Raw genomic sequence first — 144,179 nt, forward strand, 5'->3', positions numbered from 1 at the left:
CAATGGACATATACGGCAGTATCACTGGACATATACGGCAGTACCGCTGGACATATACGGCAGTATCACTGGACATATACGGCAGTACCACTGGACATATACGGCAGCTCAGGGACACCACCACTGGACTGATGCAGGACAACACAGCACCACTGCAATGGACTGGACATATACAGCAGTACTGGACATATGGCAGCAGAGGACACCACCACTGTGACTGGAATGATGCAGCACAATACACCACCACTGAACTGACGCAGCACAACACAGCACCACTGGACTGGACTTATACAGCAGCACTGGACATATGATAGCAGAGGACACAACCACTGTGAGTGGACTGATGCAGCACAAAGCAGTAACTCTGAACTGATGCAGGACATGTAGGACAGAGACATGTCGTCTCTCTACGCTCTCCAATGCCGGAGTGAAAATGGCGGTGACGCGTGGCTACTATATCCAAACCCTGCGAGAATCCGACAGCGGGATGATGATGTTTTGCCTCGTTCTGGTTTCTGAGTCAGGCGGGAAAACCCAAGCCTGACTCGGATCCAGGCTCGGGTGATGACGTTCAGTCAGGTTCGGTTCTCAGGGATCCAAACCCGCTGATCTCTAAATAATACTGGTTTGTCTGAGGCATTCTACCTAGAGATATTGTAAAAACAAGCGCTGTGTAAACTATTTTAAAATGTGTAAGAACAATAATAAATGTGTTAAACAATAATAAATGAACATGAGACAGACATGAATGTTAACAGCTCTTTTCAGCACAATTGTGTGGGTAAAAATTGCAGCAATGAACAGGTTAAAACGGGGATCGTTGGTGGCACAGTGGATACTGTGTTTCCTCCTGTCCCTATCTTACCCTATCCAGCGGTCTGCTCCACGGGCGATCGTTCTTCCGCTGCTACTGCAGATTTGCAGCGGTGCCCAGAGTTTTCACAGCGGTCAGTCTCTCCTCCGGCTCGGCGCTGCGGCCGCGGCTCTTCATGATGACGTCACTGGCCAAGGGAGCGTGACGAGTGTAGAGAGTTCAAAGCGCTCTGCTTAGCCAAAGTCTCTCCCGTTATGCTCTGTAAGCCAACTCGTTTCACACCACACCAGGGTGCTTTTTCAAGGATGAGGGATCATTCCACTTTAGATCTTTTTATAGTGTCTGGCAGTTTGTCATAAGCCCAGTACCCAGTGGCGTAAGTTCGTCCCAGTTGCCCGGAGGCAAGATAAATGTTGGTACCCCCCTATTTCCTATATTAAGATAAATATATGTGTGTGTGTGTGTGTGTGTGTGTGTGTGTGTGTGTGTGTGTGTGTAGTGTTCTGAAAAAAATGTATATACTGTATTTATACATTTAATTGTCTTTTATTTTAAATCACACATTTATTAGCAGTCATACCCAGGATTAGAAGCTATGACCTGTTACACTGACAGCAGACACTTTACTGATGGAGCTATTTGCTCCTGTAGAGGAAGCATGAGAATTCTTACTGTATGAAGTTACATGTAATTGTCAGAGAAGTATCTTCATGTAGTTAAAATTCTCATATTTCCTGTACAGGAGCAAACCACTTCATCAGTAAGGTGTCTGCTTTCAGTGTAATAGGTTGTGGTTTCTAATCCTGGCTATGACACTTGTAAAATGTGTATATTCAGTATAATAAAGAGGGTGTGATTTGTAAGGTGCATGGGACCAGTGAGGAAGTCTGCCACTGAAAAGATAGCTGCAGCTACTGTATCAATTAGCTTAATTCAATGAAGTCACAGAATGGGAGGAGAGGTGCCCCCTTCAGAGCAGGAGCCCGGCGGCAGATGACTCCGTTGCCTCCCAGAGTTCTGCCTCTGCAAGTACTGGAACCGGAATTGGGTCCGAAAACAACGGGAAGCATATGTTCTTCTTGTATATAAAACAATCCTTTATTTTATGAATTTTTAAAAATTAATTGTAGAAAATCTTTATAAAATAATTATAAAAGCTTAGTCTCTATTGTTCATTTATTATACGTGTGATATATAAATATATATATTATTAATAAAAAGTGTTTCTAAAAAATATGTATTATTGTTTAAAGGTGTCATAAGTGTACTAAAGGAAGACTGTAAGGTCGATGTCAATATTCATTCCTCTTGGTTCCAATGTTTCCATTTGGTAAATCCATTTTGTTTCTTGTTTTTTTTAAAGAGCTCACAATATCTCCATTTCTCCAATTCGCACATACCTTTTGTATTCCCATGAATTTTATGCCTGTGGGATTTTGATTGTGAAACTTCTTAAAATGGGCAGAGACACTATGGGATTCTAGGACTCTTCTAATATTGTACAAATGTTCAGATATTTGTATTTTTAATTTTCTTTTGGTCTGGCCAATGTATTATTTTCCACACGGGCATTCTAGCAAGTATATCACTCCCATGGTATATTACATGTTATAATTTCTTTGATTTTGTATTCTTTCTTTGTCTGACTCGAAATAAAACATTCTGTACGTCGTGTTCCCGATTTTTGATTTTTGCAACCATTGCAATTTAGACAGAAGTGAAAGCCGTTGGAGCATTCTTTTTTCGGTACATCTCTAATATAGCTTCTTGTAAGTTCTTTCTTTACATTATTTGCCTTTTTGAAAATTACTTTAGGTTGCCTTGGTAATTCTGAACTTAGTGTTTTATCTAGATGTAGCACATGCCAGTGCTTGCGTAGAATTGTCTCCACCTCCTTGTGATTACTGGTGTATTGTGTGATAAAGTTCATTCCAGAAGTTGGTTCAATCGGTTTCTTTGTGTATTCTAACATTTCCTCAGGTGAAAGTTGTGAGATGTGATCGATTTCTTTTTGTAGGAAGGTTTCCTCGTATCCTCTCTCCAAAAAGTTTTGTTTCATTTTTTTGCTTTGTTCAATGTAAACTTCATTTTCTGTACAGTTTTGTTTCAAACGTCTAAATTGGCCCCGGGGAATGTTCCTTAGCCATTGATGATGATGGTTACTTGAAACAGGAAGAACGGTGTTCCCATTCACCTCTTTTGTGTGGGTTCTTGTTTTTAAGTTGTTATCCTCAATGTATATTTCAAGGTTAAGGAAAACGACCATCTCCTTACTATGTTTTGTGGTGAATTCAAGATTCAGGGTATTATTATTCATATAGGATTTAAACTCTTCTAATTTGTCTTCTGGTCCTTCCCATACAAACAGCAGGTCGTCTATGTATCTTTTCCAACATTTTATGCATTTTCCATATATGTTGTTATTCCAGATGTGGGACTCCTCCCACCAAGCCACAAAAAGGTTTGCGTAGCTTGGTGCGAAGGAAGTCCGCATCGCAGTCCCTTGTTTTTGAATGAAGAATTCCTCATTGTACCAAAAGTAGTTGTTCCTTAGGATATAGTCAATACTGTCCATAATAAAATTAATCTGTGGATTCTTTAATTCTGTTCCATTTGAGAGAGAAAAACGGGTTACTTCAATTCCTTTGTCGTGGTCAGTGCATGTGTATAGTGACTTGACGTCACTAGTGCAGTGTGTATGTTTCCTTCCAGATTAAATTTTGAAGTATCTGTAATATGCTTGTTGTATCTTTAAGGTGACTTTTTTGGACTATGACAATGGGTTGTAGGAAAAAAATCAATATATTTGGAAAGGTTGCAGGTGCCTGATCCTATTCCAGCGATGATGGGTCGGCCCGGTGGCTCTGTTCGGTGTTTATGCAGTTTTGGAAGGTGGTAGAATGTTGGAATGTTTGGATGATCTTGGTAAATAAAGTTGAATTCTTTTGGGGAGATTATCCCCATTTCACGCCCTTCCTCCAGATGTTCTTTCAAGCGCCGTTGCAATTCCTCTGTCTGGTCTTTTTTTAATCTACCATATGTGGTGAAATGGGGATAATCTCCCCAAAAGAATTCAACTTTATTTACCAAGATCATCCAAACATTCCGACATTCTACCGCCTTCCAAAAATTCATAAACACCGAACAGAGTCACCGGGCCGACCCATCATCGCTGGAATAGGATCAGTCACCTGCAACCTTTCCAAATATATAGATTTTTTTCCTACAACCCATTGTCATAGTCCAAAAAAGTCACCTTAAAGATACAACAAGCATATTACAGACACTTCAAAATTTAATCTGGAAGGAAACATACACACTGTGCACTAGTGACGTCAAGTCACTATACACATGCACTGACCACGACAAAGGAATTGAAGTAACCCGTTTTTTTCTCTCAAACGGAGAAGAATTAAAGAATCCACAGATTAATTTTATTATGGACAGTATTGACTATATCCTAAGGAACAACTACTTTTGGTACAATGAGGAATTCTTCATTCAAAAACAAGGGACTGCGATGGGGACTTCCTTCGCGCCAAGCTACGCAAACCTTTTTGTGGCTTGGTGGGAGGAGTCCCACATCTGGAATAACAACATATATGGAAAATACATAAAATGTTGGAAAAGATACATAGACGACCTACTGTTTGTATGGGAAGGACTAGAAGACAAATTAGAAGAGTTCAAATCCTATATGAATAATAATACCCTGAATCTTGAGTTCACCACGAAGCATAGTAAGGAGATGGTCATTTTCCTTGACCTTGAAATATACATTGAGGATAACAACTTAAAAACAAGAACCCACACAAAAGAGGTGAATGGGAACACCGTTCTTCCTGTTTCAAGTAACCATCATCATCAATGGCTAAGGAACATTCCCCGGGGCCAATTTAGACGGTTGAAATGAAACTGTACAGAAAATAAAGTTTACACTGAACAAAGCAAAAAAATTAAACAAAACTTTTTGGAGAGAGGGTACGAGGAAACCTTCCTACAAAAAGAAATCGATCACATCTCACAACTTCCACCTGAGGAAATGTTAGAATACAAAAAGAAACCGATTGAACCAACCTCTGGAATGAACTTTATCACACAATACACCAGTAATCACAAGGATGTGGAGACAATTCTACGCAAGCACTGGCATGTGCTACATCTAGATGAAACACTAAGTTCAGAATTACCAAGGCAACCTAAAGTAATTTTCAAAAAGGCAAATAATGTAAAGAAAGAACTTACAAGAAGCTATATTAGAGATGTACCGAAAAAAGAATGCTCCAACGGCTTTCACTTCTGTCTAAATTGCAATGGTTGCAAAAATAAAAAATCGGGAATATGACACACACAATGTTTTATTTCGAGTCAGACAAAGAAAGAACACAAAATTAAAGAAATGATAACATGTAATACTGTTGGAGTGATATACTTGCTAGAATGCCCGTGTGGAAAATAATACATTGGCCAGACCAAAAGAAAATTAAAAATACGAATATCTGAACATTTGTACAATATTAGAAGAGTCCTAGAATCCCATAGTGTCTCTGCCCATTTTAAGAAGTTTCACAATCAAAATCCCACAGGCTTAAAATTCATGGGAATACAAAAGGTATGTGCGAATTGGAGAAATGGAGATATTGTGAGCTCTCTAGAAAAACAAGAAACAAAATGGATTTACCAAATGGAAACATTGGAACCAAAAGGAATTAATATTGACATCGACCTTACAGTCTTCCTTTAGTACACTTATAACACCTTTAAACAATAATACATATTTTTTATAAACACTTTTTATTAATAATACATATTTCTATATCACACGTATAATAAATGACCAATAGAGACTAAGCTTTTATAATTATTTTATAAAGATTTTCTACAATTAATTTTTAAAAATTCATAAAATAAAGGATTGTTTTATATACAAGAAGAACATATGCTTCCCGCTGTTTTCGGACCCAATTCCAGTTCCGGTACTGGGCTTATGACAAACTGCCAGACACTATAAAAAGATCTAAAGTGGAATGATCCCTCATCCTTGAAAAAGCACCCTGGTGTGGTGTGAAACGCGTTGGTTACAGAGCATAACGGGAGAGACTTTGGCTAAGCGGAGCGCTTTGAACTCTCTACACTCGTCATGCTCCCTCCGCCAGTGACATCATCATGGAGAGCCGCGGCCGCAGCGCCGAGCCGGAGGAGAGACTGACCGCCGTGAAAGCTCCGGGCACCGCTGCAAATCTGCAGTAGCAGTGGAAGAACGATCGCCCGTGGAGCAGACCGCTGGATAGGGTAAGATAGGGACAGGAGGAAACACAGTATCCACTGTGCCACCAACGATCCCCGTTTTAACCTGTTCATTGCCGCAACCAATTTCCACCCACACAATTGTGTTGAAAAGAGCTGTTGACATTCATGTCTGTCTCATGTTCATTTATTATTGTTTTACACATTTATTATTGTTCTTACACATTTTAACATAGTTTCCACAGCGCTGGTTTTTACAATATCCCTAGTACAATCATAATCCTTGTGTGCATACAAGCTGCTTACATTAATAATCCAGCGCTAGATGTAATATTAAGCCTATTCTACCTCTAGACACTTTTGCATGCAATGTAAAACCAAGATGTCTACATACAAATTAGGCCACTAAGTAGTGCTGTTCTATTGCTGATAGCCAAATAGCACAGTTTAGTGGCTTAACTTGCATTACTTATCTATTGGAAAAATTACATTTTACTTTAGCCTACATAGTAACGTGCCAGCTTCCCATTATTGTGATTAATGCAAGCATAAAGACACATAACATTGCATGTGCAGAACAATATATGGCTATGTGTTTAAAAAGTTGTTTATTGACAATCGAAGAGTAAGAATGCCAGATAATATTTGCGTTATACATTTATAAAAAAAAATTACGCAGCTAATTTAAAAAGTATGTCCCTATTCATATAAGCTACAAATAAAGTACTAAGGGGCATATGTACTAAAATAATGGATGTGCAGCGATTTTTTTCATTGTACATTGCAGCGGGGATAATAGGCATAAAGTGGCTTATGCAATCTAAGAATGGACGTAAACCAAAGGGACCAAATACAGCGAAGTTTAGCTTTCAGAGTTTAGTGCATAGGGATCAGACTACAGTCCCCATTGGCATGTATGGGGCCTGCGATCTCCAGCCATAGGTAGCCTTTTCAGTGAAATCTCATGCATTAGGCTGTTGTTACATAGCCAGGATACATACAATTATGCAGAAACTGCAGTTCTGAATCATTTTATTAAAAATCGACTTTGATTAGTAAGCCCCTAAAAATGGGTACCAATTTAATACAGAGAGCATGTACCAGCAATTGGGGAAATCAATGCTTTGCAGTGAAAAAAATCTAAGTTAGTTTAGTTTCCCATTAACAGCTTCATTATATTATAATGTCTAAGCTGAAATGATCTGCTCTCCACGTAGACCACAGCATCTTGTTAAGACACAGAATGAGTTAACACATCTGTACAGATTTATTCCTTGGGACTCCATGAGGAAAAGCAAATCTTCTTACAAGCCAGAGACACCAAGAATCCTATTGAGACACTATTCAGTTGTCAGAAGACTCCGTTAATGAAAATAAACAGATGTGAGCTGTATGGGAAAGAATTGCAAGTCACTGCCACAGGCTCAGCTCAGACAAACACCTGGATAGGACAGTCTTATTGGCTCCACCTGGGACCTGCTTTCTGCTCGATTTATTGTTTTTTTTAAGAGCTTGTCACATTTTGCTACCCACATCCATCTCACCTAAGAAATACACTTTCACTCCAGATGCGATTATTGACATCTAGAGGATATAATGTTGACCATTTTTTGCCCATGTCACCTATTTATCTGATGGACCGGTATTAACGGATTGACAATTGAAGGTAAATTAGTCTGAACTAGGAGGTCTTGCAGTAAAGGATAATCCTACTCTTACAGGGCTCTGGTGGCAATAGCACATAGTTGACTTAACTGTGTAGATGTGTTCATAGCTTATATATACTGTAGGACCCTAATATCACAATAGAAGGAGGTAAAGGCCAATACACATTTCTAGTCATTCATTCAGCTAGACTGTAATTGGGCCAACAGTAATGCTCCAAAGTTATATACTGGTGCTTGATGTCCTTTAAAGGAATACTAGACCCTAAAATTTAAATTTTCAGATATAATCCATGAAGCAAATGACTATGCTGTGTTCTACAGTATGTTACCCTGTGGTGCCACAACAGCTCTGTTAAAAGTTAAGTACATGTATTACCTCCATACTTTATTTTGTTAACAGACACTTGAAGATCTCCCTTGCCTTTATAGCAGTCCAGACCTGTGTGCTTGTGAAACCTGCTAAAGGACAGGGATTTATTTACAAAGGGGCATGTAAAACTACAATAACAGTCAGTGGAAAGTCTGGCATGTGTTACACTGACTGTGAGTGCCATATTTAATTTTCACCTCCAGTCCGTCGGAAAGCGGCAGCTTACGAAAGTCACTACTACTACCCAAAACGTTTATTTTGTGGAGATTTAATGTACTCTGCCATCACTGGCCATTCATTTATTTATCAATCAATCAATGAATTAATCAATCAATCAATCCACACGGTATAGATCTGCTTATCAAGTCTTCAGGGGTGTCATTCAAACTCTGCCCTTTAAGGTAGAGAAGCACCTCCCTCCATACATGGGGAACTCCTGTAGATGAATGAAAGAAAACATGGTGTCATATTAAAACACTCCACTTATATTGTGTATATTATTCAGTTCAGTAATATACAGACTTTAATTCTATTAATGTCATTTGATGGCTTAACTTAATTAGAAAAGTTTTATAATGACATAATGTACTTTTAAATTACAGACTGCAGTAACATAATTTTGTTTAAATGGAAGGCAGCAGTTCCAATTGTGAGCCTTTTACAAGAACATCACCTGCCTTTGTGGAAAATTTACAAATGCAAAATGATATATAAAATTATATACATGTATCATGGTCTTCAGTTTAATTTATACTATTATTTATATGTTCTATTATATATAATATTAACAGTTAATGAGTAGGCTCCTCTACTTCGTAACATACTGTATCCTAATATGCCTCATAGACTTCCCACATGCCGCCTTCATCTTGAACTCAAGTCATGTGTACTCCAAAACTCTCCAGATATCAAGTCATGCAAATGCCCCACTAACCATAATATGACACTCAGACCTCCCCATTCCACCACTTTCTAGGCAAATGGGGCTAATAAGGACCATCCACTACTAATCGAGTAACATACCTATTATGTTACTAATTAAATAACTACATTTTATCAACAGGGCTGGATTAAGGTTTGAGGGGGCCCATGGGCAACACACTTGTGGGGCCCCCTATTAACATAATTGTGTTACAAAAAAAGTGGATAGATAGATATAGATATATACTGCGGAATATATACATTTATTTACTTTCATAGAGAGAGAAGGGGGTAGGGGGCAGGGATCAGAGAGAAGGGAGTTTGGGACAGCACAGAGAAGGGGGTTTGGGGCAGGGATTACAGAGAAGGGGGTTTGGGACAGCACAGAGAAGGGGGTTTGAGGCTGGGATCACAGAGAAGGTGGTTTGGGGTAGGGATCACAGAGAACTGGGTTTGGCACAGGGATCACAGACAGCCTTATGCTAAAGGACACCCATCTTGTGGTCAACAGCGCCGATTCCCCACTCCAGCAGCATGAGAGCGCCAGGAGGCACGGTGTGCTGTTGACCTATCCTCTGCATTCCTTGACTGGCCACCGCCGCAGCTGTTGGGGAGGGGGTGGGGACTGTCGGAACTGACACGGAGAACACTAACTGGAGTGCAGGCAGCAAAGTGCTGTCCTGCCCTCCATTAATATAGTATTTGTGGTGGCCCTTTGTTGTGGGGGCCCCGAGATGACCGCCCCTGTCGCCTCGCCTATAATCCGGCCCTGTTTATTAATGCTAGCCTAAACACTGCTTATCATCAGTCCAGTGTCTGCCACAGGTAAGTATTTGCCAGGCTGCCTCTGTCTCCTTTTATTGCCTTAATCTGTTGAAGATGCTTTCATGGATCACATCCGGAAGCACTGCCCTGTATCCACCAACCCTTGTAGCAAATGGAGGGAAAGGAGGGGGATGCACTCCAACTCTAATCCATGATGGAAAGATGCCTCCTTCAAGTAATATTAAACAAAAAAAAGCAAACATAGAATATTTTAAACACCCTTTAAGCAATAGAATGACAATAATAATGTACATTTAGCAAAATATAAACATGCTTATCTGATATAACAGAATTCACCAGGCAATACAACCTGGTAAGTAATGCAGTAGCCCACGCAGGGTGGGATTTGGAGCACCCAGAAACCCCCTCTGACAAACCAAATTACACTCTGTATGCCAAGAACTGCTGGGAACTATTTTGGTAACCCATGACATACTGGTAACTGCTTATGTTCAGTTGTGAATTGCCTATCTGTGGAAAACCTGTGGAAAAATAAACCTGCAGTTTGGAACTTTATCACAGTGTATGTGATCCTTGTCACATTACATGCAAGAAATGTTTATCTCAAACATCTCCCTGAACATACACACACACAAACAAACAAACAAACCATATTTATTAGTAATAATACAGGTGCAGCAGGAGCAGAAAACCAGTCAGAACGAGGTCATTGATGGGGGTAGGGACCTCCCTGAGTGCCCTCCAGTGTGTTACGAGGGTTTCCTAGCAACCTCATGCTGGCCCCTCGCAGTCTTTCAGCTATTTTTACCCAGACGCGGGTATCCTAGCAACCCGATATCCTGAGTGCGGGCGGAAGTTCAGATGACAGCTTCCGCCCACACTCACCAGCGCTATGCCGCTCTTCGCGGCCGCTCTGATTAGGCGACACGTTCAGGGCGGGAGTAATTCTCGTAATCCCCGCCCCACTCAGCCCGCCCGCTACAGCCCGCCAGTTTTGACACCATAGCTGCATCGCTCTCCGTGTCTTTACCATGGCAACCTAGTCAGGGCGGAAGTGAGAAGTGTAACTTCCGCCCTCCCTAGTCCATCTCACCTTTCTTAGTTAGCCCGCCCATATGATGCATTCTTTGAAGGCACTTGATTGGACCAGATGTTTATTGTATTTCCGCCCACATGGTCAGCTATTGGCTGACAGTAATCATTTAGGGTTTTTAAACACCCAGGCATGTTGATGCTTAGGAGCTGCTCAGAATGGAAGTGAACAAGCCCGTGACCGGGTGAAACGTGTTTTCCTTGTAAGCACCCGACCTGTCTGACACTTGGAGTGGTGATATCTGATGTTTATTTACTCTATTGCACCACATCTATTGCTAAAACAGCATATCTCTTCTGCCATTGCAAAAATCACTCTGTGCTGTTTCCTTTAAGTGGCTGTGCTGTGTCATCTACAAGTGGCTCTGCTGTGTCATCTACAAGTAGCTGTGCTGTATCCATTAAGTGAATGTGCTGTGTCCACCTACAAGTGGCTGTGCTGTGTCCTTTAACTGGCTGTGTCCATCTACAAGTGGCTGTGCTATGTCCATTAAGCCGCTGTACTGTGTCCATCTACAAATGGCTGTGCTGTGTCCATTAAGTGGGTGTGCTGCATCCATCAACATGTGGCTGTGCTGTGTCCATCTACAAGTGGCTGTGCTATGTCCATTAAGCGGCTGTGCTGTGTTCATCTACAAATGGCAGTGCTGTGTCCATTAAGCAACTGTGCTGCATCCATCAACATGTGGCTGTGCTTTATTCATACACAAACTGTCCAGTTCCCTTAGTCTTATTCTGTCACACAGTGGTGCTGGATTGACTCCACAGGCCATAACCAACCCACTACGTTCACATTTAAGCAGTTTGGCTCCGTATTGTGAATTGCTAAAAATTATAGAAAAAGTAAAAAAGTAAAAAAAATAAAGAAAAGTTAAAAAAATATTTATTTTAAGTCTGAACAACCTGTGTGTGCTGTACTCCAGTGCACTTTGTTCACTTCATGTACTTATAAAAGCGGACTGACTCCATGCAGTATGAGCCAAGCTGCCAGTTAAAAAAAAAGTGAACAAAAATATTGTTGTATAATTTGTTTGTACTGTTTTGTGCGATCTACCCCAGTACAATCTGTACTCCAGTGCGCTTTGTTCACTACACGTACATATATAAGTGGTTTGACTCCACGCAGCTGAGCTGCCAGTTAAAAAATGGATAACAATCAGTTTAGAGAAGAGCAGGAGCAGCAACCAAATACTAATGCTGCAGCTGCTGCAACTTGTCATGATGACGATACTAGTCTTTCAACGTTATCTAAAGCTGATGTTCAAGGGCACAGAGGGTTTAAGTCAGGGCATCTTAAATAAAAAAATATATATTTCTGGATTTCACCTGGTCACTTGCTGCTGCTTCCAGACTCACCCCTCCAGAAAGCGACCTGTGCTGCTGCTGGAGTGTATCATTAAAGGTGTGAGGGGAGTCCCGGGTGATAAGCCCCCCTGCTGATCTGAGACAGTCTTGTTGGCTGCCCTTCCACTGCCTGCTCTGGCCGCAGTCCCTGGTGCTACTCCCAGGGCACTCCTGCTCTGGTGCTCATAGGAGGGAGCAATCCCATCATCTGTGAGCCGCTCTCCCTTGTGTTTCTACTAAAACTGGACTGCCTTTGTCACCTCCCTGGCTCCTACTGCCCTCCACTTACAGTCTCCATTACAGGACGCACCGTGAGCATGTACCTCATGAGGGATAGATGATAATGGGACACCACTATCCGGGTCCTGCCTAGTCCCAATGCTTTCCGATGCTCCTGGGACTTCTACCACAGATTTAGATTTGTTCCTGCTTGCTCTGCTGCCAAGTAACTGCTGTTCCTTGTTTTTATTTTCTACCCTGCTTCTGTGGAGAGAACAACTGCACACTCTTGGGACCTTAGCACATCCCTGACCCATGCCCAGGGTTAATTTTTTTCAGCAGATTGACTATACCATCCATGCCTCACTGACAGGACCAGTGTCCTGCCCTCCAGTGGTATATCTTTTCTAGGCCCTCTGATTCTTATTCTAAGGCTTCACACTATCTGTATATGCCTGATTCTTTGTGTACTTGATTCTCGCAAGGAGTCTTGCCGTGAGTAAATCCAACACCATCACTAAAACTCGAGCAAAAGGCGACATTTCCCAACACTTTTCTAAAAATGATAAAAACGACAAGTTGTCTTCGTTGCAAGATCCTCCCTCACCTCGTTTTTCGCATTCAAAGATGATCCGCCTCCTTCACCTGTCCCTGCTACCAAAGAAGACATTATGGCCCTGTGGTCACTTATAATGGATTTCAAGGATTCTATGGAGTCCAAGTTGGACTAGGTGGTTACATCTATTAGAGCGGACTTATCCTCACTGTCTTACAGAACCTCGAAACTAGAATCCCATCAGGACTGTCTCCAGAAAGTGCAGAATGAGACCTCCAGAGCTGTTGACTGTATTATTCAGGATTTATCTGATTTACGTACTAAAAACGAGGATCTGGAGAACCGGGAAAGCAGATATAACCTCTCTATATGGAATGTCCCGGAGTCTGTTCCTCCACCGGACCTGGAGGCCTATCTTCATAAACTGTTCTCCTTTTATTATACTGGACCTTGGGACCTGGGAATTGCCTTTGGAAAGAACGCATATGGCTCTATGACACAAATCACGTGATGGTGAGCCCCCTAGAGATGTCATCTTGCGGTTTCTCAGTTTTAAAGACAAAGAACTGGTTCTAGGGGCAAACCACATGCTCTCTTTGAAAACGCCAAGCTGAGGAGAGTCTAGGGGTGTCCACATTAGCTATGAGCCTGACATTTCTCACACTGTTCTAACAGAGATAGCTCTTTCGCTTCCTTCCACCATTTCTGCATCATCTGCACATGTGGGTAGCAGTACATAATGGAAATTGAGGCTGTTTGTGTGGAAGTGGAACAGGATGAGCAGGATATGTGTGTGCTACTACTATCTGACACTGAGGATGAGAATGTTGATAATGTTGTTTGTATCAGCCAACAGTGGCTGCAGTTCTTGCCTGTGATAAAAAGCAAGCCATTGTGATGCCTGGGCATACGACCAAAAAAGCCACCTCTTGGGTGTTGGATTATTTTTACCCAAATCCTGACAATGTTTTTGAAGGCATCTGCTCCATTTGTGAGGCCAAAGTTAGTAGATGTAGGGACATTAGCCATCTAGGCACCTCCTCCATGTTACCTAATAATTGTTCATGACATTTATTGTACAAGATTATAATGTAATTAACACCCTCATCATCAACCTCCTCATTACTTATCAGTGGTAGTCTTTATAAAAAATTGTTTTGTGAGGGCCCAAACAAACCAAGCACTTCAGCCACAAAAGTGGCAGTCACTGAAGTGCTTGGTTTGTTAAACTGTGCATGTCCTTTTTAATATACAACATGAGTGGATGGGAGAGCTCAAGGACAATTCCATCTTGCACCACTTTTCTGTCACTGCTGTGTGACAAGGTTTCATACATATACTATAAATTGCTGTGTATTTGTGACGCTGTTCTGTCGCTTACTAAGCAGCCAGCTTGCTTCTGCCTTTGGCCTATACTGGATGAAAACAATAATGTGAGCTGTGAGGTGGGTTGACTGGAAATGAATTTAAATTAGTTTCACTGTGGTCAATGATACTGAAGGAACAAAATTATTTAAATGTACTTTTTTGTACATTTTTGAAAAAATTCAAAGCAAAAACCAGTCATAGCATGTTGGCAAAACCAAAATCAAAACTAGACGACAAATTAGAACCAAAATCAAAACCAGCAAAAATGGTCAGGTTCACATCTGTAGTTTGGAGTTTAAACAGTGCTTTCCACAATGATAACGCTTTATGTAATTATACAGCCGTAACTCTACTGTACATGTATAAAGGTTGTTTCACTTCTCCAAATGTAAAAGTCTTCTATATGTAATTGATAGAGAACATTCTACTTTATATCGGCCAACAAAAATCCCTTCTGTAAGACTGAAAGTCCTCTATATGTATCTAAACTCTGTCCACATGTTTTGTACTGAAACTGAGATCAGTATACTCTATGGATATCAGCAAAACAATGACCGCATATTCACTATTCTTCTCTATAGAAAGGAGTTCTATTGTGTTCTCCATATATGTCAAGAGAAGGCCAGGAATCCATGCATATACAAGAACAGCACTAGAAAATATGTTTATTAAAACAGAACCTGCCCTCAGTTGTTTGGCATTCATAAATATCAGTATAATCTCACTTAAAGCATCTGTGCATGCGCAGAACATCACAAGTATCCATCTGTAAAGAGGAAAATGGCCAATGCCGCATCCTTTTTGTACTGGCATTGCACAAATATAAAATAGGGTTTCGGGAACAGTTCCCTAGAAATAAGCATGACAAAAGTAAAAAAAGATTTTTCTTACCATATCTAATCCCATGAAGTTGATATGGTAAAGGGTTTTCCGTGGTTTTGTTTCCCAATAGCTCAGTTCCTGTAAGACAATTACCTATTCCATACCTTGTTCCTGTAGGACCCCATCAAAGAATGGAAAACCCCTAAAATGAGGAGATTTGGAATTCATTGACACTATAGCAGCTACTACACTGCCCTTCTGACCCTTGACTGTGATTGGCAAATAGGATTTGGTCACTGGTTTCGGAGGTTCCTTGCATGCAGGGGACCAGAACTTTGCATAGTCATTTAGTCAGTTGTTGGCAACATATTGCTTAAAACAAGGGAGAGTTCACTTCCCAAACTGAGAAAGACCAGTAATACTTTCCTGTCCACCATTACACACACCTGGAACAATTGAGTGTTTTATGCTCCCAGGTTCACAGCACAGTATTAACTGTAAAGCAGATGAGAACATAGAATTTTATTATTTCCTTCTTATTCATATGAAGTTTCAGTTATGCTTGACGGTATGTGTCAGTTGAAGCTCCAAAGGACAATGTGTGTGTGTTTAAGCCATATGGCGTGTGCATTTTTAGGTTGCCTACAGGTTTATCAATTTTTTTCTAGTTGGGGATGTAATTGTGTTTATGCTTAATTATTATTATTTTTTTTAAATTATTGTCTTTACTATTATGCAGTGTTTGTAAGTCATTTGTTAGGTGACAGGATCATGGACATGCAAGGCTCATTGATGTGCATGGAGAGCGAGATTGTTGGGAAGGGCTGGGAATGACCCGGCGGTATTGGTGCATGTTGGCACCAAAAACAAAGTTAGTGGTAGGTGGCTTAGGCCAGAAACTAAAGGCAAGGACCGCTAAGGTAATATTCTCCGAAATACCTGTGCCACGCGCTAGCCCAGGAAGGCATAGGGAGATTAGGGAGGTAAATGTGTGGCTTAGAGACTGGTGCAGAAAGAGGGGTTTGTGTTCCTGGAACACTGGGCAGACGTCTCAGTCAGGTGACATCTTTTTTATTGCAATGGATTGCACTTGAATGAGGAGGGGGCAGCAGTGCTGGGGGGAAGGATGGTAAAAAGGTTGGAGAAGATTTTAAACTAGGTGCTTGGGGGGAGTGTGTAGCTAGAAACTACAGGTCATGCAGTGAGAATAGTAAGGATGGAGGTAGTGAACTAAATAGGGGTGGAGAAGGAGGGAGGGAAAGAGCAGCCGGCAAGGGTACTAACAAGGGTATTACCAAGGGTTTTGCCAAAACACTAACTAATGACGATTATGGGTCATCAATACTGCATATAGAAAATGATGTCCCTAGCACAATGGGGAATATTTATCTTAATTGTATGTATGTAGATGCTAGAAGCCTTACAGGAACAAAGGGGGAACTAGAAGTCCTTGCAGCAAGCAAACAGTATATTATAGGCATTACTGAAACTTGGTGGGACGAATCTCCTAATTGGACATCAATCTGGAGGGATATATGCTGTTCAGGAGAGACAGATTAAAAAAATGGGGTGGAGGAGTATGTCTTTACGTAAAGCCATTATTAAAACATGATATACGGGAAGATATTTACGAGGGGATTGTAAATTCTGTTGAGACGTTATGGGTAGTGTCGAAGCATTAGCGCTGGCATTTTAGATACACAATAGAAATAAATATGACTTTCTCAGTTGAGGCCTCGTCTGGGATATCACGTACTTAATGATGCACTGTACAGACGCGGCTGTGGTCTACCAGCTAACGATGGACGCATCGCGACATGCTGCTGAATCACTTGCCATTTGTTTTTTGTGTTATCAGTAAGGCGCTGATATGAAATTCAAGGGACAATATATAAATGCACAGTATTTAAAATGCTACAGCGTATTTTTATTGTTGCAAAACAAAGTTCAAATAAGTCATATTGTGTTTGATTCAGATTGGATTGTTTATCTGTTAAGTAAATTTAAAAAGCATTTAAAAAAAATAGTGCATAGGTACAATATAGCTGTGTTAGCATGCTGAGGCCAATTCGCATACTTTTAAACCCAGGCCTAAAGTAACTTCCGGTGCTTCTATAGATTGTGATTTCTTTGTGACAAAAGAGTTAGCCACATGGTGTCCTCCATTTTGGTCAAGCCATATGGCTTGTGAATAAGGGGGAGGAGCAGTGGCCATTTTAGGAAGGTCACTTTATCCAACTTAGCTAACAGCTGACTTTCAGTCTGTTTAAAACAATCAGTTTCCTTTGTCACAAATAAACAACATATATGTACAAATCCAACACCATTTATAAGCTACCAATGAATTTATTTAACCCATTCCATAGTCAATTACAAATAGTTTCAATTTGGCCTAGTGAGATGAATACTTGATGTAAGAAATTACACACAGATAAAAAAAAGTCTTTTTTTTTTCTTTCCAGGATTTGTTAACTCTTGTTTGCTAGGGTAGGATAGCCATTGAAATGTTAATTAACTTGTTCAACCACTTTAGTACAGCCAGGCAAACATCTTTGATATGCAAAATAGAGGCTCTGAGAGAAACTACATTTATTCAGTATGTGTTTACGAATACATATGAGGGGTGAAGAAGTTACATAGAAGTGCAGTAAATGGTGTATATATATTATATTATTATATAATTATGTGTATATTTATATCAGCGTATGTTCTAAAAGACAGCTATCCAATCTGAATCATAGCATTTAAATTATAGTCAATAGTCATTATAGATTTGCATAAAATCGGATACGTTTAATTGTTATATATTTGATATAGTTTGTTAAGGGAGTAATTATAATTAACACAATACACAGTTCCGGCCTAATAATTTAGGTAAACACTCAAAGGAGGATTACTTTTGGAGGTAACGTCCGGCGAGTGTAAGGAACAATTGTGTATTGTGTAAGTGGGCGGTAGCATTTTTACTCACATTTGATAGTTATACGTGTGGTATATTGAGTTGCAAACGCATGGTGTACACGTGGTATGGTACGTGAGGTAAACGTACGAACACGCACGTGGTGCAGGGACGCGCACGGTCTCGTGTTTATGCAAGGTTGCGCGAAGTAGCGAGCGCAAATTAAACCACACAATAGAAATAAATTTATTAGGCGGAGTAAAAGATATAGTTATACAATAACAAGTAACTATCTGATTTTAAAAGCAGATTAATATAATATTTTTTTTAAAGTGTAATACCTCTGCGGCAAGCTATCAATCAAAGGGAGTGATATTTTTCTGTACAGAAAAACACTGTGTATTTGTGTGAGTGGAAGTTAGGAGTGGACGTATTGAACCCCGGAAATTGGGAACCCCCGTGGAGACGCTGAGTTAGTAGAGGCTCAACGGCATGGAAGGGTCGCAACCTTGCGTATTAATCAGGTATTGAAGCACGTATTGTGTGATTTAAAACGTGCAAAGGAGCTTGATAAATAGATTGTGAAGGTGTTTGTGTTACGCTCCGGTGATCGTAGGGCATATAGATAACAAGTATCTATAGGACGTGCGATTGGACCGCGTGTCCGTGTGTTATACGCAGCGCAACGTGATACCATTTGTGTTATTTTGCGCAGTTGTGTCATATGCTCTTTGTAAAGCATATGCAGACATGATTTGTGTAAACAAAGGGGGTTTTCGCTGAGTTCCTCAGGAAATCTCCCTGGTGGACATTTACTGGAAAGGGTGATCGATAAGTTGTTTCTCATCCTACAAAAATTCCAGTAAATAGATACTGAAAAGGAATTTTTCGCTGGCTCTCTCAGGAAAATATTCCAACAGAAACTCCGCTGAAAGAAATTACAGTGCTGAAGGGTCTGGTAGGAGCCTAAGGTTGGGTACATCGGGTTTTCCACTGTTGGAATGGGTCGTAGTAAAGGCCAGCGGGGGCAGGAGCAAGTGAAGAGTGCTCAAAGAACTTTCACCGTTTGCTTGTATTGTTCATTTGGGGATCGTGTCAAAAAGCGAGAAACGTTCAGCAGCCAGGGTTCAGGCTGGAGAGCGGAGGCCAAGAGGGCCCGCTTGGTTTATTGAGGCACGTACTGTGTGAAAATGTGCAGAGGAGATAATGTGTGGAAAGTATGGTCCACACGTAGAGGCTTTTTGTGTTGAATGGGTGAGAATGATAGTGGATGATAGGGCATCATTTCCTAGAGTTGGTGGGTTTTGATCCTGAGGTATTGCAGGTAGTATGTCTAACCAAAGTCATATAAGACAAGAACGAAAATATAATAACTGTTTGAACTTGTAGCAACAATAAATAAGTAGGAAAAAAAAGAGAAAGCAAGTACGCTGCCATATGTAGATGTGGAAGCAGTTAACCTCACATTTTGTCTTCCAACATTGCTGGGTGATCATATCATACAACCCACTAAGAACCTAGCAATCTGGGGAACCATTATGTAACAGGTTGCATCTATCCTTGTGTATCAATGCCTATTTCCCTATAGATTGTAAGCTTGCGAGCAGGGCCTTCCTACCTCTATGTCTGTCTTTGCCCAGTTTTATTCTATAACTGTTGTTCTAATTGTAAAGCGCAACGGAATATGCTGCGCTATATAAGAAACTGCAAATAAATAAATAAATAAATAAATAAATAATAAGAAGTTACAGCCAGCATACAAACTATAGACAATAATAAAAATAAAAATATGAAAAATATGAATGTAACCTATATATGTACTAATGAATGTCAAAGTTTTATTTAGGAGGAGAAGGCGACCTGACTGGTTTCAGCCATTTCTCATGCACTCAGAGGAGTATCCAACCGGTAAAAGAGGAGCAGTAGCCTGCAGGGGAAGTGGCTGAGACCAGTGGAACTGGTAAGTATGGAGTCATTCGAGTACATAAATAGTAAAACCCAAAAATAAAATAAAAATCAAGTAAGTAACATCATAAATGGAGAATAACCTATCCGCACATTAGTATTTGCCAGTAGGAAAGCGGACAGAGATAGGGTAACCCCCGGGTATTTCTTTTTGTTACCACATAAAAAGTATTCATTTCTAGTAATGCCCCTAGTCTAGATGAGCTCAGAAATGTTTGTTGGACCATGTACAGACCCTTAATACGGGATGAGATGGATTGAATGAATACTTCGCATGACCTAGAAGCTTGTTGTTTTTTTGTTTTTTTTGCAGTACCAGAAAATTCTTCGTCCGGATAAGATCACTGGTAAACACTAATTCGGCAAATGGGAGGAATGACAAAACCTGCAGAAGTTACGATTGGGCCTCTATGATGCTAAACCCTTTCCTTTTTTTCCTAGCAGCAGTGGCCCCTGACTAACTTAATCGACAGAGATTTTGTTAAATGTGAAATACATATATTGTACTCCCGCTCAGGAAGTACAAGGTATGTTAGAAACCCTCAAAGACTAATGTTGCATTCCACTGTTCTAGATTCATGTCTATCACAGGCAGAGGAAATGATCTCGCAAAATACAGGGTTCCCTATGAACTTAGGATGGACAGGACACTGGATTGATGGCTGGGATAGTCCCAGTAGTGATACAACAAGCACAAACTTTAAAGGGGAGTAGACAAAGTAGAGAATCAATTCCCCGTAGTGCCCAATCCAGTTGTCATTTTAATAAAATCCTCTTCACCTCTACAAAACCTCTGTTACCAAACTCTATTCGGTTTTTCTTCACAGTTTCCTCTTCATCTTTTACGTTCACCTTCAGGGGGGTACAATACATGGACCCGATTACAGTTCATGCACCACATGCCTTATTGGTCCTTCAGAGTTCTACCCGAACCCGGTATATCTTCCCAGCACGATGGCACCAGTATTACTGCAGTGTGCCTTGTCATGCACAAAGGGTGGAGAATGAGACTACTGGTGAAGGGAGATTTTGTACAGACACTGATATGCATGATGGTGTGACAGCCCGTTGATGAACGCAAACCTGACATTTTCTTTTTTTTTCTCTTCTCCTCTCTCTCCTCTAGAGATGTTTTTACCATACACAACAAATACACAACAGTTAAATCAAAATGCAAAATTTGTGTTCCCTACAGGAGAAGGCTGTCTGGAAGGCGACGGGATATGGTCAGGAGTCCTAAGGACTTTGGAGAGATGGACACGGTAAGCCAGTGGCCCCCAGGGCATATCTCCCAAGCCTAGCTGAGGCGGCACACGGTCTGACTCATCTAGGCAAGGAAGGTATGTGCAAATTGGTAAGAGCCTACTGGAGTGCACCAGGGTTCTCTTCTCAGGCGAGCAAGAAAGCAATGACATGTCTTACTTGCTTGAGGAAGAATATTGGTAAGACAATAACAACGGAGCCATCCCATATCCCTCCTACAGACGGACCTTTCCAGGTAATACAAATCGGCTTTATACAGCTACCACCCTGTAGGAATTTAAAGTATGTTTTAGTATGTACCGATGTCTTTTCGAACTGGGTAGAAGCATTCCCCGCTGCCACAAATACTGCCATATTCACTGCAAAGAAAATCATGTGGGAATTTGTGTGCAGATATGGTATCCCTAAAATAATTGAAAGTGGTAGGGGTACCCATTTTACAGGTGAAGTCTTTCAGGTCATGTGCAAACTGATGGGTAGTAATAGTAAGCTACATACTCCATACCGGCCACAGGCCAGTGCGAAGGTGGAGAGAATGAATAGCACTATTAAGAACAAGCTGAGCAAAGTGATGGCTGAAACTGGACTGTTGTGGCCAGAAGCACTGCCACTAGTGTTGTACAGCATCAGAACCACTCCCAGGTCGCCGCTTAACTTATCACCCTTCGAAGTTCTTTTTGGATGACAACCCCATGTAATGATAGACCCCCAGGATGATTTGAAGTGCAATAATGAAATGACTGGGCAATATTTGGTTAGGTTGAGCCAGCAACTGAGAAACCAGCAAAAGAATCTAAAACTGGCAATTCCTGACCTACCAATCAGTACTTGTCATGACATTGAACCTGGGGATTATGTGATGATTCAAAATTTTCTCTATCGTCCTAAGTGGATGCTGGGGTTCCTGAAAGGACCATGGGGAATAGCGGCTCCGCAGGAGACAGGGCACAAAAAAGTAAAGCTTTTACCAGATCAGGTGGTGTGCACTGGCTCCTCCCCCTATGACCCTCCTCCAGACTCCAGTTAGATTTTGTGCCCGAACGAGAAGGGTGCAATCTAGGTGGCTCTCCTAAAGAGCTGCTTAGAGAAAGTTTAGCTTAGGTTTTTTACTTTACAGTGAGTCCTGCTGGCAACAGGATCACTGCAACGAGGGACTTAGGGGAGAAGTAGTGAACTCACCTGCGTGCAGAGTGGATTTGCTGCTTGGCTACTGGACACTAGCTCCAGAGGGACGATCACAGGTACAGCCTGGATGGTCACCGGAGCCGCGCCGCCGGCCCCCTTGCAGACGCTGAAGAGAGAAGAGGTCCAAAATCGGCGGCTGAAGACTCCTGAGTCTTCATAAAGGTAGCGCACAGCACTGCAGCTGTGCGCCATTTTCCTCTCAGCACACTTCACACAACAGTCACTGAGGGTGCAGAGCGCTGGGGGGGGCGCTCTGAGAGGCAAATAAAAACCTTATTAGAGGCAAAAAATACCTCACATATAGCCCACAGAGGCTATATGGAGATATTTAACCCCTGCCTAACTTCAAAAATAGCGGGAGACGAGCCCGCCGTAAAAGGGGCGGGGCCTATCTCCTCAGCACACAGCGCCATTTTCTCTCACAGAAAAGCTGGAGAGAAGGCTCCCAGGCTCTCCCCTGCACTGCACTACAGAAACAGGGTTAAAACAGAGAGGGGGGGCACTGATTTTGGCGATATTGTATATATATAAAAGATGCTATAAGGGAGAAACACTTATATAAGGTTGTCCCTATATAATTATAGCGTTTTGGTGTGTGCTGGCAGACTCTCCCTCTGTCTCCCCAAAGGGCTAGTGGGTCCTGTCCTCTGTCAGAGCATTCCCGGTGTGTGTGCTGTGTGTCGGCACGTGTGTGTCGACATGTATGAGGACGATGTTGGTGAGGAGGCGGAGAAATTGCCTGTAATGGTGATGTCACTCTCTAGGGAGTCGACACCGGAATGGATGGCTTATTTAGAGAATTACGTGAGAATGTCAACACGCTGCAAGGTCGGTTGACGACATGAGACGGCCGACAATCTATTAGGACCGGTCCAGGCGTCTCAGAAACACCGTCAGGGGTTTTAAAAACGCCCATTTACCTCAGTCGGTCGACACAGACACGGACACTGAATACAGTGTCGACGGTGAATAAACAAACGTATTTCTCATTAGGGCCACACGTTAAGGGCAATGAAGGAGGTGTTACGTGTTTCTGATACTACAAGTACCACAAGAAAGGGTATTATGTGGGAGTGGAAAAAACTACCTGTAGTTTTTCCTGAATCAGATAAAATAAAATGAAGTGTGTGATGATGCGTAGGGTTACCCCGATAGCAAATATTGGCGTTATACCCTTTCCCGCCAGAAATTAGGGTACGTTGGGAAACACCCCTTAGGGTGATAAGGCGCTCACACGCTTATCAAGTGGCGTTACCGTCTCCAGATACGGCCGCCCTCAAGGAGCCAGCTGATAGGAAGCTGGAAAAATATCCAAAAAAGTATATACACACATACGGTGGTTATACTGCGACCAGCGATCGCCATCAGCCTGGAGATGCAGTGCTGGGTTGGCTTGGTCGGATTCCCTGACTGAAAATATTTTATTCATGTAGAGCATTTAATAGGATGCATTCTATATATATGTATGTGAGATGCACAGAGGGATATTTGCTCTCTGGCATCAAGATAAGTGCGTTGTCCATATCTCCCAGAAGATGTCAGGGACACGACAGTGGTCAGGTGATACAGATCCCATACGGCAGATGGAAGTATTGCTGTATAAAGGGAAGGAGTTATTTGGGGGTCGGTCCATCGGACCTGGGGACCACAGCAACAGCTGGGAAATCCAACCTTTTTTACCCCAAGTTACATCTCAGCTAAAAAAGACACCGTCTTTTCAGCCTCAATCTTTCCTTTCCCATGAGGGCATGCAGGCAAAAGGCCAGTCATATCTGCCCAGACATAGAGGTAAGGGAAGTAGACTGCAGCAGGCAGCCCTTTCCCAGGAAAAGAAGCCCTCCACCGCGTCTGCCAAGTCCTCAGCATGACGCTGGGGCCGTGCAAGCGGACTCAAGGTGGGGGGGTAGTCTCAAGAGTCTCAGGGCGCAGTGGGATCACTCGCAAGTTGACCCCTAGATCGTACGAGTATTATCCCAGGGGTAAAGATTGGAGAGTCGAGACATCTTCTCCTCGCAGGTTCCTGAAGTCTGCTTTACCAACGGCTCCCTCCGACAGGGAGGCAGCATTGGAAACAATTCACAAGCGGTATATCCAGCAGGTGATAATCAAAGTACCCCTCCTACGACAAGGAAAAGGGTATTATTTTTCCACACTATATTGTGGTACTGAAGCCAGACGGCTTGGTGACACATAGTCTAAATCTAAAATGTTTTGAACACTTACATAAAAGGTTCAAATCGAGATAAAGTCACTCAGAGCAGTGATAGCGAACCGGAAAAAAGGGGACTATATGGTGTCCCTGGACATCAAGGATTACCTCCATGTCCAAATTTTGTCCTTCTCATCAAGGGTACCTCTGGTTCGTGGTACAGAACTGTCAATATCAGTTTCAGACGATGCCGTTTGAATTATCCACGGCACCCCGGGCCTTTTTACCAAGGTAATGGCCGAAAAGATGTTTCTTCAAAGAAAAAAGGCATCTAAATTATCCCTTACTTGCACGACCTAAAAAGGGCAAGTTCCAGAGAACAGTTGGAGGTCGGAAGAGCACTATCTAAAGTAGTTCTTCGACGGCACGACTGGATTCTAAATATTCCAAGAATCGCAGCTGTTTTCCGACGATACGTCTGCTGTTCCTAGGGATGATTCTGGACACGGTTCAGAAAAAGGTTTTTCTTCCCGAGGAAAAAGCCAAGGAGTTATCCGACCTGTCAGGAACCTCCTAAAACCAGGAAAGGTGTCTGTACATCAATGCACAAGAGTCCTGGGAAAAATGGTGGCTTTTTACGAAGCAATTCCATTCGGCAGATTCCATGCAAGAATTTTCCAAAGGGATCTGTTGGACAAATGGTCAGGGTCGCATCCTCAGATGCACCTGCGAATAACCCTGTCGCCAAGGACAAGGGTATATCTTCTGTGGTGGTTGCAAAAGGCTCATCTATTGGAGGGCCGCAGATTCGGCATACAGGATTTGATCCTGGTGACCACGGACGCCAGCCTGAGAGGTTGGGGAGCAGTCACACAAGGAAGAAACTTCCAGGGGGTATGGACGAACCTGGAAAAGTCTCTTCACATAAACATTCTGGTACTAAGAGCAATCTAAAATGCTCTAAGCCAGGCGGAACCACTCCTGCAAGGAAAACCGGTGTTGATTCAGTCGGACAACATCACGGCGGTCGCCCATGTAAACAGACAGGGCGGCACAAGAAGCAGGAGTGCAATGGCAGAAGCTGCCAAGATTCTTCGCTGGGCGGAGAATCACGTAATAGCACTGTCAGCAGTGTTCTTCCCGGGCGTGGACAACTGGGAAGCAGACTTCCTCAGCAGACACGATATTCACCCGGGAGAGGGGGGTCTTCATCCAGAAGTCTTCCACATGCTAATAAACTGTTGGGAAAGACCAATGGTAGACATGATGGCGTCTCGCCTCAACAAGAAACTGGACAAGTATTGCGCCAGGTCAAGAGATCCACAGGCAATAGCTGTGGACGCACTGGTAACACCTTGGGTGTACAAATCAGTATATGTGTTTCCTCCTCTGCCTCTCATACCAAAGGTATTGAAGATTATACGGTGAGGAGGAGTAAGAACAATACTAGTGGCTCCGGATTGGCCAAGAAGGACTTGGTACCCGGAACTTCAAGAGTTGGTCACGGACGACCCGTGCCCTCTACTTCTGAGAAGGGACCTGCTACAACAGGGTCCCTGTCTCTTTCAAGACTTACCGCGGCTGCGTTTGACGGCATGGCGGTTGAACGCCAGATCCTAAAAGGGAAAGGCATTCCAGAAGAAGTCATTCCTACCTTGATTAAGGCAAGGAAGGAAGTCACCGCGAAACATTATCACCGCATTTGGCGAAAATATGTCGCGTGGTGCGAGGATCGGAGTGTTCCGACGGAGGAATTTCAACTGGGTCGTTTCCTACATTTCCTACAATCAGGATTGTCTATGGGTCTCAAATTGAGATCTATTAAGGTTCAAATTTCGGCCCTGTCAATATTCTTCCAAAAAGAATTGGCCTCAGTTCCTGAGGTACAGACTTTTGTTAAAGGAGTACTGCATATACAGCCTCCTGTGGTGCCTCCGGTGGCACCGTGGGATCTAAATGTAGTTTTAGATTTCCTCAAATCCCATTGGTTTGAACCATTGAAAAAGGTGGATTTTAAATATCTCACATGGAAAGTGACTATGTTACTGGCCCTGGCTTCCGCCAGGAGAGTATCTAAATTGGCGGCTTTATCTTATAAAAGCCCTTATCTAATCTTCCATTCGGATAGGGCAGAACTGAGGACTCGTCCGCATTTTCTCCCTAAAGTGGTATCAGCGTTTCACCTGAACCAACCTATTGTGGTGCCTGCGGCCACTGGCGACTTGGAGGACTCCAAGTTGTTGGACGTTGTCAGAGCCTTAAAAATATACATTTCAAGGACGGCTGAAGTCAGAAAATCTGACTCGCTGTTGATACTATATGCACCCAACAAGTTGGGTGCCCCTGCTTCTAAGCAGACGATTGCTCGTTGGATTTGTAACACAATTCAACTTGCTCATTCTGTGGCAGGCCTGCCACAGCCTAAATCTGTTAAGGCCCATTCCACAAGGAAGGTGGGCTCATCTTGGGCGGCTGCCCGAGGGGTCTCGGCATTACAATTCTGTCGAGCAGCTACGTGGTCGGGGGAAAACACGTTTGTAAAATTCTACAAATTTGATACCCTGGCAAAAGAGGACTTGGAATTCTCTCATTCGGTGCTGCAGAGTCATCCGCACTCTCCCGCCCGTTTGGGAGCTTTGGTATAATCCCCATGGTCCTTTCAGGAACCCCAGCATCCACTTAGGACGATAGAGAAAATAAGAATTTACTTACCGATAATTCTATTTCTCGGAGTCCGTAGTGGATGCTGGGCGCCCATCCCAAGTGCGGATTATCTGCAATACTGTACATAGTTATTGTTAACAAATTCGGGTTATATTGTTAAGGAGCCATCTTTAAGAGGCTTTTTCTGTTATCATACTGTTAACTGGGTTTAGATCACAAGTTGTACGGTGTGATTGGTGTGGCTGGTATGAGTCTTACCCGGGATTCAAATTGCCTCCCTTATTGTGTACGCTCGTCCGGGCACAGTACCTAACTGGAGTCTGGAGGAGGGTCATAGGGGGAGGAGCCAGTGCACACCACCTGATCTGGTAAAAGCTTTACTTTTTTGTGCCCTGTCTCCTGCGGAGCCGCTATTCCCCATGGTCCTTTCAGGAACCCCAGCATCCACTACGGACTCCGAGAAATAGAATTATCGGTAAGTAAATTCTTATTTTCTACACTCAGGTTGCCTCATTGACATGTGGGAAAGACCGTATCAAGTTTTGTTGACCAGCACGACAGCACTGAAGGTTGCCGAGAGAGAGACTTGGGTCCACATGTCCCACTGCAAGAAGGTCGCTGACCCGGAGAAAACTCGTGAAAAAGAGAAAGGTGAAGAGAACCTCGTATCACTAGAGAATCTGATCCGGGAAAGCTGAGAGGCAGGACTGTTGGATGGCACCTGAGCATGGAGAACAGCAAAATCAAGGATGGTTGTCATAACATTAATCTTTTTTCACCTTCCCACTGCATTTTTAATTTTTTCTCCCTTGCTATTTTTCTCAACGAAATGGATCCACACCAAGAAACTGTGTTCTGGCTTTTTCTTGTGACTCTATTTTTGTTCAGAACAATTTGTTTTTGTGAGGGCCACCGAGAGGTCGAGCAAGGATCTGGAATGGGTTCTGATGGAGAGTATGGATTCGTAGGACCCCAGGATCAGTCCATCACTTTGGTCAAGGCTGGTATTAGTAAGAGGTCTGGTAGTCACGGAGCTCGGAGGCAATGTGAAGGGTTATTGTCTGATGAATACTGTATATGTGCGCATTGCGACAACATAATTGAAGATGGGTGCATCCCGAGATGTCAGTCAAACAATAATATCAACATGGGTGGACATCCTTTCAGTGATTACCACTCATTAGTGGGTGTGCTCGCAAGCACCTCAAGGACAGATTAAGTCGGGATTAGTGCCATACCCTTTAACAGTAAATGAGGTACTTGAATTACGGGGGGGGGGGGAGACCGGTGGACAAGAAATACATCAACTCCGAACTTGTACGTAAGATAGCCACAAGTGGGAGGTACTTCCGATACAGGTATACATGTGGGATTAAAACCATGTGGGCTGGAAAAGTGTCACAGGGATATTGTGCCCACATCATCCAGCCCGATACTTGTACTGAGCAAATGGGAGCACTGGGGACCGGTTTCCTTATAAGAAAAATCTGTAATATGATCTTGTTGCATTTTGTCCCCTATGTTCTTCCAGATGATGCCTACTTCATATGTGGAAGGAAAGCATACAAGTGGCTTACTCCGAGCTCTGAAGGGTTGTGTTACATTGGCAGAGTACTACCAGGGGTTATGACAATTGCACACGACAAAATGAAATATATTCACCGCAACGCTCAGACTCCTTATACTCATACACATTATGAACACATTGTCAAGAGACACCTCATAGATAGGACAGAGCCCACAGCCTCTGATTTGATCCATGTATCCACCAGGATTCAAATTCTTCTCGCATTAGATGTCACCCATACTGCCAGAGGAATGATAAATGATAGGTACATCCATGCGCTGGCGAACTTGATAGATAATATCACTGAGATGTATGATGACACCTTCAGGTATACGACTAGGGAGCTGCAGGCCTACAAGAAGGAGCTGGTCCAGCACAGGATGGTCTTAAATTACGTCACGGCCGTGACAGGTGGGTACTGTGTTACTGTGGCAACTCAATATGGTGTGAAGTGCTGTACGTATATTACGAACAGTACTGAAAACCCAACGGAGATCATCGATCAAAAGATGGACTAGATCTTGCAGTTGAAGTGGGAGTTCAGAAGGAAGCACAACCTTACCTTAACGGCTGTGGGTAATGAATTGACCGGCTGGGCCTCATGGTTGAACACACTCAAATGGTTCTCTGGGTTAGGGGAGTGGGCACAAAATGTAATTGCGATTCTGGGAAAGTTTCTTCTGTATTCTGGGTGTCATCATAATTATCGGTCTGATATTCAGATGGGTTCGAATTTTGAGGCGGCGAAAGCATAAGACAAATTTGATGAGTCTAAGGAGCAAGGGTGTTGTAACAGCGGCAGATTTGGTATATGACCCAACCGTAAAAACAGTGTTGTGATAAGGAATGCAAATTAATTTCATGGCCTGTTTCTTTTACCATCTTTCTGTTTTCCCCTCTACCCAGGGTCATCCACAACCGGAAACGACATCAATGTACATGAATTTATGTGAATGTATTTTTATATGTCTTACCCTCATCTCTGTAATCTTCAGTTAATAACACACATAGTCGGTAAACTTTATCCACACATAATAGCATACACATACATCTCCCCCACATGTATCATCAGATTAATGTGCTCCCTATTTGTTATTATAAGATGCCGGACAAGGTGAGGGCTAATGGCCCTTGCCTAGAAAGAGCTCGGTAATGTTTGTTTGCCCATGTACAGACCCTTAATACGGGATGAGAAGAATTAAATGTATACTCCGCAGTACTTTGAAGCTTACTTAGAATATATAAGGCACAATGATACATCCCCCTCAAACATTTACTCATACATACATGCTTTTTCCTATCCCACTAGGCTATATATTTCCCACCTACAACTCTTCCCGTTACCAGAACGTTTTACATATTGTAAATGTAATATTTTCAGTGTTATTGGTTTTGTGTGGCAGTTATTGTTTGCTGCCAAAGGGTGGACTGTCGAAGTCAAAAATATTATACCCACATGCATCACGTGCAAACACCACACATTGTGGCCTCTGTGCGGTTGCGTACCAGCCGTGCGGGCGCATACCCGGAAGCTGCGTACATTGGCTCATGAAGCCCTGCGTATTAGCACGTGGTATGAGTAAATACGGTAACATATGCATTCGCATAGAAAAGCCACAAAGCCATATTTAATATTTTAATCCATATAGTGCATAATTTACACACAGTCTGTACAGTCTTCAACGGCAAGTTACTGTGCGCACACAAAATAATCAAATCACTCATACACATTCATAGGCGATACTTCCAAGAACTCAATTACAAACAGTGTCTTGAATGTATCAGACTGTCTTGTTTATGCAAAGCTTTGTGATCATGGAAAATAGACCCTGAGCTATGGGGAATATAAATACCGTTGTTTGCCCCCATTGTTTTAGAGTTGTATAGTGAGTCAACAGATACTGGACTGTCATTGTTGCACTGGGAGCCAGAACAAACAAAAGAACAATATATCCTAGACAAGAACGCAAGCCAAACCCGTACTTTCTTAACAACTTGCAAAACCACAAAAAAGACATTTACAGACCAGACATTTGATGTATGAAATATCAAATGTATAACATTTATATTCTCATACACATAGGGGGTAATTCCAAGTTGAACGCAGCAGGAATTTTTTTAGCAGTTGGGCAAAACCATGTGCACCGCAGGGGGGCAGATATAACATTTGCAGAGAGAGTTAGATTTGGGTGGGTTATTTTGTTTCTGTGCAGGGTAAATACTGGCTGCTTTATTTTTACACTGCAATTTAGATTGCAGATTGAACACACCACACCCAAATCTAACTCTCTCTGCAAATGTTATATCTGCCCCCCTGCAGTGCACATGGTTTTGCCCAACTGCTAAAAAATTTCCTGCTGCGATCAACTTGGAATTACCCCCATAGTTTAATACATCTAACTCATGGTAATATATATATATATATATATACATATATAGATAGATAGATAGATTTCATATCTAATTTTAATAGCAGGAAAATATATATATATACAAACATACTGTACACATATCTCGAGGATGGGAATGGATAAACATATCATGTGTGGGATCATATTGTTCAGGGTCACATAAGCAGTAATCCAGTGGGTATGAGGATATTGTCTCATATTGCGGCAATTAATTATTAGTAATACCGGATTTATGTATGATAATGTGGTGGGTTTAACTGGTCTTGAGGCAGGAACTCGGATGTAAACAACAGTAATCACATCTCAGGACTTAGCCATCACCCACCGTTTGAGCTGACCAATGATCCCCAGTGCACAGGATATGTCCCACCCCCGGACCAATGGAAGAAGAGCATACATTTCCCATTGTATTGTGTTTTGGACCATTGTATAAAAACAAGGCCTCCTGTCCGGTCTCAGGTTAATTATCTGAATGTAATTTTGCTAGACTGACTGAGAACCGGATCTGGGTGGCGCAGGCGAACAAAACGTATGTATCCATTGGTTGTAGCCTTTTCTCTTGTATTGTTGTATTTCTGTTGTAAATATTTGTTGCTGCGTTGGACCACAACATAACATATACAATTGGTGTCGCATTCCTTTCCTGTTAGGGGTTTAAAGTTTATTCACCCACACGTGTAGCTGCATTGTGCTCACAGCGTGTCGGCGTGCTTACGCAACGTGTACGCATTCATAGAGGTTTATCACACACACGCTTAGCGGTCGCAGCGGCCTGAACATTTGTGTATTAAGGTATTGCTTTTTCCTGAAAGTTAATCAAACTTAACAATATATATATATATATATACACAATTTTTTGGGGGGTTCACAAGTGTATTCATACACTTATATATTGCAGCAGATGTGGTGCGTTCCGATACTACGGCGTTGAGTGGCACCGCATCCAGGGGCACAATGCACACATGCAACTTGGTGCAGGTTTTATGGAACCGGGGACCCTTCCTACCCCAAGTTGCATGTGTGCGGTGCCACTCAACACCGTAGTATCAGAATGCACCACATTTGTCGCTATATATATCAATTTTTATTCATTTCATAAATGTAATGATCCACATGTGCTGCATCATGAAAACCATGGTTAAGAGTGGCACCACTTTCAGGCGCACAATACACACATGCTGCTAGGGGCAGGTTGTTGGTTACGGGGAACCTCAATCTGCACCTACCTTCATGTGTGTATTGACAGTCCGTACATTTGCAATATTTTTCCAGCCCCAGGCCACAGTGTCCGCTAAGAAGGTAGGTTTTGACTACTCCACCAGGCGGTTATAGGCAGTTTCTCTCTTCTGTTTGTTCAGTCACCCACAGGCACTCTTCCTCACGGTACAGTCTGAAATCATGTGTCACTACCACCATTTCTCATACTGCACTAGATGCTACTATAAAGATAGTTTTAAAAAGTTCAGGTATGTTGGCTGCATATTTAGAAAAATATATTTATTATTTCCACAAATGTAATGCTGCCCTTGCTATATATAGCAACAGATGTGGTGCATTGTGATACTACGGCATTGAGTGGCACCGCTAACAGGGGCACAATGCACACTTGCAACTTGGTGCAGGTTGATGGTACCGGGGACCCATCTTGCTACTAGTGATGAGCGGGTTCGGTTTCTCGGAAACCGAACCCCCCCGAACTTCACGCTTTTTACACGGGTCCGAGGTAGACTCGGATCTTCCCGCCTTGCTCGGCTAACCCGAGCGCGCCCGAACGTCATCATCCCGCTGTCAGATTCTCGCGAGGCTCGTATTCTATTGCGAGACTCGGATTCTATATAAGGAGCCGCGCGTCGCCGCCATTTTCACACGTGCATTGAGATTGATAGGGAGAGGACGTGGCTGGCGTCCTCTCCGTTTAGATAGAGAGTGAGACACTTGATTTACTGGAGCATTAGGAGTACTCAGAGAGTGCAGAGTTTTGCTGATAGTTATACTAGTGACCACCAGTTTTATTTATTATTTAATATAATCCGTTCTCTGCCTGAAAAAAAACGATACACAGTCACATACCATATCTGTGCTCAGCCTCAGTGTGCTGCATGATAATATCATCTATGTATATCTGACTGTGCTGAGTAGTGCTCACTGCTCACACAGCTTAATTGTGGGGGAGACTGGGGAGCAGTTATAGCAGGAGTACATATTTTACAGTGCACACTTTTGCTGCCAGAGTGCCAGTGTGACTGACCAGCAGTGACCACCAGTATATTGTCTGCCTGAAAAAGTTAAACACTCGTGTGGTGTTTTTTTATTTTATTCTATAAACGCATTCTGCTGACAGTGTCCAGCAGGTCCGTCATTCATTATATTTTTATCTTCTTCATACTAGTAGTTTAGGAGTCTGCAGTGCTGACAGTGTCCAGCAGGTCCGTCATTATATAATATATATCTGTCCTGCAGTAGTGATATATATATATTTTTTATATCATTATCATCCAGTCTATACTAGCAGACGCAGTACGGTAGTCCACGGCTGTAGCTACCTCTGTGTCGGCAGTCGCTCGTCCATAATTGTATACCTACCTGTGGTGGTTTTTTTTTTTTCTATCTTCTTCATACTAGTAGTTTAGGAGTATGCAGTGCTGACAGTGTCCAGCAGGTCCGTCATTATATAATATATACCTGTCCTGCAGTAGTGATATATATATATATTTTATATCATTATCATCCAGTCTATACTAGCAGACGCAGTACGGTAGTCCACGGCTGTAGCTACCTCTGTGTCGGCACTGGCAGTCGCTCGTCCATAATTGTATACCTACCTGTGGTGGTTTTTTTTTTTTCTATCTTCTTCATACTAGTAGTTTAGGAGTCTGCAGTGCTGACAGTGTCCAGCAGGTCCGTCATTATATAATATATACCTGTCCTGCAGTAGTGATATATATATATTTTTTATATCATTATCATCCAGTCTATACTAGCAGACGCAGTACGGTAGTCCACGGCTGTAGCTACCTCTGTGTCGGCACTGGCAGTCGCTCGTCCATAATTGTATACCTACCTGTGGTGGGTTTTTTTTTCTATCTTCTTCATACTAGTAGTTTAGGAGTCTGCAGTGCTGACAGTGTCCAGCAGGTCCGTCATTATACAATATATACCTGTCCTGCAGTAGTGATATATATATATTTTTTATATCATTATCATCCAGTCTATACTAGCAGACGCAGTACGGTAGTCCACGGCTGTAGCTACCTCTGTGTCGGCAGTCACTCGTCCATAATTGTATACCTACCTGTGGTAGTTTTTTTTTTTCTATCTTCTTCATACTAGGAGTTTAGGAGTCTGCAGTGCTGACAGTGTCCAGCAGGTCCGTCATTATACAATATATACCTGTCCTGCAGTAGTGATATATATATATTTTTTATATCATTATCATCCAGTCTATACTAGCAGACGCAGTACGGTAGTCCACGGCTGTAGATACCTCTGTGTCGGCAGTCGCTCGTCCATAATTGTATACCTACCTGTGGTGGTTTTTTTTTTCTATCTTCTTCATACTAGTAGTTTAGGAGTCTGCAGTGCTGACAGTGTCCAGCAGGTCCGTCATTATACAATATATACCTGTCCTGCAGTAGTGATATATATATTTTTTATATCATTATCATCCAGTCTATACTAGCAGACGCAGTACGGTAGTCCACGGCTGTAGCTACCTCTGTGTCGGCACTGGCAGTCGCTCGTCCATAATTGTATACCTACCTGTGGTTGGTTTTTTTTTTCTATCTTCTTCATACTAGTAGTTTAGGAGTCTGCAGTGCTGACAGTGTCCAGCAGGTCCGTCATTATACAATATATACCTGTCCTGCAGTAGTGATATATATATATTTTTTATATCATTATCATCCAGTCTATACTAGCAGACGCAGTACGGTAGTCCACGGCTGTAGCTACCTCTGTGTCGGCAGTCGCTCGTCATCCATAAGTATACTAGTATCCATCCATCTCCATTGTTTACTTGAGGTGCCTTTTAGTTGTGCCTATTAAAATATGGAGAACAAAAATGTTGAGGTTCCAAAAATAGGGAAAGATCAAGATCCACTTCCACCTCGTGCTGAAGCTGCTGCCACTAGTCATGGCCGAGACGATGAAATGCCATCAACGTCGTCTGCCAAGGCCGATGCCCAATGTCATAGTACAGAGCATGTAAAATCCAAAACACCAAATATCAGTAAAAAAAGGACTCAAAAATCTAAAATAAAATCGTCGGAGGAGAAGCGTAAACTTGCCAATATGCCATTTACCACACGGAGTGGCAAGGAACGGCTGAGGCCCTGGCCTATGTTCATGGCTAGTGGTTCAGCTTCACATGAGGATGGAAGCACTCAGCCTCTCGCTAGAAAAATGAAAAGACTTAAGCTGGCAAAAGCACAGCAAAGAACTGTGCGTTCTTCGAAATCACAAATCCACAAGGAGAGTCCAATTGTGTCGGTTGCGATGCCTGACCTTCCCAACACTGGACGTGAAGAGCATGCGCCTTCCACCATTTGCACGCCCCCTGCAAGTGTTGGAAGGAGCACCCGCAGTCCAGTTCCTGATAGTCAGATTGAAGATGTCAGTGTTGAAGTACACCAGGATGAGGAGGATATGGGTGTTGCTGGCGCTGGGGAGGAAATTGACCAGGAGGATTCTGATGGTGAGGTGGTTTGTTTAAGTCAGGCACCCGGGGAGACACCTGTTGTCCGTGGGAGGAATATGGCCATTGACATGCCTGGTGAAAATACCAAAAAAATCAGCTCTTCGGTGTGGAAGTATTTCAACAGAAATGCGGACAACATTTGTCAAGCCGTGTGTTGCCTTTGTCAAGCTGTAATAAGTAGGGGTAAGGACGTTAACCACCTCGGAACATCCTCCCTTATACGTCACCTGCAGCGCATTCATCATAAGTCAGTGACAAGTTCAAAAACTTTGGGCGACAGCGGAAGCAGTCCACTGACCAGTAAATCCCTTCCTCTTGTAACCAAGCTCACGCAAACCACCCCACCAACTCCCTCAGTGTCAATTTCCTCCTTCCCCAGGAATGCCAATAGTCCTGCAGGCCATGTCACTGGCAATTCTGACAAGTCCTCTCCTGCCTGGGATTCCTCCGATGCATCCTTGCGTGTAACGCCTACTGCTGCTGGCGCTGCTGTTGTTGCTGCTGGGAGTCGATGGTCATCCCAGAGGGGAAGTCGTAAGACCACTTTTACTACTTCCACCAAGCAATTGACTGTCCAACAGTCCTTTGCGAGGAAGATGAAATATCACAGCAGTCATCCTGCTGCAAAGCGGATAACTGAGGCCTTGGCATCCTGGGCGGTGAGAACCGTGGTTCCGGTATCCATCATTACTGCAGAGCCAACTATAGACTTGTTTGAGGTACTGTGTCCCCGGTACCAAATACCATCTAGGTTCCATTTCTCTAGGCAGGCGATACCGAAAATGTACACAGACCTCAGAAAAAGACTCACCAGTGTCCTAAAAAATGCAGTTGTACCCAATGTCCACTTAACCACGGACATGTGGACAAGTGGAGCAGGGCAGACTCAGGACTATATGACTGTGACAGCCCACTGGGTAGATGTATTGACTCCCGCCGCAAGAACAGCAGCGGCGGCACCAGTAGCAGCATCTCGCAAACGCCAACTCTTTCCTAGGCAGGCTACGTTCAGACACTGCCAGCCTGAGTCAGGTCAGTCCCCTCATCAGGCTTTTGCAGAAGAAGCTGGAGACATTGAAGGAGGAGCTAACACAGAGCGATTCCGCTAGGCATGTGGGACTTGTGGATGGAGCCCTTAATTCGCTTAACAAGGATTCACGGGTGGTCAATCTGTTGAAATCAGAGCACTACATTTTGGCCACCGTGCTCGATCCTAGATTTAAAACTTACCTTGGATCTCTCTTTCCGGCAGACACAAGTCTGCAGGGGTTCAAAGAACTGCTGGTGAGAAAATTGTCAAGTCAAGCGGAACGCGACCTGTCAACATCTCCTCCTTCACATTCTCCCGCAACTGGGGGTGCGAGGAAAAGGCTCAGAATTCCGAGCCCACCCGCTGGCGGTGATGCAGGGCAGTCTGGAGCGACTGCTGATGCTGACATCTGGTCCGGACTGAAGGACCTGACAACGATTACGGACATGTCGTCTACTGTCACTGCATATGATTCTCTCCCCATTGAAAGAATGGTGGAGGATTATATGAGTGACCGCATCCAAGTAGGCACGTCAGACAGTCCGTACTTATACTGGCAGGAAAAAGAGGCAATTTGGAGGCCCTTGCACAAACTGGCTTTATTCTACCTAAGTTGCCCTCCCACAAGTGTGTACTCCGAAAGAGTGTTTAGTGCCGCCGCTCACCTTGTCAGCAATCGGCGTACGAGGTTACATCCAGAAAATGTGGAGAAGATGATGTTCATTAAAATGAATTATAATCAATTCCTCCGTGGAGACATTCACCAGCAGCAATTGCCTCCACAAAGTACACAGGGAGCTGAGATGGTGGATTCCAGTGGGGACGAATTGATAATCTGTGAGGAGGGGGATGTACACGGTGATATATCGGAGGATGATGATGAGGTGGACATCTTGCCTCTGTAGAGCCAGTTTGTGCAAGGAGAGATTAATTGCTTCTTTTTTGGTGGGGGTCCAAACCAACCCGTCATTTCAGTCACAGTCGTGTGGCAGACCCTGTCACTGAAATGATGGGTTGGTTAAAGTGTGCATGTCCTGTTTATACAACATAAGGGTGGGTGGGAGGGCCCAAGGACAATTCCATCTTGCACCTCTTTTTTCTTTCATTTTTCTTTGCGTCATGTGCTGTTTGGGGAGTCGTTTTTGGAAGGGCCATCCTGCGTGACACTGCAGTGCCACTCCTAGATGGGCCAGGTGTTTGTGTCGGCCACTAGGGTCGCTTATCTTAGTCACACAGCTACCTCATTGCGCCTCTTTTTTTCTTTGCGTCATGTGCTGTTTGGGGGGTGTTTTTTGGAAGGGCCATCCTGCGTGACACTGCAGTGCCACTCCTAGATGGGCCAGGTGTTTGTGTCGGCCACTAGGGTCGCTTAGCTTACTCACACAGCTACCTCATTGCGCCTCTTTTTTTTCTTCTTTGCGTCATGTGCTGTTTGGGGGGTGTTTTTTGGAAGGGCCATCCTGCGTGACACTGCAGTGCCACTCCTAGATGGGCCAGGTGTTTGTGTCGGCCACTTGGGTCGCTGAGCTTAGTCATCCAGCGACCTCGGTGCAAATTTTAGGGCTAAAAATAATATTGTGAGGTGTGAGGTGTTCAGAATAGACTGAAAATGAGTGGAAATTATGGTTATTGAGGTTAATAATACTTTGGGATCAAAATGACCCCAAAATTCTATGATTTAAGCTGTTTTTTAGGGTTTTTTGAAAAAAACACCCGAATCCAAAACACACCCGAATCCGACAAAAAAAATTTGGTGAGGTTTTGCCAAAACGCGTTCGAACCCAAAACACGGCCGCGGAACCGAACCCAAAACCAAAACCCGAAAAATTTCCGGTGCTCATCACTACTTGCTACTCCAAGTTGCATGTGTGTATTGTGCCCCTGGCTGCTGTGCCACTCAATGGCATAGTATCATAATGCACCACATTTGTCGCTATATATAGTTTAAAAAAAATTCATAAATGTAATGATGCACATATGCTGCATTATGAAAATGTATACTGTTTGCTAATGTTTAGCCATGTTGGCCACATATTTAATAAAATTATGTCTTGAAATAAAAAGCACATATTTTTTCTACCAAATTCAGTTTGCAAAATAAAATATTTTGATACATGACAAGCAATGTGTGGTGTCATTTTCTTACCTTGCAGTACTTGTACTGAAGCACTTTGATAATAGCCTTGCAGGTTTCAGGTATGATGTGTCCCAAAGCCTGCGCAGAGATACGGGTTCCAAACTTCAGCTCCTCAAATGACTGTCCAGTAGCAAGGAACCGCAGGGTAGCCACGAGCCTCTCCTCAGCAGGGATAGGAACCCGCCATTTGGTATCCCGCTTCTGTAACAGGGGGGTCATCAGACATAGCAACTCCTGGAAGGTGTCATCATTCATGCGCAGGAAGTTGCGGTAGTCATCCGGGTTGTTGTCCCTGATCTCATCCAGGAGGGGCATGTAGGAGCGAGTAGGCCACTTAAGCAGCCACTCCTTGGTCCAGCAAGATCTCTCTCTCCGCCTTTGCTGGGTCCTCTCCCTGTCTCCCCTCATATTCAGCACAGAGTAGCACATGAGAGCCTGATAGTGAGTAGAATCCATCTCTACACACACACAGCATTATAGAAACACTTTGTAATGCAAGCAGAACAAAGCAGTGCACAGTACCTAGCAATGTGGAACGAACAGCAGGTATAAACCAAAATTCTCTAGTCACAGAGCAAACAGAAGTGCAGAGAGGTAAAATGGCTGCTTGTTTATATATACCCCAGATAGGCTAGCCCTCTTTTTAAATTTTTAAAGATCTTGCAAATAAATCTGGTGTTCTTTTGGTCAGCATGCGATGCGCTCACATTCGGTCATCCGATGCCACCCAATTTCTGGTCGTAAGGGGCATGCGATAAATCGCATGATTGTATGTGCATCGAATGCACAAAAAATGCACTTTCGATGCAATTTATCTCAAGGTGAGCTTCAAGGGAAATAGGGTCCGATATCGCGTCAAATGCAATCGCACAAGTGTATGAGTACCATTACAAAGAATGACAGGACTCTATAAAGCTGGGGTAATCTGTTGGCAGCGTGGGCAGATTCAGGGCAAAATGTCCTCTTTACTTTCAGTATAGTTAGATCTGCGTGGTCTTGATCTTATCACTAGGGTTACGTGCTGTGTGAGAAAAGTAAATCTGTCAGTTTCATGCAATTAACTGTTGTCATTTGCAATAATAGGGGAAAACTGCCTGAGCTCCTTTTCTGGAAAAAGGATATGATATTATGGATAGCGCAGGGTTGGCATGAGAAAACGTTTTCTGACAAGGTCCTACCATCTGGACAAATATTATAGACTACATAGAGCTAAACTCTCAAACGAAATACAGTGGATTGTAAGGGTTTTATTACTGGGAATACTGTATGAACAAGTATATTATATTTATGCGCCTTTTTGTAGACATTGATGAATATATTGGGAATATTTTTGTGTTTGTTTTATCTGCTTTTTTTGGTATTTACTATGTTAGTGTTTATACGTGAGTGCATTATTATGGACCTCATGCAGAGTTGAATATACATGCATTTTGCAAGGCTTTTCCCCATAAAATGTGTTTATTCATATTATACATGTAAGCTGTAGTATGTCTCAGCCTGCCTGGATCCCTTGCACTTGTTTGTGCTTAGAAGCAGTGACCTGTCATAGCTCGATCATATTCACAGACACCATTAGTGATGCAGAGTTAAGGAAACGGGATACACTGCTTAGAAGGCTTATCAGTTGCATCTGCCTCTAACCTTCCGTAAAGGTGCATATACACGGTGAGATTTATCCTTGCGATTATGACTATATAGTAAAAATCGCAAGGAAGGTTAGTGCAAATGGCAAGGTGTTAGCCACCTTGCGATACCGATGCGCGGTCCCGCGGGGTCGGTATCGTAAGCCTAGATAGACTGTACAGGCAAGTCAATTTTGACTATCTACTACTAAAGTACAGTATAGTAAAAAAAATTGGCACTTAGCCAATATCGCAAGCACACAGTCAATATTGCATAGTCCATATCGCATAACCAAAATCCTTAAGATTCAATGATGACCATCATTGGCCTGTAAAAATAAACAATAACTAAAAACAAAGAAAAAGTCAAAGCAAAATAATGTTACTGGACCAGTTGGAAGCAGCAAAATTGGGGGGACAAAAAAGCACAGTGTTCGCTAAAAATGTCACTACCAGAACCTGCAACGTGTGTTTCACCAGACAGTGCCAAACCAGCCCCAGGCTGGTCAGCATGGGGCTGTATTCCCTATTGGATTCGGACCCCCAGGAAAAATTAACCCTGTGCTTATAGCAATTAAGCTCTTCCCAGGTCTGTGTAGCGGTGGGTGTTGGGTAATAAATGTGTTAATAATAGTATAATAAGGGGGGTTCACAAGTGTCATGTCATGTTGGGACCTGTAGTCCACCTGCAAGGTTTATTTGCCAACTCTCCTTGAATATTAGGGAGACTCACTGAAATGGTGAATAGAAATAGGAGAAGAGACTTGAAATGCCCTACAGTGGTTCACTATTGTGAATATTGTTAAAATATAACTTTTAATCATTAATTCATAGGATAAAAAGCAGCGAATATTGGATAAAAATAAGATAAGTTATCCAATATTTGCTGGTTTTTATCCTATGAATGCAAGTATGCTGTACAATGTAAAAAAAAAAAAAGACAGACACAATTACTGTTTTACCCATTTATTTATCTAATTCCAAATTGGGGAAGGTCCTCTTCAGTCCATGGGTGGGATGTATTAAAATACATCGCCGCCCACCGCAGCAATGCTAATCGCATGTACTAACATATGCGATTAACATTGCAATGCGGTATATAAGGCCCCCCGCGATGTTGGCGGTGAGGTCTGCAGGGGTCAGCGGGGGTCTCCGTCACCTCCCAGGAGACCAGGAGGAGGGCCGCACCTGAATCATGGAGGCTTACAGGACGGAGGTGTGCCGGGGGGGAGAGGTTGTCGTGAGCGGTGCGGCAGAGGCGGCAGGATGTGGTGGAGGTGGTTAGAAGCCCATAGGTTTCTATAGGGTATTGCCACAAAAAGATGGCGATACCCTCGGCATCGATAACCCGGCAGCCGGGGGTTAGCACATATGAAAATGTGGTAAAACCCCCAAAAACAGGGGTTTTAACTAGTGATGAGCGGGTTCGGTTTCTCGGAATCCGAACCCCCCCGAACTTCACCCATTTTACACGGTACCAAGGCAGACTCGGATCCTCCCGCCTTGCTTGGTTAAGCCAAGCGCGCCCGAACATCATCATCCCGCTGTCGGATTCTCGCGAGATTCGTATTCTACATAAGGAGCCGCGCGTCGCCGCCATTTTCACTTGTGCATTGGAGATGATAGGGGGAGGACGTGCAGCGTTCTCTCAGTTTCTGTGTTCAGTATGCTGCAAATATCTGTGCTCAGTGTGCTTGCAAATATCTATGCTCAGTGTGCTGAAAATATCTACGTTCTCTGCCTGAAAAACGCTCCATATCTGTGCTGCATTGTAGTATAGGAGGACAGTGCAGAATTTTGCTGACCAGTGACCACCAGTATTATATAGCAGTACGGTACAGTAGTCCACTGCTCTACCTACCTCTGTGTCGTCAAGTATACTATCCATCCATACCTGTGGTGCATTTTAGTTGTGCGCAGTATATATAGTAGGAGGACAGTGCAGGATTTTGCTGACCACCAGTTTATAATATATAGCAGTATGGTACAGTAGTCCACTGCTCTAATTACCTCTGTGTCGTCAAGTATACTATCCATCCATACCTGTGGTGCATTTTAGTTGTGCGCAGTATTATATAGTAGGAGGACAGTGCAGAATTTTGCTGACCACCAGTATATAATATATAGCAGTACGGTACAGTAGGCCACTGCTCTACCTACCTCTGTGTCGTCAAGTATACTATCCATCCATACATGTGGTGCATTTTAGTTGTGCGCAGTATATATAGTAGGAGGACAGTGCAGAATTTTGCTGACCAGCAGTATATAATATATAGCAGTACGGTACAGTAGGCCACTGCTCTACCTACCTCTGTGTCGTCAAGTATACTATCCATCCATACATGTGGTGCATTTTAGTTGTGTGCAGTATTATATAGTAGGAGGACAGTGTAGAATTTTGCTGACCAGCAGTATATAATATATAGCAGTACGGTACAGTAGGCCACTGCTCTACCTACCTCTGTGTCGTCAAGTATACTATCCATCCATACCTGTGGTGCATTTTAGTTGTGCGCAGTATATATAGTAGGAGGAGAGTGCAGAATTTTGCTGACCACCAGTATATAATACAGGTTGAGTATCCCTTATCCAAAATGCTTGGGACCAGAGGTATTTTGTATATCGGATTTTTCCATATTTTGGAATAATTGCATACCATAATGAGATATCATGGTGATGGGGCCTAAATCTAAGCACAGGATGCATTTATGTTTCATATACACCTTATACACACAGCCTGAAGGTCATTTAATACAATATTTTTAATAACTTTGTGTATTAAACAAAGTTTGTGTACATTGAGTCATCAAAAAACAAAGGTTTCACTATCTCACTCTCACTCAAAAAAGTCCGTATTTCGTAATATTCCGTATTTCGGAATATTTGGATATGGGATACTCAACCTGTATATAGCAGTACGGTACAGTAGGCTACTGCTCTACCTACCTCTGTGTCATCAAGTATACTATCCATCCATACCTGTGGTGCATTTTAGTTGTGCGCAGTATATATAGTAGGAGGACAGTGCAGAATTTTGCTGACCACCAGTATATAATATATAGCAGTACGGTACAGTAGGCCACTGCTCTACCTACCTCTGTGTCATCAAGTATACTATCCATCCATACCTGTGGTGCATTTTAGTTGTGTGCAGTATTATATAGTAGGAGGACAGTGCAGAATTTTGCTGACCACCAGTATATAATATATAGCAGTACAGTACAGTAGGCCACTGCTCTACCTACCTCTGTGTCGTCAAGTATACTATCCATCCATACCTGTGGTGCATTTTAGTTGTGCGCAGTATTATATAGTAGGAAGACAGTGCAGAATTTTGCTGACCACCAGTATATAATATATAGCAGTACGGTACAGTAGGCCATTGCTATTGATATATTACTGGCATATAATTCCACACATTAAAAAATGGAGAACAAAAATGTGGAGGGTAAAATAGGGAAAGATCAAGATCCACTTCCACCTCGTGCTGAAGCTGCTGCCACTAGTCATGGCCGAGACGATGAAATGCCATCAACGTCGTCTGCCAAGGCCGATGCCCAATGTCATAGTAGAGAGCATGTAAAATTACCCAAAAATCTAAATTAAAAGCATCTGATAAGCGTAAACTTGCCAATATGCCATTTACGACACGGAGTGGCAAGGAACGGCTGAGGTCCTGGCCTATGTTCATGGCTAGTGGTTCAGATTCACATGAGGATGGAAGCACTCATCCTCTCACTAGAAAAATGAAAAGACTTAAGCTGGCAAAAGCACAGCAAAGAACTGTGCGTTCTTCTAAATCACATATCCCCAAGGAGAGTCCAATTGTGTCGGTTGCGATGCCTGACCTTCCCAACACTGGACGGGAAGAGGTGGCGCCTTCCACCATTTGCACGCCCTCTGCAAGTGCTGGAAGGAGCACCCGCAGTCCAGTTCCTGATAGTCAAATTGAAGATGTCACTGTTGAAGTACACCAGGATGAGGATATGGGTGTTGCTAGCGCTGAGGAGGAAATTGACAAGGAGGATTCTGATGGTGAGGTGGTTTGTTTAAGTCAGGCACCCGGGGAGACACCTGTTGTCCGTGGGATGAATATGGCCATTGACATGCCTGGTCAAATTACAAAAAAAATCACCTCGTCGGTGTGGAATTATTTTAACAGAAATGCGGACAACATTTGTCAAGCCGTGTGTTGCCTTTGTCAAGCTGTAATAAGTAGGGGTAAGGAAGTTAACCAACTAGGAACATCCTCCCTTATACATCACCTGGAGCGCAATCATCAGAAGTCATTGACAAGTTCAAAAACTTTGGGTGACAGCGGAAGCAGTCCACTGACAACTAAATCCCTTCCTTTTGTAACCAAGCTCCTGCAAACCACACGACCAACTCCCTCAGTGTCAATTTCCTCCTTAGACAGGAAAGCCAATAGTCCTGCAGGCCATGTCACTGTCAAGTCTGACGAGTCCTCTCCTGCCTGGGATTCCTCCGATGTATCCTTGAGTGTAACGCCTACTGCTGCTGGCGCTGCTGTTGTTGCTGCTGGGAGTCGATCGTCATCCCAGAGGGGAAGTCGGAAGACCACTTATACTACTTCCAGTAGTCAACTGACTGTCCAACAGTCCTTTGCGAGGAAGATGAAATATCACAGCAGTCATCCTGCTGCAAAGCAGTTAACTCAGGCCTTGGCAGCCTGGGTGGTGTTAAACGTGTGTCCACTATCCACCATTAATTCACAGGGAATTAGAGAATTTATTGAGTTAGTGTGTCCCCGGTACCAAATACCATCTAGGTTCCACTTCTCTAGGCAGGCGATACCGAGAATGTACACAGACCTCAGAAAAAGAGTCACCAGTGTCCTAAAAAATGCAGTTGTACCCAATGTCCACTTAACCACGGACATGTGGACACGTGGAGCAGGGCAGACTCAGGACTATATGACTGTGACAGCCCACTGGGTAGATGTATTGCCTCCCAAAGCAAGAACAGCAGCGGCGGCACCAGTAGCAGCATCTTGCAAACTCCAACTCGTTCCTGGGCAGGCTACGCTTTGTATCACCGCTTTCCATAAGAGGCACACAGCTGACAACCTCTTGCGGAAATTGAGGTACATCATCGCAGAATGGCTTACTCCAATTGGACTCTCCTGGGGATTTGTGACATTGGACAATGCCACCAATATTGTGCGTGCATGCATTACATGTGGGCAAATTCCAGCACGTCCCATGTTTTGCACATACATTGAATTTGGTGGTGCAGAATTATTTAAAAAACGACAGGGGCGTGCAAGAGATGCTGTCAGTGGCCCGAAGAATTGCGGGCCACTTTCTGCATTCAGCCACCGCGTGCCGAAGACTGGAGCACCAGCAAACACTCCTGAACCTGCCCCGCCATCATCTGAAGCAAGAGGTGGTAACGAGGTGGAATTCAACCCTCTATATGCTTCAGAGGATGGAGGAGCAGCAAAAGGCCATTCAAGCCTATACAGCTACCTACGATATAGGCAAAGGAGGGGTAATGCACCTGACTCAAGCGCAGTGGAGAATGATTTCCACGTTGTGCAAGGTTCTGCAACCCTTTGAACTTGCCACACGTGAAGTCAGTTTAGACACTGCCAGCCTGAGTCAGGTCATTCCCCTCATCAGGCTTTTGCAGAAGAAGCTGGAGAGATTGAAGAAGGAGCTAAAACAGAGTGATTCCGCTAGGCATGTGGGACTTGTGGATGGAGCCCTTAATTCGCTTAACCAGGATTCACGGGTGGTCAATCTGTTGAAATCAGAGCACTACGTTTTGGCCACCGTGCTCGATCCTAGGTTTAAAGCCTACGTTGTATCTCTCTTTCCGGCAGACACAAGTCTGCAGAGGTGCAAAGACCTGCTGGTGAGACACTTGTCAAGTCAAGCGTAACGTGACCCGTCAACAGCTCCTCCTTCACATTCTCCCGCAACTGGGGCTGCGAGGAAAAGGCTAAGAATTCTAAGCCCACCTGCTGGCGGTGATGCAGGGCAGTCTGGAGCGAGTGCTGACATCTGGTCCGGACTGAAGGACCTGCCAACGATTACTGACATGTCGTCTACTGTCACTGCATATGATTCTGTCACCATTGAAAGAATGGTGGAGGATTATATGAGTGACCGCATCCAAGTAGGCACGTCAGACAGTCCGTACGTATACTGGCAGGAAAAAGAGGCAATTTGGAGGCCCTTGCACAAACTGGCTTTATTTTACCTAAGTTGCTCCCCCTCCAGTGTGTACTCCGAAAGAGTGTTTAGTGCAGCCGCTTACCTTGTCAGCAATCGGCGTACAAGGTTACTTCCAGAAAATGTGGAGAAGATGATGTTCATCAAAATGAATTATAATCAATTCATCGGTCGAGACATTTACCAGCAATTGCCTCCAGAAAGTACACAGGGACCTGAGATGGTGGATTCCAGTGGGGACGAATTAATAATCTGTGAGGAGGGGGATGTACACAGTGAAAGGGGTGAGGAATTGGAGGATGAGGAGGAGGTGTACATCTTGCCTCTGTAGAGCCAGTTTGTGCAAGGAGAGATTGATTGCTTCTTTTTTGGTGGGGGCCCAAACCAACCAGTCATTTCAGTCACAGTCGTGTGGCAGACCCTGTCGCTGAAATGATGGTTTTGTTAAAGTGTGCATGTCCTGTTTATACAACATAAGGGTGGGTGGGAGGGCCCAAGGACAATTCCATCTTGCACCTCTTTTTTCTTTCATTTATCTTTGCATCATGTGCTGTTTGGGGACTATTTTTTAAATCTGCCATCCTGTCTGACACTGCAGTGCCACTACTAGATGGGCCAGGTGTTTGTGTCGGCCACTTGGGTCGCTTAGCTTAGCCATCCAGCGACCTTGGTGCACCTCTTTTTTTCTTTGCATCATGTGCTGTTTGGAGACTATTTTTTAAATCGGCCATCCTGTCTGACACTGCAGTGCCACTCCTAGATGGGCCAGGTGTCTGTGTCGGCCACTTGGGTCGCTTAGCTTAGTCATCTAGCGACCTCGGTGCAAATTTTAGGACTAAAAATAATATTGTGAGGTGTGAGGTGTTCAGAATAGACTGGAAATGAGTGGAAATTATGGTTATTGAGGTTATGGGATCACAATGACCCCCAATTTTTATGATTTAAGCTGTTTTTTTAAAAAAATTTGTAAAAATAAAACCGAATCCAAAACACACCCGAATCCAACAAAAAATTTTCAGGGAGGTTTTGCCAAAACGCGTCCGAATCCAAAACACGGCTGCGGTACCGAATTCAAAACCAAAACACAAAACCCGAAAAAATTCCGGTGCACATCACTAGTTTTAACGCATTTTCCCTTTAGTACATTCCGCCCCATGTACCCTCTACAATCCAGGCTTGGCAAAAAAAAACTTGGAAAGATTTGAAACGAACATGCCAACATAATTTCTGAGCTTTTCTTTCATTTTTAAACCACTGTACTACAAGTGTAGTTCATTTTGAAAACAAGCAGCTTGTACAGTATATGAGAATCATCAGATACGCATGCAACATAGGTATTCTACCGGCCATATAAATTGTTTATGACATAAATTGCCCTATCTCAGATATGGCACACAATGCTACCATTGCCTAGTGTGGAGGAAAACTGTCTGCTGCCTTTTTTATCTCAATGCAAAGGCAGAACTACTGTTGCCTGTTCATCTAACGGCATAATCTTTACTGCTGTTCCTGTATGTAAATACTGCTTGCTGTGCTTTGCTGTGAACCTGAACTAATGACTCCAGACCAGGCTATGTTTGGGGGGAAAAAACAGGCCTATGGTTTGGGGCAGGCAGCGGTCATGCCCAATGTTTTAAAAGCAGGCTGAGATCAATGACAGGCAGCAGTCAAATGCAGAATCAAGACACCAAGCTGAGCTCCCAGGGGGATCAGTACAAGATCCTGGCGGTCGGGATACCGGCGATCAGAAGACCGACGCCGGCATCCCGGCGTTGAGTGCAGAGTGTCCCCTCGCGAGCTCGCTGCACTCACCATGCCTCGGGACCTTTGGTCGCCACAGGTTTCTATTCCCCTTCAGGTTGTAGCGTGGACAACCACCCAAGAGGGATAACCAGCCGGCGGTCAGGACTCTGACCGCCGGTATTTCAGCTGGTGTCGGGATTCCAGCGTCGGTATCCTGACCGCCGGGATCCCTACAGGTGGTCACTTGACTGCCTCCCTTCCCAGGGTAGGAGACCGAAACAGACTCCAAAACACAGTCCAAGGAAAACATTCATGAATAACACACGTTAGGAAAACTGGTTCAGAATAAAAAGTCACGAAAAAAAAATATACCAGAAAAGGAGCACAAAAAAGTCAGGATGTATCCTGTACTTGCTCACAGGTGCATATAGTAGTCAGGGCTGGCAACAGAAATCTTGGTCATCCTTAGCTTCAGTTATATGGTGGGGGACAGGATTTGCTTCTGTTTGTGCACATATTTTATGATTAGCAGTCACCAGAGATGGTTTTACCTATACCATTGACTATAAATAATTTGAATTGGTCCTGGACGTACCAGTACAAGGCACCCCTGCAAGTGTCCTGAGGCACCCCAGCAGAATTATTGCAGTTAGTCTGTGGTTTAACGCTCCCAGCTCCAGTTCTGCAAAAAAATGCAACAATGTAATTTGAGTGACAAACTGCAGAGATTAACCCTTTCTGTTACACACAACCTCTCTTCATAAAGCTGAATTCAATTAGGGGAGAATTTCTCGCCCCGCAAAGAAGTGAAAGTATATACCGCATTTACCGTACCATTAGATTTGCAGATATTTTCTTGCAATACACTATAAATATGCATAGACACATAGGGGGGAATTCAACTGTTTGAAAAGTCAGTTGGGTGTCTGTTTTTTCCTGTCTATTAGATAGGAAAAAACTAGAGATGAGTGGGTTCGGTTCTCAGAGAACCGAACCTTACCGGACTTCACGTCACGAGCCCGGATCCGAGTCAGGCTTGGGTTTTCCCGCCTGACTCGGAAACCAGAACGAGGCAAAACGTCATCATCCCGCTGTCGGATTCTTGAGTGGGTTTGGATTCCATATAAGAACCCACGTGTCGCCGCCATTTTCACTCCAGTCTCGGAGAGTGTAGTGAGAGGACGTGTCCTCAGTGTCTGTGTGGGTGGGAAAGTGGGATGGTGATTCCAGTGCTGTCTTGTGCTGCTCAGTCCAGTGTAGTGTCTTATGCTGCATCAGGCCAGCCAGTCACAATGGTGGTGTCCACTGCTGCTATATGTCCCCAGTGCTGCTGTATAAGTCCCTTGCAGTTTTGCTGTGTTGTCTTGCATCAAACCAGGGTTAGTGTCTTGTGCAGCATCAGTCCAGTGACCAGTCACAGTGGTGGTGTCCTCTGCTGCCATATATCCAGTGTTACTGGCATATAATTCCCGTAATACTACCGTATAATTCCCGTGATACCGGCGAATAATTCCAGTTATACTTGCGTATAATTCCCGTGATACTGGCGTATAAATCCAGTGATATTGAATATAATTCCAGTGATATTGCTGTATAATTCCTGTGATACTGTCATATAATTCCAGTGATATTGCCGTATAATTCCCGTGATACTGGCGTATAATTCCAGTGATATTGGGACTGGTGTATAATTCTTGTGATACTGCCATATAATTCCTGTGATATTGCCGTATAATTCCTGTGATACTGCCGTATAATTCCAGTGATATTGCCGTATAATTCCTGTGATATTGCCGTATAATACCTGTGATATTGCCGTATAATTCCTGTGATACTTACGTATATTTCCAGTGATATTGGCGTAAAATTCCTGTGATACTGCCGTATAATTCCAGTGATATTGCCGTATAATTCCTGTGATATTGCCGTATAATTCCTGTGATACTTACGTATATTTCCAGTGATATTGGCGTATAATTCCTGTGATACTGCCGTATAATTCCTGTGATACTGCCGTATAATTCCAGTGACATTGCTGTATAATTTCTGTGATACTGCCGTATAATTCCTGTGATATTGCCGTATAATTCTCGTGATACTGGCGTATAATTCCAGTGATATTGTCGTATAATTCCAGTGATATTGCTGTATAATTCCTGTGATACTGCCGTATAATTCCAGTGATATTGCAGTATAATTCCAGTGATATTACTGTATAATTCCTGTGATACTGACGTATAATTCCAGTGATACTGGCGTATAATTCCTGTGATATTGCCGTATAATTCCAGTGATATTGCTGTATAATTCCTGTGATACTGGCGTATAATTCCAGTGATACTGGCATATAATTCCCATGATAGTGTCATATAATTCCAATGATATTGCCGTATAATTCCAGTGATATTGCCGTATTATAATTCCTGTGATACTGGCGTATAATTCCAATGATATTGCCGTGTAATTCCAGTAATATTGCTGTATAATTCCAGTGATACTGCCGTACAATTTCAGTGATACTGGCGTATAATTCCAGTGATACTGGCATATAATTCCCGTGATACTGGCATATAATTCCAGTGATATTGCTGTATATTTCCAGTGATACTGGCATATAAATCCAGTCCAGTGGTACTGCCGTATAAATCCAGTGGTACTGGCATATAAATCCAGTGATCCTGCTGTATAATTCCATATAAATCCATATAATTCCATATAAATCCATTCCAGTGGTGCTGCCATATAAATAACTTCAGTGGTGCTGTCCTGTGCTGTATATTATTTACTCCAAATAAAGGTGTTATTAATATTTAATCCAAATAATTTTCACAGGGTTTGCCCTGTGTGGTGTAGAGGTACGCTCTCCTGTACCGCATATTGGGGGTCATTCCGAGTTGATCATAGCCCTGCAAAATTTTGAAGGGCTACGATCATGTCCATAGACATGCGGGGGGACGCCCAGCACAGTGCTATCCCGCCCTGCATGTCAGTGCTGGCCCCCCTGCAGAAGTGCAAAAGCATCGCACAGCCGCGATGATTTTGCACTTTAGGAGTAGCTCCCGGCCAGCGCAGCTTTAGCGTGCTGGCCGGGAGCTACTTGTCGCTCCCCGGCCTGCAGCGGCTGCGTGTGTCATCACGTAGCCACTGCGGCCTGCCCCCCGCATGGTCTGTCCACGTCTGCGTTGGCCAGACTGCGCCCACGAAACGGCGGCCAAATGTAACAGTTTTGTCCCCCACCACCCAGCGACTGCCTCTGCCTGTCAATGAGGCAGAGGCGATCATACCGCAGCAACGGCCTTCGGCGCCGGTGCAGTTCTGACGCGATCGCACCGCTGCGATAAACTGCAGCGTGCGATCGGGTCAGAATAACCCCCATTGTTATATAACTCAAGAAAAATAATGGAGAACAAAAATTTGGTGGATAAAATAGGGAAAGGTCAAGAACCACTTCCTCCTAGTGCTGAAGCTGCTGCCACTAGTCATGACATAGATGATGAAATGCCATCAACGTCGTCTGCCAAGGCCGATGCCAAATGTAATAGTGGGCATGTAAAATCCAAAAAGCCAAAGTTCAGTAAAAAGACCCCCAAAAAAGAAATTTAAATGGTCTGAGGAGAAACGTAAACTTGCCAATATGCTATTGATGACACGGAGTGGCAAGGAGCGGCTAAGGCCCTGGCGTATATTCATGACTAGTGGTTCAGCTTCACATGATGATGGAATCCCTCATCCTCCCACTAGAAAAATGAAAACAGTTAAGCTGGAGAAAGCACAGAACAGTACTGTGCATTCTAAGATGGTATCACAAATCCCCATGGAGAGTCCAAGTGTGTCGGCTGTTGCGATGCCTGACCTTCCAAACACTGGACGGGAAGAGGTGGCTTCTTCCACCATTTGCACGCCCCCTGCAAGTGCTGGAAGGAGCACCCACAGTCCAGTTTCTGATATTCAAATTGAAGATGTCACTGTTGAAGTACACCAGGATGAGGATATGGGTGTTGCTGGCGCTGAGGAGGAAGTTAACGATGAGGATTCTGATGGTGATGTGGTTTGTTTAAATGAGGCACCGGGGGAGACACCTGTTGTCCGTGGGATGAAGAAGCCCAATGTGATGCATAGGCAAAATACCAAAAAAAGCCACCTCTTCGGTGTGGAATTATTTCTCCACAAATCCGGACAACAGGTGTCAAGCCGTGTGTTGCCTCTGTCAATCTGTAATAAGTATGGGTAACGATGTTAACCACCTAGGTACATCCTCCCTTATACGTCACCAGCAGCGCATTCATCAGAAGTCAGTGTCAAGTTGTGAAACTTTGAGTAAGAGCGTAAGCAGTTCACTGACACCTAAATCCCTTCTTCCTTTTGTACCCAAGCTCCTGCAAGCCACACCACCAACTCCCGCAACGTCAACTAACTCCTCAGTCAGGAACGTCAGTAGTCCAGCAGGCCATGTCACTGGCAAGACTGAGGAGTGCTCTCCTAACCGGGATTCCTCCGTAGGATCCTTGAGTGGTACGCCTGCTGTTGCTGCCGCTGTTGTTGCTGCTGGGAGTTGATCGTCATCCCAGAGGGGAAGTCGGAAGACTACTTGTACTACTTCCAGTAAGCAATTGACTGTCCAACAGTCCTTTGTGAGGAAGATGAAATATTACAGCAGTCATCATTTTGCAAAACGGATAACTGAGACCTTGACAGCTATGTTGGTGTTAGACGTGCGACCAGTATCCGCCATTAGTTCAGTGGGACTTAGAGAATTGTTTGAGGTTCTGTGTCCCATTATCAAATCCCATCTAGGTTCCACTTCTCTAGGCAGGCGATACAGAGAATGTACAGAGACGTTAGAAAAAGTGTCCTCAGTCTCCTACAAAATGCAGTTGTACCCACTGTCCACTTAACCACGGACATGTGGACAAGGGGAACAGGGCAGACTAAGGACTATATGACTGTGACAGCCCACTGGGTAGATGTATGGCCTCACACAGCAACAACAGCAGTGGCACCAGTAGTAGCATCTCGCAAATGCAAACTCGTTCCTAGGCAGACTATGCTATGTGTCACCGAGGTTGTCAGTGGTGTGCCTCTTACGGAAACTGAGGGACATCATTGCACAATGGCTTACCCCAATTAGACTCTCCTGGGAATTTGTGATATCAGACAACGCCACCAATATTGTGCGTGCATTACATCTGGGCAAATTCCAGCGCATCCCATGTTTTGCACATACAATTAATTTGGTGGTGCAGAATTTTTTTTAAAATGACAGGCGTGCAGGAGATGCTGTCGGTGGCCTGAAAAATTGCAGGTCACTTTCGGCATTCAGCCACCGCGTGCCGAAGACTGGAGTGCCATCAAACACGCCTGAACCTGCCCTGCCATCACCTATAGCAAGAGGTGGTAACGAGGTGGAATTCAACCCTCTACATGCTTCAGAGGATGGAGGAGCAGCAAAAGGCCATTCAAGCCTATACATCTGCCTACGATATAGGCAAAGGAGGGGGAATGCACCTGAATCAAGCGCAGTGAAGAATGATTTCCGTCTTGTGTAAGGTTCTGCAAATCTTCGAACTTGCCACACGTGAAGTCAGTTCAGACACTGCCAGCTTGAGTCAGGTCATTCCCCTCATCAGGATTTTGCAGAAGCAGCTGGATAAATTGTAGAAGGAGCTAAGATGGAGCGATTCCGCTAGGCATGTGGGACTTGTGGATGGAGCCCTTCATTTGCTTTGCCAGAATTCAAGGGTGGTCAATCTGTTGAAATCAGAGCACTACATTTTGCCACTGTGCTCGATCCTAGGTTTAAAGCCTACGTTGTATCTCTCTTTCCGGCAGACACAAGTCTGCAGAGGTGCAAAGACCTGCTGGTGAGTAAATTGTCAACTCAAGCGGAACGTGACCCGTCAACATCTCCTCCACTTTCTCCCGCAACTGGGGCTGCGAGGAAAAGGATAAGATTTCCGAGCCCACCCGCTGGTGGTGATGCAGGGCAGTCAGGAGCGAGTGCTGACATCTGGTCCGGACTGAAGGACCTGCCAACGATTACTGACATGTCTACTGTCACTGCATATGATTCTTTCACCATTGAAAGAATGGTGGACGATTATATGAGTGACAGCATCCAAGTAGGCATATCAGACCGTCCGTACATATACTGGCAGGAAAAAGAGGCAATTTGGATGCCCTTGCACAAACTGGCTTTATTTTTTATTTTACGTAAGTTGCCCCCCCCCCCTCCAGTGTGTACTCTGAAAGAGTGTTTAGTGCAGCCGGTAACCTTGTCAGCGATCGGCGTAGGAGGTTACTTCCACAAAATGTGGAGAAGATGATGTTCATCAAAATGAATTATAAATTCCTCCGGGAAGACCTTTACCAGCAATTGCCTCCAGAAAGTACACAGGGACCTGTGATGGTGGATTCCAGTGGGAACCAATTAATATTCTGTGAAGAGGAGGATGTACACAGTGAAAGGGGTGAGGAATCAGAGGATGAAGAGGTCGACATTTTGCCTCTGTTGAGCCAGTTTGTGCAAGGAGAGATTGCTTCTTTTTTGGTGGTGGCCCAAACAAACCAGTCATTTCAGCCACAGTCGTGTGGCAGACCCTGTCGCTGAAATGATTGGTTTGTTAAAGTGTGCATGTCCTGTTTATACAACATAAGGGTTGGTGGGAGGGCCCAAGGACAATTCCATCTTGCACCTCTTTTTCTTCTTTGCATCATGTGCTGTTTGGGGACTAGTTTTTTTAAAGTGCCATCCTGTCTGACACTGCCGTACAACTCCACGGGTACTGCCATATAAGTCCAGGGGTACTGCCGTATAAGTCCAGTCTAGTGGTGCTGTCTTGTGCTGCATCAGTCCAGTGGTGGTGTCTTGTGCTGCCATAAGTCCAGTGGTGGTGTCCTGTGCTGTATATTATTTACTCCAAATAAAAGGGTTATATACATTACATTTATTATTATCCAAATCATTTTTACAGGGTTTGCCCTGTGTGGTATAGGGGTACGCTCGCCTGTGCTGCATATTATTATAATAGCTTCAAATAAAAGGGTTATTATTATCCAAATTAATTTTACAGGTTTTTCCGTGTGTGTGTTTGGTTTAGGGGTATGCTATCCTGTGCCACCAATATTGTGCGTATATTACATCTGGGCAGATTCCAGCACGTCCCATGTTGTTTGTGCCGCACACTTGTGTTGCTTAGCTTAGTCATACAGCAACCTCATTGCACCTCTTTTTCTTCTTTGCATGATGTGATGTTTGGGGCCTAGTTTTTTTAAGTGCCATCCTGTCTGACACTGCAGTGCCACTCCTAGATGGGCCAGGTGTTTGTGCCGCACACTTGTGTAGCTTAGCTTTGCCATACAGCTACCTTATTGCACCTCTTTTACTTCTTTGCATGATGTGCTGTTTGTGGCATAGTTTTTTTAAGTGCCTTCCTTTCTGCAACTGCAGTGCCACTCCTAGATTGGCCAGGTGTTTGTACCGCAAACTTGTGTCACTTAGCTTAGTCATCCAGCTACCTCATTGCACCTCTTTTTCTTCTTTGCATCATGTGCTGTTTGGGGCCTATTTTTTAAATCTGCCATCCTGTCTGCCACTGCAGTGCCACTCCTAGATGGGCCAGGTGTTTGTGCTGCACACTTGTGTCGCTTAGCTTAGTCATACAGCGACCTCGTCAACTTTTAGGCCTAAAAACAATATTGTGAGGTGTTCAGTGTTCAGAATAGACTGGAAATGAGTGGAAATTAATGTTATTGAGGTTAATAATATAGTAGGATCAAAATTACCTCCAAATTATGTGATTATAACTGTTTTTATGTTTTTTTCAAAAATCATCCAGATCCAAAACCAAAACACGAAAGGGTGTTTTGGCAAAACCAAGCCAAAACCAAAACACGAGCGGGGAATTAGAACTAAAACCTAAACACAAAACACGAAAAGTGCCCTCTTAACATCTCTAGAAAAAACAGACACCCAACTGACTTTTCAAACAAAATAAATTCTATAGGTTGCTGCGCTGTAAAAAGCTGCTCAGGTTATTGGGGGTAAGGAATTGAATTATTATGGACCGAGCGCTGTGTATGTTGGTGAGTGCAAAAATGAATAAAAATGCAAAAACCATAAAAATAAATAAAAAAATATAAAATATATTAAATAAATAAATAAATAAATAAAATGGGAAAGAGGGAAAGGGATGGTTAATGCAATGTTTACAGCTCCTCTATGGATATGTGGAGCTGGGCGACACTTTCTCAGCAGGGAAAATATTCAGGCTTTTAAATTGGAACTATCCCTATCTTACCCTGGGAGTTGCTTCCGGTGGTTCCAATGGAAGTTGTGACTGTGACTGTTTCACAGTTCACTTCCCCGCTGGCCGCACTTAGCCGCTATTCTGCCTGAGTCATCGCGACCGGAAGTTCGGGTTTCCACTTCCGGTTATTCGTGAGCCGGCCGGCGGTAGCGGTTCTCGTGTCTCGTATCTTTTGTGTCTGCTCCTTTTCTGTTCTGTTCCTCACAATCAGAGATCAAGTAACCTGCCACACAGAAGGGGTTATCTACATTTTGGAATGTTCCTGTGGCAAACAATACGTGGGGCAAACCAAATGAAAATTGAGAATAAGGATAGCAGAACATATCTATAATATAAAAAGAGGTTTAAAAACACATAGCGTTTCAGCCCACTTTCTCACAAAACATAACCAAAATCCGATTGGATTAAAATTCATTGGGATCAAAAATGTCGAACCCCATTGGAGAGGAGAGGATATAGTAAAAACATTAAAGAAAAAAGAAACAGAGTGGATATACTGTACAAAATGAAGACTCTAGAACCACATGGCCTTAATATTGACATAGAGCTGAATGTCTTTTTATAACGTATTATCATTTTTCAATTTTCCATAACTTTTTACAAAAAAAAAAAAAAAATTCACATTGAACATTTCACTATTTTTATTTTTATTTATTTTTCATTTTTCATTATTTATTATTATTTTTTATTATTTATATTTTATTTATTTTTATTTTATTTTATTTTTATTTTTATATTTATTTGTATTTATTTTCATTGTTACTTTTATTCAATTGTTATTTATTATTATTATTTTTCCTTTCCTAAAATCCCCCATTTTCCTTTCCACAAATGCAATATTTTAAACTTTGGGAATACTATGGTATATATTCCCTTTTCTTTTACCATCAGGATGCCGCCGGCAACCCCATTTCCGGTTCCGGCCACTTCCTGTTTTTTTAATAAAGTTATCCTATAAAAAGAAATACAACTACAGTAATTCCAGAAAAAAAAAAAAAAAGGAACAGAACAGAAAAGGAGCAGACACAAAAGACACGAGACACGAGAACTGCTACCGCCGGCCGGCTCACGAACAACCGGAAGTGGAGACCCGAACTTCCGGTCGCGATGACTCAGGCAGAATAGCGGCTAAGTGCGGCCAGCGGGGAAGAGAACTGTGAAACACTCACAGTCACAACTTCCATTGGAACCACCGGAAGCAACTCCCAGGGTAAGATAGGGATAGTTCCAATTTAAAAGACTGAATATTTTCCCTGCTGAGAAAGTGTCGCCCAGCTCCACATATCCATAGAGGAGCTGTAAACATTGCATTAACCCTCCCTTTCCCTCTTTCCCATTTTATTTCTTTATTTATTTATTTAATATATTTTATATTTTTTTATTTAATAATTTTTTTATTTATTTTTATGGTTTTTGACTTTTCAAACAATTGAATACTGCCCTTAGAATTTTACTGCAGGCATTAGGGTTTGTTTAGGGGGGGTGGTATTCATGTGACCCCCGGTCAGCTGACCGACAGTCACATGACCTCCTCCACCAGCTCGACGGGTCACTATCCCGATGGTCGGCATGCCGACCAACAGGGACTGTTTCCACTCGTGGGTGTCCACGACACCCATAGAGTGGGAATAGAACCTGTGGCGACCGCAGGTCGCCACCGAGTCCGCAGCGTGGCGAGCACAGGGATCCCGGCGTCGGTATGCTGCCGGGATCCTGGCGTCGGTAAGCTGACCGGCGGTCAGGAGACCGCCGGTCAGCAGTACTACACCCGTTTAGGGGTCTAGGTTAGGGTCAGGGCCAGCAACAGAAATCTTGAGGCCCAGTACACTGATATCGCTGGGGTCCCCACAACCCCCTTAATGTGGCAGAGGGGATCTTTAAAAAAAATGGAGCCTTTGACTGTCAGTGAGCTCGGCAGGTTGTTTTCATTCTGGACTACCAGGCTCTTCGGTGGCAGGGACATACAGAAAAGCGCTAGCGCAGCGACATGAATAATGATGGCAATACAGCATGGACCACAGGGACTGGACAAAGTGATGGGGCAAAAGGAGGGGGTGGGATTTAGTGTGCCTGTTAATTGTTTTCCTACTTAAATTGAGCAGTTGGAGCATACACTTTAAAAAGCAATATTGGCACCGTGGTCACGTTATTTGTGTCCCTGATCCTTGGGGCCCCCCTGAACCTCGGGGCCCTGAACAAGTGTCCCCTTTGTCGTCGTCCCCTACCTCGTCGCCGGGCCTGACAGTAGTCAGTCACCAATGCATGCAGAGTTGATAAAATCCATCTGCAGTGCAGGGAGGACTTGCATGCTACAGGCCCTGAGTATAGAAGAGTTAGGTGCTGTTTGATGTTATTCTTGACTGAATTATGCAACAAATACTGTACTTGTTTGTGATTTCAGCTAAGAAAAGGTTTACAGCAAAACAGTTTGCTTTAACAGTCAAAGCATAACTTTCCAAAGGTATACTGAAGAGAATGGGAAATAAAGGTAATAGTTATTAGTTTACCACTAGAGATGAGCAAAATAGTAAAAATGAACCCTACTTAGACTACAGGGCAGAAGCAACTAACACTACTGAGCAGAGGCGTCACCAATGCGCACCCTTGATTTCATCACGCTCCGGAGGCGTGCTTGCAGCGAAAGGGGGGCATTTTAGAACATAAAGGGGGGCATGGCCATGTGTAGAGGGGCGTGACCTCACGGGGATCCCAAAATCGTCACTCCGGGGCCGTGCCTAGCGGGTGTGGTTCATTACGTCGACATGAGTTAGGCCGACATACATTGGGTCGACCACGTTTGGTCGCCCTATTGACCGCCATCCGTGCCTAGCATCTCCAGAGATACTGGTCTGACCCTGGAGACAGTCTTCCTTCCTTCCTGACAGTCTTCTGTGACAGGAGCCGGATGCTATAGGAGACTGTCGTACTGCAGCACCTGGCTCCTGTCACTGACCCTCTTTTGACGCCACTGAGAAATTAGAAATTCAGTGTAATGCAGAATTTGGATATCAAATACAGAATGGCCTTTCACTAGAATGGTGAATAAACAGTAGGCTATTTGTGCCTCTGTGACACAGTATCCGCCATATAATATAATTCAGTAAGTGGTAAATCTTGTGGCAACTTTCTATATTTCTGTGTATTTCTCATACGTCCTAGAGGACGCTGGGGTCATCATAGTACCATGGGGTATAGACGGGATCCGCAGGAGACATGGGCACTTTTAAACTTTGAAAGGGTGTGAACTGGCTCCTCCCTCTATGCCCCTCCTCCAGACTCCAGTTTTAGAATTGTGCCCAGTGAGACTGGACGCACTAAGGGGAGCTCTACTGAGTTTCTCTGTAAATACTTTTTGTTAGGTTTTTTATTTTCAGGGAGACTGCTGGCAACAGTCTCCCTGCTTCGTGGGACTTAGGGGAGAGAAGTATGACCCACTTCCAGTGAGTTCAAGGGCTCTGCTTCTGGCTACAGGACACCATTAGCTCCTGAGGGTTTGATCGCTGGGTACGCTCAGATGCTGGCTCCCACAGCCTGCCGTCACCCCCTTTCAGAGCCAGAAGTCAGAAGACAGGTGAGTAACCGAAGTAAAGAAGACTTCAGCATCACGGACCGCATTTTCTGAGGTACCGCGCAGCGGGCAGACGTTGCGCGCCAAGCTCCCACTCACACAGCACTGCAGGGGGGGGGGGGGGCCCAGGGCAGCTACAAATAATCCTCATTAAAGACACTGGCTAAAAAGGGACATTCGTGCCGCGGCACTGTCCCGACCCCCGCCAGTATAAATATTTAGAAAGGACAGAAGCGCCCCATTAAGGGGGCGGAGCTTCTTCCTCCCAGCTCACGGCGCCATTTCCTCTCCAAGCTGCAGAGACGCTGGTCCTCCTAGACACACTGACAAGTACCAGGGGTGCAAAATGGAGGGGTGAGGCATATAATTGGTGACATATATAATATAGTGATGTGCACCGGAAATTTTTCGGGTTTTGTGTTTTGGTTTTGGGTTCGGTTCCGCGGCCGTGTTTTGGGTTCGAACGCGTTTTGGCAAAACCTCACCGAATTTTTTTTGTCGGATTCGGGTGTGTTTTGGATTCGGGTGTTTTTTTCAATAAACCCTAAAAAACAGCTTAAATCATAGAATTTGGGGGTCATTTTGATCCCATAGAATTATTAACCTCAATAACCATAATTTCCACTCATTTCCAGTCTATTCTGAACACCTCACACCTCACAATATTATTTTTAGTCCTAAAATTTGCACCGAGGTCGCTGGATGGCTAAGCTAAGCGACACAAGTGGCCGACACAAACACCTGGCCCATCTTGGAGTGGCACTGCAGTGTCAGGCAGGATGGCCCTTCAAAAAAATACTCCCCAAACAGCACATGACGCAAAGAAAAAAAGAGGTGTAATGAGGTAGCTGTGTGACTAAGCTAAGCGACCCTAGTGGCCGACACAAACACCTGGCCCATCTAGGAGTGGCACTGCAGTGTCACGCAGGATGGCCCTTCAAAAAAATACTCCCCAAACAGCACATGACGCAAAGAAAAAAAGAGGCACAATGAGGTAGCTGTGTGACTAAGCTAAGCGACCCTAGTGGCCGACACAAACACCTGGCCCATCTAGGAGTGTCACTGCAGTGTCACGCAGGATGGCCCTTCAAAAAAATACTCCCCAAACAGCACATGACGCAAAGAAAAAAAGAGGCGCAATGAGGTAGCTGTGTGACTAAGCTAAGCGACCCTAGTGGCCGACACAAACACCTGGCCCATCTAGGAGTGGCAATGCAGTGTCACGCAGGATGGCCCTTCAAAAAAATACTCCCCAAACAGCACATGACGCAAAGAAAAATGAAAGAAAAAAATAGGTGCAAGATGGAATTGTCCTTGGGCCCTCCCACCCACCCTTATGTTGTATAAACAGGACATGCACACTTTAACGAACCCATCATTTCAGCGACAGGGTCTGCCACACGACTGTGACTGAAATGACTGGTTGGTTTGGGCCCCCACCAAAAAAGAAGCAATCAATCTCTCCTTGCACAAACTGGCTCTACAGAGGTAAGATGTCCACCTCATCATCATCGTCCGATTCATCACCCCTTTCACTGTGTACATCCCCCTCCTCACAGATTATTAATTCGTCCCCACTGGAATCCACCATCTCAGGTCCCCGTGTACTTTCTGGAGGCAATTGCTGCTGGTGAATGTCTCCATGGAGGAATTGATTATAATTCATTTTAATGAACATCATCTTCTCCACATTTTCTGGAAGTAACCTCGTGCGCCGATTGCTGACAAGGTGAGCGGCGGCACTAAACACTCTTTCGGAGTACACACTGGAGGGAGGGCAACTTAGGTAGAATAAAGCCAGTTTCTGCAAGGGCCTCCAAATTGCCTCTTTTTCCTGCCAGTATACGTACGGACTGTCTGACGTGCCTACTTGGATGCGGTCACTCATATAATCCTCCACCATTCTTTCAATGGTGAGAGAATCATATGCAGTGACAGTAGACGACATGTCAGTAATCGTTGGCAGGTCCTTCAGTCCGGACCAGATGTCAGCATCAGCAGTCGCTCCAGACTGCCCTGTATCACCGCCAGCGGTTGGGCTCGGAATTCGTAGCCTTTTCCTCGCACCCCCAGTTGCGGGAGAATGTGAAGGAGGAGCTGTTGACGGGTCGCGTTCCGCTTGACTTGACAATTTTCTCACCAGCAGGTCTTTGAACCTCTGCAGACTTGTGTCTGCCGGAAAGAGAGATCCAACATAGGTTTTAAATCTAGGATCGAGCACGGTGGCCAAAATGTAGTGCTCTGATTTCAACAGATTGACCACCCGTGAATCCTGGTTAAGCGAATGAAGGGCTCCATCCACAAGTCCCACATGCCTCGCGGAATCGCTCTGTTTTAGATCCTCCTTCAATGCCTCCAGCTTCTTCTGCAAAAGCCTGATGAGGGGAATGACCTGACTCAGGCTGGCAGTGTCTGAACTGACTTCACGTGTGGAAAGTTCAAAAGGTTGCAGAACCTTGCACAACATTGAAATCATTCTCCACTGCGCTTGAGACAGGTGCATTCCACCTCCTTTGCCTATATCGTGGCCAGATGTATAGGCTTGAATGGCCTTTTGCTGCTCCTCCATCCTCTGAAGCATATAGAGGGTTGAATTCCACCTCGTTACCACCTCTTGCTTCAGATGATGGCAGGGCAGGTTCAGGTGTTTTTGGTGGTGCTCCAGTCTTATGTACGCGGTGCCTGTACGCCGAAAGTGGCCCGCAATTCTTCTGGCCACCGACAGCATCTCTTGCACGCCCCTGTCGTTTTTTAAATAATTCTGCACCACCAAATTCAAGGTATGTGCAAAACATGGGACGTGCTGGAATTTGCCCAGATGTAATGCACGCACAATATTGCTGGCGTTGTCCGATGCCACAAATCCCCAGGAGAGTCCAATTGGGGTAAGCCATTCTGCGATGATCTTCCTCAGTTGCCGTAAGAGGTTTTCAGCTGTGTGCGTATTCTGGAAAGCGGTGATACAAAGCGTAGCCTGCCTAGGAACGAGTTGGCGTTTGCGAGATGCTGCTACTGGTGCCGTCGCTGCTGTTCTTGCAGCGGGAGGCAATACATCTACCCAGTGGGCTGTCACAGTCATATAGTCATGAGTCTGCCCTGCTCCACTTGTCCACATGTCCGTGGTTAAGTGGACATTGGGTACAACTGCATTTTTTAGGACACTGGTGACTCTTTTTCTGACGTCCGTGTACATTCTCGGTATCGCCTGCCTAGAGAAGTGGAACCTAGATGGTATTTGGTAACGGGGGCACACTACCTCAAGCAATTCTCTAGTTCCCCGTGAACTAACGGCGGATACTGGACGCACTTCTAACACCAACATAGTTGTCAAGGCCTGAGTTATCCGCTTTGCAACAGGATGACTGCTGTGATATTTCATCTTCCTCGCAAAGGACTGTTGGACAGTCAATTGCTTACTGGAAGTAGTACAAGTGGTCTTCCGACTTCCCCTCTGGGATGACGATCGACTCCCAGCAGCAACAACAGCAGCGCCAGCAGCAGTAGGCGTTACACTCAAGGATGCATCGGAGGAATCCCAGGCAGGAGAGGACTCGTCAGACTTGCCAGTGACATGGCCTGCAGGACTATTGGCTTTCCTGGGTAAGGAGGAAATTGACACTGAGGGAGTTGGTGGTGTGGTTTGCGGGAGCTTGGTTACAAGAGGAAGGGATTTAGTGGTCAGTAGACTGCTTCCGCTGTCGCCCTTTGAACTTGTCACTGACTTATTATGAATGCGCTGCAGGTGACGTATAAGGGAGGATGTTCCGAGGTGGTTAACGTCCTTACCCCTACTTATTACAGCTTGACAAAGGCAACACGCGGCTTGACACCAGTTGTCCGCATTTCTGTTGAAATAATTCCACACTGAAGAGCTGATTTTTTTTGTATTTTGACTAGGCATGTCAATGGCCATATTCCTCCCACGGACAACAGGTGTCTCCCCGGGTGCCTGACTTAAACAAACCACCTCACCATCAGAATCCTCCTTGTCAATTTCCTCCCCAGCGCCAGCAACACCCATATCCTCATCCTGGTGTACTTCAACACTGACATTTTCAATTTGATTATCAGGAACTGGACTGCGGGTGCTCCTTCCAGCTCTTGCAGGGGGCGTGCAAATGGTGGAAGGCGCAAGCTCTTCCCGTCCAGTGTTGGGAAGGTCAGGCATCGCAACCGACACAATTGGACTCTCCTTGGGGATTTGTGATTTAGAAGAACGCACAGTTCTTTGCTGTGCTTTTGCCAGCTTAAGTCTTTTCTTTTTTCTAGCGAGAGGATGAGTGCTTCCATCTTCATGTGAAGCTGAACCACTAGCCATGAACATAGGCCAGGGCCTCAGCCGTTCCTTGCCACTCCGTGTCGTAAATGGCATATTGGCAAGTTTACGCTTCTCCTCAGACGCTTTTAATTTTGATTTTTGGGTCATTTTACTGATCTTTTGTGTTTTGGATTTTACATGCTCTGTACTATGACATTGGGTATCGGCCTTGGCAGACAACGTTGATGGCATTTCATCGTCTCGGCCATGACTAGTGGCAGCAGCTTCAGCACGAGGTGGAAGTGGATCTTGATCTTTCCCTATTTTTTTAACCTCCACATTTTTGTTCTCCATTTTTTAATGCGCACAACTAAAAGCCACCACAGGTATACAATGTAGATGAATGGATACTATAGTATTATATTACTTATGGACGACGAGTGCACTGACGACACAGAGGTAGGTACAGCCGTGGCCTACCGTACTGCTATATATATATATATAATATACTGTATAATAATAATAATAATAACGGACCTGGTGGACACTGTCAGCAGACTGCTAAACTAGTATGAAGAAAACAAAAGCCACCACAGGTATACAATGTAGATGGATGGATAGTATAGTATTATATTACTTATGGACGACGAGTGCACTGACGACACAGAGGTAGGTACAGCCGTGGCCTACCGTACTGCTATATATATATATATATATATAATATACTGTATAATAATAATAACGGACCTGGTGGACACTGTCAGCAGACTGCTAAACTAGTATGAAGAAAAAAAAAGCCACCACAGGTATACAATGTAGATGGATGGATACTATAGTATAGCATTAAATTACTTATGGACGACGAGTGCACTGACGACACAGAGGTAGGTACAGCCGTGGCCTACCGTACTGCTATATATATATATATATATAATATACTGTATAATAATAATAACGGACCTGGTGGACACTGTCAGCAGACTGCTAAACTAGTATGAAGAAAAAAAAAGCCACCACAGGTATACAATGTAGATGGATGGATACTATAGTATAGCATTAAATTACTTATGGACGACGAGTGCACTGACGACACAGAGGTAGGTACAGCTGTGGCCTACCGTACTGCTATATATATATAATATACTGTATAATAATAATAACGGACCTGGTGGACACTGTCAGCAGACTGCTAAACTAGTATGAAGAAAAAAAAACCCACCACAGGTATACAATGTAGATGGATGGATAGTATAGTATTATATTACTTATGGACGACGAGTGCACTGACGACACAGAGGTAGGTACAGCCATGGCCTACCATACTGCTATATATATATATATATATATAATATACTGTATAATAATAATAACGGACCTGGTGGACACTGTCAGCAGACTGCTAAACTAGTATGAAGAAAAAAAAACCACCACAGGTATACAATGTAGATGGATGGATAGTATAGTATTATATTACTTATGGACGACGAGTGCACTGACGACACAGAGGTAGGTACAGCCATGGCCTACCGTACTGCTATATATATATATATACTATACTGTATAATAATAACGGACCTGGTGGACACTGTCAGCAGACTGCTAAACTAGTATGAAGAAAAAAAAAGCCACCACAGGTATACAATGTAGATGGATGGATACTATGGTATAGTATTATATTACTTATGGACGACGAGTGCACTGACGACACAGAGGTAGGTACAGCCGTGGCCTACCGTACTGCTATATATATATATATATATATATATATATATATATATATATATAATATACTGTATAATAATAACGCACCTGGTGGACACTGTCAGCAGACTGCTAAACTATTATGAAGAAAAAGAAAACCACCACAGGTATACAATGTAGATGGATAGATAGTATAGAAAAATCTGTGGTTGTGTGGACTAGATGGCGCTACCGTTCAAGTGGTGAAGGTGGAGGGAGCGAGAAAAAAGTTTACTTAGCTTATAGTTGAGGTCTAAGATATTCCGCTCCTAGTAACCAGTCAGGATACTCCAGTACGCGTGGAGAAAAAAAAAAAAAAATGTAAAAGAAAACAATGTGTAGTAAGGTCTTTTAAAACAAATGGTAATGTTTTTGATATACTGTAAGGGATTTATTCACTTATAACGTGAATGATCAACCCAGGGTATGTGTACCACAAATAATAAGAGGCTGATGAAAACACACCTTACTTACACAAGCAAAGGTGTAAGAAAACCTATAACGGTATCTTTCTTGATATTTCCCCAACTATATGAGCCAATGTGGTGAGAATTTTGAAAGCAGTTGTCTATAAGAAACGTCGACAGGTGATTATATACCTGGCACTCACAGTTAGGGCTGTTGTGATCCTCATATAGCGGTTTCTTTGGACGGCGATCGAGGCACACAAGTTCTCTCACCCTGATGCGATGGTTTGATTGAACGCTCAGGTATATGTGGAAAAATATAATACAAAACACAATATGTGTAGTACTGTTATGATTTCACAAAGTATTGTTGGGGGGTAATGTTAAACCCACTCGCAATAGTACCAGTGAGCAAAAAATGTCCTTAGGTTGGAGGGGATCTTATCCCAAAAGACACACCTGACTTACACAGAAAAGGTGCTTTATAAGCTTATAAGGGTATCTTTTTCACAGTCACGGCTCAAATCGGGCCGGTCAATATCAACGGATATACGATGGACCAAAGGAAATAAGACAGGTAGCAGCGTACCTAGCACTCACAGTTCAAATAGTTCAGATCCTCCCATAGCGGTTTCTTTGGACATCATTTCGACCATATTCATAAAAAATATGTGTTTATTCGGTACAAAAATATATAACAAAATGTAAATTTAACAACATAGAGAACTATATTGCATGGGGGTGTGGAAAGCTCTGAGTGAAGTAGGAACCTCTTGGGACCAACAGTGGCCAACTCTGAATCCCAATAAATATAAATATAAATATATGTAAAACGTTGGTTTCCTACCTTCCTTCAGAGTGCCGCACCCAAATCCACCAGTATAGTGTCCCCTCTTGGCCAACGCGTTTCGGGTCTCTGGGGACCCTTTTTCAAGGCATATAGATAGTATAGTATTATATTACTTATGGACGACGAGTGCACTGACGACACAGAGGTAGGTACAGCCGTGGCCTACCGTACTGCTATATATATATATATATATAATATACTGTATAATAATAATAACGGACCTGGTGGACACTGTCAGCAGACTGCTAAACTAGTATGAAGAAAAAAAAAACCCACCACAGGTATACAATGTAGATGGATGGATAGTATAGTATTATATTACTTATGGACGACGAGTGCACTGACGACACAGAGGTAGGTACAGCCGTGGCCTACCGTACTGCTATATATATATATATATATATATATATATATACTATACTGTATAATAATAATAACGGACCTGGTGGACACTGTCAGCAGACTGCTAAACTAGTATGAAGGAAAAAAAAGCCACCACAGGTATACAATGTAGATGGATGGATACTATAGTATAGTATTATATTACTTATGGACGACGAGTGCACTGACGACACAGAGGTAGGTACAGCCGTGGCCTACCGTACTGCTATATATATATATATATATATATATATATATATATAATATACTGTATAATAATAACGGACCTGGTGGACACTGTCAGCAGACTGATAAACTAGTATGAAGAAAAAAATAGCCACCACAGGAGTGTTTTTCAGGCAGACAAATGTATACTGGACTGGTGGTCACTGTCAGCAAAACTGTGCACTGTACTCCTGCTATAACTGCTCCCCAGTCCCCACAATTAGGCAGTGTGAGCAGTGCACTCAGCACAGATATATGCAGCAGTGCAGCACACTTAGTGAGCACAGATATGGTGGAGCGGTTTTTTTCAGGCAGAGAAACAACGGATTAAACTCACTGGTGGTATAATCAAAACCCTGCACTGTACTCCCAAACAGCTGCTCCCCGTCCCCAATCCTCCCCACAATTATAACTAAGTTACTCAGTCTTTTCTACTATAACGGAGAGGACGCCAGCCACGTCCTCTCCCTATCAATCTCAATGCACGTGTGAAAATGGCGGCGACGCGCGGCTCCTTATATAGAATCCGAATCTCGCGAGAATCCGACAGCGGGATGATGACGTTCGGGCGCGCTCGGGTTAACCGAGCAAGGCGGGAGGATCCGAGTCGCTCGGACCCGTGAAAAAAAAGGTGAAGTTCGGGCGGGTTTGGATCCCTTGGATCCAAACCCGCTCATCACTAATATATATATGTGATAAAAGCGCTATAAGTCTTGGCAAGTTCAGATCCGTTTTTTTCAGAGCAGGGTTGTGAGCTGGCAAATTCCCTCTGTGTCTCTCTGACAGACTTGACTGTGGGTCTGTCCCCTATATGCCCGGTGTGTCTGTGAGTGTTTGCTGCACGAGTGTTGACATGTCTGAGGCTGAAGGCTCTTCCCAAGAGGAGGCTGTATTAGGGACGCAGACGGCTGCGGGGGTGACCCTCTCGGCACCGCCGACACCTGATTGGGTAAATGTGTTGAACGCCTTGAATGCTAATGTGGCTCTTATTAGTAAGAGGTTGGATAAGTCTGAGTCGCAGACCCAGGCATGGAAGAAGTCTGTGGAAGATATGTTATTCCAAAGTCAGGTCCCCTTAGGGTCACAAAAACGTACGTTGGCCCAAATGGCAGACACTGATACCGACACGGACACAGATTCCAGTGTCGACTATAGCGATACCAGGTTAGACCAAAAATTGGCAAAAAGCATTCAGCACATGATTGTGGCAGTAAAAGATGTATAACATATTACTGAGGACCCGGCTGTCCCTGATAAAAGGGTCTGTATGTATAAAGAAAGGAAACCTGAGATAACGTTTCCTCCCTCTCATGAACTGAACACGCTATTTGAAAAAGTCTGGGAAGTTCCAGACAAAATGTTTCAGATTCCCAAGAGAATTACGGTAGCTTATCCGTTTCCCGCGGCAGATAGGGAAAAGTGGGAGTCACCCCCCACTGTGGACAAGGCCTTGTCTCGTTTGTATAAAAAGGTGGCTCTCCCATCACCTGACACGGCGGCCCTTAAGGATTCTACGGATCATAAACAAGAAACTACGTTAAAGTCCATTTATGCGACCACAGGTACGCTACTCAGACCTGTCATTGCGTCTGCGTGGGTAAGTAGTGCTATCAAAAAATTGGGCAGACTACTTGTCTTCTGCAATAGATACCCTAGATAGGGATAGCATCCTCTTAACGCTGGGATATATCAAGGTCGCTGCAGCATACCTTAAGGAAGCTGCGAGAGACATTGGTCTTTTGGGAACAAAGGCCAATGCCATGGCAGTCTCAGCTAGACGAGCATTGTGGATTCACCAATGGAATGCCGACGCGGATTCCAAGAAAAGTATGGAATCTCTACCATATAAAGGTAAGGCCTTCTTTGGTGACGGCCTTGATGATTTGGTGTCTACAGCTACTGCGGGTAAGTCATCCTTCTTGCCTTATGTTCCTCCACAACAAAAGAAAACGCACCACTATTAGATGCAGTCCTTTCGGACCAATAAATACAAAAAGGGCTGAGGTTCTTCCTTCCTTGCTACTAAAGGAAGGGGAAGAGGTAAACGTTCACCAGCCATGTCAGGCTCCCAGGAGCAGAAGTCCTCCCAGGCTTCTGCCAATTCCACCGCATGACGTTGGAGCTCCTATGCGGGAGTCCGCACCGATGTGGGCCCGTCTCAAACTCTTCAGTCAGTTTTGGGTTTATTCGAACCTGGACCCTTGGATTTTACAAATAGTATCCCATGGGTACAAGCTGGAGTTTCAAGACGTCCCCCCTCGCCGGTTTTTCAAATCAGCCTTACCAGCTTTCCTTCCGGACAGGGAGGTAATTTGCGACACAATTCAAATATTGTGTCAAAATCAAGTTATTGTCAAGGTTCCCCAGGCACAACAGGGAGAAGGTTTTTATTTGAGCCTGTTTGTGGTCCTGAAGCCGGATGGCTCGGTCAGACCAATCCTAAACCTGAAATCCCTGAATTTCTACCTAAAGAGATTCAAATTCAAGATGGAGTCTCTCCAAGCAGCAATCTCCAGTCTGAAGGAAGGGGATTTTATGGTGTCAGAGGACATAAAAGATGCCTACTTACATGTTCCCATTTATCCTCCGCATCAGGCTTACCTGAGATTTGCAATTCAGGATTATCATTACCAATTTCAAACCTTGCCGTTTGGTCTATCCACGGCTCCGAGGATTTTCACCAAAGTGATGGCGGAGATGATGGTCCTCCTTACAAGCAAGGAGTCACAATTATCCCATACTTGGACGATCTCCTGATAAAGGCGAGATTCAGGGACCAGTTGATTCCGATGACGCGGTTGTCGTTTTTGGGAATGATATTGGACACAGAACTACAGAGAGTCTTTCTTCCTGTAGAAAAAGCTCTGGAACTTCAGAGTCTGGTCAAACAAATTCTGAAACCAGCAAGAATGTCAATCCATCAATGCATTTGTTTGCTGGGGAAATGCTTCGGCCTATGAGGCCATTCAGTTTGGCAGGTTCCATGCCAGAGTGTTCCAGTGGGAACTGTTGGACAAATGGTCCGGATCCCATCTACACATGCACCAGAGGATGATCCTGTCTTCCAGGACCAGGGTATCGCTCCTGTGGTGGCTACACAGCTCTCACCTCCTAGAAGGGCGCAGATTCGGGATACAGGAATGGTTCCTAGTGACCACGGATGCAAGCCTCCGAGGCTGGGAGCGGTCACAATGGGAGAAAACTTCCAAGGAAGGTGGTCAAGTCAGGAAGCTTGTCTCCACATAAATGTGCTGGAGCTAAGGGCCATTTACAACGGCCTCCTACAAGCGGAACATCTTCTTCGAAATCGGCCTGTACTGATCCAGTCGGACAATGTAACAGCAGTAGCGTACATAAACCGTCAAGGCGGAACAAAGAGCAGAGTGGCGATGGCAGAAGCCACAAGGATTTTCCGCTGGGTGGAAAAGTATACTAGCGCTCTATCTGAGATCTTCATTCCAAGAGTGGACAACTGGGAAGCAGACTTCCTCAGCAGACATGATCTCCATCCAGGAGAGTGGGGCCTCCACCAAGAAGTCTTCGCAGAGATAATAAGTCATTGGGGAGTTCCTCAAATAGACATGATGGCATCTCGTCTCAACAAGAGGCTTCAGAGATATTGTTCCAGGTCGAGGGACCCTCAAGCAATTGCAGTGGATGCACTGGTGACACCGTGGGTGTTTCAGTCGGTCTATGTATTCCCTCCACTTCCTCTCATTCCAAAAGTTCTAAAGATCATAAGAAGAACAAAGATCCGGGCGATCATCATTGTCCCAGACTGGCCAAGGAGGGCCTGGTATCCAGACCTTCAGGAATTACTCATAGGAGATCCCTGGCCTCTTCCTCTGCGCGAGGACCTGTTGCAACAGGGGCCGTGCATGTATCAGGACTTACCGCGGCTGCGTTTGACGGCATGGTGGTTGAGCGCAATATCCTAGCCCGTAAGGGTATTCCCAGTGAAGTCATTCCCACACTTATTCAGGCCAGAAAAAGGGTAACGGCTAAGCATTACCACCATATTTGGAGAAAATATGTATCTTGGTGTGAAGCCAAGGGAGCTCCTACGGAAGTGTTTCACCTAGGACGTTTTCTTCATTTTCTACAACCAGGTGTGGATGCGGGCCTTAAGTTAGGCTCAATTAAGGTACAGATTTCAGCCTTATCGGTTTTCTTTCAGAAACAATTGGCCTCCCTTCCAGAAGTTCAGACTTTCGTGAAAGGCGTGTTGCACATCCAACCTCCATTTGTGCCTCCAGTGGCACCATGAGATCTTAATGTGGTGTTGCAGTTCCTTCAATCACAGTGGTCTGAACCTTTACGGAAGGTGAAGTTGAAAGTCCTCACTTGGAAAGTGGTCATCCTGTTGGCCTTGGCATCTGCAAGGCGGGTGTCTGAGTTAGCGGCCTTGTCTCACAAGAGCCCTTATTTGATCTTCCATGAAGATAGAGCTGAATTGAGGACACGTCAGCAATTTTTACCGAAGGTGGTTTCCTCTTTCCACATGAACCAACCTATTGTGGTACCTGTGGCTACTGACGCCTTCGCTGAGTCAAAATCTCTGGATGTGGTCAGAGCTTTTAAGAATTATGTCGCCAGAACGGCTCAGATTAGGAAAACAGAGGCTCTGTTTGTCCTGTATGCTCCCAATAAGGTTGGGTGTCCTGCTTCCAAGCAGACCATTGCACGCTGGATCTGTAACACAATTCAGCATGGTCATTCCACGGCTGGATTGCCGTTACTGGAATCGGTGAAGGCCCACTCTACTAGAAAGGTGGGCTCATCCTGTGCGGCTGCCTTGGGGGTCTCAGCGGGTTCACTACGATATGCCGGAGGCCGGGCTCCCGGCGACCAGCATACCGGCGCCGGGAGCCCGACCGCCGGCATACCAACAGTGTGGCGAGCGCAAATGATCCCCTTGCGGGCTCGCTGCGCTCGCCACGCTACGGGCACGGTGGCGCGCTACGCGCGCCACACTATTTTATTCTCCCTCCAGGGGGGTCGTGGACCCCCACGAGGGAGAATAAGTGTCGGTATGCCGGCTGTCGGGCTCCCGGCGCCGGTATACTGAGAGCCGGGAGCCCGACCGCCGGCATACTGAAGACCACCCGTCTCAGCATTGCAACTTTGCCGAGCAGCTACTTGGTCGGGGTCAAACACCTTTGCAAAGTTCTACAAGTTTGACACCTTAGCCAATGAAGACCTCGAGTTCGGTCAATCGGTGCTGCAGTCATCTGCACTCTCCCGCCCATGTTTAGAGCTTTGGTATAACTCCATGGTTCTATGGTGACCCCAGCATCCTCTAGGACGTATGAGAAAATAGGATTTTAATACCTACCGGTAAATCCTTTTCTTAGTCCGTAGAGGATGCTGGGCGCCCGCCCCAGTGCGTACTGTATCTGCAGTTATTAGTTGTGGTTACACACATGTTGTGTTATGGTTATAGTCAGCCTGTTGCTGAAATTGGTCATGCCGTTGACTTGTGTTCTGTTGGATGCCACGTTGTGCGGCATGTTTGAGGTGTGAGCTGGTATGAATCTCACCTTAGTTTAACAATAAATCCTTTCCTCTAAATGTCCGTCTCCCTGGGCACAGTTCCTATAACTGGAGTCTGGAGGAGGGGCATAGAGGGAGGAGCCAGTTCACACCCTTTCAAAGTCTTAAAGTGCCCATGTCTCCTGCGGATCCCATCTATACCCCATGGTTCTATGGTGACCCCAACATCCTCTACGGACTAAGAGAAAAGGATTTACTGGTAGATATTAAAAGCCTATTTTCTATCCCTAAAGTGAGACAAGCAAAATAACAGGCATAGCAACAAACCAGCCTGTGTTGCTGTTTACAGATGTAAATACAGAGATAATTGAGCTGAGTGATATATTTTGTAGAGATGAGCGCCTGAAATTTTTCGGGTTTTGTGTTTTGGTTTTGGGTTCGGTTCCGCGGCCGTGTTTTGGGTTCGACCGCGTTTTGGCAAAACCTCACCGAATTTTTTTTGTCGGATTCGGGTGTGTTTTGGATTCGGGTGTTTTTTTCAAAAAACCCTAAAAAACAGCTTAAATCATAGAATTTGGGGGTAATTTTGATCCCAAAGTATTATTAACCTCAAAAAACATAATTTACACTCATTTTCAGCCTATTCTGAACACATCACACCTCACAATATTATTTTTAGTCCTAAAATTTGCACCGAGGTCGCTGTGTGAGTAAGATAAGCGACCCTAGTGGCCGACACAAACACCGGGCCCATCTAGGAGTGGCACTGCAGTGTCACGCAGGATGTCCCTTCCAAAAAACCCTCCCCAAACAGCACATGACGCAAAGAAAAAAAGAGGCGCAATGAGGTAGCTGACTGTGTGAGAAAGATAAGCGACCCTAGTGGCCGACACAAACACCGGGCCCATCTAGGAGTGGCACTGCAGTGTCACGCAGGATGTCCCTTCCAAAAAACCCTCCCCAATCAGCACATGATGCAAAGAAAAAGAAAAGAAAAAAGAGGTGCAAGATGGAATTATCCTTGGGCCCTCCCACCCACCCTTATGTTGTATAAACAAAACAGGACATGCACACTTTAACCAACCCATCATTTCAGTGACAGGGTCTGCCACACGACTGTGACTGATATGACGGGTTGGTTTGGACCCCCCCCAAAAAAGAAGCAATTAATCTCTCCTTGCACAAACTGGCTCTACAGAGGCAAGATGTCCACCTCATCTTCACCCTCCGATATATCACCGTGTACATCCCCCTCCTCACAGATTATCAATTCGTCCCCACTGGAATCCACCATCTCAGCTCCCTGTGTACTTTGTGGAGGCAATTGCTGCTGGTCAATGTCTCCGCGGAGGAATTGATTATAATTCATTTTAATGAACATCATCTTCTCCACATTTTCTGGATGTAACCTCGTACGCCGATTGCTGACAAGGTGAGCGGCGGCACTAAACACTCTTTCGGAGTACACACTTGTGGGAGGGCAACTTAGGTAGAATAAAGCCAGTTTGTGCAAGGGCCTCCAAATTGCCTCTTTTTCCAGCCAGTATAAGTACGGACTGTGTGACGTGCCTACTTGGATGCGGTCACTCATATAATCCTCCACCATTCTATCAATGTTGAGAGAATCATATGCAGTGACAGTAGACGACATGTCCGTAATCGTTGTCAGGTCCTTCAGTCCGGACCAGATGTCAGCATCAGCAGTCGCTCCAGACTGCCCTGCATCACCGCCAGCGGGTGGGCTCGGAATTCTGAGCCTTTTCCTCGCACCCCCAGTTGCGGGAGAATGTGAAGGAGGAGATGTTGACAGGTCGCGTTCCGCTTGACTTGACAATTTTGTCACCAGCAGGTCTTTCAACCCCAGCAGACCTGTGTCTGCCGGAAAGAGAGATCCAAGGTAGGCTTTAAATCTAGGATCGAGCACGGTGGCCAAAATGTAGTGCTCTGATTTCAACAGATTGACCACCCGTGAATCCTTGTTAAGCGAATTAAGGGCTGCATCCACAAGTCCCACATGCCTAGCGGAATCGCTCCGTGTTAGCTCCTTCTTCAATGCCTCCAGCTTCTTCTGCAAAAGCCTGATGAGGGGAATGACCTGACTCAGGCTGGCAGTGTCTGAACTGACTTCACATGTGGCAAGTTCAAAGGGCATCAGAACCTTGCACAACGTTGAAATCATTCTCCACTGCACTTGAGACAGGTGCATTCCATCTCCTATATCGTGCTCAATTGTATAGGCTTGAATGGCCTTTTGCTGCTCCTCCAACCTCTGAAGCATATAGAGGGTTGAATTCCACCTCGTTACCACTTCTTGCTTCAGATGATGGCAGGGCAGGTTCAGTAGTTTTTGGTGGTGCTCCAGTCTTCTGTACGTGGTGCCTGTACGCCGAAAGTGTCCCGCAATTTTTCTGGCCACCGACAGCATCTCTTGCACGCCCCTGTCGTTTTTTAAAAAATTCTGCACCACCAAATTCAAGGTATGTGCAAAACATGGGACGTGCTGGAATTTGCCCATATTTAATGCACACACAATATTGCTGGCATTGTCCGATGCCACAAATCCACAGGAGAGTCCAATTGGGGTAAGCCATTCCGCGATGATCTTCCTCAGTTGCCGTAAGAGGTTTTCAGCTGTGTGCGTATTCTGGAAAGCGGTGATACAAAGCGTAGCCTGCCTAGGAAAGAGTTGGCGTTTGCGAGATGCTGCTACTGGTGCCGCCGCTGCTGTTCTTGCGGCGGGAGTCCATACATCTACCCAGTGGGCTGTCACAGTCATATAGTCCTGACCCTGCCCTGCTCCACTTGTCCACATGTCCGTGGTTAAGTGGACATTGGGTACAACTGCATTTTTTAGGACACTGGTGAGTCTTTTTCTGACGTCCGTGTACATTCTCGGTATCGCCTGCCTAGAGAAGTGGAACCTAGATGGTATTTGGTAATGGGGGCACACTGCCTCAATAAATTGTCTAGTTCCCTGTGAACTAACGGCGGATACCGGACGCACGTCTAACACCAACATAGTTGTCAAGGACTCAGTTATCCGCTTTGCAGTAGGATGACTGCTGTGATATTTCATCTTCCTCGCAAAGGACTGTTGAACAGTCAATTGCTTACTGGAAGTAGTACAAGTGGGCTTACGACTTCCCCTCTGGGATGACCATCGACTCCCAGCGGCAACAACAGCAGCGCCAGCAGCAGTAGGCGTTACACGCAAGGATGCATCGGAGGAATCACAGGCAGGAGAGGACTCGTCAGACTTGCCAGTGACATGGCCTGCAGGACTATTGGCATTCCTGGGGAAGGAGGAAATTGACACTGAGGGAGTTGGTGGGGTGGTTTGCGTGAGCTTGGTTACAAGAGGAAGGGATTTACTGGTCAGTGGACTGCTTCCGCTGTCACCCAAAGTTTTTGAACTTGTCACTGACTTATTATGAATGCGCTGCAGGTGACGTATAAGGGAGGATGTTCCGAGGTGGTTAACGTCCTTACCCCTACTTATTACAGCTTGACAAAGGGAACACACGGCTTGACACCTGTTGTCCGCATTTCTGGTGAAATACCTCCACACCGAAGAGCTGATTTTTTTGGTATTTTCACCTGGCATGTCAACGGCCATATTCCTCCCACGGACAACAGGTGTCTCCCCGGGTGCCTGACTTAAACAAACCACCTCACCATCAGAATCCTCCTGGTCAATTTCCTCCCCAGCGCCAGCAACACCCATATCCTCCTCATCCTGGTGTACTTCAACACTGACATCTTCAATCTGACTATCAGGAACTGGACTGCGGGTGCTCCTTCCAGCACTTGCAGGGGGCATGCAAATAGTGGAAGGCGCATGCTCTTCACGTCCAGTGTTGGGAAGGTCAGGCATCGCAAACGACACAATTGGACTCTCCTTGTGGATTTGGGATTTCAAAGAACGCACAGTTCTTTGCGGTGCTTTTGCCAGCTTGAGTCTTTTCAGTTTTCTAGCGAGAGGCTGAGTGCTTCCATCCTCATGTGAAGCTGAACCACTAGCCATGAACATAGGCCAGGGCCTCAGCCGTTCCTTGCCACTCCGTGTGGTAAATGGCATATTGGCAAGTTTACGCTTCTCCTCCGACAATTTTATTTTAGGTTTTGGAGTCCTTTTTTTTCTGATATTTGGTGTTTTGGATTTGACATGCTCTGTACTATGACATTGGGCATCTGCCTTGGCAGACGACGTTGCTGGCATTTCATCGTCTCGGCCATGACTAGTGGCAGCAGCTTCAGCACGAGGTGGAAGTGGATCTTGATCTTTCCCTAATTTTGGAACCTCAACTTTTTTGTTCTCCATATTTTATAGGCAGAACTAAAAGGCACCTCAGGTAAACAATGGAGATGGATGGATTGGATACTAGTATACAATTATGGACGGACTGCCACGGTTAGGTGGTATAAAAAAACCACGGTTAGGTGGTATATATTATAATAATAATACAATTATGGATGGACGGACTGCCTGCCGACTGCCGACACAGAGGTAGCCACAGCCGTGAACTACCGCACTGTACACTGGTTGATAAAGAGATAGTAGTATACTCGTAACAACTAGTATGACACTATGACGACGGTATAAAGAATGAAAAAAAAACCACGGTTAGGTGGTATATATTATAATAATAATACAATTATGGATGGACGGACTGCCTGCCGAGTGCCGACACAGAGGTAGCCACAGCCGTGAACTACCGCACTGTACACTGGTTGATAAAGAGATAGTAGTATACTCGTAACAACTAGTATGACACTATGACGACGGTATAAAGAATGAAAAAAAAACCACGGTTAGGTGGTATATATTATAATAATAATACAATTATGGATGGACGGACTGCCTGCCGACTGCCGACACAGAGGTAGCCACAGCCGTGAACTACCGCACTGTACACTGGTTGATAAAGAGATAGTAGTATACTCGTAACAACTAGTATGACACTATGACGGTATAAAGAATGAAAAAAAAACCACGGTTAGGTGGTATATATTATAATAATAATAAAATTATGGATGGACGGACTGCCTGCCGACTGCCGACACAGAGGTAGCCACAGCCGTGAACTACCGCACTGTACACTGGTTGATAAAGAGATAGTAGTATACTCGTAACAACTAGTATGACACTATGACGACGGTATAAAGAAAGAAAAAAAAATACCACGGTTAGGTGGTATATATTGTAATACAATTATGGATGGACGGACTGCCTGCCGAGTTCCGACTGCCGACACAGAGGTAGCCACAGCCGTGAACTACCGCACTGTACTGTGTCTGCTGCTAATATAGACTGGTTGATAAAGAGATAGTATACAATACATACAACAATATACTACTATATTGTTGGGCAGTACGGATGGTGTAATGGTTAGCATTACTGCCTCACAGCACTGAGGTCATGGGTTCGATTCCCACCATGGCCCTAACTGTGTGGAGTTTGTATATTCTCCCCGTACTTGCGTGGGTTTCCTCCGGGTACTCCGGTTTCCTCCCACAATCCCAAAAATATACTGGCAGGTTAATTGGCTCCCAACAAAATTAACCCTAGATTGAATGTGTCTGTGTGTACATGTGGTAGGGAATATAGATTGTAAACTCCACTGGAGCAGGGACTGATGTGAATGGGCAAATATTCTCTGTAAAGCGCTGCGGAATATGTGTGCGCTATATAAATAACTGGTAATAAATAATAAATAATACTATACTGGTGGTCAGGCACTGGTCACCACTAGTCACACTGGCAGTGGCACTCCTGCAGCAAAAGTGTGCACTGTTTAATTTTAAATTAATATAATATTATGTACTCCTGGGGGCTCCTGCTATAACAACCTGCAGTGCTCCCCAGTCTCCCCCACAATTATTATAAGCTTTGCCTTTTATACATTGATGTGCAGCACACTGGGCTGAGCTGAGTGCACACAGACTGAGTCACACTGTGTGACTGGCTGCTGCTGTGTATCGTTTTTTTTCAGGCAGAGAACGGATATAGCAGAGAACGGATATATTATATTAAAATAAATAAAAGTTAACTAACAACAACTGCACTGGTCACTGTGGTAAACTCTGTCTGACTCTGCACAATCTCTCTCTCTCTTCTATTCTAATTTCTAATGGAGAGGACGCCAGCCACGTCCTCTCCCTATCAATCTCAATGCACGTGTGAAAATGGCGGCGACGCGCGGCTCCTTATATAGAATCCGAGTCTCGCGAGAATCCGACAGCGTCATGATGACGTTCGGGCGCGCTCGGGTTAACCGAGCAAGGCGGGAGGATCCGAGTCTGCTCGGACCCGTAAAAAAAACATGAAGTTCGTGCGGGTTCGGTTTCAGAGAAACCGAACCCGCTCATCTCTAATATTTTGTAGCTTCAATTGGAACTTACCAAAAGTGCATTCACCGAAGGAAGAAATGCTTTTACAAAATCCTTTTAAGAGTACTGAAAATGGGAAATGGATATTCTTACATTATAAACTGACAGAAAATGAAACTGGAGATGGATAACCAGCCCAACCATCTTCCTCAATGAAATAATAATTCCCATGCTTGCAATGGAAATGGGTTTTACAAAAAGTTATTGTTTGTGGTTTGCAAAATAGACATTTAAATCTGTGTTTAACCCAGCCTCTGCCTGCTTCCCTCTCCTGACAGACTGTTTTTGTTGTGAATCACTTTACAGAATAGTGCAGTCAGCATCTGAAAACATCAGCAGGATTAAGGGGTCTATTCATGTAAGAATGCGATGTTTATGTTTAACTTATCACTAAACATCGCATTCTTATTTCAGGTTTTTTTTTCAGATTTCTAACGCAATTCATTAATACTTACCTGTTCCCTGATGCGATGCGGTATCCGGCTGTTCCGCGATCCTGGCTTCCCCAGTCTTCTCTCTTCATACCGCGGCTGGGGTCTTCTGCACATGCGCAGTGTCCCCCCCTGCCTCCAGGTGTCATCTGCGCATGCGCCGGGGAAACGAGACCTCCAGCGGCGGGCAAGGGCAGCAAAGAGGAGGTGACCCGGCATATGCAAATGCATATGCCCTGGGCTCCTCTGATTGGCTCTTGTCACGGAAGGGGACGGGGAGAAGGCAGGAGATGGACGTCTTCACTGCTCTTCTCCTGTACAAGCCTCCCCATCGCCTGTCTGAGATGGCGATGGGGTTTTGCGAAGGGTAACGGAAAGCTGGGCTTTCCGTTCCTACATGAATTGCAGTCACCATACAAACGTATGGTGATGCGATTCAGCCACAGTGCGGGGGTGCCGCTGGGGAAGTCAGGGACTTCTCCACGGTAACCCGCTCTGTGAATTGCGGTAAGCAGAGAAAAGCCCTGTTTACCGCAAAACAGGGCTTTTCTCTGCTGCATGAATAGACCCCTAAGTGTCATAGTAAAGCTTCCTGAAACCACACCAGATGAATGCATAGTGCTGTGAAGGGATTCAGAACTCAAACAGTCCAGCCAAGAGACGAGCGAGCGAGGGTGGGTTGTAACAGATGTTCCACTGCTAGCGTTTGGGTTCCCTAGTACTTATACATATTTTATAAGCATGGATTTATTCTTTTTAATGAACAACAAGCATAAAGAGAACATAGCAAAACCGAGTAACAGCCCCCATATGCGATGGATTGTCGCAATTCCCCACTCCTGCAACGCCTGGGTGGGGAAATAGGGAATATTCAACATGTTGCATTTCCTTGATTTGTAGATCTCAATCTAAAAATGACCGGGATTGGCAAATACTGGATTTTTAACAAGCAGAATTTCCCCAATTCCCTGACAGATCGTCGATGGCCACCGATCTGCGTTTCCGATCATCGGATTAGCGGATTAGATCAGGTAATTAGGGAAATGCGCCTAAAATGACTAGGCCCCTTAACAGTCAATGTATACTAAGCACAGTGGATAATTCAGCACACAACATAGAATCTCATATCAGTGCCCACTATGATTGTTTGGGGCAGCCAAGATGTCTAAATGGACTGTAGAGGCTGATCAATTAAATGTTTACCCAGGGTGTGTGTACATAAGTATATATATATTATATATATATATATATATATATATATATTTATCGGTGAGCTACCCCCGCGAGCAACGGGTAGCTCACCATTGTAATCGGAGTAACTCGCGGGCAGAATCCAGCCGCCATTACTGACATTATGCATGGGTAGTCAGGGAGTGGGTGGCGTCTATGCACGGCTGGGAGCTGGTGTACGCGGCTGTACGTCACCGTGCGCAGCCGGGAGCGGAAGAGCTGGGGTTGGTTCTAAATCCAAGTTGGGTAAGGGACCTCTGATGTCACCAGGGGCGGAGCCATGACACAAGGGGGAGGAGCCACACCCAAACAGGGTACCCAAAATAAACCCTCGCGGGTTCGCTTCGCTCACCACCGGGTTACTAAAGGTAGTAGTTGGTGGCGTGGATAGTAGAAGTACTATCCCACTGGCCTAGCTCCTCCCCCTTGTGATGTGGCTCCTCCCCTGACGTCATAGGACCTTTAGGCCACTTGAATCTAGCATCTACCGGAGAGGGGGCTGGTGGCACAGATACCTCCTCCATGCCCCTGAGTAGCCGCTTATAGTGTGACAGAGCCCGCACCCCATGCCATCCGGACCATGATAGAGGCATTTAGTGAGTCTTTAGTAGCTTAGTGCCAGGAGTAATCTTATTAAAGGCTTCTGTGTGTGGTGTGTGTGTAGTGACAGCTGCAGTCAGCACAATGCATGTGTATGATGATGGAGCATAATGTGGCTGTACCACAACCTCATTATGCTCCAATATATTCCATCAGTATACACCTGCATTGTGCTGATTATTGCAGCTATCACCACTCCTAGTTAGAGCCAAATAAACTGTACAGTCCAATATGCTCCATCAGTACTGTATATACATGCATTGTGCTGATTTTTGCAGCTATCACCACACCTATTTAGAGTCTAAATAGGTATGGCAATGGCTGCAATAATCAGCACAATGCAGGTGTATACTGATGGAGTATATTGGAGCATAATGTGACTGTACAGTTTGTTTTGGCACTGCTGGGGGCATTATTTGTGTATCTGGCACTGCTAGGGGGCAATATTTGTGTATCTGGCACTGCTGAGGGGCATTATTTATGTATTTGGCACTGCTAGGGGGTATTATTTGTGTATCTTGCACTGCTGGGGGGCATCTGGCACTGCTGGGGGGCATTATTTGTGTATCTGGCACTGTGTATCTGGCACTGCTGAGGGGCATTATTTGTGTATCTGGCACTGCTGGGGGTATTATTTGTGTATCTGGCACTGCTGAGGGGCATTATTTGTGTATCTGGCACCGCTGAAGGGCATTATTTGTGTATCTGGAACTGCTGGGGCCATTATTTGTGTATCTGGCACTGCTGGGGGTCATTATTTGTGTATCTGGCACTGCTGGGAGCATTATTTGTGTATCTGGCACTACTGGGAGGCATTATTCGTGTATCTGGCACTGCTGGGGCATTATTTGTATATCTGGCACTGCTGGGGGGCATTATATGTATCTGGAACTGCTGGGGGGGGGGGCATTACTTGTGTATCTGGCACTATGCAGGGGGGCATTACTGTTGCAAGGCCACACCCACTTTTGTGAGATCACACCCACTTTTCTGAGGCCACATCCACTTTCACAGGGCATTGAGGGGAGGGGGTAGCTCTTCCAGAGGTTTTATTTTCCGAAAGAAGCTCACACCACAAATAAGGTTGGAGACCACTGATGTAGGCAATGTGGGGGGAGGGGAGGTGTGTGTGATGCACCAACATGGCCCCACCCTCTCTGAGTGAAACCATGATTTGTATCATTAACAAACTGAGGGCAGGGCCATAATAACTTATTTCAACAGTAAGTATGATTGACAATGATTTCAGCTGCATAGTGTATTTTTCAATTCATTCATTGAAATGGTTAATTGTGGCTTAATTTTAAATTCTAAGAGTGAAGATCAAACACTAAAACAAGCAGTCAATGAGCATGTTTAGCTAATGCGTGTTTTGTTAACATATCACATGCCCTAAGCATTTTCAGTATCATCCCCTGTTGAGCCCTGCAGAGCGTCAGGACTGGAATCGCTCAGCGGTGCTGTACAGCAGCGGCTCCATTTGCATGGCATTGTGCATGTCTACAGGATTATGAGGACAGTATGTGTGCATGTGATTGGGTAATTTGTAGTTTATTGGTGTCTTCTGAAGAAAAAAAACAATGGGCCACAAAAGCAAGTTTTTTGTAGGAGGTGAGTCTGTAAAAACGTCATTGTTAAGACATTTATAAGAATCATTTGTCAGTTTACTGCCTTAAGGAGATTTACTATACGCTTCATTCCAAATCAATGATGTTGGATGGTTCTGTCTTTTTTTTGTCATGTTTATGTCTTTTACAAGGAAAAAGGCTGCTCTGAAAAGGCTAATGTCATACAAGCGACAGGCTTTCCAGAGTACGGTTTTATTACTAAAGCTCTGACCAATAGTAATGAATTAAGAGGCAGAACCAGCATTTACACGCATAGCAATTCAGAGGTGCATTTTCCTAGCTCATGTACTTGGCAAAAACAATACTATAACAGCAATTAAAGGGCCTATTGCCAAAATATTCTATCACTGCTCAGAAAAAAAGTAAAAAATGTACATTCTAAAATTGCTATTTTTTAATAATAAAGCTTTTTTTTCTTTGTGCACTCATGGCTAATGCCATCCTGGCATGACAATAGCTATTGGAGGAAAGCAATGGTACTTGTACCTCTGCTGTACATGATAAATAGACATCTTTTTTTACCATGCGGTAAACCATGTGTTGTCACCCGTTATCGGCCGATAACACATGGGATCCATTACAAGATCGTGGACCCATGTTTTACTGTCCGATAACGGGTCTCCTGGGGCTGGCTACTGGGGATTGTATTGCATGCGAAGCATAATCCCTGATAAGTACTGGCTCACGTGGCTAATTGGATCGCCCCAGGATAAACCTTTAGCTGCGGTAACTCACCGCAGCTAATAGGATACCAGCCATCATCCTGACAAAATGAATGGGCCTGATTCTGGTCCCGAAGCAATTGTTGCAGCAAACGCAAAGTAATGATGTTCAGGATTTTGCGCATGCGTCAGACCCGCACTGTGTATGTGCAGTACAGGTCCAGCATCGTCAGAGGCAGAACGGCTGCAGATGTCAAATGATTGAAAGTGTGCAGCTATTTGGGGACGGGGAGGGGGTGGCGATGGCAATAGTTTCACAAAATGGATGCTTGTCACCTCTGCTTTGTGGGAGTGCCAAGGCCCGGACCTCCATCGTCTGACAGAGATTTCCTGGCCTCACTGACGAAGCTGCGGCAGCCGCCTTGCGTGACCTCATGGGTAACTCAGCCAGCCGATGGTGTCGCAAGTGATCCGATGCTGCATCCTTAGATGCAGCACTGTATCACACATGCAGGCAGGAGGCATCTTCTTATACAGATGCCTCCTGCTGTATTATCGTATCAGAGAATCACTGCTGCTTCAAACTTAACAGCAGTAATTCTAAATGCAGCCACATCTGAATCAGGCACAGTCAGTGGCGGCAGAATGGGGTTGGTGGGGGCAAGGGGGCAGCATGCTCCCCCCAAACATGTAAGAGGCTCAGGCGCTGTTGAGGTGGAGCGCTTACTACGGGATCCCCGCGGAGACTCCTACTTTACAAAGTGTGCTCTGTGCTGCCGCAGCAGTGTGCTGCCCCCTGAACTGGCTAGCTCTTCGCTGATGCATTACTGGGAGGGGGCTTGGATGTCCCAGTAGGCTCAGTATGGACACGCCTCCTCCCAGTAGAGCATCAGTGAAGAGCTGACTAGGACAGCGGGCAGCATAGCACACTTTTTAAAGTAGGACACTCCGCGGGGATCCTGTGATAAGCGCTTTCCGCACGGGGAGAGAGGGGTTGGGGGAAGGAATTATCTGACGGAGTGGCAAAATTTATTTTTTTATGCCCCCCTCCCCAACAACAACAAAACATTTCTGGCGCCCCTGGACCCAGTATGTACAGTACATCACAAATGGTGCCGGTACAGAACAGCTTTTCTAAAGTATAACTATTGTACGTACAACTCAAAAATTGAGACTACTGTGCAACCGCTACTTAAAAGTCACTTTTTTCTTTATTAGTGGTTTGTGCTTTAGCAATTAAACACTGCACTTAAAGCCAGTATTTTAATTGCTTCTGTTACATTATCCTAAGGCTGGGGGTCATTCCGAGTTGTTCGCTCAGTATTTTTTTTCTCGCAATGGAGCTATTAGTCGCTAATGCGCATGCGCAATGTCCGCAGTGCGACTGCGCCAAGTAAATTTGCTATGCAGTTAGGTTTTTTACTCACGGCATTACAAGGTTTTTTCTTCGTACTGGTGATCGTAATGTGATTGACAGGAAGTGGGTGTTTCTGGGCGGAAACTGGCCGTTTTATGGGTGTGTGTGAAAAAACGCTACAGTTTCTGGGAAAAACGCGGGAGTGGCTGGAGAAACGGAGGAGTGTCTGGGCGAACGCTGGGTGTGTTTGTGACGTCAAACCAGGAACGAAACTGACTGAACTGATCGCAGATGCCGAGTAAGTCTGGAGCTACTCAGAAACTGCTAAGAAGTGTCTATTCGCAATTCTGCTAATCTTTCGTTCGCAATTTTGATAAGCTAAGATTCACTTCCAGTAGGCGGCGGCTTAGCGTGTGCAAAGCTGCTAAAAGCAGCTTGCGAGCGAACAACTCGGAATGACCCCCGCTGTTTCCAGATATATGATTATTAAGATACTTAGCAGCATTTTTCCTTTTAGGTTTGTACAGAAGGGAAAATAATGCAAGCACAATTTTCTGTGTCAGGATTAATTTCTGGTATGTCCATGGGCTATTATTACACCCAGAAGCTGACCAATAATGGTCATCTATATTCATCTTACAAACTTTAGAAATAATCAAGTTGTTTTTATTGAACAATTATTGAGCGTCACAATAGGTTTGAGACACACACCGACAGCGACGTCAGGGCTACTTAATATATTAGGCAGGGTATTCTTTATATGTTTATAGCCTTAAGTGGGTAATACTGTACTTGCCAACCTTTGAACTGCCCCCTCCAGGAGGGGTCTGCCAGGTTGGCAGTGAAGGTGGCGTGGGTGGTGTAGGAGGAATGATGATGTGATTGTAGCTCCACCCCCACTATACCATGCCGCAGTTAAGTTCATTGTGAAAAGAGGTGGATCTGCAAAGATGCGATTCAAAGCGAATGGATTTTCTTGAGCATCCCGGATGATCCAGGAGAGTAGGCAAGTAGGAGGTGGATATACGATTAGTAGAAGATTGATAAATCCTATTTGATGCTTCCTGAGGTAACATTATAATTGATTCCTTGTTGATTTTACACATCTTAAGAATACCATACCCTCCAACTGTACCTTTTCGGTAGGTACAGTATCTTTTTTATGGTCTGTACCTGCCAAAAAGGGTTTTGTACCGATTTTTGACTCTCCAAATTAACATTGAAAGTATAGGTAAGGTCACGCCCCTTTACCAGTGGCCACGCCCCTTTCCTAATTTGTACCGTGTTTTGTGTGTAAAATGTTGGAGGGTATGGAATACCTTTGTCCTAGATAAGGAAAGTCTTCATTGTATAAACTGACACCACTGCATGGATGAACACAGAGGGAGACATGTACTAAGCACTGATAAAAGTGGAGAGTGAGCCAGTGGAGAAATTTCCCATGGCAACCAATCAGCTGCTCCATACAGTTGTATAGTATGCAAATTAGAAATGTTACGTCAATGCTGACTGGTTGCCATGGGCAACTTCTCCACTGGCTCACTTCTCCACTTTTATCACTGCTTAGTACATGTCCCCTTGAGAGATGTTGAACAAATAAAACAGAATGTTTTATTACACCTAGATTTAGATTCATGCTTATTGCCCAAAGTCTGCGCTGCATTTGTTAAGGTCCCAGCAACACATAGAAAAACATTATATAACCCATTTCCTTCCAGAGAGGTTTACAGTAATTTGCAGTCATTTTCCCTAGTGATACCAAAAACCTTTACTTTGCTCAGTGGTTGTACAATCCTCTGTCTGTGAATAAGTAGCCCCTAGCTCTGTCTCACACAGCGCATGTAATAAAATGTTATTTTTATTTCATTTCTACATGATTTGGTCTCTGTGCTTATCTCACAGACCGCAGTCTGACAGGAAGGTGCAATGGCCAGAACATGTAAACACACCACAGTCTCTAGTGATTGTGATTATCTTGAAAGTCACTGTCAAATTGGGATGACCTCAGGCAAATCACAAACATTTTGACCTGAAGCTTCAGGTAAGAATAAGTGTGAGCACTTTTCCAAGTAGACAATATTGGACGGTGGATATTTTACACGTTGTAGGTTAGCAAGATCTATAGCAAGTTGTACACAGCATAAGCATTAGAACACTTTCATTTCACAAAACCAACTAAGCTTTTAAAGCAGGCACACTAAGTAGGTTAATTAGCTTTTATCAGATTTATTTTCTTGATCGTAAGCTCCTTTGACCAGGAATTGATTGTATGTCATTATATATAAACCACGAGTGTATTATTGTAATAATAATCAGGTTACGATCATATAATCCATGACTGTAGGGTTTTTTTTAGTTCCTAATTTAGAGTTATCTATTAATAAACCTCCTGAAATAATCCTTAGCTTGAGCTCCCATGGAGGGGGAGTTATTAAAAGACAGACATAGCAGACAGCAGCCGCAGGCTAATAACCCCTGTGTCACTACGACCGACCGACCGCTGTACAGAATTCATCCTGTAACAGACTGTCTGACTTTGAGAAGCTGCTGATACTGCTGGAAATAATGGGGTTATTTCTCTATCGTCCTAAGTGGATGCTGGGGTTCCTGAAAGGACCATGGGGAATAGCGGCTCCGCAGGAGACAGGGCACAAAAAAGTAAAGCTTTACTAGGTCAGGTGGTGTGCACTGGCTCCTCCCCCTATGACCCTCCTCCAGACTCCAGTTAGATTTTGTGCCCGAACGAGAAGGGTGCAATCTAGGTGGCTCTCCTAAAGAGCTGCTTAGAGAAAGTTTAGTTTAGGTTTTTTTTTTCTTTACAGTGAGTCCTGCTGGCAACAGGATCACTGCAACGTGGGACTTAGGGGGAAAGTAGTAAACTCACCTGCATGCAGAGTGGATTTGCTGCTTGGCTACTGGACACCATTAGCTCCAGAGGGATCGAACACAGGCCCAGCCGTGGAGTCCGGTCCCGGAGCCGCGCCGCCGACCCCCTTGCAGATGCTGAAGCGTGAAGAGGTCCGGAAACCGGCGGCTGAAGACTCCTCAGTCTTCATAAGGTAGCGCACAGCACTGCAGCTGTGCGCCATTTTCCTCTCAGCACACTTCACTGGGCAGTCACTGAGGGTGCAGAGCGCTGGGGGGGGGCGCTCTGAGAGGCAAATATAAACCTTATACAAGGCTAAAAATACCTCACATATAGCCCATAGGGGCTATATGGAGATATTTAACCCCTGCCTGACTGGAAAAATAGCGGGAGAAGAACCCGCCGAAAAAGGGGCGGGGCCTATCTCCTCAGCACACGGCGCCATTTTCTGTCACAGCTCCGCTGGTCAGAACGGCTCCCAGGTCTCTCCCCTGCACTGCACTACAGAAACAGGGTAAAACAGAGAGGGGGGGCACATTAATGGCTATATATATATATATTAAAGCAGCTATAAGGGAGCACTTAATATAAGGATATCCCTTGTATATATAGCGCTTTGTGGTGTGTGCTGGCAGACTCTCCCTCTGTCTCCCCAAAAGGGCTAGTGGGTCCTGTCTTCATTAGAGCATTCCCTGTGAGTTTGCGGTGTGTGTCGGTACGTGGTGTCGACATGTATGAGGACGATATTGGTGTGGAGGCGGAGCAATTGCCAAATATGCAGATGTCACCCCCCAGGGGGTCGACACCAGAATGGATGCCTTTATTTGTGGAATTACGTGATGGTTTATCTTCCCTTAAACAGTCAGTTGAGGACATGAGGCGGCCGGACAATCAATTAATGCCTGTCCAGGCGCCTCAAACACCGTCAGGGGCTGTAAAACGCCCTTTGCCTCAGTCGGTCGACACAGACCCAGACACGGGCACTGATTCCAGTGACGACGGTAGAAATTCAAACGTATTTTCCAGTAGGGCCACACGTTATATGATTTTGGCAATGAAGGAGACGTTACATTTAGCTGATACTACAGATACCGTAAAACAGGGTATTATGTATGGTGTGAAAAAACTACAAACAGTTTTTCCTGAATCAGAAGAATTAAATGACGTGTGTGATGAAGCGTGGGTTGCTCCTGATAAAAAGTTGATAATTTCAAAAAAGTTATTGGCATTATACCCTTTCCCGCCAGAGGTTAGGGCGCGCTGGGAAACACCCCCTAAGGTGGACAAGGCGCTCACACGCTTATCCAAACAAGTGGCGTTACCCTCTCCTGAGACGGCCGCACTTAAGGATCCATCAGATAGAAAGATGGAAGTTATTCAAAAGAATATATACACACATGCAGGTGTTATACTACGACCAGCTATAGCAACTGCCTGGATGTGCAGTGCTGGAGTAGTTTGGTCAGAATCCCTGATTGAAAATATTGATACCCTAGATAGGGACAATGTTTTACTGTCGTTAGAACAAATAAAGGATGCATTTATCTATATGCGTGATGCACAGAGGGATATTTGCACACTGGCATCTCGGGTGAGTGCTATGTCCATTTCAGCCAGAAGAGCCTTATGGACACGACAGTGGACAGGCGATGCGGATTCAAAACGTCACATGGAGGTTTTGCCGTATAAAGGGGAGGAGTTATTTGGAGTTGGTCTATCAGACTTGGTGGCCACGGCTACTGCCGGGAAATCCACTTTTTTACCTCAAGTCACTCCCCAACAGAGAAAGGCACCGACCTTTCAACCGCAGCCTTTTCGCTCCTACAAAAATAAGAGAGCAAAGGGCTTGTCGTACCTGCCACGAGGCAGAGGAAGAGGGAAGAGACACCAACAGGCAGCTCCTTCCCAGGAACAGAAGCCCTCCCCGGCTCCTGCAAAAACCTCAGCATGACGCTGGGGCCTCTCAAGCGGACTCGGGGACAGTGGGGGGCCGTCTCAAAAATTACAGCGCGCAGTGGGCTCACTCGCAGGTAGACCCCTGGATCCTGCAGATAATATCTCAGGGGTACAGGTTGGAATTAGAGACGGATCCTCCTCATCGTTTCCTGAAGTCTGCCTTACCAACCGTCTCTTCCGAAAGGGAGAGGGTGTTGGAAGCCATTCACAAGCTGTACGCTCAGCAGGTGATAGTCAAAGTACCCCTATTACAACAAGGAAAGGGGTATTATTCCACTCTATTTGTGGTACCGAAGCCGGATGGCTCGGTAAGGCCTATTCTAAATCTGAAGTCCTTGAACCTCTACATAAAAAAGTTCAAGTTCAAGATGGAGTCACTCAGAGCAGTGATAGCGAACCTGGAAGAAGGGGACTTTATGGTATCCTTGGACATCAAGGATGCGTATCTACACGTTCCGATTTACCCCGCACACCAGGGGTACCTCAGGTTCATTGTTCAAAACTGTCACTATCAGTTTCAGACGCTGCCGTTCGGATTGTCCACGGCGCCTCGGGTCTTTACCAAGGTAATGGCCGAGATGATGATTCTTCTTCGAAGAAAAGGCGTATTAGTTATCCCATACTTGGACGATCTCCTAATAAGGGCAAGGTCCAGAGAACAGCTGGAGACAGCTTTAGCACTATCTCAAGAGGTGCTAAGACAACACGGGTGGATTCTGAATATTCCAAAATCCCATTTAATCCCGACAACTCGTCTGCTGTTCCTAGGAATGATTCTGGACACGGTTCAGAAAAAGGTTTTCCTTCCAGAGGAAAAAGCCAAGGAGTTATCCGATCTGGTCAGGAACCTCCTAAAACCAGGAAAAGTGTCAGTACATCAATGCACAAGAGTCCTGGGAAAAATGGTGGCTTCTTACGAAGCAATTCCATTCGGCAGATTCCATGCAAGAATATTCCAAAGGGATCTGTTGGACAAATGGTCAGGGTCGCATCTGCAGATGCACCTGCGAATAACCCTGTCACCAAAGACAAGGGTGTCACTTCTGTGGTGGTTGCAGAAGGCTCACCTATTAGAAGGCCGCAGATTCGGCATTCAGGATTGGATCCTGGTGACCACGGACGCCAGCCTGAGAGGCTGGGGAGCAGTCACACAAGGAAGAAACTTCCAGGGAGTATGGACGAGTCTGGAAAAGTCTCTTCACATAAACATTCTGGAACTAAGAGCAATCTACAATGCTCTAAGCCAGGCGGAACTTCTCCTGCAAGGAAAGCCGGTGTTGATTCAGTCGGACAACATCACGGCGGTCGCCCATGTAAACAGGCAGGGCGGCACAAGAAGCAGGAGTGCAATGGCAGAAGCTGCCAAGATTCTTCGCTGGGCGGAGAATCACGTGATAGCACTGTCAGCAGTGTTCATCCCGGGCGTGGACAACTGGGAAGCAGACTTCCTCAGCAGACACGATCTTCATCCGGGAGAGTGGGGTCTACATCCAGAAGTCTTCAACATGTTAATAGACCGTTGGGAAAGACCAATTGTAGACATGATGGCGTCTCGCCTCAACAAGAAACTGGACAAATATTGCGCCAGGTCAAGAGATCCACAGGCAATAGCTGTGGACGCACTGGTAACTCCTTGGGTGTACCAGTCAGTGTATGTGTTTCCTCCTCTGCCGCTCATACCAAAGGTATTGAAGATCATACGGCAAAGAAGAGTAAGAACAATACTAGTGGTTCCGGATTGGCCGAGAAGGACTTGGTATCCGGAACTTCAAGAGATGCTCACGGACGAACCGTGGCCTCTACCTCTGAGAAGGGACCTGCTACAGCAGGGTCCCTGTCTTTTTCAAGACTTACCGCGGCTGCGTTTGACGGCATGGCGGTTGAACGCCAGATCCTAAAAGGGAAAGGCATTCCAGAAGAAGTCATTCCTACCTTGATTAAGGCACGGAAGGAAGTCACCGTGAAACATTATCACCGCATTTGGCGAAAATATGTAGCGTGGTGCGAGGATCGGAGGGTTCCGACGGAGGAATTCCAACTGGGTCGTTTCCTACATTTCCTGCAATCAGGATTATCTATGGGTCTCAAATTGGGATCCATTAAGGTTCAAATTTCGGCCCTGTCAATATTCTTCCAAAAAGAATTGGCCTCTGTCCCTGAGGTCCAGACTTTTGTCAAGGGAGTACTGCATATACAGCCTCCTGTGGTGCCTCCGGTGGCACCGTGGGATCTAAATGTAGTTTTAGATTTCCTCAAATCCCATTGGTTTGAACCATTGAAAAAGGTGGATTTGAAATATCTCACATTGAAAGTGACTATGTTACTAGCCCTGGCCTCTGCCAGGAGAGTATCTGAATTGGCGGCTTTATCTTATAAAAGTCCTTATCTAATCTTCCATTCGGATAGGGCAGAACTGCGGACTCGTCCGCATTTTCTCCCTAAAGTGGTATCAGCATTTCATCTGAACCAACCTATTGTGGTGCCTGCGGCCACTAGCGACTTGGAGGACTCCAAGTTGTTGGACGTTGTCAGAGCCTTAAAAATATACATTGCAAGGACGGCTGGAGTCAGAAAATCTGACTCGCTGTTTATATTGTATGCACCCAACAAGTTGGGCGCACCTGCTTCTAAGCAGTCGATTGCTCGTTGGATTTGTAACACAATTCAACTTGCACATTCTGTGGCAGGCCTGCCACAGCCTAAAACTGTAAAAGCCCACTCCACAAGGAAGGTGGGCTCATCTTGGGCGGCTGCCCGAGGGGTCTCGGCATTACAACTCTGCCGAGCAGCTACGTGGTCGGGGGAGAACACGTTTGTAAAATTTTACAAATTTGATACCCTGGCAAAGGAGGACCTGGAGTTCTCTCATTCGGTGCTGCAGAGTCATCCGCACTCTCCCGCCCGTTTGGGAGCTTTGGTATAATCCCCATGGTCCTTTCAGGAACCCCAGCATCCACTTAGGACGATAGAGAAAATAAGAATTTACTTACCGATAATTCTATTTCTCGGAGTCCGTAGTGGATGCTGGGCGCCCATCCCAAGTGCGGATTATCTGCAATACTTGTACATAGTTATTGTTAACTAATTCGGGTTATTGTTAAGGAGCCATCTTTAAGAGGCCCTTTCTGTTGTCATACTGTTAACTGGGTTTAGATCACAAGTTGTACGGTGTGATTGGTGTGGCTGGTATGAGTCTTACCCGGGATTCAAAATGCCTCCCTTATTGTGTATGCTCGTCCGGGCACAGTACCTAACTGGAGTCTGGAGGAGGGTCATAGGGGGAGGAGCCAGTGCACACCACCTGACCTAGTAAAGCTTTACTTTTTTGTGCCCTGTCTCCTGCGGAGCCGCTATTCCCCATGGTCCTTTCAGGAACCCCAGCATCCACTACGGACTCCGAGAAATAGAATTATCGGTAAGTAAATTCTTATTTTTTCCTCCGTCACTGTCCCTGTGGCCAGTTTAGGAGGTAGAGAGAAAACTGATCATGATGCTGCGGTGATATAGTATCACACGTCAAGCTCTATTGTTATAGAGACAGTGAGGGAGGTAAGGCTCCATTAATGTGTTAAATAGCTTAGCCACAAACGCAGCAATCCACATTGGAAAGGCATAGTGAGTGTTATAAAACACTTCAGGGACATGATAATGAAAGAAGAAAAAAACACAATACTCTGATAACACAGAGAGACAGCCATAATAGCAGGAAACGTAATCTCTGCCCTGGAGAGCCTACACTTCAAGTGATATTTCACAATCCAATGACCTGGCAATATCAGCGAGGTTTGGTAACAAACATTAGAAAATATATTGACACATTGTGATTGTCAGTTCTTGAGGATGTATAGTTTCTTCATAAACAGTACAATAGGTGGATACTAGGGGTGTGCAAGCAATACTGAAACCAAGGGTGCAAGGCCAAGGAGCAGCACCATAACTGCCTTGTGGCACCTGTATAATCATACTTGCCTACTTTTGAAAACTACTTTCAGGGAAATTATAGTCTGAAGTAGTATCTGCTGCACGGTGTTGTCGAGGGGGTGTGTCATGCTCCGCACTAGAGGTGTGTCTGATGTCACCCATCGGCATATCTGTTGTTACCCATGGGCTAGCGGTTTTACTATACACGTGGACATCTATTTGGAATAGTACCCTTGCCCAAAAGCATGGCGAGGGTACACATTTTAATGTTCTGAACAAGTTTAATGATGTGCTGAAGCGGTTAAGTAATGCTAATCCAGGGGGACCCATGTTCTGAGCTTGAACATTATATATATATATATATATATATATATATATACAGTTGCAAGAAAAAGTATGTGAACCCTTCGGAATTTCCTGGATTTGTGCTGATAATTCTGATTTATCTTCAGGAATGAAAGCTATACCGTAAACACACCTTAAATGCACTTTACCATGGAGCCGCTGCGGCCGCTATACTTAATACACACTCTACGTACATTGTACGCTATTAGTGTACAAAGTCCCGTGCTGTGTACGGACTTTGCGTACAAACGCCGTGCTGACGGTACAAAGTACTCACAGCGCGTACACACCCAGAGATACACTGTAAATCCTTAACAGCTATGCAATGCAATGATAACACACTTTAAACCTTAGCAGGGCAATGAAGACACGACACCAGATTGTAATTAAACCGCTGGGTTCCGACACCACAGCGTATTATTGCTGAAAGGGGGTTACAATACAAACAATACAATACAACATAACAGAGTAAATGGCTACAGTCAATGTTACATACGTGAGTGAATTCGCCGCGCTACCCAGTCTGGTCCTCCGTCATCTGATAGATAACGTTGTGAGTCTTGTGTCTGACCAGGCCTGCAGCAGGCTCTCTTTATACAATTCATCCAAAACTTAACACAATGGATACTGTAATCTCTTTGTCCATTGGACACATTTACAGTACAGGAGAGGTCATAGGTCGGTTTGAATAGGTGGGCGATGTCTGTTCCAACTGCTCTTGTGGGTGGTCTCCTCTGGATTCCTGCCGCATACATGATGAACAGTAAATACAGTTTATATCTATATTCTGCTCCTGCACATAACTATCCACAGGAACATGCGATCTTCCTCAAACCAACACCGGAATGTTACCCTTAAAATACCATACAGCTGGATACCAAACATCACCTTATAACCTTGTTCTGTCCCCTCCTATCCTGTAAAGGTGAATCCCTTTGTTCTGTTACCATTTAAACTGCTGTTACTTTCTGATGTGGTGCAGGGAGACTATGTGTACATTGTGCACTATTTGGATTAAATATGTAATGTGTTTTGATAGCCTTCCATGCGTTCACAAACTCTACCGTAAATACTCATACCACGCGCTAATGCGCAGGACCACGGGAGCGACCATACGCAAATTGCGGATATGCGCACGCACAGCAGAACAAGTACACGCGCAGAGGCCATCTGTGTGTAGTTTGTATGTGATGTGTGTACTGCAATATTTTTCGACTTTGACATTCCACCCTTTGGCAGTCACCAATAACTGCCACTATCTTTTCAATAAACAGAAAAATATCTACACAATATCTACAGAAGTTTGGATGGTCGAGGGAGAGTTGTAGGTGGGAAATGTATGACCTAGTGGGATAGTAGAAAGCATGTATGTATGAATCCATGTCTGAGGGGCATGTATCATCGTGCTGTATATGTTCTAAATAAGCTTCAAGGTATTGCGAAGTATACATTAAATCCTTCTCATCCCATATCAAGGGTCTGTAAATGGGCCAAAAAACACTACCGAGCTCTTTTCGGCTTCTTGTTTAAACAAATGGGGTGCACATTTAGTTGATGATACATGGAGGGGGAAACATAAGTGAGTGCTAGTATATGTGGATATCACCTGTCGACTATGTGTGCTATTAACTGAAGGTTGCAGAGATGAAGATAAGACATACATAAAATACATTCACATAAACACTTTGGGTAGGGCTGATGTCTTTTTCCGGATGGATGTATCTGGGCAGAGGGGGAGACAAAAGAAAAACGGGTGAAAGAAACAGGCCATGAAATTAATTTGCAATCCTTATCATAACACTGTCTCTATGGATGGGTTATAAATTAAATCTGCTGCTATAACAGTGCCCTCGCTCCTTAGACTCATCAACTTTGTGCCGTGCTTGCGCCGCGTCAGAATTCGAACACACCTAAATATCAAACCAATAATTATGACGACTCCCAGGATACAAAGGAGAAACTTCCCTACACTCATAATAACATTTTGAGCCCACTCTCCTAAACCTGAGAACCAATTTCGTGGGTTCAACCATGAGACCCAGCCGGTCAGTTCATTACTCACAGTCGCCAAGGTAAGGTTGTGTTTCCTCCTGAACTCCCACTTCAACTGCAAGATATCATCCATCTTTTGATCGATGATCTCCGTTGGGTCGTCAGTACTGTTCGTAATATACGTACAGCACTTCACCCCATATTGAGTTGCCAGAGTAACACAGTACCCACCTGTCACAGCTGTGATATAATTTAGGACCATCCTGTGCTGAATCAGTTCCTTCTTGTAAACTTGTAACTCCCTTCCCGTATACCTGAAGGTGTTGTCATACATCTCAGTGATATTATCTATCACGTTCGCTAGCGCATGGATACACCTATAATTTATAATTCCTCTGGCAGTACGGGTGATGTCTAATGCGAGAAGGAATTGAATCCCGGTGGATTCGTGGATCAAATCAGAGACTGCGTGCTCTGTCCTATCTATGAGGTGTCTCTTGATGATGTGTTCATAGTGAGTATGAGTATAAGGAGCCTGAGCACTGCGGTGAACGCCTTTCATCTTATCATGGGTTATGGTCATGACCTCAGGTAGTACTCTCCCAATATAACACAATCCCTCTGAGCTTGGGGCAAGCCACTTGTACGCCTTCCTCCCACATATGAAATAGGCATCATCTGGGAGAACATAGAGGACAAAATATGACATCACCATATTACAAACTTTCCAAGTAAAGAAACCTATCCCTAGTTCTCCCATCTGCTCAGTACAAGTATCGGGCTGGATGATATGGGCACAATACCCTGGCGATACTTTTCCAACCCACATGGTCTTTCTTCCACGAGTATACCTACACCGAAAATACCTCCCACTGTAGGCTATTTGGCGTACAAGTTCAGAGTCTATGGGTATCCTATCAGCTCTGTGTGAAAAGGTCATTGTCTGGTTATTCCACGTCACTTCCCAATTTCCCGGTTTTCGGTAATTGGAAATATTAAAACATAATAAGGATCTGTCTACATGATACTGGTGGAGCTTCAAACTAGGGGGCCTAGAAATATTGAATTTCTTGTCCACCGGTCTCTCACCCCATAATTCGAGTACCTCATCTATTGCTAAAGGGTATATGGTACTAATCCTGACTTGCTCTGACCTTGAGGTACCTGTGAGCACACCCAGCATTCTGTCTGGTTTAAGACCTTACCCACTAGTGAGTGGTAATCACTCAACGGATGACGGTCCATGTCGATATTAAGGTTGGACTGACATCTCTGGATGCACCCATCCTCAACTATATTCTCACAATTCCTACAAATACAATATTCATCAGACAATAACCCTTCACAGTGCCTCCGAGCTCCCTGACTACCAGAGCGCTTACTGATGCCAGCCTTTACCAAAATGATGTGCTGATCCTGAGATCCTACAAATTCATACTTGCCATCAGAACCCATTCCAGATCCCTGCTCGAACTCTCTGGGAATCTCACCAAAACACACTGTCCTTATCAAAACCAGAATTACTAATAGAACCCGAAACGCAGTCTCTTGTGATCGATCCATTTCGTTAGGGGAAAGGAGGAAAATAAGAAGTAGAAAAGAAAGGAAAAATGCAGGAGGAGGTGAAAAAAAGAAAGTGGTACGACAACCGTTCTAGCTCTTGTTACTCTCTGTGCTCAGATGCCCTTCAACAGTCCTGCCTCTCAACTTTCCCGGAACAGACACTCCAGTGATACGAGATTCTCTACACTCTGCTCTTTGTCACGAGTTCTCTCCGGGTCAGCGACCTTCTTGCAGTGGGACGAGTGGATCCAAGTCTCTCTTTCGGCGACCTTCAATGCTGTTGTGCTGGTTAACAAGATTTGATATGGTCCTTCCCACCTGTCTATGAGGCAACCTGAGCGTAAGAAATTTCAAATCATCACATAATCCCCAGGTTCAATGTCATGACAATTACTGTTCGGTAGGTCAGGAATCACCAGCTTTAAATTTCTTTGTTGATTTCTCAGCTGCTGGCTCATCCCAACCAAATATTTCACAGTCACTTCATTATTACATTTCAAATCATCCTGGGGGTCTATCATTACATGAGGTTGTCGACCAAAAAGAATTTCAAAGGGTGATAGGTTAAGGGGAGACCTGGGAGTGTTTCTGATGCTGTACAACACTAGTGGCAAAGCTTCTGGCCACGACAATACAGTTTCAACCATTAATTTGCTCAGCTTGTTCTTAATAGTGCTATTCACTCTCTCCACCTTTGCACTCGCCTGTGGACGGTACGGAGTATGTAGCTTGCTATTAATTCCCATCAGCTTGCACATGACCTGAAAGACTTCACCTGTAAAATGGGTACCCCTATCACTTTCAATTATTCTAGGGATACCATATCTACACACAAATTCCTGCACAATTTTCTTTGCAGTGAACGTAGCAGTATTTGTGGCAGCAGGGAACGCTTCTACCCAGTTAGAAAATACGTCAATGCAAACTAACACATATTTTAAATTCCTACAGGGTGGTAACTGTATGAAATCGATTTGTATTACCTGAAAAGATCCGTCTGTCGGAGGGATATGGGATGGCTCTGTTGGTATTGACTTTCCAATATTCTTCCTCAAGCAAGTAAAACATGTCATTGCTCTTTTACCTGCATGAGAAGAGAATCCTGGCACACACCAGTAGGCTCTCACGAGCTTACACATGGTTCAGGTATGAAAGATAGATAGTGTCTAGTTAGACAGTCAATAGATAGACACCCTATGTTAGACAGACATTAGGTCGACATGGTCAAAAGGTCGACAGGGTCAAAATGTCGACATGAAAAAGGTCGACAAATCAAAATGTCGACAGGGTCAAAAGGTCGACAGGGTCAAAAGGTCGACATGAAAATGGTCGACATGAAAAGGGTAGACACATGTTTTTTGCATTTTTGTGGTTTGTGTGGATAGTTTTGTCATCTGGGACCCCCAATTGTAGAAAGGCATACCCTCATGGGGCTCGCTTCGCTCGCGACGCTTCGGGCACGGTGGCTCGCTGCGCTAGCCACAAGGTTTATAACCAACTCTATGCTGACATGGATAGAGAAAGTATGAAAAAGTCCAAAAACATGTTACATAAAAAAAACATTTGTCTATCTTTTTATGTCGACCATTTTCATGCCGACCTTTTGACCCTTTCGAACTTTTGACCCTGTCAATCTAATGTCTGTCTAACATATGGTGTCTATCTATAGACTGTCTAACTAGACACTATCTGTCTATCAAACGGATAGGCTTACACATACCCTCTTTACCCAGATGAGTCAGACCGTGTGCCGCCTCAGCTAAGCTTGGAAGATATGCTCTGGGGGCCACTGGCTTACCTTGTCCACCTGTCCACAGTCCCGAGGATTCCTGGCCATATCCCTTTGACCTCCAGACTGCCTTTTCCTGTAATGAACACAAATCTTTCATTTTAATTAATTGTTGTGTGTTGATCGTGTTAAATGTCATCAGTGGTGTGATGTTCGTTTGTATAGGGGTGCTGGCTGCTGATTTAGCAGCTTCGTCTACCTGGCTGTTACCAAGTGAAATTGGGTCTTGGTTGTAAGTATGTGCTTTGCACTTGATAACAGCCACTCTGTCTGGTTCCTGTATCGCTGTTAGAAGTCTTTTTATGTGGGACGCATGCGCTACAGGTGTGCCAGCTGCCGTCATGAAATTTCTGAGGCGCCATAGGGCCCCAAAATCATGCACCACTCCAAAAGGCATACCTAGAATCTGTGTATATATTAGCTGACTTACCCTTGGCCAATTCACACGCTCTGGTTAGGGCGACCAACTCAGCAACTTGTGCTGAGTGCGGTGGGCCCAGGGGTTCAGCTTCTATGATACCTCTGTCGTCTACAACTGCATATCCAGTACACAAGTCTCCCGATTCAGTCTGTCTGTGGCAACTACCGTCAGTGTAGAAGGTAAAGTCTACCCATTCCAGTGGGCTGTCACTGATGTCAGGTCTCGCGGTGAAAGTCTGATTCAGGTATTCCATACAATCATGCATATCAGTGTCTGCACTAAATCCTCCTTCACCATCATTCTCATCCTCCACCCTTTGTGCCTGTCCAGGCACACTTGGCAAGTAAGTTGCAGGATTTAGTGAGCTGCATCTCTTAATGGTGATGTTTACAGGGGCCATCAGTGATAATTCCCACTTTGTAAACCGAGCAGATGAGACATGTCTGGTTTGGGCGGAGTTCAGTAAGGCTGATACTGCATGAGGTGTATGGATGGTCAGGTTGTGTCCTAACACTACGTCCTCGCTTTTACTTACTAGCAAAGCTATCACTGCAACACTTCGCAAGCATGTGGGAGAGACCGCGCTACGGTGTCCAACTGTGCACTGTAGTAAGCTACCGGCCTGCTGGCATCACCATGTCTCTGGGTTAAAACTACTGCTGCGCACCATGCACTTTCTGTACCGTATAATTCAAAGGGCTTCTCATAATCTGGCATACCTAATGCAGGTGCCTGTGATAGGCACTGTTTGAGTCTCTCAAAGGCCAGTTCGGACTCATCTGTGTGCGAGACCCGTTCTGGTTTGTTTGAAGAGACCATTTCTTGCAAAGGTAAAGCCAGTATAGAGAACCCTGGAATCCAGTTTCGGCAGTACCCACACATTCCAAGGAAAGTGCGGATCTGTTGCTGCGTTTGTGGCAGAGTCATGTCATGAATCGCCTGTATTCTATCAGCGGTGAGGTGTCTTAAGTCCTTGAGTCAAGCAATGTCCCAAATATTTTACCCTGGTCTGGCACAACTGCAACTTATCCTTTGAAACCTTGTGTCCCGTTTGGGAAAGATGAAACAGAAGCTGTTTCGTGTCTTTCAAGGACGATTCGAGTGAGTCAGAACACAACAATAAGTCATTGACATACTGTATTAGCACTGATACACTCTCAGGTTGAAAGGATTGTAAACCGTCATGCAAAGCCTGGGAGAAAATACTCGGGCTGTCAGTGAAACCTTGGGGAAGCCGAGTCCAGGTGTACTGGACTCCCCTGTATGTAAAAGCAAAAAGATATTGGCTGCCAGGGTGCAGAGGGACAGAAAAGAAGGCAGAACAGAGGTCGATGACAGTTAAAAATTTTGCAGTAGAGGGAATTTGCATGAGGATGACAGCTGGATTGGGCACTAAGGGGAATTGCCTCTCAACTATCTTGTTTATCCCCCTTAGATCCTGCACTAGCCTGTAACCCCTCCCCCCACTCTTTTTCACAGGGAAGATGGGACTATTGGCAGTGCTGGACGTCCTGACTAGGATGCTCTGTTGTAGCAACCGCTCTATGACGGGGTACACTCCTAATTCTACCTCTGGCTTCAGAGGATACTGAGGGATTTTTGGAGCTATCCTACCATCTTTTACTTGCACTGCTACTGGAGCTACATTCGCCATCAATCCAGTGTCTTGTTCATCTTTGGTCCAAAGGGAACCCGGTATTTGTGAGATCATATCCTCTACCTTTGATGGACACTTGTCTTTAACAGTAGAATGTGACATTAGCCTTTGAGGGGTGTCTAGTATATCTTGTACTTCTTGAGCGTGGTTCCCAGGTATATCCAAGAAGACACCCTCAGGAGTACAGTATATGACACACCGCATTTTACACAATAAATCTCTCCCGAGTAGATTAGTCGGAGCCGATGCAGCCAACAGGAAAGAATGTTTGGTTTGCAAGGGCCCTATCGTAATCTCTGCAGGTCTACTCAAAGGGTATTGTTGCACAGTTCCTGTTGCTCCCATTGCCGAAATTGTTTTACCCGTGGTTTTTATACCTACTGTCGAATTTAACACTGACCTGGCCGCCCCTGTATCTACAAGAAAAGGTAATGGTACACCACCTACATCAACCGTGACCTCAGGTTCACTACCAAGGCTAGCAATTAACTTCACTGGCTGCAGACTACAGGTGTGGCCCAACCCCTATTGTGTGGTGAGACCCTCCCGCAGCGCATTGGCACCTACAATATGTGAGGGGGGTAGCTGTGAGCTTTCGGAGGCCTGCCAGTCTCTCATTGGTGGGTACCTCCTTGTTTCCCCTGCATGTGGCTCATAACCTCTCCTATATGGTCCCTGATCCCAATTATGTGAATTGTAGTGAGGTCCGTATTCTGGTCTAGGTTTACGTTATGTGTACCTTTATTCCTACAATCCTGGGCAAAATGTCCTTTATTTTTACAAGCGTAGCATATTCTAGGTCTTTTCCAATCAACAGGGGTCTGGGTTTTCGGCTGATGGGGTTTTGCCGTAAGGTCCTGTATACTTACCGTCATCAGCTTTTCCCCCTGTGACTCCCTGTGCTTACTGATGTTCCTATCATGCTCGACAGCGGACTCTCTCAATGCAGCCACCGAGATACCTCTCCAGTTTGGTAGAGAGGTCTGTACCCTTGTTCTCAGTGCCTCCTTCAATCCGTCCATTAATACTGAAACAGCTACCTCCCTGTGATGTATATTGTCTCTAATGTCCTCGACCCCAGTGTATCTAGCCATTTCCTGCAGTGCTCGATGGAAATATTCGGATGCCGTTTCACCTTCCTTTTGTCTTATGGAAAAGATTTTATTCCATTTGACAACAGTAGGGAAATATACTCCTAATTGCAGATTGATTTGCCGTACATTCTCCTGATTGTATTCATCAGTGAGAGGTACTTCTGCGTCTACCTTACAATCGGTTATGAATTTTGTGGGGTCAATATTTGAGGGTAAACATACCCGTAGCACTATTCGCCAATCTTTGTTCGTGGGTTCGTTGGCGTTACCTAACTCTTTAATGAACCTCTGGCATGCGACTAGATCTTTTCTGGGATCGGGAAATTCTGACATAACTGACCTTAACTCTGCCCGAGACCAAGGTCAATGCATGGCAATGTTCCTGATGGGAGTGACTCCCTGAGCGTGAGTCTTCCCATTGGGGACTGCAATCACCCTGACAGGATTTAACTCAATTACATTATTCTGGTTTGATTCTACAATGTGAGGTGCTATTGTCTCTGCATAATGTATGGTACTGTACTTAACTGTGGACACGACCTTACTTATCCCTCTGCTAGGGGGCCTGACTACTGCTCTTGTTGGTTTGGCCGTGCCCACCTGAGTGTCTTGTATGGTGGCTGCTAGAGAGAGTGCCGATATCGTGCTGGGCTCATCCTCCTGCTCGCAGTCCTGGGAAAAATTTAAAATGGGATACAACTGTCAAGGGTTAGCATTAGTACATTTATCAATTACTCTCCTATCCTGTACCAATGTACCATTGTCTGTAGCCACTTTCTCCCCCACAATATATGGTGGTGGTGGTGCGGTCGCCATTGCTTTCCCGCTAGGTTTGGAACCTGCTGCGCGAGCTAATTCCCTTTGCATATCCCCCTCCTGTTGCCATAAATTTAAACAATCTGTATGTCTAATCCTTTGTTTCTTGGATTTTTTCAGACATATCCTTAACCTTAAGTTCTTTAATACCTCTGGTTCAAAGCTGCCCACCCTAGGGAATGGTACCCTATCATTGTTAGTCATACATACCCACTCATTGCATAAAACGTCTGTGTGTGAACCATATTTTTCACACATGATAAACCTTGCTGAGCCTTTTGGCCACAATTCTGCCTGAACCCTGTCTAAACGTCTCTTACTTGAGCAACTGGCTCCCACATTTGTGGGTCTTTTCTAATAACTTTAAAAAAATTCCCACAAACACCAAAATACTCAATATAAGTACACGGTGGAAGTATCCCTGAGCGCCTTCCACTCGCTCTCGCCCACGCTGGCCAGTACAACGATACACTGTTGGTAGCGGATCGCAATGTACCCAACTTAGGGCTCCTATCAGACTGTACAACACCGTAATTTCTTTCGGTGGAAGTTCTGTTTGGAATATTTTCCTGAGAGAGGCAGCGAAAAATTCCTTTTCTGTATCTTTCAACTGGAATTGTTTGTAGGGTGAAAAACAGAGAAATTAGAGAACTATCCTTCACCCTTTCCAGTGAAGCCCACCCGGGAGATTTCCCGACGTTATCAAAGAAAAACCCCTTTGTCTATAGAATCACGTCTGCGTATGCTCTTCCACAGCGCATATGACACAATGGTATCACGTTGTGCTGTGCAGAACAAACGGACATGCAATGCAATAGCACAGCCTATAGATACTAGTTATCTATATGCCCTACAATTGCTGTAGACCACTTTAGCCTAGACCACTCCAGACCACTTTAGACCACTTCAGTTGTATGGGATCACTTCAGACCACTTCAGACCACTTCAGTTCCTAATAACGCAGGGTAGCGAACCCTACGCCACCGGGCCTCTACTAACCCAGTGTTACCACTTCAGACCACTTCAGTTCTTGGGTTCAGTATCCACTCACTCCTGCGTTCGCTCACTCAAATACACTTTGTTTTTCTGTACAGAAAATTTGGATTCATTCAAGTTGGCAGCTTTACCCCAAGAAGCAATTAGAAAAAAAAAAAAATTATACTAAATTTTGTTTTTATACTAATTTTTTTTTCTTTTTTAGAAACCGGGTAGTTTTGTGCTACTGTAGCGTGGCTACTGTCCCACCTTTAAACTAAACGAACTATTGTGTAATTTGTACTTAGCGCCCGTACTCTTACACAATTTGCGTAAACACGCGATCGTGCGTGTCTCTTACGCCGCGTGTGCAGTTCCGTACTGTGTCCGAGACACGTGTAAAAAAACGTACGTCCGCAATAGCACAAATCATACAATTCTATAAATGTGAGCAATAAAACTACTATTGCCCACTAAACACAATCCACACTTGTTCCGTTTTAACCCTCTTACTACTGGGCCAGAACTGTGTTTTGTGATTTTACTCTTACTTCCTTAAATACTTATTTTATTTTTAACTATATAGCAACAAATGTCTCCGGTTTCACACAGGTCTAAATGAATCTAGCAATCTGAATGTTATGGCAATAATGTGAAAGAGTATGCAAAGTATAAGTGCCGTGTACGCTTTTGGTGGCAATTTTTTTTTCACATATTTTAAATAGCTTTTTTCCTGTTTACCTTACGAGTTCTACCAGCATCTCTACAAACCATACAGAGCAGACGCCATCTAATCAGCAATCAAGTAGGGTTTTCATTGCATCCATCTACCAGGAAAAGGATACGTAGGATACTTTGTCCACCCTTTGCTGATAGATTAAGTCTGCTGTGACCTGTTAGGTAGTAAGTATGTGGAAAACCGGAGGAGCCCCGAATTGATAATGCTGATTTATCTTCAGGAATGAAAGCTATACCTTAAACACACTTTACCATGGAGCCGCTGCGGCCGCTATACTTAATACACACTCTACGTACGTTGTACGCTATTAGTGTACAAAGTCCCGTGCTGTGTACGGACTTTGTGTACAAACGCCGTGCTGACGGTACAAAGTACTCACAGCGCGTACACACCCAGAGATACACTGTAAATCCTTAACAGCTATGCAATGCAATGATAATACACTTTAAACCTTAGCAGGGCAATGAAGACACGACACCAGATTGTAATTAAACCGCTGGGTTCCGACACCACAGCGTATTATTGCTGAAAGGGGGTTACAATACAAACAATACAATACAATATAACAGAGTAAATGGCTACAGTCAATGTTACATACGTTAGAGGATTCGCCGTGCTACCCAGTCTGGTCCTCCTTCATCTGATAGATAACGTTGTGAGTCTTGTGTCTGACCAGGCCTGCAGCAGGCTCTCTTTATACAATTCATCCAAAACTTAACACAATGGATACTGTAATCTCTTTGTCCATTGGACACAGGGATGGTCATTTACAGTACAGGAGAGGTCATAGGTCGGTTTGAATAGGTGGGCGATGTCTGTTCCAACTGCTCTTGTGGGTGGTCTCCTCTGGATTCACGCCGCATACATAATGTACAGTAAATAGTTTATATCTATATTCTGCTCCTGCACATAACTATCCACAGGAACATGCTATCTTCCTCAAACCAACACCGGAATGTTACCCTTAAAATACCCTACAGCTGGATACCAAACACCACCTTATAACCTTGTTGTGTCCCCTCCTATCCTGTAAAGGTGAATCCCTTTGTTCTGTTACCATTTAAACTGCTGTTACTTTCTGATGTGGTGCAGGGAGACTATGTGTACATTGTGCACTATTTGGATTAAATATGTAATGTGTTTTGATAGCCTTCCATGCGTTCACAAACTCTACCGTAAATACTCATACCACGCGCTAATGCGCAGGACCGCGGGAGCGACCATACGCAAATTGCGGATATGCGCACCCACAGCAGAACAAGTACACGCGCGGAGGCCATCTGTGTGTAGTTTGTAAGTGATGTGTGTACTGCAATATTTTTCGACTTTGACAGTGCATAAATTGGTCATAAAATGTGTTCTGATCTTCATCTAAGTCACAACAATAGACAAACACAGTCTGCTGAAACTAATACCACACAAACAATTATATGTTCTCATGTTTTTATTGAACACACCATGTGAACATTCACAGTGCAGGGTGGACAAAGTATGTGAACCCTTGGATTTAATAACTGGTTGACCCTCCTTTGGCAGTAATAACCTCAACCAAACGTCTTCTATAGTTGCATATCAGACCTGCACAATGGTCAGGGGGAATTTTGGACCATTCCTCTTTACAAAACTGTTTCAGTTCAGCAATATTCTTGGGTTGTCTGGTGTGAATCGCTCTCTTGAGGTCATGCCACAGCATCTCAATCGGGTTGAGGTCAGGATTCTGACTGGGCCACTCCAGAAAGCGTATTTTCTTTTGTTGAAGCCATTCTGTTGATTGTCTACTTCTGTGCTTTGGGTCGTTGTCCTGTTGCATCACCCATCTTCTGTTGAGCTTCAATTGGTGGACAGATGGCCTTAAGTTCTCCTGCAAAATGTCTTGATAAATTTGGGAATTCATTTTTCCGTCAATGATAGCAATCTCTCCTGGCCCTGAGGCAGCAAAGCAGCCCCAAACCATGATGCCCCTTCCACCATACTTCACAGTTGGGATGAGGTTTTGATGTTGGTGTGTTGTTCTCCACACATAGTGTTGTGTGTTCCTTCCAAACAACTCAACTTTGGTTTCATCTGTCCACAGAACATTTTGCCAGTAGTGCTGTGGAACATTCAGGTGCTCTTTTGCAAACTTTAAACGTGCATCAATGTTTTTTTTTGGACTGCAGTGGCTTCCTCTGTGGTATCCTCTCATGAACTCCATTCTTGTTCAGTGTTTTACGTATGGTAGATTCATCAACAGAGATGTTATCATGTGCCAGAGATTTCTGTAAGTCTTTAGTTGACACTCTAGGATTCTTCTTCACCTCATTGAGCATTCTGCACTGTGCTCTTGCAGTCATCTTTACAGGACGCCCACTCCTAGGGAGAGTAGCAACAGTGCTGAACTTTCTCCATTTATAGACATTTTGTCTTACCGTGGACTGATTAACATCAAGGCTTTTAGAGATACTTTTGTAACCCTTTCCAGCTTTATGCAAGTCATCAATTCTTAATCGTAGGTCTTCTGAGAGCTCTTTTCTGCGAGGCATGGTTCACATCAGGCAATGCTTCTTGAGAATTGCAAACTCAAAACTGCTGTGTGTTTTTTATAGGGCAGGGCAGCTTTAACCAACACCTCCAATCTCGTCTCATTAATTGGACTCCAGGTTGGCTGACTCCTGACTCAAATTAGCTCTTGGAGAAGTCATTAGCCTAGGGGTTCACATACTTTGTCCACCCTGCACTGTGAATGTTTACATGGTGTGTTCAATAAAAACATGAGAACATATAATTGTGTGTGTGGTATTAGTTTCATCAGACTGTGTTTGTCTATTGTTGTGAATTAAGGTGTGTACACACAGTGAGATATTTTCTTACGATTTTGACTATATAGTCAAAATCGTAAGAAAAGTTAGTGCAGATCGCAAGGTGACAGTCACCTTGCGATCCTGATTCGATGCCGATGCGCGGTCGGCATCGCAAGCCTAGATAGACTGTGCAGGCAAGTCAATTTTGACTATCTCTATAGAAGAGATAGTCAAAATTGACACTTAGCCAAAATCGCACATAGTCAGTATCGCAATCACAGTCATTATGTGCTTGCGATGCCGACCTAGCCCCTGTCGCATAGTGAGAATCGGGCTTAGCCCGAATCTCACCGTGTGTATGCACCTTTAGATGAAGATCAGAACACATTTTATGACCAATTTATGCACAAATCCAGGAAATTCCAAAGGGTTCACATACGTTTTCTTGAAACTGTATATACATACTCACACAGATAGATCTCTCTCTCTCTCTCTACACACACACACACACACACACACACACACACACACACACACACACACACACACACACTGGTACCACGCTGAATATACAGTATGTACATGTACAGTTGATATACAATATAAAACTGAACTAAAGCTGCCAACTGAAAATAAACAATTACATGTGATTAAATGGTCCAGCAAACAATGGTATGCTCCATGGTCCAATGTGTGAACCACAATGTCTTTAGGCAAAACACCTGTATCAGAAATAAGTTTGTTATAAAGTAACAAGCCACAAAGAGCTCAATTTATAGTGTACATTCTATAAAATGTAGCCAGCACGTAGTTAGCCATTGTAACAATATTACAAGTACATGTTCAAAGGCTTACTGTAGTTAGCTCTACCTTTATCGGAGAGCAATAGATGATGCTAAAGTGATCATGGACAACATCGGGGAGCAACAGATGATACCACAGTAACCGTGGATAACTTAAGATATACAGCAGGCTGTGAGGATTATGCTGAACAAGCCATGTGGATATCACAGAACTCTGGATGATGGACACCCACCTGCCTCACCCCACCACATGTCACTGACAAGCAGGTGCTGTCAAGGCGATGGATGCTGATAGAACAGGAGATATTTAGATTTGGCCAGCCTAGATGTTGGTGGAGGGCTGTGCCAAACAGCTTACATGTGAGCAACAGTGTCAGGGAGCAGAGCCGGGTTAAGATGTCATGGGGCACTATGTAGGTATTTGGCTCAGGGCCACCATCTGTGTGTGTATGTATTTTATATACAATATATAAATATATACATGCATACTGCAGTTGCAGTGGCAATTTTGAGATGTAGATCTAGAGTTGAAGATTACTTTTTATATGTTTTGTATATAAACTCATTTTGTAAATGTTAAATATATGATAACCATGTGCATTTTCTCCTTATGTTTCTATAACTCCGCTCCCACAAAACTTCAATATCCCCCCCACCCCCCAAAAAAACCAAAACTTCAATATTCCTCTATCCCTCCCTCTTCCCACTAGTGGTAATAATATACTACTGTATACACCTCCCTAGAAAGTGCTGCCTCATTTTATCATGTCACTTCTGTGGCGCTGCAGTTTCAGAGCTGTAGCAGAGAAGAGATGAGGAGGGGGCGGTGTCTCAGGAATGGAGAGGAAAACGAGGCAGCTCTATTGTCAGCTCAGAAGCAACTACAGTGTGACTTCCTATGTAGTGTGTAACTGCTGGTGCCCCTGCAATCTGTATTAAGGCACCAGCATCATGATCAGCGTGTCCAATCACACATGATTTCCTCCTCACCAAGGAAAGTTAATATGTCCCTCAGTATCCTAGTCAGTAATCAGAGGATTAATCAGTGCACCTCAGGCTCATGAAATCCAGAAGAGTGCACAGCGAAGGGACTTCCCCTGCTAGCTCTTATTCCGCCACATCAAGCTACTGCCTCCATGTGGGGACTGCACTAAAGCAATGGTACAATGGCACAAGACTTAAGTTAAATCTATGATCTGAACTGAAGTGAGTGCTTCGAGCTGGCTTGTTAGAGTGAGAAGGTAAGAAGCAGTGGTCCCGCCCTGTCACATCCGGTAGTCAACATGCGCAGTCCTTCCCGCGCGGCAATGGAGAATCCGGGGGATTAATTTAGCTTTCCGGGGCAGCGTGAGAATCAGCAGTGGACCGGGAGTCTCCCGCAAAATGCGGGAGGGTAGGCAACTATGTTAATATTTCCACTGTACTGCACTATATGACATCTTGAATGGAGTGTAAGCAGGTAGGACATGCGCAGGCTGACCCTGTTAGCTGTCCCACTTATGCATAATGAAAAAAAATTTCATAGTGGCTTTTTTTTATTATTATATTAAATTGGATATAATCAAACCTAATTACCAATCAATAAAAATAATAAAATTAGGCAGATTGGGGGGTAGTGGGGGGTTACTGTTGTGCCTTGGGGCGCCCTCACCCCTAAATTTGCCCCTGCAGCTCAGTTTGAAATTCAAATAGGGGTGTTGGTGTAACTGCAGCCCGACCTCTGCACAGCACCCAGCAGTTTGCCAGAGAGCCACACTGAGCTCAGCTTCCTGGTTCTGACTACAGTTCGGACCCCTGTTCGTGATATCATGAAATCACATGTGCAGTGGCATACAGCTCAGGGCCAGGGCTGCCAAGAGAAATCCCGGGCCCCAGTACAACAACTTCCTGGGCCCCACTGCCCCACTGGAGGGGGTGTGACCACAGCATGCTGAGGGCATGGCCACTCCTCTTTGGGGGCTTGTCTAGCACATCAGAAGCACCCACACACAGGAGCATGGCATGCCTCCCAGCCAGAGCAGTAGAGAGCCTGGCTGGGCCCAGGTACTTTTCAGGGAGCATGGCCATGGGCCCCTATATCAGACCTGGGCCCAGGTAATTTGTACCCCCCCCTCTCTTGGCACCACTGCTCAGGGAACATTGTTGCCCTGCGTCTGCTCTGAGTGGGAAGTGAGTACTACTAACGTGTGTACAGAGAGAGTTTGAGGACAAGTATGAGCCGTTTTCAGACCAGTTGGGAAAGCTGCCTCCGTCACTTTGGGGGAGATGTACTAAGCCTTTGAGTATGATAAAGTGGAGAAAGATAAAGTACCAACCAATCAACTCCTAAATGCGATGTTACAGGCTGTGGGCTAGATGCATCATCGCTTAGAGAGTTTTAAACTGGAGAGAAAAAGTGTCAGCGTACGAAAATCTTTATTTCACAGTGCTCCCAAGTAGGCATTTGGAAGTTTTCAATTAGCTTGATTGGGTTAAAAATGACATGCCATATTTGGGGCTACTAAAAGTAAATACCCTCAGATTACTCCAAAATCAACATTTTTGCTAGATTATGCACCCCAAATGTAATTAAAGTATTTTTCTCTTATGTCCTAGCAGTGGCAGAACTGTGGGAGGCAGTGGAGTCGGCTGCCGCCGGGCTACTGACCTCAAGGGGGCACCTGTCCTCCATTGCCTCCCACTGCCCGACATTCCATCGCCGCTGCGCCGAATGTGGATGGAGGAGCGGTGTCAGTGTTGTGACACGGCTGCAGCAGCTGCCTCCTCGTATCCACAGAGATGAGCTGGCAGCTGGCTGCAGCTAGGGGGAGCTCCAGCACACAGCTGATCACAGGCACTTCCCAAAAGAGCTGGGCGTCTGAAGATCTCTCTTCCTCCGTCCTGCTGCTAGCCGAAGGTAGGCACTGGCACCACCTGCCTAAAGCTGCTGCACTGTGTATGTGTGTGTATGGGGAGTGATTACTGGGGGAATCTTTAATAAATATTGGCAACACTGACTGTGCTTATGTGTGTTGATGTTTTTAAGGGAGGTGTGTGTGTCTGTGTTTTTTAACGAAAGTTGTGCGTTTAAGTGAAAAAGACGTGTGTGTGTGTGTGTGTAATTGTGTGTGTAATTTGTGTGTGTAATTAAATGAGGCATGGTGTGTGTGTAATTGTGTGTGTAGTTGAAAGAGGCATGTGTGTGTCTGTTTAAGTGAAAGAGGCATGTGTGTGTGTAATTGTGTGTGTGTGTGTGTGTAATTGTGTGTGTAATTAAATGAGGCATGGTGTGTGTGTGTAATTGTGTGTTTAGTTGAAAGAGGCATGCGTGTGTCTGTTTAATTGAAAGAGGCATGTGTGTGTAATTGTGGGTGTGTAACTGTGTGTTTGTGTGTAATTGAAAGAGGCGTGTGTGTGTGTAAGTGAAAGGCATGTGAGTGTGTAAGTGAAAGGCATGTGAGTGTGTGTAATTGAATGAGGCATGGTGTGTGTGTGTGTGTGTGTGTGTGTGTAATTGAGTGTGTAATTGAAAGAGGCATGTGTGTGTCTGTTTAAGTGAAAGAGGCATGTGTGTGTAATTGAAAAAGGCATGTGTGTGTGTGTGTGTGTGTGTAATTGTGTGTGTGTAATTGTGTGTGTGTGTGTAATTGAAATATGCATATGTGTGTAAGTGAAAGAGGCATGCGAGTGTGGGTTTACGTGAGAGGCATGTGAATGTGTGTAAGTAAAAGACATGCATGTGTGTGTAAGTGAAAGAGGCAGGTGTGTGTGTGTGTAAGTGAAAGCGTGTGTGTGTAAGTGAAAGATGCGTGTGTGTGTGTGTGTGTGTAACTGAAAGAGGCATGTGTGTGTTTGTTTAATTGAAAGAGGCAAGTGTGTAATTGTGGGTGTGCAACTGTGTGTTTGTGTGTAATTGAAAGAGGCGTGTGTGTGTGTAAGTAAAAGGCATGTGAGTGTGTAAGTGAAAGGCATGTGAGTGTGTGTGTGTGTTTAATTGAATGAGGCGTGGTGTGTGTGTGTGTGTAATTGTGTTTGTGTAATTGAAAGAGGCATGTGTATGTCTGTTTAAGTGAGAGGCGTGTGTGTGTGTAATTGAAAAAGGCGTGTGTGTAATTGTGTGTGTGTGTGTGTGTGTAATTGAAAGATGCATATGTATGTAAGTGAAAGAGGCATGTGAGTGTGTGTAAGTAAAAGACATGCATGTGTGTGTAAGGGAAAGAGGCGGGTGTGTGTGTAAGTGAAAGAGGCAGGTGTGTGTGTGTAAGTGAAAGATGCATGTGTGTGTAATTGAAAGAGGCATGTTTGTGGGTGTAATTGTGCGAGTGTGTGGAGGTATGTATGTAAGTAAAAAGCATGTGTGTATGTGTGTAAGTGAAAGAGGCATGTGTGTGTAAGTGAAAGAGGCACGTGTGTGTGTGCTTGTAAGTGAAAGAGGCATGTGTGTATATGTAAGTGAAAGAGGCATGTGTGTATGGGTTCACGTGAGAGGCATGTGAGTGTAAGTAAAAGAGACATGCATGTGTGTAAGTGAAAGAGGAGTGTGTGTAAGTGAAAGGCTTGTGTGTGTATAAGTGTAAGTGAAAGAAGTGCGTGTGTGTTTAATTGAAAGAGGCATGTGTATGTGTAAGTGAAAGAGGTATGTGTAGCTATACTACTATTGTGAAAGTACTATTGTGAGTACGCTGCTACTGTTCACCACAAGTACCAGATATCTACATACGGCGTGTCTGTGGATATATATATATATATATATATATATATATGAAGTGCTGGCACTCTGTCCTCCTCCAGTTAATGCCCAGGTGCCTCCTAACAGGTCTGTGGGACTTTGTAGATAAATCAATGAAGTGGCACTCATGGGACTTGATTGATAAAAATAAGACTTAGGACACGGCGGTCTCAGATGAAAGATCTTTCATCTGAGACCGCCGTGTCCTGAGTCTTATTTTTATAAATCAAGTCCCGTGAGTGCCACGCCTTCATATATATATATATATATATATATATATATTTATTTATTCCTATATGTATAGGGGGGGGGGGGGGGGCAACATTTTATCATGCCTCCGGGCGACTGGGGCGAACTTACGCCACTGCGTCCTAGAGGATACCGGGGTCCATTTAGTACCATGGGGTATAGAAGTGACAGGTCCACTAGGAGCCTTGGGCACTTTAAGAAATCAATAGTGTGCGCTGACTCCCTCTATGCCCCTCCTACCAGACTCAGTTTAGAAAATATGCCCGGAAGAGGCGGTCACGTTTAGGGAAGCTCCTGAAGAGTTTTCTGCATTTATTTTCTGTTCCAAATCTACAGGCTGACACTGATGATGATGTATCAGACGCAGAGGAGGGTGAGCTGGACTCGCTAGGGGGGATGCAGCTCTGTCACAAGGAATACAAGCCCAGATAGAAGCTATTAGAGACGTCCTGCAAATTCCTGACAAAGTGACAGAGGAAGATGAGGAATCTTATTTTAATGTAAAAAAGAAATCTACTCTGCTCCAACTCTGCAGTCCTTTCGGACAGCAAAATTTAAAAATGAAAGCAAAGGTTCTTCTACAGCCTTTAAAGGCAATAGAGGTAAACCCAGAAAACAAGCAACTGCAGGTTCACAGGAACAGAACTCAGGTTCTGTTTCCTCAAAGCCTTCAGCATGACCGTGGACCGCACTGCCTGGAAGACAGGCAGGTGGGAGCACGATTAAGAGATTTCAGTCACATATGGGCGACATCATGCCAGGATCCCTGGGTCAAAGAGCTCATCGCCCAGGGGTACAGACTGGAGTTTCAGGAACTCCCACCTCACAGATTCTTCAAATCAGGCTTACCAGCTTCTCAGGAGGCAAGTCTAATTTTACAGGATACAATTAAAAAACTGGTACAGACTCAGGTCATTGTTCCAGTTCCACCTCAGCTACAGAACAAAGGTTATTATTCCAACATGTTTGTGGTACCGAAACCGGACGGTTCGGTAAGACCCATTTTAAACCTCAAGTCACTGAACCCGTATTTACGGGTGTTCAAAATCAAGATGGAGTCTCTGAGAGCGGTGATCTCAGGTCTGGAGGAAGGGGAATTCTGGATATCAAGGATGCGTACCTTCATATCCCAATCTGGCCACCTCATCAGGCTTATCTCAGGTTTGCATTACAGGACTGTCACTACCAGTTCCAGGCCCTGCCATTTCTCCACAGCACCGAGGGTGTTTACCAAGGTAATGGCAGAGATTATGTTTCTCCTCCGCAAACAGGGAGTGAACATAATCCCGTACCTGGACAATCTGCTGATAAAAGCACCATCCAGGGAGCGGTTGCTGGACAACATTGCCCTCTCAACTCGACTACTCCGGGATCATGGGTGGATTCTGAACCTACCAAAATCTCACCTGGAACCAACACAGAGACTTCCGTTCCTGGGGATAATACTTGATACGGAGGCAAAGATGGTATTCCTTCCATTGGAAAAGGCATTGGTAATCCAGTCGATGGTGCGGGATGTTCTAAAACCAACACGGATATTGGTGCATCTATGCATTCGCCTTCTGGCAAAGATTGTAGCCGCTTACGAGGCGCTGCAGTACGGAAGTTTTCACACAAAGCCCTTCCAGCTGTATTTGTTGGACAAATGGTCCGGATCGCATCTCCACATGCACCAGAGGATACGTCTGCTGCCAAGAGCAGAGGTGTAGCAAGGTGTCATGGTGCCTGGAGCAAGGTATGTTTTGGCGCCCCCCCCTCCCCTTTACTGAATTGAAATGTATATATATATATATATATATATATATAGATATGGCAAAACGGATCGGCACTCGCCTTACCCCAGTTAAAGTGCTCTGGTGTCTTCTGGAAAACAAAAATCCACGGAACATCTACTTCCATTCAGCGGCACTCAGAGACTGAGACAGTATATGAATAAAATCATCAAGTGGTTTAATGTGTCTCAAAAAACCTGCATTCCCTTGGAATGCAGGTTTTTTGAGACACATTAAACCACTTGATGATTTTATTCATATGCTGTCTCAGTCTCTGAGTGCCGCTGAATGGAAGTAGATGTTCCGTATATATATATATATATATATATATATATATATAGATATATATATAATCCTCTGTGTGGTCCGGCACTCACCGCTCCCGGCAGGTTACTGGCTCCGGCGCCCTCCTTGGCGCCCTCCTTAGAGGTTGTTGCAACCTCAATATATACGGAGAAGAAAGGCGGCACTCGGAGACTGGCGAATTTGGTGAAACAAACCATCAAGTGTTTTAATCACATCTACGTTTCGGGGGACACGTGTTTGGTTTGTCCCGAGGAAGGGGGTACGTCCCCCGAAACGTAGATGTGACTAAAACACTTGACGGTTTGTTTCACCAAATTCGCCAGTCTCCGAGTGCCGCGTTTCTTCTCCGTATATATATATATATATATATATATATACATATATAATAAATATAATATATATATATATATATATATATATATATATATATAACCAATTTCGAGATCGGCACTCACCCCTCAAATAGTATTACAGGCGCCGGGTGCCCTCATGAATGAGGTGAGCGGAGGGGAGCGGAGGAGGGAGAAAGTTGCCGCTCGTGCTGTCAGCTGTCAGTGACTGACAGCTGCGGCTGCGAGCGGCCTGCAGCGGTTCCGGCGGTGTCGAGCTGCGGCGCCCTCTACTGTCTTGGGCGCCTGAAGCTCGAGCTCCACCGGAACCACCCTCCCTACGCCCCTGGCCAAGAGCCAGGATTTCTCTTCTGTGGTGGCCTCAGACTTCCCACCTGACAGAGGGCCGAAGGTTCGGGATTCAAAATTGGATTCTGCTAACCACAGACGCAAGCCTCAGATGTTGGGGAGCAGTCACCCAGGGGAAACACTTTCAAGGAAAATGGTCAAGTCAGGAAACCATTCTTCCAATCAACATTCTGGAACTGAGGGCCATATACAACGCCCTTCTACAGGCATCACATCTTCTTCAAGATCAGGCCATCCAGATTCAGTTGGACAATGTGACGGCGGTAACATACATAAACCGACAGGGCGGAATGAAGAGCATAGTGTTAGGGTCTCCTGCCTGTGCTGCCACGTCGTCATGGCAACCGGGAGACAAGTGCTAGCGGAGTGGCCTGAGCGCAGCTGATACTCCGGTTCGGGTCTTTTGCTGTGCAGTGGTTACAGGCTTTGTGCACGGCAGGGGATCCGGTGCTGGTTTTTGTGCTCACAGTCTGTGAGGTCTGAGTGGGGCGTGGACAGCACCTGCTATATAAGGCCTCTTCTCAGGTTAAGCAGATGCTGCTGAATCTTTGTTGGTTAGTCAGTTCCTGAAAGTTAGCCAGTACTGTGTAGCTTTATATTTGTTGTTGCTTACTGCAAATAGGCCTTGGGGTTTGGTACTACACTCTGCCAATCCAGACCTAGCAGTAAAACTGGAGTCAGTCGTTTAACTTGCTGAGGTTCTTTTGCTACTCTGTGAACTTAGCAAGTTTGCGGCTGTATTCTCAGACTTGCCTGCCTAAATCCTTTCTCACTGTGCAATGTGTTCAGGTGTCAGTTTAGTGGCAGTAAGCTGAACCTGTGCACTGCAAGTGAGGATTAGGATTGTGGAGACTCTCCTTGTGTCTATCATTCCATCTCTGACCAAGGAGTTTACTGCCACACCCGTTGGTAACCCTTTAGGGTTTTGCTGTTGCCCTTAGCAACAGCATTTCGGGTTCTCTATGTATTAAAACACAACATCTTGCTTTTTCCATCTGAGCATTCCTAATACTAGGGAGACACCCAGTTTCTTAGCCTCTGGGCTTCTCTGTTCACTTTGTGTTTATTTTGTTACCCTATCACCTTCTGTGTATGTAATGTCATATTCCCCAGTCTGTCTGTGAGTTCATTTGTTTTGCATCCCTATCCGTTCAGACACCAGTACATTCCTGCAGGCACTGGTGTGTATAACAGTTCAGACACCAGTACATTCCTGCAGGCACTGGTGTGCATAACAGTTCAGACACCAGTACATTCCTGCAGGCACTGGTGTGCATAACATATTCAGCAGCCCAATACTCCTGTTGAAATTTTGTGGGAACATGGAGCATACCCCTCAAAATACGTTGCAACAGGTGGTCGATCAGGTGCAGGTCCTGACTCGACAATTTAATGATTTATCCATTAAAATGCACACCTCCCAGGCCGCTGGCGGAGCTCCCTGCAGCAGCAGCACCTTCAGGGGTTAAGGAGCCGAAAGTAAATCTCCCGGATCGTTTTTCTGGAGATCGCTCGCAGTTCTTTTGTTTCAAGGAGAGCTGCAAGCTATACTTCCGGCTTAGGCCTCAGTCTTCTGGGTCGGAGATTCAGCGGGTGGGCATAGTGATTTCCTTGCTACAAGGAGACCCACAGGTCTGGGCATATGGGTTGCAGCCTGACTGTCCGTCGCTTAAAAGTGTTGATGCTTTTTTTACGGCACTGGGCATGTTGTATGGTGACCCTGACAAGACGGCCTCAGCCGAGGCTCAGATTTCGATCCTTAAGCAAGGGCGAAGGCCAGTTGAGGTTTACTGTACGGAGTTTCGGAGGTTGGCCCATGATACCCAGTGGAATGACTCAGCCCTGAGACACCAGTACCGAAGAGGTCTTTCTAACCAGTTAAAAGACCAACTGGTACAATATCCCTTGCCTGATAGCTTGGATCAGCTCATGCAGTTATCCATCCGGGTGGATAGATGGCTGAGAGAGCGTAGGCTTGAAAGGGAGACCGAGGTTTCCTTCTTTCCCAAGGGAACCTCAGACTCTGAGGAATTTTCAGAGGAGCCTATGCAGATTGGGGCTACCCGCCTCTCCTCGCGTGAGAAGACGCGGAGGAGACAGCAGGAGTTGTGTTTGTACTGTGGGAATAAAGGTCATGTGGTAGTATCATGCCCAGAAAAGCCGGAAAACTTCAGGGCCTGAGGGTGATGGGAAATATCCTGTCAGGCCAGAAGTCAGAATTTCCCAAGAAGACTATTATCATTCCGGTGACCTTGAAGATCCTCGGTCAAACTGTCAAGACTGAGGCCTTTGTGGACAGTGGGGCCGACGGGGTTTTTATGGACCGCCAATTCGCCCTGAAACACTCTGTTCCCTTAGTACCCTTGGCATTGGAAATTGAGATTTGTGGGTTAAACGGGGAACCATTATCCCAAGGTAAACTTACCTCTTGCACTAGCCAGATTTCTTTGTTTATTGGAGCCACACACTCTGAAAAATTGTCCTTTTATGTGACTGTCTGTACTTTTGCCCCATTGGTGTTGGGGTTACCCTGGTTAAGGGCCCACAATCCTCAATTTGACTGGGTCTCTGGGGAGATTCTTAGTTGGGGTACTGATTGTTTCAGGAGTTGCTTAAGCCTTCCAGTCAGGCTCTCGCAGCTAAGTTTGCCAGGATTGCCAGGGTGTTATGCAGATTTTGCGGACGTGTTCTCCAAAAAAGTTGCAGAGGTACTACCTCCCCATCGCCCCTATGACTGTGCCATTGATTTGTTGCCGAATGCTAAGCTTCCCAAGAGCAGGTTGTACTCCCTGTCACGTCCTGAGACTCAGGCTATGGCAGAGTACATTCAGGAGAACTTGGCTAAGGGATTTATCAGACCTTCACAGTCTCCAGTTGGGTCGGGGTTCTTCTTCGTGGGTAAAAAGGACGGTTCGTTGCGACCCTGCATCGACTTCAGGGAATTGAACCGTATCACGATTAAAAACTCATACCCACTGCCTCTCATTTCGGTCTTGTTTGACCAGCTTCGTACTGCCACCATTTTTTCTAAGATTGACCTACGCGGGCGTACAATCTAATCCGAATAAGAGAGGGGGATGAATGGAAGTCTGCCTTTAATACCCACTCAGGGCATTATGAATATTTGGTGATGCCTTTTGGGCTCTGTAATGCCCCGGCAGTCTTCCAGGATTTCATGAACGATGTACTCAGGGAATATTTGGATAGATTCTTAGTTGTTTACTTAGATGACATCCTAATCTTCTCCCATTCCCTGGAGGAACATCGGAAGCATGTACGCTTAGTCCTCCAGAAACTCAGAGACCACCGGCTTGGGGCGAAGCTGGAGAAGTGCGAATTTGAAGTTCAGCAAATCGCATTTCTAGGATATATTATCTCCCCAGAAGGTTTCCAAATGGAGGGTTCCAAGGTACAGGCAGTCCTGGATTGGGTGCAGCCCACTAGTTTGAAGGCGCTTCAGCGTTTCCTGGGCTTTGCGAATTTTTATAGACGATTTATCGCTGGATTTTCGTCTATAGTGGCGCCCTTGGTGGCACTCACTAAGAAAGGGGTGGATGTTGCTCACTGGTCTTGTGAGGCTAAAGCGGCTTTTGCCCGTCTCAAAAGGGCATTTGTCTCGGCCAAGGTGCTGCGACACCCAGATCCAGAGCGTCCTTTTGTGGTGGAGGTGGATGCCTCTGAGATGGGTATTGGGGCAGTGCTCTCTCAGATGGGAGTGTCTGTTAATCGCCTTCATCCCTGTGCTTACTTTTCCCGTAAATTTTCGCCTGCCGAGATGAATTATGACGTGGGTAACCGGGAATTGTTGGCTATTAAGGATGCACTTGAGTAATGGAGACACTGGCTTGAGGGGGCTAAGTTTGTGGTCTCAATTCTCACCGACCATAAGAATCTGGCATATTTAGAGTCAGCGAAGCGTCTCAATGCCAGGCAGGCACGATGGGCTTTGTTTTTTGCTCGCTTTAATTTTTTGATAACATATCGCCCTGGGTCAAAAAACATCAAGGCTGATGCGCTCTCGCGGAGTTTTGCTCCAATCCAGGAGACCACCGAGGAGCCGTTGCCCATTGTGTCCCCATCATGTATTAAAGTGGGCATTACCCAGGACCTCTTGTCATTAGTCCTTAGAGCACAGGAGCAGGCTCCTCCAGACCTTCCGGTAGGTCTTTTGTTTGTGCCTCCTAGGTTAAGACAGCGAGTGTTCCTGGAATTCCATGCCAAGAAGTCGGCAGGTCACCCGGGTATTGCCAGAACTCCGGAGTTGCTATCTAGGGCGGTGTGGTGGCCCTCGGTGGCTAAGGATGTGGATCAGTGTGTTCGGGCATGTGACATCTGTGCCCGAAATAAGACTCCTAGAGGGGTTCCTGTTGGCCCATTACATCCACTCTCTATTCCATCTAAGCCATGGACCCACATTTCAATGGATTTTGTGGTGGACTTGCCCAAATCCTCGGGAATGACAGCCATCTGGGTTGACGTTGACAGGTTTTCGAAGATGGCGCACTTCGTTCCACTGGTTGGGCTGCCATCGGCCAGACGCCTGTCTGAATTATTTATGCTGCATGTTGTGCGTCTCCACGGGTTGCTACTTGATGTGGTCTCTGACCGTGGATCCCAGTTTGTGGCCAAATTCTGGAGGGCATTTTGTTCCGATCTACAGATTTCTGTCAGCTTGTCGTCAGGCTACCATCCGCAGTCTAATGGGCAGACTGAAAGGGTGAACCAGTCCTTGGAGCAGTTCCTCAGGTGTTATGTCTCCAAGTGTCAGACTGACTGGGTTGCTCATCTGTCCATGGCGGAGTTTGCCTATAACAACGCGGCTCACTCTGCTACAGGGATTTCTCCCTTCCTTTGTGTGTATGGGCATCATCCTAAGGTCAATTCTTTTGACCCCCTGGACTCCACGCCTGGTGGTTCCTCTGTGGTTTCGGTCCTTAGAGGTATTTGGAGGAAAGTGAAGAAAGCCCTTGTGTCTGTGTCATTAGTGACCAAAAGGGTTTTTGATAAGCGGAAAAGACCCTGCAGCTTCAAATTAGGAGACTTCGTCTGGTTGTCTACCAAGAATTTGAAGTTGAGACAGCCATCTCATAAGTTAGGCCCCCGGTTCATCGGCCCTTATAAGATCACCAGGGTTATCAATCCGGTGGCATTTCAGTTAGATCTGCCCCGTTCTTTGGGTATCAATAAAACATTTCATTGTTCCCTTTTAAAACGGGCGATTAGTAATCCTTCTTCCAGTGGAAGACCTTCCCCTCTTCTGATACGTGGCCAGAGGGAGTTTGTTGTTGAAAGGATTCTTGACTCCAAGATGGTTCGGGGTCGTCTGTCATTTTTGGTGCACTGGAAGGGGTATGGCCCGGAGGAGCGGTCGTGGGTGCGCAGTTGTGATCTTCATTCCCCCAGACTGATACGCTCTTTCTTCTCGCAGTTCCCTGATAAACCCGGTGGTAGGGGTTCTTTGACCCCTCGTCAGAGGGGGGGTACTGTTAGGGTCTCCTGCCCTGTGCTGCCACGTCGTCATGGCAACCGGGAGACAAGTGCTAGCGGAGTGGCCTGAGCGCAGATGATACTCCGGTTCGGGTCTTTTGCTGTGCAGTGGTTACAGGCTTTGTGCACGGCAGGAGATCCGGTGCTGGTTTTTGTGCTCACAGTCTGTGAGTTCTGAGTGGGACGTGGACAGCACCTGCTATATAAGGCCTCTTCTCAGGTTAAGCAGATGCTGCTGAATCTTTGTTGGTTAGTCAGTTCCTGAAAGTTAGCCAGTACTGTGTAGCTTTATATTTGTTGTTGCTTACTGCAAATAGGCCTTGGGGTTTGGTACTACACTCTGCCAATCCAGACCTAGCAGTAAAACTGGAGTCAGTCGTTTAACTTGCTGAGGTTCTTTTGCTACTCTGTGAACTTAGCAAGTTTGCGGCTGTATTCTCAGACTTGCCTGCCTAAATCCTTTCTCACTGTGCAATGTGTTCAGGTGTCAGTTTAGTGGCAGTAAGCTGAACCTGTGCACTGCAAGTGAGGATTAGGATTGTGGAGACTCTCCTTGTGTCTATCATTCCATCTCTGACCAAGGAGTTTACTGCCACACCCGTTGGTAACCCTTTAGGGTTTTGCTGTTGCCCTTAGCAACAGCATTTCGGGTTCTCTATGTATTAAAACACAACATCTTGCTTTTTCCATCTGAGCATTCCTAATACTAGGGAGACACCCAGTTTCTTAGCCTCTGGGCTTCTCTGTTCACTTTGTGTTTATTTTGTTACCCTATCACCTTCTGTGTATGTAATGTCATATTCCCCAGTCTGTCTGTGAGTTCATTTGTGTTGCATCCCTATCCGTTCAGACACCAGTACATTCCTGCAGGCACTGGTGTGCATAACAGTTCAGACACCAGTACATTCCTGCAGGCACTGGTGTGCATAACAGTTCAGACACCAGTACATTCCTGCAGGCACTGGTGTGCATAACACATAGCAGCAATGTCAGAGGTAACAAGGATTCTCCTATGGGCAGAAAGACACGCTGTGGCATTGTCCGCAATCTTCATTCCGGGAGTAGACAACTGGGAAGCAGACTTCCTCAGCAGGCACGACCTCCACCCAGGAGAGTGGAGCCTTCACCCGGAGGTGTTCGGGTGCTTGACACATCGGTGGGGAATTCCACAGATCGACATGATGGCCTCTCGTCTCAACAAGAAGCTCAGGCAGTATTGTTCCAGGTCGAGAGACCCACAGGCAGTGGCGGTGGATGCTCTGGTGACTCCATGGGTCTATCAGATGGTGTATGTGTTTCCACCACTTCCATTGATCCCAAGAAATCTCAAAAGAATAAAAATGGTAAAGGTTCAAACAATCCTCATTACTCTGGATTGGCCAAGAAGGGCTTGGTACGCGGATCTACTGGAAATGCTCCTGGAGGATCCGTGGCCTCTACCTCTTCGAGAGGATCTTCTGCAACAGGGGCCGTTCATCTATCAAGACTTACCACGGCTACGTTTGACGGCATGGAGGTTGAGCATCAAATTCTAGCCCGGAAACGCATTCCAGACAGGGTAATTCATACCTTGATCCAAGCCAAAAAAGGTGTAACGTATAAACATTACCACCGTATTTGGAGAAAATACGTCTCTTGGTGTGAAAACAGAAAATTTCCTGCTGTGGAGTTTCAACTGGGACATTTTCTGCTTTTTGTGCAGTCAGGTGTGGATGTGGGCCTACGCCTGCGCTCCATAAAAGTCCAGATTTCGTCCTTATCCATTTTCTTCCAGAAATAATTGGCTTCTCTTCCTGAGGTTCAGACATTTTTGAAGGGTGTTCTGCACATCCAACCGCCCTTTGTGCCTCCTACGGCACCTTGGGATGTCTTCGTGATGTTGCAGTTCCTACAATCGGAATGGTTTGAGCCTTTACGGGAGGTTAACGTTAAGTTTCTTACTTGGAAGACCGTCACACTGTTGGCTTTGGCTTCAGCAAGACGTGTGTCGGAGCTGGGGGCGTTATCTCAAAAGAGCCCCTATTTAATTTTTCATGAAGATAGAGCTGAACTCAGAACTCGTCAGCAATTTCTTCCTAAGGTAGTGTCTGCGTTTTATATCAACCAACCTATTGTGGTTCCTGTGGTTACCGACACCTCTGCTACTTCAAAGTCCTTGGATGTTGTGCAGGCTTTGAAGATCTATGTGAAGCGGACAGCTCATCACAGAAAATCGGACTCGCTGTTTGTTCTCTATGATCCCAATAAAATTGTGTGTCCTGCTTCAAAGCAGTCTATTGCTCGCTGGATCACGCTTACTATCTAGCATGCTTATTCTACAGCAGGTTTGCTGGTTCCAAGATCTGTACAGGCCCACTCTACTAGGTCGGTGGGTTCTTCCTGGCCGGCTGCCCGGGGTGTCTCGGCTTTACAGCTCTGCCGAGCAGCTATTTGGTCAGGTTCGAACAAGTTTGCTAAGTTCTACAAGTTCGATACTTTGGCCTCTGAGGACCTTCAGTTTGGTCAATCAGTTCTGCAGGAACCTCCGCATTACTAGGGGTGTGCAAGCAATACTGAAACCAAGGGTGCAAGGCCAAGGAGCAGCACCATAACTGCCTTGTGGCACCTGTATAATCATACTTGCCTACTTTTGAAAACTACTTTCAGGGAAATTATAGTCTGAAGTAGTATCTGCTGCACGGTGTTGTCGAGGGGGTGTGTCATGCTCCGCACTAGAGGTGTGTCTGATGTCACCCATCGGCATATCTGTTGTTACCCATGGGCTAGCGGTTTTACTATACACGTGGACATCTATTTGGAATAGTACCCTTGCCCAAAAGCATGGCGAGGGTACACATTTTAATGTTCTGAACAAGTTTAATGATGTGCTGAAGCGGTTAAGTAATGCTAATCCAGGGGGACCCATGTTCTGAGCTTGAACATTATATATATATATATATATATATATATATATACAGTTGCAAGAAAAAGTATGTGAACCCTTCGGAATTTCCTGGATTTGTGCTGATAATTCTGATTTATCTTCAGGAATGAAAGCTATACCGTAAACACACCTTAAATGCACTTTACCATGGAGCCGCTGCGGCCGCTATACTTAATACACACTCTACGTACATTGTACGCTATTAGTGTACAAAGTCCCGTGCTGTGTACGGACTTTGCGTACAAACGCCGTGCTGACGGTACAAAGTACTCACAGCGCGTACACACCCAGAGATACACTGTAAATCCTTAACAGCTATGCAATGCAATGATAACACACTTTAAACCTTAGCAGGGCAATGAAGACACGACACCAGATTGTAATTAAACCGCTGGGTTCCGACACCACAGCGTATTATTGCTGAAAGGGGGTTACAATACAAACAATACAATACAACATAACAGAGTAAATGGCTACAGTCAATGTTACATACGTGAGTGAATTCGCCGCGCTACCCAGTCTGGTCCTCCGTCATCTGATAGATAACGTTGTGAGTCTTGTGTCTGACCAGGCCTGCAGCAGGCTCTCTTTATACAATTCATCCAAAACTTAACACAATGGATACTGTAATCTCTTTGTCCATTGGACACATTTACAGTACAGGAGAGGTCATAGGTCGGTTTGAATAGGTGGGCGATGTCTGTTCCAACTGCTCTTGTGGGTGGTCTCCTCTGGATTCCTGCCGCATACATGATGAACAGTAAATACAGTTTATATCTATATTCTGCTCCTGCACATAACTATCCACAGGAACATGCGATCTTCCTCAAACCAACACCGGAATGTTACCCTTAAAATACCATACAGCTGGATACCAAACATCACCTTATAACCTTGTTCTGTCCCCTCCTATCCTGTAAAGGTGAATCCCTTTGTTCTGTTACCATTTAAACTGCTGTTACTTTCTGATGTGGTGCAGGGAGACTATGTGTACATTGTGCACTATTTGGATTAAATATGTAATGTGTTTTGATAGCCTTCCATGCGTTCACAAACTCTACCGTAAATACTCATACCACGCGCTAATGCGCAGGACCACGGGAGCGACCATACGCAAATTGCGGATATGCGCACGCACAGCAGAACAAGTACACGCGCAGAGGCCATCTGTGTGTAGTTTGTATGTGATGTGTGTACTGCAATATTTTTCGACTTTGACATTCCACCCTTTGGCAGTCACCAATAACTGCCACTATCTTTTCAATAAACAGAAAAATATCTACACAATATCTACAGAAGTTTGGATGGTCGAGGGAGAGTTGTAGGTGGGAAATGTATGACCTAGTGGGATAGTAGAAAGCATGTATGTATGAATCCATGTCTGAGGGGCATGTATCATCGTGCTGTATATGTTCTAAATAAGCTTCAAGGTATTGCGAAGTATACATTAAATCCTTCTCATCCCATATCAAGGGTCTGTAAATGGGCCAAAAAACACTACCGAGCTCTTTTCGGCTTCTTGTTTAAACAAATGGGGTGCACATTTAGTTGATGATACATGGAGGGGGAAACATAAGTGAGTGCTAGTATATGTGGATATCACCTGTCGACTATGTGTGCTATTAACTGAAGGTTGCAGAGATGAAGATAAGACATACATAAAATACATTCACATAAACACTTTGGGTAGGGCTGATGTCTTTTTCCGGATGGATGTATCTGGGCAGAGGGGGAGACAAAAGAAAAACGGGTGAAAGAAACAGGCCATGAAATTAATTTGCAATCCTTATCATAACACTGTCTCTATGGATGGGTTATAAATTAAATCTGCTGCTATAACAGTGCCCTCGCTCCTTAGACTCATCAACTTTGTGCCGTGCTTGCGCCGCGTCAGAATTCGAACACACCTAAATATCAAACCAATAATTATGACGACTCCCAGGATACAAAGGAGAAACTTCCCTACACTCATAATAACATTTTGAGCCCACTCTCCTAAACCTGAGAACCAATTTCGTGGGTTCAACCATGAGACCCAGCCGGTCAGTTCATTACTCACAGTCGCCAAGGTAAGGTTGTGTTTCCTCCTGAACTCCCACTTCAACTGCAAGATATCATCCATCTTTTGATCGATGATCTCCGTTGGGTCGTCAGTACTGTTCGTAATATACGTACAGCACTTCACCCCATATTGAGTTGCCAGAGTAACACAGTACCCACCTGTCACAGCTGTGATATAATTTAGGACCATCCTGTGCTGAATCAGTTCCTTCTTGTAAACTTGTAACTCCCTTCCCGTATACCTGAAGGTGTTGTCATACATCTCAGTGATATTATCTATCACGTTCGCTAGCGCATGGATACACCTATAATTTATAATTCCTCTGGCAGTACGGGTGATGTCTAATGCGAGAAGGAATTGAATCCCGGTGGATTCGTGGATCAAATCAGAGACTGCGTGCTCTGTCCTATCTATGAGGTGTCTCTTGATGATGTGTTCATAGTGAGTATGAGTATAAGGAGCCTGAGCACTGCGGTGAACGCCTTTCATCTTATCATGGGTTATGGTCATGACCTCAGGTAGTACTCTCCCAATATAACACAATCCCTCTGAGCTTGGGGCAAGCCACTTGTACGCCTTCCTCCCACATATGAAATAGGCATCATCTGGGAGAACATAGAGGACAAAATATGACATCACCATATTACAAACTTTCCAAGTAAAGAAACCTATCCCTAGTTCTCCCATCTGCTCAGTACAAGTATCGGGCTGGATGATATGGGCACAATACCCTGGCGATACTTTTCCAACCCACATGGTCTTTCTTCCACGAGTATACCTACACCGAAAATACCTCCCACTGTAGGCTATTTGGCGTACAAGTTCAGAGTCTATGGGTATCCTATCAGCTCTGTGTGAAAAGGTCATTGTCTGGTTATTCCACGTCACTTCCCAATTTCCCGGTTTTCGGTAATTGGAAATATTAAAACATAATAAGGATCTGTCTACATGATACTGGTGGAGCTTCAAACTAGGGGGCCTAGAAATATTGAATTTCTTGTCCACCGGTCTCTCACCCCATAATTCGAGTACCTCATCTATTGCTAAAGGGTATATGGTACTAATCCTGACTTGCTCTGACCTTGAGGTACCTGTGAGCACACCCAGCATTCTGTCTGGTTTAAGACCTTACCCACTAGTGAGTGGTAATCACTCAACGGATGACGGTCCATGTCGATATTAAGGTTGGACTGACATCTCTGGATGCACCCATCCTCAACTATATTCTCACAATTCCTACAAATACAATATTCATCAGACAATAACCCTTCACAGTGCCTCCGAGCTCCCTGACTACCAGAGCGCTTACTGATGCCAGCCTTTACCAAAATGATGTGCTGATCCTGAGATCCTACAAATTCATACTTGCCATCAGAACCCATTCCAGATCCCTGCTCGAACTCTCTGGGAATCTCACCAAAACACACTGTCCTTATCAAAACCAGAATTACTAATAGAACCCGAAACGCAGTCTCTTGTGATCGATCCATTTCGTTAGGGGAAAGGAGGAAAATAAGAAGTAGAAAAGAAAGGAAAAATGCAGGAGGAGGTGAAAAAAAGAAAGTGGTACGACAACCGTTCTAGCTCTTGTTACTCTCTGTGCTCAGATGCCCTTCAACAGTCCTGCCTCTCAACTTTCCCGGAACAGACACTCCAGTGATACGAGATTCTCTACACTCTGCTCTTTGTCACGAGTTCTCTCCGGGTCAGCGACCTTCTTGCAGTGGGACGAGTGGATCCAAGTCTCTCTTTCGGCGACCTTCAATGCTGTTGTGCTGGTTAACAAGATTTGATATGGTCCTTCCCACCTGTCTATGAGGCAACCTGAGCGTAAGAAATTTCAAATCATCACATAATCCCCAGGTTCAATGTCATGACAATTACTGTTCGGTAGGTCAGGAATCACCAGCTTTAAATTTCTTTGTTGATTTCTCAGCTGCTGGCTCATCCCAACCAAATATTTCACAGTCACTTCATTATTACATTTCAAATCATCCTGGGGGTCTATCATTACATGAGGTTGTCGACCAAAAAGAATTTCAAAGGGTGATAGGTTAAGGGGAGACCTGGGAGTGTTTCTGATGCTGTACAACACTAGTGGCAAAGCTTCTGGCCACGACAATACAGTTTCAACCATTAATTTGCTCAGCTTGTTCTTAATAGTGCTATTCACTCTCTCCACCTTTGCACTCGCCTGTGGACGGTACGGAGTATGTAGCTTGCTATTAATTCCCATCAGCTTGCACATGACCTGAAAGACTTCACCTGTAAAATGGGTACCCCTATCACTTTCAATTATTCTAGGGATACCATATCTACACACAAATTCCTGCACAATTTTCTTTGCAGTGAACGTAGCAGTATTTGTGGCAGCAGGGAACGCTTCTACCCAGTTAGAAAATACGTCAATGCAAACTAACACATATTTTAAATTCCTACAGGGTGGTAACTGTATGAAATCGATTTGTATTACCTGAAAAGATCCGTCTGTCGGAGGGATATGGGATGGCTCTGTTGGTATTGACTTTCCAATATTCTTCCTCAAGCAAGTAAAACATGTCATTGCTCTTTTACCTGCATGAGAAGAGAATCCTGGCACACACCAGTAGGCTCTCACGAGCTTACACATGGTTCAGGTATGAAAGATAGATAGTGTCTAGTTAGACAGTCAATAGATAGACACCCTATGTTAGACAGACATTAGGTCGACATGGTCAAAAGGTCGACAGGGTCAAAATGTCGACATGAAAAAGGTCGACAAATCAAAATGTCGACAGGGTCAAAAGGTCGACAGGGTCAAAAGGTCGACATGAAAATGGTCGACATGAAAAGGGTAGACACATGTTTTTTGCATTTTTGTGGTTTGTGTGGATAGTTTTGTCATCTGGGACCCCCAATTGTAGAAAGGCATACCCTCATGGGGCTCGCTTCGCTCGCGACGCTTCGGGCACGGTGGCTCGCTGCGCTAGCCACAAGGTTTATAACCAACTCTATGCTGACATGGATAGAGAAAGTATGAAAAAGTCCAAAAACATGTTACATAAAAAAAACATTTGTCTATCTTTTTATGTCGACCATTTTCATGCCGACCTTTTGACCCTTTCGAACTTTTGACCCTGTCAATCTAATGTCTGTCTAACATATGGTGTCTATCTATAGACTGTCTAACTAGACACTATCTGTCTATCAAACGGATAGGCTTACACATACCCTCTTTACCCAGATGAGTCAGACCGTGTGCCGCCTCAGCTAAGCTTGGAAGATATGCTCTGGGGGCCACTGGCTTACCTTGTCCACCTGTCCACAGTCCCGAGGATTCCTGGCCATATCCCTTTGACCTCCAGACTGCCTTTTCCTGTAATGAACACAAATCTTTCATTTTAATTAATTGTTGTGTGTTGATCGTGTTAAATGTCATCAGTGGTGTGATGTTCGTTTGTATAGGGGTGCTGGCTGCTGATTTAGCAGCTTCGTCTACCTGGCTGTTACCAAGTGAAATTGGGTCTTGGTTGTAAGTATGTGCTTTGCACTTGATAACAGCCACTCTGTCTGGTTCCTGTATCGCTGTTAGAAGTCTTTTTATGTGGGACGCATGCGCTACAGGTGTGCCAGCTGCCGTCATGAAATTTCTGAGGCGCCATAGGGCCCCAAAATCATGCACCACTCCAAAAGGCATACCTAGAATCTGTGTATATATTAGCTGACTTACCCTTGGCCAATTCACACGCTCTGGTTAGGGCGACCAACTCAGCAACTTGTGCTGAGTGCGGTGGGCCCAGGGGTTCAGCTTCTATGATACCTCTGTCGTCTACAACTGCATATCCAGTACACAAGTCTCCCGATTCAGTCTGTCTGTGGCAACTACCGTCAGTGTAGAAGGTAAAGTCTACCCATTCCAGTGGGCTGTCACTGATGTCAGGTCTCGCGGTGAAAGTCTGATTCAGGTATTCCATACAATCATGCATATCAGTGTCTGCACTAAATCCTCCTTCACCATCATTCTCATCCTCCACCCTTTGTGCCTGTCCAGGCACACTTGGCAAGTAAGTTGCAGGATTTAGTGAGCTGCATCTCTTAATGGTGATGTTTACAGGGGCCATCAGTGATAATTCCCACTTTGTAAACCGAGCAGATGAGACATGTCTGGTTTGGGCGGAGTTCAGTAAGGCTGATACTGCATGAGGTGTATGGATGGTCAGGTTGTGTCCTAACACTACGTCCTCGCTTTTACTTACTAGCAAAGCTATCACTGCAACACTTCGCAAGCATGTGGGAGAGACCGCGCTACGGTGTCCAACTGTGCACTGTAGTAAGCTACCGGCCTGCTGGCATCACCATGTCTCTGGGTTAAAACTACTGCTGCGCACCATGCACTTTCTGTACCGTATAATTCAAAGGGCTTCTCATAATCTGGCATACCTAATGCAGGTGCCTGTGATAGGCACTGTTTGAGTCTCTCAAAGGCCAGTTCGGACTCATCTGTGTGCGAGACCCGTTCTGGTTTGTTTGAAGAGACCATTTCTTGCAAAGGTAAAGCCAGTATAGAGAACCCTGGAATCCAGTTTCGGCAGTACCCACACATTCCAAGGAAAGTGCGGATCTGTTGCTGCGTTTGTGGCAGAGTCATGTCATGAATCGCCTGTATTCTATCAGCGGTGAGGTGTCTTAAGTCCTTGAGTCAAGCAATGTCCCAAATATTTTACCCTGGTCTGGCACAACTGCAACTTATCCTTTGAAACCTTGTGTCCCGTTTGGGAAAGATGAAACAGAAGCTGTTTCGTGTCTTTCAAGGACGATTCGAGTGAGTCAGAACACAACAATAAGTCATTGACATACTGTATTAGCACTGATACACTCTCAGGTTGAAAGGATTGTAAACCGTCATGCAAAGCCTGGGAGAAAATACTCGGGCTGTCAGTGAAACCTTGGGGAAGCCGAGTCCAGGTGTACTGGACTCCCCTGTATGTAAAAGCAAAAAGATATTGGCTGCCAGGGTGCAGAGGGACAGAAAAGAAGGCAGAACAGAGGTCGATGACAGTTAAAAATTTTGCAGTAGAGGGAATTTGCATGAGGATGACAGCTGGATTGGGCACTAAGGGGAATTGCCTCTCAACTATCTTGTTTATCCCCCTTAGATCCTGCACTAGCCTGTAACCCCTCCCCCCACTCTTTTTCACAGGGAAGATGGGACTATTGGCAGTGCTGGACGTCCTGACTAGGATGCTCTGTTGTAGCAACCGCTCTATGACGGGGTACACTCCTAATTCTACCTCTGGCTTCAGAGGATACTGAGGGATTTTTGGAGCTATCCTACCATCTTTTACTTGCACTGCTACTGGAGCTACATTCGCCATCAATCCAGTGTCTTGTTCATCTTTGGTCCAAAGGGAACCCGGTATTTGTGAGATCATATCCTCTACCTTTGATGGACACTTGTCTTTAACAGTAGAATGTGACATTAGCCTTTGAGGGGTGTCTAGTATATCTTGTACTTCTTGAGCGTGGTTCCCAGGTATATCCAAGAAGACACCCTCAGGAGTACAGTATATGACACACCGCATTTTACACAATAAATCTCTCCCGAGTAGATTAGTCGGAGCCGATGCAGCCAACAGGAAAGAATGTTTGGTTTGCAAGGGCCCTATCGTAATCTCTGCAGGTCTACTCAAAGGGTATTGTTGCACAGTTCCTGTTGCTCCCATTGCCGAAATTGTTTTACCCGTGGTTTTTATACCTACTGTCGAATTTAACACTGACCTGGCCGCCCCTGTATCTACAAGAAAAGGTAATGGTACACCACCTACATCAACCGTGACCTCAGGTTCACTACCAAGGCTAGCAATTAACTTCACTGGCTGCAGACTACAGGTGTGGCCCAACCCCTATTGTGTGGTGAGACCCTCCCGCAGCGCATTGGCACCTACAATATGTGAGGGGGGTAGCTGTGAGCTTTCGGAGGCCTGCCAGTCTCTCATTGGTGGGTACCTCCTTGTTTCCCCTGCATGTGGCTCATAACCTCTCCTATATGGTCCCTGATCCCAATTATGTGAATTGTAGTGAGGTCCGTATTCTGGTCTAGGTTTACGTTATGTGTACCTTTATTCCTACAATCCTGGGCAAAATGTCCTTTATTTTTACAAGCGTAGCATATTCTAGGTCTTTTCCAATCAACAGGGGTCTGGGTTTTCGGCTGATGGGGTTTTGCCGTAAGGTCCTGTATACTTACCGTCATCAGCTTTTCCCCCTGTGACTCCCTGTGCTTACTGATGTTCCTATCATGCTCGACAGCGGACTCTCTCAATGCAGCCACCGAGATACCTCTCCAGTTTGGTAGAGAGGTCTGTACCCTTGTTCTCAGTGCCTCCTTCAATCCGTCCATTAATACTGAAACAGCTACCTCCCTGTGATGTATATTGTCTCTAATGTCCTCGACCCCAGTGTATCTAGCCATTTCCTGCAGTGCTCGATGGAAATATTCGGATGCCGTTTCACCTTCCTTTTGTCTTATGGAAAAGATTTTATTCCATTTGACAACAGTAGGGAAATATACTCCTAATTGCAGATTGATTTGCCGTACATTCTCCTGATTGTATTCATCAGTGAGAGGTACTTCTGCGTCTACCTTACAATCGGTTATGAATTTTGTGGGGTCAATATTTGAGGGTAAACATACCCGTAGCACTATTCGCCAATCTTTGTTCGTGGGTTCGTTGGCGTTACCTAACTCTTTAATGAACCTCTGGCATGCGACTAGATCTTTTCTGGGATCGGGAAATTCTGACATAACTGACCTTAACTCTGCCCGAGACCAAGGTCAATGCATGGCAATGTTCCTGATGGGAGTGACTCCCTGAGCGTGAGTCTTCCCATTGGGGACTGCAATCACCCTGACAGGATTTAACTCAATTACATTATTCTGGTTTGATTCTACAATGTGAGGTGCTATTGTCTCTGCATAATGTATGGTACTGTACTTAACTGTGGACACGACCTTACTTATCCCTCTGCTAGGGGGCCTGACTACTGCTCTTGTTGGTTTGGCCGTGCCCACCTGAGTGTCTTGTATGGTGGCTGCTAGAGAGAGTGCCGATATCGTGCTGGGCTCATCCTCCTGCTCGCAGTCCTGGGAAAAATTTAAAATGGGATACAACTGTCAAGGGTTAGCATTAGTACATTTATCAATTACTCTCCTATCCTGTACCAATGTACCATTGTCTGTAGCCACTTTCTCCCCCACAATATATGGTGGTGGTGGTGCGGTCGCCATTGCTTTCCCGCTAGGTTTGGAACCTGCTGCGCGAGCTAATTCCCTTTGCATATCCCCCTCCTGTTGCCATAAATTTAAACAATCTGTATGTCTAATCCTTTGTTTCTTGGATTTTTTCAGACATATCCTTAACCTTAAGTTCTTTAATACCTCTGGTTCAAAGCTGCCCACCCTAGGGAATGGTACCCTATCATTGTTAGTCATACATACCCACTCATTGCATAAAACGTCTGTGTGTGAACCATATTTTTCACACATGATAAACCTTGCTGAGCCTTTTGGCCACAATTCTGCCTGAACCCTGTCTAAACGTCTCTTACTTGAGCAACTGGCTCCCACATTTGTGGGTCTTTTCTAATAACTTTAAAAAAATTCCCACAAACACCAAAATACTCAATATAAGTACACGGTGGAAGTATCCCTGAGCGCCTTCCACTCGCTCTCGCCCACGCTGGCCAGTACAACGATACACTGTTGGTAGCGGATCGCAATGTACCCAACTTAGGGCTCCTATCAGACTGTACAACACCGTAATTTCTTTCGGTGGAAGTTCTGTTTGGAATATTTTCCTGAGAGAGGCAGCGAAAAATTCCTTTTCTGTATCTTTCAACTGGAATTGTTTGTAGGGTGAAAAACAGAGAAATTAGAGAACTATCCTTCACCCTTTCCAGTGAAGCCCACCCGGGAGATTTCCCGACGTTATCAAAGAAAAACCCCTTTGTCTATAGAATCACGTCTGCGTATGCTCTTCCACAGCGCATATGACACAATGGTATCACGTTGTGCTGTGCAGAACAAACGGACATGCAATGCAATAGCACAGCCTATAGATACTAGTTATCTATATGCCCTACAATTGCTGTAGACCACTTTAGCCTAGACCACTCCAGACCACTTTAGACCACTTCAGTTGTATGGGATCACTTCAGACCACTTCAGACCACTTCAGTTCCTAATAACGCAGGGTAGCGAACCCTACGCCACCGGGCCTCTACTAACCCAGTGTTACCACTTCAGACCACTTCAGTTCTTGGGTTCAGTATCCACTCACTCCTGCGTTCGCTCACTCAAATACACTTTGTTTTTCTGTACAGAAAATTTGGATTCATTCAAGTTGGCAGCTTTACCCCAAGAAGCAATTAGAAAAAAAAAAAAATTATACTAAATTTTGTTTTTATACTAATTTTTTTTTCTTTTTTAGAAACCGGGTAGTTTTGTGCTACTGTAGCGTGGCTACTGTCCCACCTTTAAACTAAACGAACTATTGTGTAATTTGTACTTAGCGCCCGTACTCTTACACAATTTGCGTAAACACGCGATCGTGCGTGTCTCTTACGCCGCGTGTGCAGTTCCGTACTGTGTCCGAGACACGTGTAAAAAAACGTACGTCCGCAATAGCACAAATCATACAATTCTATAAATGTGAGCAATAAAACTACTATTGCCCACTAAACACAATCCACACTTGTTCCGTTTTAACCCTCTTACTACTGGGCCAGAACTGTGTTTTGTGATTTTACTCTTACTTCCTTAAATACTTATTTTATTTTTAACTATATAGCAACAAATGTCTCCGGTTTCACACAGGTCTAAATGAATCTAGCAATCTGAATGTTATGGCAATAATGTGAAAGAGTATGCAAAGTATAAGTGCCGTGTACGCTTTTGGTGGCAATTTTTTTTTCACATATTTTAAATAGCTTTTTTCCTGTTTACCTTACGAGTTCTACCAGCATCTCTACAAACCATACAGAGCAGACGCCATCTAATCAGCAATCAAGTAGGGTTTTCATTGCATCCATCTACCAGGAAAAGGATACGTAGGATACTTTGTCCACCCTTTGCTGATAGATTAAGTCTGCTGTGACCTGTTAGGTAGTAAGTATGTGGAAAACCGGAGGAGCCCCGAATTGATAATGCTGATTTATCTTCAGGAATGAAAGCTATACCTTAAACACACTTTACCATGGAGCCGCTGCGGCCGCTATACTTAATACACACTCTACGTACGTTGTACGCTATTAGTGTACAAAGTCCCGTGCTGTGTACGGACTTTGTGTACAAACGCCGTGCTGACGGTACAAAGTACTCACAGCGCGTACACACCCAGAGATACACTGTAAATCCTTAACAGCTATGCAATGCAATGATAATACACTTTAAACCTTAGCAGGGCAATGAAGACACGACACCAGATTGTAATTAAACCGCTGGGTTCCGACACCACAGCGTATTATTGCTGAAAGGGGGTTACAATACAAACAATACAATACAATATAACAGAGTAAATGGCTACAGTCAATGTTACATACGTTAGAGGATTCGCCGTGCTACCCAGTCTGGTCCTCCTTCATCTGATAGATAACGTTGTGAGTCTTGTGTCTGACCAGGCCTGCAGCAGGCTCTCTTTATACAATTCATCCAAAACTTAACACAATGGATACTGTAATCTCTTTGTCCATTGGACACAGGGATGGTCATTTACAGTACAGGAGAGGTCATAGGTCGGTTTGAATAGGTGGGCGATGTCTGTTCCAACTGCTCTTGTGGGTGGTCTCCTCTGGATTCACGCCGCATACATAATGTACAGTAAATAGTTTATATCTATATTCTGCTCCTGCACATAACTATCCACAGGAACATGCTATCTTCCTCAAACCAACACCGGAATGTTACCCTTAAAATACCCTACAGCTGGATACCAAACACCACCTTATAACCTTGTTGTGTCCCCTCCTATCCTGTAAAGGTGAATCCCTTTGTTCTGTTACCATTTAAACTGCTGTTACTTTCTGATGTGGTGCAGGGAGACTATGTGTACATTGTGCACTATTTGGATTAAATATGTAATGTGTTTTGATAGCCTTCCATGCGTTCACAAACTCTACCGTAAATACTCATACCACGCGCTAATGCGCAGGACCGCGGGAGCGACCATACGCAAATTGCGGATATGCGCACCCACAGCAGAACAAGTACACGCGCGGAGGCCATCTGTGTGTAGTTTGTAAGTGATGTGTGTACTGCAATATTTTTCGACTTTGACAGTGCATAAATTGGTCATAAAATGTGTTCTGATCTTCATCTAAGTCACAACAATAGACAAACACAGTCTGCTGAAACTAATACCACACAAACAATTATATGTTCTCATGTTTTTATTGAACACACCATGTGAACATTCACAGTGCAGGGTGGACAAAGTATGTGAACCCTTGGATTTAATAACTGGTTGACCCTCCTTTGGCAGTAATAACCTCAACCAAACGTCTTCTATAGTTGCATATCAGACCTGCACAATGGTCAGGGGGAATTTTGGACCATTCCTCTTTACAAAACTGTTTCAGTTCAGCAATATTCTTGGGTTGTCTGGTGTGAATCGCTCTCTTGAGGTCATGCCACAGCATCTCAATCGGGTTGAGGTCAGGATTCTGACTGGGCCACTCCAGAAAGCGTATTTTCTTTTGTTGAAGCCATTCTGTTGATTGTCTACTTCTGTGCTTTGGGTCGTTGTCCTGTTGCATCACCCATCTTCTGTTGAGCTTCAATTGGTGGACAGATGGCCTTAAGTTCTCCTGCAAAATGTCTTGATAAATTTGGGAATTCATTTTTCCGTCAATGATAGCAATCTCTCCTGGCCCTGAGGCAGCAAAGCAGCCCCAAACCATGATGCCCCTTCCACCATACTTCACAGTTGGGATGAGGTTTTGATGTTGGTGTGTTGTTCTCCACACATAGTGTTGTGTGTTCCTTCCAAACAACTCAACTTTGGTTTCATCTGTCCACAGAACATTTTGCCAGTAGTGCTGTGGAACATTCAGGTGCTCTTTTGCAAACTTTAAACGTGCATCAATGTTTTTTTTTGGACTGCAGTGGCTTCCTCTGTGGTATCCTCTCATGAACTCCATTCTTGTTCAGTGTTTTACGTATGGTAGATTCATCAACAGAGATGTTATCATGTGCCAGAGATTTCTGTAAGTCTTTAGTTGACACTCTAGGATTCTTCTTCACCTCATTGAGCATTCTGCACTGTGCTCTTGCAGTCATCTTTACAGGACGCCCACTCCTAGGGAGAGTAGCAACAGTGCTGAACTTTCTCCATTTATAGACATTTTGTCTTACCGTGGACTGATTAACATCAAGGCTTTTAGAGATACTTTTGTAACCCTTTCCAGCTTTATGCAAGTCATCAATTCTTAATCGTAGGTCTTCTGAGAGCTCTTTTCTGCGAGGCATGGTTCACATCAGGCAATGCTTCTTGAGAATTGCAAACTCAAAACTGCTGTGTGTTTTTTATAGGGCAGGGCAGCTTTAACCAACACCTCCAATCTCGTCTCATTAATTGGACTCCAGGTTGGCTGACTCCTGACTCAAATTAGCTCTTGGAGAAGTCATTAGCCTAGGGGTTCACATACTTTGTCCACCCTGCACTGTGAATGTTTACATGGTGTGTTCAATAAAAACATGAGAACATATAATTGTGTGTGTGGTATTAGTTTCATCAGACTGTGTTTGTCTATTGTTGTGAATTAAGGTGTGTACACACAGTGAGATATTTTCTTACGATTTTGACTATATAGTCAAAATCGTAAGAAAAGTTAGTGCAGATCGCAAGGTGACAGTCACCTTGCGATCCTGATTCGATGCCGATGCGCGGTCGGCATCGCAAGCCTAGATAGACTGTGCAGGCAAGTCAATTTTGACTATCTCTATAGAAGAGATAGTCAAAATTGACACTTAGCCAAAATCGCACATAGTCAGTATCGCAATCACAGTCATTATGTGCTTGCGATGCCGACCTAGCCCCTGTCGCATAGTGAGAATCGGGCTTAGCCCGAATCTCACCGTGTGTATGCACCTTTAGATGAAGATCAGAACACATTTTATGACCAATTTATGCACAAATCCAGGAAATTCCAAAGGGTTCACATACGTTTTCTTGAAACTGTATATACATACTCACACAGATAGATCTCTCTCTCTCTCTCTACACACACACACACACACACACACACACACACACACACACACACACACACACACACACTGGTACCACGCTGAATATACAGTATGTACATGTACAGTTGATATACAATATAAAACTGAACTAAAGCTGCCAACTGAAAATAAACAATTACATGTGATTAAATGGTCCAGCAAACAATGGTATGCTCCATGGTCCAATGTGTGAACCACAATGTCTTTAGGCAAAACACCTGTATCAGAAATAAGTTTGTTATAAAGTAACAAGCCACAAAGAGCTCAATTTATAGTGTACATTCTATAAAATGTAGCCAGCACGTAGTTAGCCATTGTAACAATATTACAAGTACATGTTCAAAGGCTTACTGTAGTTAGCTCTACCTTTATCGGAGAGCAATAGATGATGCTAAAGTGATCATGGACAACATCGGGGAGCAACAGATGATACCACAGTAACCGTGGATAACTTAAGATATACAGCAGGCTGTGAGGATTATGCTGAACAAGCCATGTGGATATCACAGAACTCTGGATGATGGACACCCACCTGCCTCACCCCACCACATGTCACTGACAAGCAGGTGCTGTCAAGGCGATGGATGCTGATAGAACAGGAGATATTTAGATTTGGCCAGCCTAGATGTTGGTGGAGGGCTGTGCCAAACAGCTTACATGTGAGCAACAGTGTCAGGGAGCAGAGCCGGGTTAAGATGTCATGGGGCACTATGTAGGTATTTGGCTCAGGGCCACCATCTGTGTGTGTATGTATTTTATATACAATATATAAATATATACATGCATACTGCAGTTGCAGTGGCAATTTTGAGATGTAGATCTAGAGTTGAAGATTACTTTTTATATGTTTTGTATATAAACTCATTTTGTAAATGTTAAATATATGATAACCATGTGCATTTTCTCCTTATGTTTCTATAACTCCGCTCCCACAAAACTTCAATATCCCCCCCACCCCCCAAAAAAACCAAAACTTCAATATTCCTCTATCCCTCCCTCTTCCCACTAGTGGTAATAATATACTACTGTATACACCTCCCTAGAAAGTGCTGCCTCATTTTATCATGTCACTTCTGTGGCGCTGCAGTTTCAGAGCTGTAGCAGAGAAGAGATGAGGAGGGGGCGGTGTCTCAGGAATGGAGAGGAAAACGAGGCAGCTCTATTGTCAGCTCAGAAGCAACTACAGTGTGACTTCCTATGTAGTGTGTAACTGCTGGTGCCCCTGCAATCTGTATTAAGGCACCAGCATCATGATCAGCGTGTCCAATCACACATGATTTCCTCCTCACCAAGGAAAGTTAATATGTCCCTCAGTATCCTAGTCAGTAATCAGAGGATTAATCAGTGCACCTCAGGCTCATGAAATCCAGAAGAGTGCACAGCGAAGGGACTTCCCCTGCTAGCTCTTATTCCGCCACATCAAGCTACTGCCTCCATGTGGGGACTGCACTAAAGCAATGGTACAATGGCACAAGACTTAAGTTAAATCTATGATCTGAACTGAAGTGAGTGCTTCGAGCTGGCTTGTTAGAGTGAGAAGGTAAGAAGCAGTGGTCCCGCCCTGTCACATCCGGTAGTCAACATGCGCAGTCCTTCCCGCGCGGCAATGGAGAATCCGGGGGATTAATTTAGCTTTCCGGGGCAGCGTGAGAATCAGCAGTGGACCGGGAGTCTCCCGCAAAATGCGGGAGGGTAGGCAACTATGTTAATATTTCCACTGTACTGCACTATATGACATCTTGAATGGAGTGTAAGCAGGTAGGACATGCGCAGGCTGACCCTGTTAGCTGTCCCACTTATGCATAATGAAAAAAAATTTCATAGTGGCTTTTTTTTATTATTATATTAAATTGGATATAATCAAACCTAATTACCAATCAATAAAAATAATAAAATTAGGCAGATTGGGGGGTAGTGGGGGGTTACTGTTGTGCCTTGGGGCGCCCTCACCCCTAAATTTGCCCCTGCAGCTCAGTTTGAAATTCAAATAGGGGTGTTGGTGTAACTGCAGCCCGACCTCTGCACAGCACCCAGCAGTTTGCCAGAGAGCCACACTGAGCTCAGCTTCCTGGTTCTGACTACAGTTCGGACCCCTGTTCGTGATATCATGAAATCACATGTGCAGTGGCATACAGCTCAGGGCCAGGGCTGCCAAGAGAAATCCCGGGCCCCAGTACAACAACTTCCTGGGCCCCACTGCCCCACTGGAGGGGGTGTGACCACAGCATGCTGAGGGCATGGCCACTCCTCTTTGGGGGCTTGTCTAGCACATCAGAAGCACCCACACACAGGAGCATGGCATGCCTCCCAGCCAGAGCAGTAGAGAGCCTGGCTGGGCCCAGGTACTTTTCAGGGAGCATGGCCATGGGCCCCTATATCAGACCTGGGCCCAGGTAATTTGTACCCCCCCCTCTCTTGGCACCACTGCTCAGGGAACATTGTTGCCCTGCGTCTGCTCTGAGTGGGAAGTGAGTACTACTAACGTGTGTACAGAGAGAGTTTGAGGACAAGTATGAGCCGTTTTCAGACCAGTTGGGAAAGCTGCCTCCGTCACTTTGGGGGAGATGTACTAAGCCTTTGAGTATGATAAAGTGGAGAAAGATAAAGTACCAACCAATCAACTCCTAAATGCGATGTTACAGGCTGTGGGCTAGATGCATCATCGCTTAGAGAGTTTTAAACTGGAGAGAAAAAGTGTCAGCGTACGAAAATCTTTATTTCACAGTGCTCCCAAGTAGGCATTTGGAAGTTTTCAATTAGCTTGATTGGGTTAAAAATGACATGCCATATTTGGGGCTACTAAAAGTAAATACCCTCAGATTACTCCAAAATCAACATTTTTGCTAGATTATGCACCCCAAATGTAATTAAAGTATTTTTCTCTTATGTCCTAGCAGTGGCAGAACTGTGGGAGGCAGTGGAGTCGGCTGCCGCCGGGCTACTGACCTCAAGGGGGCACCTGTCCTCCATTGCCTCCCACTGCCCGACATTCCATCGCCGCTGCGCCGAATGTGGATGGAGGAGCGGTGTCAGTGTTGTGACACGGCTGCAGCAGCTGCCTCCTCGTATCCACAGAGATGAGCTGGCAGCTGGCTGCAGCTAGGGGGAGCTCCAGCACACAGCTGATCACAGGCACTTCCCAAAAGAGCTGGGCGTCTGAAGATCTCTCTTCCTCCGTCCTGCTGCTAGCCGAAGGTAGGCACTGGCACCACCTGCCTAAAGCTGCTGCACTGTGTATGTGTGTGTATGGGGAGTGATTACTGGGGGAATCTTTAATAAATATTGGCAACACTGACTGTGCTTATGTGTGTTGATGTTTTTAAGGGAGGTGTGTGTGTCTGTGTTTTTTAACGAAAGTTGTGCGTTTAAGTGAAAAAGACGTGTGTGTGTGTGTGTGTAATTGTGTGTGTAATTTGTGTGTGTAATTAAATGAGGCATGGTGTGTGTGTAATTGTGTGTGTAGTTGAAAGAGGCATGTGTGTGTCTGTTTAAGTGAAAGAGGCATGTGTGTGTGTAATTGTGTGTGTGTGTGTGTGTAATTGTGTGTGTAATTAAATGAGGCATGGTGTGTGTGTGTAATTGTGTGTTTAGTTGAAAGAGGCATGCGTGTGTCTGTTTAATTGAAAGAGGCATGTGTGTGTAATTGTGGGTGTGTAACTGTGTGTTTGTGTGTAATTGAAAGAGGCGTGTGTGTGTGTAAGTGAAAGGCATGTGAGTGTGTAAGTGAAAGGC

This window comes from Pseudophryne corroboree, chromosome 8 (genome assembly GCF_028390025.1).
Source record: "Pseudophryne corroboree isolate aPseCor3 chromosome 8, aPseCor3.hap2, whole genome shotgun sequence".
In the NCBI taxonomy this organism is placed as follows: Eukaryota; Metazoa; Chordata; class Amphibia; order Anura; family Myobatrachidae; genus Pseudophryne; species Pseudophryne corroboree.